The following is a 144179-nucleotide window of genomic DNA, read 5'->3' as shown; positions in this document are numbered from 1 at the left end:
ATGATTTTGTTTTGATTCTTCGTTCGAATGCACAGTCTTTTTAATTACGATTTACTTAAACCTATATGATTCAAGAATATGCGTAAGTGAATCTAAGTAAGACGACAAAGAACTCGAAGCACCATAAATATGCAAACGTGCGCCACACAAATTCCGCTAACTCGAAAACGAAATGCAAAACTTGAACGTCGCTGGGACCAAGCGCGAGTCAAGTGTGGAGCGCTTGCCTAATAGGACAACCAAGACTTGCACGGGCGAGTACCATGTGCCAACTTCCCTACAATAATGTTGTGTGGTTAGTCGAGTTGCCTTGTTTGTCATCGCGGCCTAGTATGACTACTGTGGTTGAGTGTTGTACAAATCACCCTAGGGACTTTATGTAAGTAGTCAATTATGAAGTTTAGCGCCAAAGGTAGGTACTATTTGTCTACATAAAGTTGGTGTTGCAAAAGCGGCTTTAGTTTGTTTCACAACTGTAAGCTGTAGTTCTCATTTAATTACTAAAAGCCTTGACGTTAAATTATGGATTCAGTGTAATAAATACCGTCAAAAGTTATAAAATTATTTTAAAACTACTTTTCAGCAATGTACCGTGCGAAAGCTAATTGACTGAAAAATCCCAGTTCAAAGTAGTTTTGACCAAGTCGTTTCTGAAAACGACTTTTATTTAACTAAAAAAAGGTGTTGTAATTAAGGAAAATGCGTTTTCAGTTGACGCGGGTTTTCATAGTAGCATAGATAGATACACATGCCAGTACGGATATGATAGTCCTATTTGAACGTGACAGCATGATAATGATAATGACAGTAGCCGTCTCTTTTAATCACTCGGTATTAAAAGTAACACTTATTTTATCACATGGATAAAACCACCCATAATATCAGCACCAGGTAATTTGCGACATTTATTTGTTCCATTTCATTGGCTATAAAAACATAACGACAAAAATAGTTTACGTGTCCTTAAATACGTGACCTGCTTGAATTCCGCGGTGTACTCGTACGTATGTATGTATGTACCTAATATTAACGTCTTCTTTTGCTACTTTTATTGGAGTCCATTTGGTTAGGATTTAGAGGCTGTTAGCGTCAAATAACCGCAATTTAAACATTCCTTGTGCCGCCGACGCAATGTTTTCAAATATTGTTAAAATTACCACATTTCATACGTTACGAGCCTCCCGTGGCATCGTTATTGCTCGGAAATTGCTAAGAAACGGTTTTGTGATGTTGTTCCAGTAAATATAATAGTTGGGTCTACAAAGGCAAATATATAAAGTTGTATCTACTTCTGAGTTACAATATGTTTATGAATTGATTTGCAACGCCGATAGTGATGTATAATTTCAGAACACATTCACTGTCAACGTTTTCATAGCGCTACGCTCGTAACCGATCTCAGCGCCGTTTTCCCGCTTTGTAGATGAAAGCGACTACGAACACAGAACCCGTCGAGCGGGTTCTCGGCACTAAATATGTTAAAGTTTCCAAATAAAGGAAAATGAGTTTTTCATTGAATTCTGATTAAATTGTTCATCGACTTGGCGGTGGCTAGTGTATCTAAGATGTGTCATCGTCGAGAGGCTCTATCCAAGCGTCATCTTTGCATTGTGACTTTACCCTCCTTCCATAGCTAAATTCCGCCCCACCCTGTTTCTCATTGTAGCGACTCGCCCCAGTTTTTAATCTGGAGACGTCGAATAAAAGCACAATATTCCACTCTCCAGATACGTCTGCTTGATGTTTGTTTCACTTTTAATCAAAAGATAGTTGAATCTCAATTTCATACAGTCCTACTTATAACTTTTAAGAACCGTCTGTAATATCAATATCCATCGACACCATCCATGTTTTATTAAGAAGTAAACGACACATAATAAATGATTCACAGAAGAAAGAAAAACTACACGTCTCATATTACCGCCGCAATATTAATCTTACGCCGCTCACTGAGTCGACAACACATCTTCTGGTGTAGGATTGTCTGCGACGTGCGGATAAATCATAGTACCTAATATTACCAAGTCGGTGTGTGGCGGTTCGTAATATATCAAACAGTATAAAGGAGCAGACCGGTGAAGCAGAAGCAGCTTCAGACTAGCCAAGTCCTAAGCAGCCTCGCATGAAAGGAATGCTACGCGGTATCGCGATAAATCTGTAATCGAATCTACAATGCAGGTAATTATCCAAAATCTCATACCTTCTATGCTGCCCTAAGTAATAGTCTCCTATCACTGATTGAAACCATCACCACCACCATAAATCAAATACATCTCTAAAATAATGCCACCGCACGTCAAACATTATCTTGCGGCAACTTTGATGACACAAACTTTTCATAAAGCGTCTGTATGTGAGCGAGGGCTTTGTATTAGCAACAAAGCCTACCGAGGACTTACATCGCTGGAGCTTTTAGGCCGGTAGCTATCGTGCCCACCACAAATGCGAATTTACGCTTTGCATTTTGAAAATTAAAAGCGACATTTTCAATGCAATTGCGAGCGTTCTTTCCACAGTCGGCGTGGGTAATGGCCACTCCAATCCGAAATTACGCGGTCTTTTTTGTTGCCGACGCTTTCGTAAACACTCATTTGTACCTTCTATTTCCATTGCACCACTCCTTTATTCCAAATTTTAACCGCATTTACTTTTAATCATTTTTTTACGATTATTACCGTAAGTACATACCTATGATTTAAAGCAGCGGTTGAGTTTTAAGTTCATTACTCAAAAAAAATTTTTACGACGATCATAAAACCTTAATTATTGTTTTTCCTTGAACTTTGCCGTTATGAAGAAATGTAAGAAATCACTTCTTTACGAGTATACGTTAAAACGCTTTTCACTGTTACCTCTCTGATTTATGTGTCTAAAACGAGGTTTTTATACCCAATTAAAATCACCGTTATCTTTGTATGTTTTGCTTTTATTGTCATGATATTTTACATGTAGGAAAATTTAATGCGTATGAAATTTAATGGCATGATATTCACATTAATAAAATGTATTGAAATAAGTTTGTATGAACAAAAAAAACTATTTTACACGAATAATCAATAAAAAGTATAATCGCTTTTTTTGTAAATGAAATACCATGTAAAAGCCAGCGGAAAGAAAATTAATTATCTACTCGCAACATAGGTACTTATAAGTAATTACAAAAAAAATACATAAATTGGTCAGTAGGTATAAAGTTAATTTTAGTTAAAAGTTGAATATTTTAATGGAACGAACATCCCATATATTTATATATATAACTCAGCGCTTTCCCATCTCCTTTGGGACAAATTCAATGATGCAGACGTAATGATCTCAATTAGCTTAAATATGCAATTTAAATAACCAGATGTTGAATGGAAGTGTTGGAGTGTGCGCGGCAGCGAGTCGGACACCGCTCGGTTTCACGTGGCTCTCAGAGAGCAATGGCGTCCTTAATGGGCACTAATAATAAAAGTAAATGAGCTAACGACTTGTAACAAATTGCATTATCTGCCGAAATGGCTCTTTAAAAGCATTCGGGTTGAGGTGCCGTGCCAGCTTTATATAACTCTTTGAAGTCTCTCATTTCAATCTTTGTGAATGGAACGAAAGAGAATGGCCGCATATATTATGTAAGCTTTTTAACGCTTCTACGAGTATATTAGCTGGGTACTTACCAAAAAAATGTTTCTCGATACAATTCAAACGTCGTGTACTCGTATACTCGCGTCGTTCTAACTTATTTAATTTAAAATTATAAAAAAAATATATTTCAAATTCTCAACCTCCTAAAAGTGGCCCCCGTGTTTAAAATTAATTTGTTTACGTTACATGTCCGTCTTTGGGTCGCTAATTTCCATATGTATACCAAATTTCAACTTAATTGATCCAGTAGTTTCCGAGAAAATAGGCTGTGACAGACGGACAGACAGACGCACGAGTGATCCTATAAGGGTTCCGTTTTTTCCTTTTGAGGTACGGAACCCTAAAAATGACGAAGCGGTTCGAGAAAAGGTAGGTCGCTTGACTCGTCTTAGCGGGGGCACTACCGTGCCCCAAGAATAAAAGGAAATAATTATAAGTACTTACAAATTTACCTGACTCAGAACTTTTAACAAGCTTAATAAATTAAGCCCCAATTATGAGAAAAATCTCAATTTTTAAAGTTGATAACACTTTAATTAGTTGTTGGAAATATTGATTGACTCCAACGGGCTTCGTAACTTTATTATCTCAAATGATGAGTAATTAAAATTCCCCCAATAGGTACGTAGAGTCTGTGCGGAAAGAGAAGAGTCGTAGAATGTTTGGGGCCCAATACATTTCACGACTCTTCTCTTTCCAAACAGACTCTACACGCTACTGCTCGAAGTAGAGTTTAATATGTTATAATATGACAACACAGATAAACAATTGGTAAAATATTATTATGATGAGATTACAACTTAAACAAATAAGTCAGTAATTTGCATCAAAATAAAGACAAACAATTTATAGAATTTTGTCTCTGGACAGATAATTTTGCCTAGTTTAGCCTATTTTTGTTTGATAATTTTCTAGGCCCACAGTTATCCGCGACCAAGGCTGGAGAAATCCGTGCCAATACGTCTGAATTAAAGGTAAACTTAAAGAGTTAATTACAATTAGCGGCAGATTCTGTAAAAGAGAGTTTATTATGTGTTGAAAATACCCTGTGTATATATACATTTAAAATTAAAATTAATTCTATAGTACGGCTGGCCCTTGTTTGCCCGTTGACAGTGATCTCGGCCGTTAATTTAAGTTAATTATGTTTGTAAATGTTTTCGTGTAATCAGGATGTCTAAAACAGTGATGTATTCTATTCATAATTATTAGACCCCGCAGTTTAGTTTCTAATTCTAGTATTGATTTTCCTAGGCTTCAATAAATCTGATGTTGCCTAAAAAAGTAACCTACGAATCTAATCTAACTGTATCCAGTAGTCATAGTCAGTGACAAGCAGTGCACAAATCGGAACTCACACTACGCGCCAAGTGGCACCCTTGCCCGTAATAGGGATGTCTGACAATACTGATATTTAATATTTTGAGAGGTGAAAATTGCAGACTAAAGTCAGATTGTTTCAAATTTTTGTTAACCTTTTCGACGCCGTGTCAAACACAAAAACTGTCACGCTGACGCCACGTCACCGAAGTGTCAAAACTGAAATTGAACTTTATGCATATGCACGTAGCTCTATGTTGCTCTGTGGTCTGTGACCGATTAATCGGTCTTTGGCGTTGAACCTACGGTGCGGATATATCGGTCATTGGCGTCCAAAAGGTTAATTACGTCCGCTAAACCGGTATACTTTTATCAGGTCTTGTTCATGGTACTTGTCTATGAGATGGTATGGAACTATGGATGGATACCTGTAACTTGACATTGTACCATTTAAATAAATAACTCTTGGTAAATGGACTATTTAAAATAATATTTGCACGGGAAAACAATATTTAACATAGAAGACTTAAATTATATCCCATTACCGCGTAACGGCAAAACGACCAAACAGATTTTGCTGCGGTTTTCTTTGTAGTTTCGGACCAAAACCAGGTCAGGCTTCACAGATAAGGCGTAGGGGGCGTAAAGATTACGAGTATACCAGTAGCTATGTAGTTATGTACGTACTAAAAATAATGTTTGTAATTTAGACATTTTAGTATTTTTAATATGATTAGGAATACACTGTTAAAATCTTTCGGTTTGGGTTCCTTGTGAGCACGTTGTACACAACAATTGTTGTTGTTGTTTAGGATTGTCTTTAGGTCTTTAATTTCCATTCAATGATCACAAAGCGATATTAAACGAACTAGTGAAATATTTAAAATACCTATAACAGATTACGTGTTGAACTATTTGTGTAAATTTGATAGGTATTTTTAATTTTTAGTGTTAGTTATTTTAATTGTAGTCAGTTTTAGTTTTATATTCCTGTTCATGTCTTTTAATAATTTATATAAGTAATATTTTAACGATTCTTGTTTTCTTGACATTTTATGTAGATAATATTTCGTGAATAAATTACGACCTTAAGTAATATATACCTACGAGTAATACATATATACTACATACCTATCGTGGAGCAGAAATATAATGTTTAAGGTAGCGATCGCCTATAATCGTAAAAGAAAAAGGTAAAACGATTATTCGTTCACCCCATCGAGTTGGTTATCGGGTGTGGTATCGTTGATCTTCCTAATCCCGGTGCACCCTATTTTTTCAATTTTATTGCAGCTACTACCCATTCCAACTTCCGATTCGATTTGTTTTCGCAGCCAATTCAATGAAATAACGGTCAAATTAAAATGTAAGGTGCAGCGGGCCAATTTCGACTGCGGGATAATTTCAACTAATCTAAATATTTTCCATGTTTTACATTAACTAGAGTGCCATATATGTCCATAGAGAAAAAGATGTGTTGTGTGTGACTCTAATTAATAAATAAATAAAATAGAAATAAATAAAATTAATTTATTTCAGACAGATGGCAGTCCATATTTTTAAATTAATTAAATTAAAAATTATTTAAAACACGGAAGATATTTCGATTAGTTGAAATTATCCCGCAGTCGAAATTACTACCCGCTGCACCTAGTAACCTAATGAAACCGAACTGATTATTTACTAAAGATACATTTCAATTAAGATAACTTGGTGTTCCTTTGCCCAAATTGGCAATAAAATATAATAAAATAAAATAGGGACAAAACTTAAAATGTGAGTTACCTGACAATTTCTCTCAAGTTTTCTCGGGGGACTGCAACAGTATGGGGTTCTTCAAAAGAGGAATGTACATGTTTTGAAAGGGACGACAACGTAAAAGGGACTCTTCTGGAGCTGCAGACGTCCTTAGCTATTATATTGGTGCTTTCACTTAAATTTATTTCGTCTCACAATATACGTACTTACAATACCTACACCTATATTACATAATATTAAGTCTTGGAATTACTGCAGTGGACATCGACACCAGAAGCAGAACCGCTTACCTGTTGCCTTAGTAACAGCAATAATCGTTTGAGTAACTAACCTCCTTGCCGGCAATAACGATTAGGTTAAACGGTAGGGCCTTTAGGGGCCTTCTTGCAAGCTACGAATATTACGTATTCGTATATGAACCCGTCTATGAATAAATACTATGGCCATGCCGCATGAAACCAAATACTTACTAAATACTGTACATTATATAGCATAATTATTATTCTTACCTATTTACATTAAAAAATAATTAAATTGCATTTTGTTTACTTCTTGCCTTATCTAGGAATTAAAAAGCCTAAATGTGTAAAAAGTACTGGTATTTTTAGGACTGATACCTACTACTGTTATACAGTTTCAATTTAAGTAAGGTACATACCTAAGTATATTTTTATTTAAATTGTACTGATATGGAAAATAATGTGACTTTTTAACTTAAACGCACTTTTTAAATATTATTGCAGGTTAATGTGCACGTACTATCTACAACTGTGTTACAAAATCGTGGGAAGCTTTTTTTTTTATCAACTTGGAATGTATTTTTTCAACGGCAATGTTAAGGCCGCCCAGACGGAAAAATCGGCAATCTGATTAAATTGTCTTATCAAATCAGGTGGTGTTGGACGCAATAATATTTTACGGCAATTTATTTTCTGATCAAGTTGGTCAATTTGATCATCCCGTCTGGACCGCCTTTAACAATAGGTAATTTATAGCTATTGACTGGGTTGTCCTACAGTCCGGTCACGTAAAAACGGCACCTATCATAGCTCTTCTGTTCTAAGTAGAAAAATGAAAAAACCGACAAATCGAGCTATTTGTCAGGGAAATCTAACAATGTGACAGGGATAGCCATACATAATCCAAGCACTGCTTTAGGGATGTGGGGTTTAGTGTAGCCAGCGTTTTGCTGTAATTTTTTCCAGTCAGTGAGCGCTGTTGCATCCGTGTTACTAAACGACGTGCACTGGCTTCGACAATATCTTGCCCGGGTTCCTCTGACAGCAACAAATGATCCTATTAGAGACGGCACGGCAGTCTGAGCTTAATAATTAGAACCTTATTTCCCGCTGCTTTAGTTAGTGGAACATAATTATGGCTGAAAATATTTATCTGAGTATCTCGTTAGTTAATCTACTTTGTCACTGCAACCGCCATTTTAATGGGGAGTTTGCTTTAAGCACAGAATAAATCGTAATAGAACGGTCGTACAAAAAGGACACTTTCTACAAAATTTAAATTTGACAGCGATTCAGGGACGAATCATGCTATCCCTTTCTAATGTGCCATACATTCCCTTTCGGCTATTAAGTGTTGTCAAAGTTCAAGCCATTATCTTATCTGTGGTCGTGCACGCAAAAGGACGTTAAGTGGTGCCAACCCTAATAATTGCTCGGAGCAATGCTGAGCCGAATGCAGCCGAGTTTGCCCGAAGTCAGAGTGTCTCCCCACTGCTTTTAAGTAGAAGCGCCTGTGGAAAAAGTTAATATTTTTTACATTTATGGTGCGGTTTTCATTACACCACACATGAACTTTATATTAGATCATGTTTATAAAGTTTGTACAAAGAAGAGATGTAATCAAATTGACAAAGTTAACAATAAGTAGGTAGTACATAACAGTGGACTGACGCCTTTGATGTTTGCGTAAATGCCGACACCGCAGAAGAACACAGTAGGGTTGTCAGACTTTTACACAACTGCCCAAGACCTACTATAAGACACGCTAGCCTTGTAAGTAGTACCGAGCTACTAACAATGACGATGTATGCAATTCGGGTGCGCGCGACCCACCTCTCGCCCCTCGCACCCTGCACGATTGCCCTGTCTAGACGGCTTGTTTTATAGACTGTGGTACAGTGGTGGTGATATATGTACACAGGCCAAACAAATTTTTACACCTCAGGTTTTGAGATAGGTACAAGTAGATAGATATAGATGTCCTAAAGCTGTCACTGATTTCTATTTTGAATCTTACTTCAAGATACAAGTCATCCAAGAATCCAAGAAGGCATCCAAGTCCAGTTTTATCGCGTCACCGGTTTGTGTTGTTGAGTAGATATAGCTAAGTACCTCATAGTTTGATAATATCACAGATCGTGTAGTAGTTTCGGCGAGGTAACTACTAGTTAAGTTTATAGATATCTGGTAAGTATACGATGTGAATTTGCATATTACTTGATCGCTAAGAGATATTTGGTCTACCTATAGAATACGGTGTCGGTTAATATTAAAACTGTTTTGACATATGAGATTAAATTATATATATATAGGTATAGTATACTTAAAACGTCATTCATTCATTCATTAGTAATACGCTTATTTTCTATAGAGACTTCAAGTATTTACAGCAGAGATCAAATTAAAGTGACAATATATGTATTAAAATAAATAAAAAACAACGCTTTGTTGTTTTTCTGCTTTCAATTATTTTATTGATATTATCAAAAACTCATAACATGGAGGTGGGTTCATTGTGACGTTACTTGTTGCATTTTTATAGTTACCTAGGTACTAAAATCAACATACTAGTGGCTCTGTGAGTTCTAGACCTCGCAAAAAGTTTACAAAAAATGTAATAACAAAAAAATACTTCGTTGAATCATTATCACAGCGAACTCACAATAGACTTAAGAGACCCTATTAATGGTGTTGTAGGGCTAAGATGGTCGGCTCTTTATCATTTGTCACAATTTCTGTCACGTTCTAACAAATATGAAAGTGCGAAAGTGACGCATAGCATGACAAGTGATAAAATAGGAACCATGATACCACTTCTGAAGTCCTTTAGTCATCGTAACAATTAAAATCAAACAAAGACTGGCAAATGTTACAATACAAAATGTTGAACAGGATTTCCATTGCGTCTGCAATGTTATGACTGCTTATGACACGGTTTGCAATCAGAAGTAATTCAGTAGAAGGTTGTAATCCAGTAGTCGGCTGTAGTAGTTATAGGTAAAGTTAACAACGATTAGGGTTATTAGGGAATGCCCGCACTTGTCCAATTCATTTGCCAATCATCAGCACTACCCAAAAGAGCGAACGAATTCTCAATTAGCTATAGTTCGTTTTTAGGGTTCCGTACCCAAAGGGTAAAAACGGGACCCTATTACTAAGACTCCGCTGCCCGTCCGTCCGTCCGTCCGTCCGTCCGTCTGTCACCAGGCTGCATCTCATGTACCGTGATAGCTAGGCAGTTGAAATTTTCACAGATGATGTATTTCTGTTGCCGCTATAACAACAAATACTAAAAACAGAATAAAATAAAGATTTAAGTGGGGCTCCCATACAACAAACGTGATTTTTGACCGAAGTTAAGCAATGTCGGGCAGGGTCAGTACTTGGATGGGTGACCGTTTTTACAGATAATGGTACGGAACCCAACCCTTCGTGTGCGAGTCCGACTCGCACTTGGCCGGTTTTTTTTACCATTAGAAAAAAGGTAAACAATCTTGACGTGTCTTTTTATTGGAAAACACTTGAAAAATAGGTCACGGCAAATAGGTATACAACAATTATGAATCATATACGATTATTTACATTCTTTTGCCTTCATAAGTAATAATAACTGATTTAAAAAAAGCGTTTCTTCAATTAAAAGACGCTTAAAGATCGCGCAGTATTTTTCTAATGCTAAAAAAACGAACTATAACAACCTATTACTTAGTACGTATAAATAAAATACACGTTTGACAATGTTATTACAGTTCCGTGTAGCGACACGTTAACAGGTGTACGGAGGCAGGTGGGCGAAGAAGGCACTTTACGGACGCATCGGTGCCGAAATTAAATTCCGTACCCTCTCACATTTCTACAAATTCAATTTCACAATATATTTTTTAATAATTCAAATTAAATGGAATTTTAACAAGTGTTAAATAAGAACCTGAGAAATATAATTATATTATACTAGCGGCCCGCCTCGGCTTCGCACAGGTTACATAAAACCTTAACAAATTATACACCTAAACCTTCCCCAAAATTGCTCTATTGATAAGTAAAAACCGCATGAAAATCGTTCAGTAGTTTTTGAGTTAATCGCGAACATACATACACACAGACAGACGCGGCGGGGGACTTTGACTTTATTATCGTCTCGAACATTCCAACGTAAGATCAATAACACAAGTAGATTCCTAAACAAGAAATAAGACATATTCAAGCACGGAGTATTATTTTGGAAAGAGCGAAGATTAGAACAAAATGAATCACCGTGAGTTAGTTACGGGAGCGGACGTTAATAAAACCCAATGCCATTTCCGTCTAGGCGACCCTTTTTATTTACCATCTCTGGGCACGTAGCCAACGTGCCAATCGTTAACGCTCCGTAGCGTATCGTAGTCATCTCTCTCTATCACTCTTTCCCACTATTGCAACAGTGTCAGTTGCGTTTCATTCGCAACGGAGCGTTAACGATTGAACGTTGGCTACGCACCCAGATGTTTCTTGACATTTTCATAACGGGCAGTCGAATTAGATTAAATCAAACTGAATCCATATTTTATGGAATGCTTCAGTAGAAATGGAAATGATCACAATTCATAAAACTATTAGGTACTTACGTATTTTTTGACGAAGAGTAATGATTGTAGATTTTATTAAGAGGAAATAATACGAGCCCGTGTCAGTTAGAGTTAGGTATATTTTTTAGATCAATCTACTAGACGCTTGAATCTAATATACCTACATATTTAGGAAATGAACAGTTTTTTATTTAGTTAACACATACTTAATTTAAATTAGATAGCACTATCGACCTCACTAACTTTAAAACTAATAAAAAGCTAACTTTAAAACTACTAAAACTAATAAAAAGTTAAGTACGAGACCGATCATGGAAATAAAAACTTCAATAATAGATAAACCAAAATTAATTTAAAAAAGTAAGTAGGTAGATAAGATTTTCAAAAAATATATTTATTATTAGATCTCTGCTTCGAGGCACACTTTTGAAAATCACATTTTGTAACACGTGGATTTAGACTAGGTACAATATAACGACGTTTTTTTACTTTCAATGCAGTTTATCTTGTGTCTAAAGAAGATTTCGTGTTTCTTATGAACAAATAAGGCTGTTTTATAGTCTTAGCGTTTTAACGCCGCCCACACGTCACCACTTGCGAAGACAAATGCAATTTTGATTTGTAAAAACAAAAATTCAAAGTTAAATGGAATGGAAACTTTTCATAGGCCTCTGCTATAGGCAAGAGGATAAGTAAAAACTCCGCATACAGTCAGCAGCAGAAGTAGCTAAGTCGGTGCGCTAGGTAATCGAAATGATCTGCACACGCTCTTATTTAAATAAAGTTGTGCTTTGCTTGTTTTAAACACCTTGCCCGCTTAGCAACTTCTGCTGCTGTCAATCAATAATAATCAGCAAAGACGGAAACTAATTAACATATATGCACATGGAATATTCGTGCCCGTAGTTAGACGTAACGAGGTTGAGAACATTCCGATCTGTATAATTATGTAACATATGATTAACATCAGTCATAGTTATAATATTTAAAACACGCGTTTTGAATACATATTAACTCACATTTATAGACGGGTCTATCGCGAATTTATTTCATTACCTTTGTTTACCGGCGTTTCGACACAGGTTTCAGTGGTCCTGGTCGCGGCTAACTGATGTCCCAGCAAAATGTCAAAACAGAGATTTGTCTTTTTTATACCCTTTTCGTCGGGTAGTTGCACAAATCTCTGTTTTGACATTTTGCTGGGATCCAGTGAAACCTGTGTCGAAACGTCGGTAAATAAAGGTAATAAAATTAATTCGCCATAGACCCGTCTATAAATGTGAGTTAATATCAATTAGTTAGTTAATTAATAACTAATAATAAGCGAGTTAATACTTAAAAACAAGTGCAGTGATATACACGCATCAGCTTTCAGCTGCTAGTGTATTAAACAATATAATATAATATATACACCCACGACGCAAATAGTTTATACAGGGTGCCCCTAGTCATTGGACAAAGCCGAAATGTACATATGCATTAGGGTATTTAGAACCAGTATACAAAGTATCATAACAATCGGTGCACGGTGTAGCGGTTACGAAGAAATTAACAAATTACGATTTTTTTACTTTGGAGCAACCTGTATGTGTTAGTAGCTCCTGAGGTAGTAAATAGTATAAAACATTCTTCAATCCTTTTGATTATCTTTTTTATTTATGACATTAATATAAGATTCTGACTTTTGACAAATGTCATCATTGCCGCACATTTTCAAACAAATTGTCAAACGCACTGCCAATGATTAATACAGTAAGTATGTTTCTTTTTGTTGTCGATTATTGGAAATAACTTTTGTTTGATAATTTATTGTTTTATCTATTATTCTAATTTAAAAAATATTACCGTTAGAGCATTTCTTAGAAGTAACCCTAAGTGGGATTTCAGGGTTTGTCCAGTGGCTAAGGTCACCCTTTATTTAATATTATGTCCTTTGTCGATGACTTAGTCCGCATACAAATGGTTGAAAAATTTTAAAAGTAAAAAGCACTAGTTCGCAATAACGAATTTTGTGCCATCTAAACAGGAAATTAAAATTTTTTGATAATTTTATTTGTATTTTTATGTACTTAAATAATAAGTTTTATTATGTTTGTTTATTTCTTTGTTTTTATGAATAAATCTTTTAAGGTAAACGTACTAGTGTTCGACATGCTAATGCCCAATAGACGACACCTTGCTGTAACCTCTATTGACAATTACTTAAGATTCAAGATGACTTGTACTGATGGGACCGCGTCGAGCACCAGTAGCTACGTACGTTTACCTTACATAATTCTGATTTATCGATGTTTTTACCTACATACCGTTTAAATTCACTTTAAAAAAGGTATCTCAATATTCTCCCAACCCAAGAAGGTTTTACGAATTTTGTATGTAGTCTCCTTGGGACAGAAAGTTTGCGTACATAACGCAGCTTGGCTCTTCCAATGCACTTCGGAGTTGAATAGAGAATCCCAGTGCAATGCATATTGTGAATGCAGCCGTTCGCCTTCAGCGTAGTGTGTGGAGGGGATGCGATGATTAGAACGACTTTACATAAATTCGCTATATCCGTACCTGAATTTGAATAATAAGCTGCGCAACTATTTGGATAGTGTAGGTACTTATTAAGATTGAAATGGCAACTTAAGGTAGGTACCATTTTTGTGTTCCCAAGTTCAATAGAACTTAGGATAAGAGAACGGCTTTCGTCGACTGTGCAATTGCGAATTCTTAAGTTCTTTGGCCATGTAAGTATCCAGAAATGTGGAATCTTTGGAAAGGCTGGCAGTCTAGAGTCAGATCGAAGGGAAAAGATCCATAGGACAAACGCGATGGACAAAAATAGTGACGATGTCATCCGTGGTCGAGTGCACTCGCAACGCTATCAACCGACAGAAATGGAGAGTAATCGCAAGGGAAAGTTTTAAGTCCAACAACAAAACCGAACATAAGGCCCAGCCATGTACTCCAGTAAAGATACGGTTACGTTAAGGTGGATGTGTAGGGCTGTCCTGCCGACTAGCCACCAAAAGATGGCGTGATTGTGCACAAATTGCGGATTATCACTATTTCTTTCAAAACCCAAACAATTTTCTAAGATGTGTTAATATTGGCGCAAACAATAAAAAATATTACGTCTAAATCGAAATATATTCCACTCAACAGTGTCTCATTTCATCAAAATCTGACAAAACTGCAAAATATTGCAATTTCATGCATTCACGCACACTACCATATCCCCCAGTGTCAGTCTTGTGACCATTAAGCCAAAACAGACTAGAGGTCGCTAGTACAGAAGATGGCTTTTCTGATTACTCTCATTAGCTAACTAGGGACAAAAGTGTAAACTAGATGGCGCGGTGTAAGAGATGAATTTTTTTGCAAGATTAATTTAAGGTAAAGGCGCATCCAGACGAACTGAATTTAGCACCAGAATGGGCGGATTGTCTATGGTCACGGACGGTATATTCTGTAAGGCCTCGACAGACCTTGCTACAAATACCGGAATGGAACGGAAATCACATGCAATTATCGGTGAGGTATATAGAGGTCCATACAATAAATTCGTGACCGTATGCAGACCTTTATTATTCTTTTTTGCTCGACGCTGCCTTCGACTGCCATACATTTGTTATACTACCTACATAAGCAATACCCACATTATATGCACGTAGCGTACGTTTCGTGGCTCCTGGCCGAGGCGTTAGCTTGGTCCGATTTTAAGCTACCTACATTCCAAATTGTAAATTTCAAAGGTCACGATTACATACTTTCTACAACGTTTGTTTTCACACCGCAATGAATGATGAGTGTTTCCAAATGGTCCAAAAGAGCTTTTTCCAAAAAAAAAATAGACCTGAGTCTCACAGACCCTATATATTATAATAATTTGTTTATCTAGTTCTTCCAGCTCAAAATCACTGGCATATTCAATCCTGATAGTAAAAAAATCCTCCAAATATTTGTGGCTTTCCATTACAAATGGGTCCTTATACTTCAAGTGCAATAAGGTCCTTTCCAACTGAAATTCTTATAAAAAGGTTCTTATTGCACATGAAACATAAGGACCATTGCATTGTCTGAATGGAAAGCCACATTTGTATGGAAATTGTAGATTCCACTAAGTAGGTACGTCAAACCATGAAGTTATATTGTTTAAACTGGAGCGAGTTGTCAGTTTTTTTGCCATACTAATTTGAACCTTATCACCGAGACAGAATGTTGTTCGTACCAGACTAGAGAAAACGGTCCACATGAGATAGAAAAACCTGAGCCCAGTGTCTCACTCGCACATGTTGCCAATGTTAAAAAGATACCATTGTGATAGAAATTATATCAATATACTACTGAAATTCATTACCTTCTTATACTATTTTAGTGCTATATTCTAATTACAGTTCTGATATCTTTTAAGTAATTTGTTAATTATTATGATGTTAATATTATTAACTGATTAAGCCAAGCATGTGCGCAACAAAAAAAACAGTAAATTGAATATGGTAGAAATTGTAGTAACTTTGAATATTAATTGGTATCCCCAACTTGATGACGATTAGGGTCACCATGATGTCGGTACGATTTGGATCGGTCTTACAAAATTGTTATTTCCTACTTAATGTAAAAATAACTTTACCTAAATAGTATACTAATAAATAAATAAAGATATACTTATTTTGGCATGTTTAATTATTCGGTTCACGTAATGAGAGCTACATAATTGCCAAAAATTAAATCTGAAGTCCTTACATTACAGATTGGACATTACAGACTCATATTTTTATACATAGTATTTAATTACTGGAACGTTAATTCTAACTATTTATATATATGTAATCGATTCTATATAGGTTGGGCCGACATTTCCGTCAGTATACAAAAGCGGCAAATTTGAAAATGTTGTTTCAATTACAGATCTACGATGACGCTAACGCTTAAAGAATAGCTAAAGTATGCAAAAGGGAAGTCATCACGTATATGAACACACCATGAGTATGATATTGATAGTGATAGGTATTTTGTTAAATTATGAATTATGAAGAGCATAAATAGTGTAGAATGCCGGTTTACACAGTTAAATGTAAGGTTTTATTTCGTCGTGTGCTAATATTTTATCATTTTAGTCAATAATCAAGATAATTTCGTGTAAAAACATAAATTGTTACGCTACGCTAGGGCTTCACAAAATGACTAGTATCGATAACCAGTGGGCATAGTAATAATATAAATTTATTTGCGTTGCAAGTGTTGAAAGTAGGAATTAAATTCGCAACGAGTGGTGATAAATTAAAACACGACCGAAGGCAGCGTTTTTAATCGATACGATTTGCGAATTACCAAGTACAACTACAACGTTTTACCCGACCCTGGATATTTGTCTCGCTCTCTCTTATAGCTGTCTTTGATAGAAATAGAAAATATTTATTTGGCGTACAAAAACATACCTACATTACGGTAAGTACACCATAAAGTTAACAATACAGTAAACATACACCAAATAGGAAGCCGCTCAGCATAAGCAGTGTCTGTAAGACACTACGCTGGTTTTCACCCAATACGTACGATGGACGTACGGCGGACCACCTTCCTCACAATAAACCACGATCGCATTGATCGCGATCCAATACGCCCATCCCATCTGTAACAGCTTTTATAACGACTAAAAGCTTTATAACGACTAAATTAAGTAAGGTTGTGTGAAGCGTTTTACAGAAGAGAAAAAAACTATATCCATCTCTTTTCTGGGGCAATTATACTAGCATAGGGTAAATACAGTATGATTCTCTCTGATTATGCACGAATGAGAAAAGATCCTGGCCAAACTATACATTCCATCTTATGCTAATATCCCACATTCATATGACTTATGGTCACCCTAATTAGAAAGAGATGGAGGGCTCAGGTTTGACCTCTCATGTGGACACACTTTTTGGCCAGTGTACACTATCCAGTTTACTCTCTACGTCCGTGCGTCAAACACGTACAAGTGAAGTACTAAAACGTGACGTAATGGAACGGACATCTCGGGACATTTTTTTAAGTGGTAGTACGGAACTACGGAATGCTGACGGTGTAGAATGAGCCCAAAAATGTGCATGGACACAAAGTTAAATTTCAATGCAGAACTGAAATATTCATGTTTTAGTTTAGGGGAAAGTACCTACCTAACCTAATGCAAGCTTTAAAGCTACTATTCCATCCGCTTACCGAGCGCGTCGAATGGGATGACCGCTTGGGCTAACCAGTATGGTCGTATTTTCCGATTATTCACAGTTCTTAGATCTCTAGAGGGTTCAGCCAAGATGCCAATCATTTGCGACAGAGAGACGTCAGAGTTTCGTTCGCTATGGCGCAAACGATTGATATCTTGGCTAGGCACTCAGTTCACACTACGTTGGACAGCGGTGAGAGAAACTCAATTCCCTAGTACTCGCCCGATATTTGTTTTACTCTGCCTGCTTATTAATTAACGATTGATCCGACTTTCCTTCTTCAAAGAATAAGTATTTCAAGTTAATTACTAAAGTGATACAAAAAGCTTAATATCACTAATAGATATTAGAAGTACTTATACATGCAGAGTGTAGTCTAGTCGACAAGTTCAAAATGGTGAAAAATAGAGATACTACTAAAAATACGTGTGTTACCTGGATTCGGATGATGTATAGAAAAATGTATTCGAAGCGTTTATTAGAACACAAAAAAAAATCAAAAGTTATAGACATAAAAGGCGGAAAAGAGAAGATACCGTCAACCGGGATGAATAGGGATGATAGGGGTGATAGGGAAGGTCTTCTAATAAGACCGCGTTTTCGCGTAGCAGCACGGGATATGGTAGCTGCTCTCACTGACCCAAGAAGAAAATCCACCCTGTATGTATACCTTTTCGTTGCCTGACCTAATATTAAGTAAGTTTCAATAATTGGTCAATGCACAAATTTATAATTCTTACGTGCTATTTAGTAGCTACTTCATAATACCGCATGAGTTTGTGCCGCACCATAACGATAGTACCTTGTAGTCGACCGGGGTACCACATTACGATATTATATAATAATAGTAGACAGTATTAACAGATTCTGCCCCATGTTCCGGCCCTGCCCAACCTTACGTGTAGCAGAGGAAGAAAGTTGGAAAGGGGCAGAATCTGTGAATACTGTCTACTATAATATAATAATGTGATACTCCGCTCGACCGCAATGGTATAATGGTTATATATTTTTTGATTCATATATATTTTATATAATTGTCACAAGATTTAAAAGAATTTTGGGTAATTCTTAACAGGAAATGAGTTCTGTGTCGAAACTTCGTAACAATTGTCATGTTTCTTGTGACAATTGTCATTAGCTTCGCCAAATAAGTACCTACCTACTTATTTATTGTATAATAGTATGCTGACTAGGTATTTTTTTACACTTAAATTTCATAGTTTTTTTAAATATTTACTTATCTTGAAAAAATTAAAAACTTCGTAATGTTGATTGATCAAGTGCGGGCTAAGCGTATTCAGTGCACTCCGCGAGCTCTTGAGATTTGCCTCAAAAATGGCGTGAATGGCCGCTAAGACCGAAATACTTGTTTTTAAATAATTATGTCATGCGTCGCCTGTTTGGGTTTGGATATGTATATGTAGGGCACATACTGACTGATACCATGGACAATATTGTATGTATGGCCATGGGACAAAACGGAAACGTACACATGCATTAGGGTATTTAGAGCCAGTAGACAGTATCATAACAACCGGTGTAGTGGTAGTGGTTACGAAGAAATTAACTAATTACGATTTTTTACTTTGGAGCAGCCTGTATGTGTTAGTAGCTCCTGAGGTAACCTTCTTCGACCTTTCTGATTATCTTTCTTATTTATGACACTAATAAGATTCTGACTTTTAATAAACGTCATTATTGCCGCACATTTTCGAACAAATTGTTAAAAGCACTGCCAAGGATTAATACAATACAGGGTATATTGTTTCAAATAAATAAATCATTCATTATACATACCACATGCTACAAAGTATATTTCAGAGTTTTTCAGGGCGAAACATTATTCCATACTTTATTCATTTTAGGCCCTGGGTAATGTTTAAGTAATCATAACTATTACAACACAGTAAACTAAAGAAAATAAAAGTATTTTCTTATTGTACTATTAAATTAAAAAAAAAAACAACATATGATTTTACCAAATTTGAGTATATTTACAAATAGGTACTTATTTTTTTCATTTTCACTGGTTCTGTTGTGGCCAGGTGATATTTAGGAGTTCACTCCCGTAGGCAGGATATCGGTAGCGGATGTTTGTGTTTGATGATCAGCTAAAAAGGATCAAAATAGATAATATTAACTAATAAGGAATGAGGATAATAAATTTTAAGAAAATCTAGTTGAGACTGGAATAGTTTTAAAGTTACTTAAAATGAAATTACTATACTTAAGTTTTTATATTATTTACAATTAATAAGCTTATTTATTTATTTAATAACATTTATACAACTTTATAACAAAACACTAAATCTTATATAAAAAAAAAACAATTAATTAAATTTGCCCTGTTACTATGTATGTTAGTTAGTGTATCTAGGTCAAATCTTGAAAGCTAAATTTAGGCTTACGGCTCGATTCGGAAAATGAATTAGATTTCTACTAGACTTCAACAAGTTACAATACGGATAATTTAAAGATATTTGTAAGGTAGATATGTCAAAGGTCATTGGGCGTTTTGTTCGGACATATGACCCACAGCGTACACAAACGAAATAGGGCTAGGTATGTAGGTAAATGTATCTGCTACCCACTGGTATGAGTCGCATTCTTGCAAGACATGGGAGAATTGAGAAAAAAATAAAAATCATTTCTCATCATTATAGCATTTTTGCAATGAATTAAGTCAGAACTATTGGAATTATTTCAAATATACTTTGAATAGCTGCTGTTAGATTACGTTGCTGTTGTTATATTGTTTAATATCAATAGGAACAAAAATAAAATCCAGTTCTAAAAAAACAATATTTTTATTCTGCTTGATCAAAATCAATTGTTAATTCGTATAAAAAGGCAGCAGCAGGCGCGTCAATCACTTCTTGATGCCTGGCCCATGATAAAAAATAGACTACGCTTGCAGCATGTGCACAGCTTCCGACGGTTTAGGCGGAGTATGTCACTTTCTTAAGAGGGCACTTTCGAGTTAGGTCACGTTCTAAGGACGTCACTTTCTGAGGACGTCACATTCTGAGTTCGTCACTTTCTGAGGTCGTCACATTCTGAGCACGTCACTTTCTGAGAACGCCACTTTTCGTGGGCGTTACTTTCTGAGTACGTCACTTTTTTATACTAAGATTTAAGCGTATACTTACACGAACAATGGATACCAGCAATCAGCTGTACGGCATACGGCCGCTTTTATGTATGACATATACAGGTTGTTTTTTCAGTCGCCATTGAAGGAAAATATGAATCTATAGAGGATAACGGGCGTCTGAATCCAAACGGCAACGACAGTTTCCTGTTATCGTCTATAGATTCGTATTTCCCTTCAATGGTCACTGAAAAAACATTCTGTATGTCATACATAAAAGTGGCCTTATACCGTACCGCTAATATAATTTCTGGTATCCATTGTTCGTGCAGGCGCACGGTGCACGTGCATGCTAAAAAAGTGACGTACTCAGAAAGTGACGAACTCCGAATGTGACGTCTTCAGAAAGTGGCGTTCTCAGAAAGTGACGTACTCAGAATGTGACGACCACAGAAAGTGACAAACCCAGAATGTGACGTCCTCAGACAGTGACGTCCTCAGAAAGTGACCTAGGGGCTATTCATAAATTACGTCATTTCAAATTAGGGGGGGGGGGGGATCTGGACATCGGATGATGGTAGCATGACGTAGGAGGAAACGGGGTCATTCGAAGCATGATTTTTGGATGATGTTAGGGGGGGGGGGATCAAAAATCGTCAAAAATCGATGACGTAATTTATGGACAGCCCCCTAGCTCGAAAGTGACCTCGTAAGAAAGTGACATACTCCGCCTAAACCCTTCCGACGGTAGTGCGATGGCCTTGTATACACGAGCAGTAATAGTTTTGAATACTATTTCTTCCAATAACAACACACAACACTAAGGGCCAGTTGCACCAACCACATTTGACAGACTGATCAACGTCAGCCGGCGCGCCCCGGCGCCTTACTATGAAACTTTCCATACATCAAAAATTAGCGAACTCTTTAACGGTACGAACAGTTTGGTGCAACTGACCCTAACACTATCTCGTACACATACTGTTGAATAACTTTTTTCTGCCGGTTGATACATAAAAAAAATTACATATTTAAAAAAGTGAGATTAAATTCTCTATTTTAAAACTAGTTTGGTCTCTGTACGGGAAAGTTCATAAAGCGGGTCAAAAACGCCCAATGACCTTTGACGTTTCCGCGATTCTGGAGGTCCTCTTGAACGATTTCGACAAGTTATGACTTAGATATCCAAGTCACATCTAGTCGATATCTAATGTAGATCTAGTTGATCTCTAAATCGTTGCAAGATCTTGTGATTATCTCGAAATCCGAATAGGCCTGTTACTTCCCGATTTCCGATTGAGCTGAAATTTTACATTCATATGTAACTTGGAGGTTATTCCCACTAGTTACCACCATGTTGTTACCACCATTGAACTTTCCGTTTTGGTTTCTTGTGAACAATATGATAAATAATTATTAAAGCGGCAGCTGCACGACGACGTACGTCCATGGTTCCTGAGTACAAACTGGTCGATCGTCGGATTGCTTGCCGCGCGCGGCTGCCGCGCTATAATTCAAGATGGTGCCAAAAATGGCTCGCGAGCCAAAATACAGATTTGCCGCGGTCGAACAATGCTTGCGCGGCCGCCGCGCGATATCGAGACGCGGCTTAAGAAAAAGTGACCAAGGCCTCCAGTGCCCCGGGGTGGAATCGAACCAGCGTCCTCTGCTAGGTCACGGCGGCAAGGGCGAATTTTTCTATGTACAGTCGACGTCTTTGATATGTTTACATTTTTCGGTTTATTACAAGGGAGTAAGGTGCAAACATGTAAACATATCTTTGACGTCGACTGTATGTACATATTATTATATATTTTAATGTTTGTTATTACCTATTTTAATTTGTTTGACATGCCTAGAATTAATTTGTTATTTTAGAATAAGAATTGCTGTGCCCTTACAGGGTCCATGTCACTGTACTCGAAATTGTATTGTAACACCTTTATGTAGCAACATGGAAATGCAATACACAATAAACAATGATGATCGGCCTAGCCTAGTCAAAAAGAATCTGAAGTAGATATGCATGATGCAGTTTGCAGGACAGGACCAGGTGCAAAAAAATATAAAGAATTAAATACGAATGTCACACATCGTGACAAACCATAAACGTTTATCGATTATATTATATATTCCTATACATATTTATACTCGCGCACGAAGGGTTCCGTACCATTAGGCCGCCGCCCCACTGCTGCGCACGCTATGTACACGACCCACGTTCCTATTAGTAGGAGATCCCACATATATGGTCGACCTTCACCAACCTGTCTGACGGATGAAACTATGAAAATATGAAAGAAAATATGTTCCAGAACATAAATAAGGGGTCATCCATTAATTACATCACACGTTTAGGAGGAGGGAGTGGGTCAAGAAAATGTGACATGTTGTGACAAGGGGGAGGAGTCACAAACTTTGTGACGTCACTTTAACTTCATCAGTAACCGAAAATTTATTTTAATTATTTTATACGCCAATATACATTTAAATAACAAGTCTTAGAAACGATAATCGTTTTTATTCGTTTAATTTTATTTCTTAATCAGTTTTGGGTTATAAAATTACTAATATTTCTTTTGTCAAAAATATTTTGATAAAATATTAAATAAATATTTGCCGATTTCGTTGATGTGACGTCACACCAGGGGGGAGGGGTTTGCCAAATGTGACCAAGTGTGACAAGGAGGGGGGAGGGGTAAAAAAACCTAGAAATTCGTGTGACGTAATTAATGGATGACCCGTAAATAGGGTTGCCTAAAGAAATATGGTCAAGGCTATTTTTAATAAACTTTTGAAAAAAAATTTTTTTTCGTCAAATTTCACCGATTTGTCTGACGAACGAAATAAGTTTCAATGGAAAGTATACAACTTGTACAACATAAATAAACTAGGTTGCCTATCTTTTTCCGGTCACTATTATGTGGTTGCCGTGTTTAAAGAGGTGATTTTATATCGATAATTGCACTCATCTATCTGACGCTTGAATTATACATCAAAATGATGGCAATTTTATTGCAAATACAATGGTATAGGGTTGCCTGCGAAAATCCGGTCACAAATAAGGGTTGCCAGGATTTTAAATAAAATAAGAAGGGAAGACTTTATCGATAACTCATAAACGGCTTAACTGATCAAGTTTGTTTTAATTTTATTTGAATGAGTTTTTTAGGCACTATTTTCATGATTTTTTTCATATTTTTTGTTTATATATATTATATTGTTTGCATATTTATCCAACGACATGTCACACTATGGGATTGAAGCGAAAAAAATGGATACATACATTTTTTTATTTTTCTTCGGTTGATACCTATGTTGTGATATGTCATTTGATATGAATTTTAAAATGAATAAGGTTCTTCAAAAATTTTTTTTTGCTAAAGTGAATATTTTTGGAAATAATCGCTTCGAAAGAAACAAAATGTATGTGAGGATTTTTTTTTTCGTTTCAACCCTATGGTGTGGGGTGTCGTTGGATAGGTCTTCCAAAATTAATAGGGGTTTTGGAAGAACATTTTTTGATTAAGTGAATATTTTCGGAAATAATCGCTTTGAAAGAAACAAAATGTGTGTGACAATTTTTTTATCGTTTCAAACTTATAGTGTGGGGTGTCGTTGGATAGACCATTCAAAATAAATAGGGGTATATAAACAACATTTTTTGATAAAGTGAATCATTTCGGAAACAATCGTTTAGAAAGAAAAAAAATGGCTTTTCCTTCTAACTTTTGAACCATTGGTCCAAAAAATATGAAAAAAATCATGAAAATAGTGCCTAAAGAACTCATTCAAATAAAATTAAAACAAACTTGCTTAGTTAAGCCGTTTATGAGTTATCGCTAAAAGTCCTTCCTTCTTATTTTATTTAAAAGCCTGGCAACCCTTATTTTTGACCGGATTTTTGCAGGCAACCCTATACCATTCTATTTGCAATAAAATTACCATCATTTTGATGTATAATTCAAGCTTCAGACAGATGAGTGCAATTATCGATATAAAATCACCTCTTTAAACACGGCAACCACATAATAGTGATCGGAAAAAGATAGGCAACCTAGTTGATTTATGTTGTACAAGTTGTATACTTTCCATTGAAACTTATCTCGATCGTCAGACAAATCGGTGAAATTTGACGAAAAAATGTTTTTTCAAAAATTTATTAAAAATAGCCATGACCATATTTCTTTAGGCAACCCTATTTATTTATGTTCTGGAACATATTTTCTTTCATAAAATATAAGTTTCATCCATCAGACGTATTGGTGAAGGTCGACCATATATGTGGGATCTTAGACCATATACAAAATTTCGTGGGCTTGCCCACGGTTTGTATTAAAACGTGGGCCGTGGATGTAGCGTGCGCAGAAGTGGGGCGCCGGCCTTAAGCAAAAAACGGAAAAAGAATCACGTTTGTTGTATGGGACCCACTTAAGTATTTATTATATTCTGTTTTTAGTATTTGTTGTTATAACGGCAACAGAAATACCCGGAATGGTGGTGTGGTCTGGCCTAGTGGGTAGTGACCCTGCCTATGAAGCCGATGGTCCCGGGTTCGAATCCTGGTAAGGGCATTTATTTGTATGATGATACAGATATTTGTTCCTGAGTCATGGTTGTTTTCTACGTATTTAAGTATTTATATATTATATATATCGTTGTCTGAGTAGGTACCCACAACACAAGCCTTCTTGAGCTTACCGTGGGCGCTTAGTCAATTTGTGTAAAAATGTCCTATAAATGTCCTATAATATTAAATACATAATTTGTATGAAAATTTCAACTGTCGGACGACAACGGAAGACGGACGGACGATCAAACGGACAGCGGAGTCTTAGTCTTCGCCGTATTCCTTGAAAGGGGTTATTCTATGGGTCATTTGCAATGATTTAAGTCCAGTCAACCAGGGGTCAAAACTCATTGGTTTTCAAGTTATATGAGTTTTTAGTTTTTTGTTTACAAAACCCGCCTTTCGACTAAAAAGTGGTAATTGTGAAAAAACTACTCAAATTTGGACGTAAAAAAACATTCACCTAATAGCCAATAAACTACTGATTACGTGAAATAAAAAAAGATTGCCAAAACTTTCCAAAATTTTCAAAAAAAAAGGATTTGAAGTCACAATGTTTTTGTAATTTTCCCCAAACTTTGTAACATTTTAAGGCATTACTTTAAAAAAAAGTATGACACTTTGCGTACAAAATACAGAAATGAGTTCCTCAGCTTTCCAAAAAACGTACGAATGTCGACATGTTCTCTTAAACTTTTTAAAATAATAATAATAATAGCAGAGCAGGTAGGTACCGAAGACAAAAAATGCTTACGTAGAAACTAATTACCGTAATGACTTGACATGTATTAGGTACTTACCGAAAATGTAAAATAAGTTTATGGCAAAAATTTCATTTTTGGTACAAGCTTTTATCGCTGACTATACTTTTCTTACGACAGACAACTAATACTCATTATAAATTCTAAAAACCCCTAACACAATTAGGTTGCGTTGTTTCATCACAGAGTTCCTATGGCCACCTCCTGTCTCCATCATCAGATCAGTTCGACAGTACCATATTATTGTATTGTCATCAGGCGGCTTAGCACGGTCGTGTTTTTATCCCTTGTCACCATGCCTGTCACGTTCTAACAAGTATGTAAGTGCGAAAGGGACGCGCATAGTGATAGTCGATAAAAATGGAACCGTGCTGAGCCCGCAGAACTACATACAGCTGTAAATTTTCATGACGCTACGATCCTTGGAAGATGGTTAAATTAGTTACCTTAGATTCCATTACATAGTTAGTTACATACAGGTCGAGAGTTCCTATGGCCACCTCCTGTCTCCATCATCAGATCAGTTCGACAGTACCATATTATTGTATTGTCATCAGAACTACATACAGCTGCCAATTTTCATGACGCTACAATCCTTGGAAGATGGTTAAATTAGTTACCTTAGATTCCATTAAGTACATAGTTAGTTACATACAGGTCGACCTAATAAAAGCCTGTTAATGAGTTTTAGTTTAGGCGTCCGTATAAATAAATCCAGCGAGTAAACCACAACCACAATACTCTTGCGTACAATAGTCTAATTTACGGTGAACGGGAAAAAAATAGAGCGGTAGGTAGTTAGTTTAAAAAAACGTATGCAGAAAAACGCACAGCTTATCTATGGAATAAGTACCCTTCACACTCTCGCGGACTTAATAATAATTTATTATAAATGTTATGATCTTATAAATTTGTAAAATCAATGAAAATTCATTTATAATTTATGAATATATAATTTTTATTTAAAATCATTGAAAAATTATCACCTTACTACCAATCCCAGTTTTGAACTGATAATTGATTAACGAAAATTCCTAGAAACCCTTAGAAAGCAAATCTGGCCTGACCTCCGATTAGGTAGTTACATGTACTAATGTAGGGATCAAATTTTAACGGAAATGGTTTGTAAGCTAAACTATTACAACATATTTTGTGAATTATATACCCTTACGTTATTACCATCTATTGAGTAAATTAGACACTACTTAGTTAGGTCACCTGTGTTAAAGTGACATCTATGTTGGTTATTATTAAACTGAATCTCGCCATCTTGTTTTACATGGATAGTGTAAAGATCACTCACACAAACAAGCGCTTAACTAAAATCTTCGCATTTTTCAAATGGTTTTTAATTAAAAATATTGAATAATTGGTCATTATTTTTAACTTGGCGACGACAGACGATTATGCACTACCTAAACATCAAGGTTGTAAGTGCTGTAAATCTACGTATTAAGAGAAAATTGACCAATAAAATTGTATGAAATTCGCATAAGGAGAACCACCTTAAACATTAATTAGTAATAGGCATTTTTTTTTTATTCCTGTTCTTTAGATCATTTTAAGATACTTTATTTTCGAATCCAACAAACTTTCTGTCCGGAAGTAGGTAAAAAAAAATAGATAAAAAAAAGAGCCGTTCTTGTTTGTTAAAAATAGTAATATTAGGTCCTTACCTATGAAATTGGCGTTTTTGTTCATAGATATAAGTCTGATCCTAGTTTTTTTTTTTACAAAAGTACATACACAATTACAATAAAACTACAGTGCACTCAATAAACAACGATTTTACATACAATTAATTGTTATTTTTTATTGTTAAGTGTTCAGAATTAAGCCTTGAAAATAGGTCTTTTCATGTGCTGTCGGTTCGAGTATTAAAATTACTTATATTTTTCTAATGGTACCAATTTTCAAGAAATGGAGATATTGAAAACATACCTTAAAGGTGTCAAAAATTACTGCCATTAGCCATCAAAAAAATATCCGCAAAATTAATTGTATGGAAATTCGTGTTTCGTTGAAATTCTCCGAACAAAACGCCAATTTCATAGGTAATGACCTAATAGTATTTTTAGTTCGTAAACGTGACGAAAATAATATTTATAATGAGTCGACAATGGAATCAGTCAAAATATTAACACGGAAAATAACTAATTCAATAAATGGCGGGGCCTCACGGATATACGTCGTAACTTGATATAAAAAAAAAGTAATAATTAGGTCTTTGATTGAATTACCATAAAACTACCTCATTAAGCTATTTATCCGAGAATCCGACATCAATATTATTTGTATCACTTGTATATATATTTACGCCTTAAACATGCTAGAAAAAATGGTTATAGATATAATTTCTTGCAGACTTTGTTCTGATAACGTTCAACGTGATCAATACATAATCACACAAAAATATGGTCAATGTAATAAATATGTGCATTTTAACAAATTCACTAAATGAAACTACCAAATTTGAACTCTTTGCGCTAATGCTAAGGATTACATTTCCTTGCGGCGCGCGGGGACAGTTTCAATGCGGGCGGTGGCGGGAGTTCGTGCCAAGGACGCGTGGATAGTATGTAGGTAAGTATGTACTTACCTACAAGTTGCTACAAGTGACAGGCCAATTCGAACGTGCGCGGGCGTCTCGCTCGCACCAAATATTTGTGCGGCCAAGTCTGAGCAAAATGAACGCGCGCGTGAATGATAGCTGATTAAAAATAACTGATATCATTTCCAATATTATTGGTTGATGTTCAAATTATATTCGTAATTATATACGTCAATTATGACCCACTACAAAAATAAAAATTGCGCATGACTATCTATCGTTCTTATTTAATTTCAGAGTGGCATAGTGTGGAGTGGCATTATAAAAGGAATACTTATTATCGTAGTCATTTGACAGTTTTGGTGACACTTTCACATTCTGTCACAGCGAAGTGTGTAGGCCCACTCTTTAATTTGATATTAACGTCTATCCAACAACTTTGTCAGTAGAAAAAGGCGCGAAATTCAAATTTTATATGAGACAATAACCCTTCGCGCCTAAACGTCTGTAGACTTTTTTTTTCAACAAACGTATTATATTGACTATTTCGTGCTCTTTCAATTCATAGTTTACGTTCCATAATAAGTATAACATAGTAAGTTCCATAATAAGTATAACATAGTATAATAAGAGTCGACGTGAAATATATGTTTACACTTTTGCACCTTACTCCTTTGCAATAAGGCGAAAAGTACGGCTTTAAAATGACAGCGTTTTACACAAAAATAAAACGCTAATTAAATAACTTACCATATTCGGAACCTAAGAATAAATAATATTGAGAGTGGCAACACTGTCGTAGGGGGCTATTCATAAATTTAAGTCATTTCAAATTTAGGGGGGGGGGGTCTGGACATCGGATGATGGTAGCATGACGCAAGAGGAAACGGTGTCATTCGAAGCATGATTTTTTGATGATTTTAGTGGGGCGACAAAAATCGTCAAAAATAGATGACATCATGTATGGACAGCCCCTAGGTCATATTGTCTTTTTCTAGCATATACCTCCCTCTCTCCCCCACACTCCTACCACACAGGCAGGTTGCTTTGTCAGTTATACAAGACAAATTTTCAAGTCATTGTCTCAAAATTATACATATTTGCACCATGCAGGATTAAAACTTTAGGTTCCGAATAGAGATGCACCGGATATTCGGTTACTATCCGGTATCCTATCTCGCCCTTATTTTAATATCCGGACGGATACCGGATACTAATATAAGGGTACTAAATAACTATGCTTGATATCGGAATATAATCGTACTCGATTATTATTTTAAAACAATTTAAACGTTCCATTCACTAGCTCGCGCACTAATTTCGTACCTATATACCGCGCGAAAGTTCATTACGAAACAGGCCAAAACTTCCAGAATGCGCACCTGAAAAACCTGAATATTTCCGCCGGCCGAATATTCGGCGGCTGAATACCGAATATTCGGCCTATGGTCAGGCCGTACATCCGGTATCCTGTATGCGGCCAAACAACTATCCGTTGCATCTGTAGTTCCGAATATAATAAGTTATTTAATTAGCGTTTTATTTTTGTGTAAATGCTGTCATTAAACAGCTGTACCGATATTCGGAACCTAAGAATAATATTGAAACATGTTTGTTATCGCCTGGTGGTGGGAAGACGCCAAACCAATGTGATTATACATATCCTATGATATACTTATTATGTGTATGTAATATAATTATATTATGAGTGTTTAATTAATTATGTAGTACGTACACCCTTTATTGTAACACCTGTGAGGAGAGAGATATTTAGTAAAGTATACAATTTGATAGGTACATTTTGTAAAATTAACATTTATTGTATTTATTTATTTATTTCAAATAACAAATCGCACCTTTCAGCTAATGCCAAAGCGGCACAATTTGGAGGAACACATTAACAACATAAAGCATTTTTAACATTATTTATAACAATACAATATACAGCTAAGACACATGTATTCATTATGGTATGCTACTCTTAGGCATCTCTCTTTCTAATATCCTCTTGCACTTTCACATCACTATTCCGGATCGTTTTTATTTGCTAGATAATTTAACGGACAACTATAGTACATTGTAGGAGAGGACGGAAAACCGCTAAAAGATGGACGAGTGAGTTTGAGGGCCGACACGTTGGTGGAGGCCCTCGAATAATACGACTCCATCTTTAGGGCATTACATAGTGCTTTTCACGACTACTGCGAGGAAATAAGGAAACATTTGCATAACTATAAGTACTAGCCCGCGATTTCTCTGGTAGCAAATTACTAGCCACTGCCTGTACTGTCTCTTGAATTTCGGTAGGCGTCAGCGTAAGAATATCATTTTCTTCACTAGAAGAACTCATTTTTATAGCGAGCGTAGATACGTGTTTCTTATATTTTATAGTACTATCCAATTCAGTGAGAATTTTCCGATCCCGCCTTTTTTCTTTTTTATCACATTTAAGAGGCGTTTTTATGTTGTTTGCTTCAAACCGACTCTAAACTTAGAAGCGTTTTTGCTAAAAAACCACAAACAGCTACAAAAGTAAAAAACGCCTTAAGCGTGAATCGAATGAACTGACTGAATGAATGAATAGTTTGACATTTCGTTTTTTTTTTTAAACAAGAAATTGGTCCTATAAATAACCTAAATTTATTTTTGAAGGAAAAAGTTGCGCCAAAAAGACCTTTAATTGATTTTTATGTTTTAAATTATACTCATTGCTGTAGCGAACTGTCGCCAATGACAGATGATGATAATAATGAAACATTGTAGTAGTGGTGGTTCAGGTGCTACAGCTATTGCCTACTTTCCAGCTTGGTTTTAGACCATCTATTGCCACATTTCCGAACAGTGGCGTGAAAAAATTAATTATTTATTTCACACCAGCTCGGAAAGGCTTACTTTGCACTTCAAAAACTGAGAGCAAAGTTTCATTTTATTCACAAGTGAGGCAAAGGAATCAAATGCAAATTTTGAGTTGTTTTCTTATGTTTGCTGGTAGAAATGACTTTTAAATCATAAATATTTAATAAAATTCATTTGTATTTGATTTTGTATGATATTTTTACATTTAATATTTGCTTTGGGTTGGTGTGGTGAAACATTTTGTGTTTCACTTGGGGCAAATTTTGTTTAACCCTCGTGCTTTGAAACCCTCGCAACGCTCAAGATTCCATGTTTCGAATGTTTTACTTGCTCAAGTATCAATATTAGCACGAGCGGTTAAACAACAACTTTGCCCCCTTGTAAAATAAATAACTATTTCAATATAGTCAGCTAAACTCTCTGTTGTATTTGTTAATTATACCTATTATAACTGAGGTACAAATTCAAAACATCACCAGCAGTTTAGCTTCACGACCTTCCAGATGGAAAAACAGCAAGCCAATGACTTGAAAATTTGCCTTGTATAACTGACAAAGCAACCTGCCTGTGTGGTGGGAGTGTAGGAGCGAGGGACGTATATGCTAGAAAAGGGCAATACGACCTACGATAGTGTTGCCACTCTCAATTAGAAATGCAATGGATAGTTGTTTGGTCGGATACCGGATATTCGGCCTGACCGTCGGCCAAATATTCGGTATCCGACCGCCGAATCTTCGGCCGGCGGAACAATAAAAAAAATAAAAAATCATTTATTTCAGACCTTGGTTCATACACTTACACCAAAAAACTTATTAACTACAAACTAAATTTAACAATACCTACATTTCGGTTTTTAGGTGCGCATTGTGTAGGTTTTAACCTGTTTCGTGGTGAACGTTGGCGCGGACTCATTTCTATGTTCGAAATGAGTAGGTACCTACGCGTGCAAGTGAATGGATGTTTAAATTGTTTTGAAATAATAAACGAGTAATGTACAATATGACCGTGACTGTTTCTTAAATCCAATTTGTTTACTCTGAAATCAAGCAAAGTTACTATCCGGTATCCGGCCGGGTATATTATTCTGAGGTTCCAAATATGGGTACAGTTGTTTAATTGTTGCTTAATTTGGAGATTGACCCCAATTTCATTTCTGATCAAATCGGTCGATTTGATCATCCCGTCTGGACTTCACTTAACAGCCGTAACACATTACCGCGCCGTTCAGGGTCACGGTGCGCCAAACCATAGCCTGATGTCATGTAGGTATGTATAATGTACTTAGGGGTCATCCATTAATTAAGTCACACGTTTAGGGGGAGGGAGGGGGTCAAGAAAATGTGACATATTGTGACATGGGGGAGGGGGGAGACACAAACTTTGTGACGTCACTTTAACTTCATCAGTAACCGAATTTTTTTTTGATTATTTTATTCGCTGTACATTTAAATAACAAGTTTTTAAAACGATAATCGTTTTTATTCTTTTAATTTTCTTTCCTAAGCAGTTTTGGGTTATAAAATTACTAATATTTATATCGTCAAAAATATTTTGATAAAATATTAATAATACTTAGGTACTTACTTAATTCGATTTGGCGATTTCGTAGAAAAAATGTGACGTCACACTAGGGGGGAGGGGTTTGCCAAATGTGACCAAATGTGACAAGGGGGGGGGAGGGGTCAAAAAACCTAGAAATTCGTGTGACGTAATTAATGGATGACCCCTTAGTCCAAAATTATGTTATTTACTAATTATGTTATTTATATGCATTAAACGTTAAATCTGAACCAATTCGATTACTATTCTATAGTGAAACACATTCAGCTTGACTAGAAAAAGCGCGGCAAATTTAAAACATGTATAAGTAAAAAGCATTTAAGGTTTCAATAGCGCTCAGAGACCTGACTTTTATCTCGATATCGTAATTTTCTAGCGACAAATCCATTATCTATACAAAACTGTCGCAAAAATGTTATCGCTTCTACATCGTGGTACAGGATAGGATGGAGCCATATACTTTACTACTTGCTTGCAAGTATCGTAATTAAACAGTGCTAAGTAGTTAAATACGCGCAATGTATTTTTATGTCATAAGTAATGTATTTATTTAATGTTAATTTAGTATTAATTATAGTATGTATATTGTTTTATCCACAAATATGAATAATTGTAGTTAATTTACCAATAAAACATAAAATATTAAATGCCTCTAAAGTCTGTTTGGTTATTTCTACATGGAAACGAAGTCATTTCAAATTATAAAAACATTAACTGAACACCTTATTGCCGCCTGCAGTCACCGCTCGCCGCTCAGCTATCCGCTGTCGTTAATACCACGGCCTTACGTTTTATGACACTGAGTCGCGTCAGGGGAGCGACACGGTTCGGTGCGCTTGCGTTCAGTCGAGTTTTGGAATATTACTGCAAATTTTTGTTGTTTGTTAATTTGTTGGTTATTGTTGTTTGTTAATTTGTTGGTTATGGTGTCGACTTTTATTGCCCTAGTCGCCAAATGATGTTACTAGTGAAATTTTAACCGACACCACACGGTAAAAATAAGTTTAACAATAATTACTTAATTAAAAATCGAATAAAAACGGTATTTCTAATACATAACTTATATTTTTTGCTATTCAATTAAAGAGTACTAACAAAATCCTAACTCAATTAATTAGTGCAAATATTTTAAGGTTTGTGATTCCTGCTCGGCCTTGCGTCGCAAGGTGCCCGGTACCACTGTATTGCAGCAATAACTAGAAATGCTTACTTTGGGGAACATTAGCAACTGTCGTTTTTGATAATTACATTTTAGTGGTGAGGGGTGGTACTTAAATGACCGCTATTGAAACCTTAAATGGTTTAAACTTATAGGCGCGAAGATTTGATTTCCCTAAGAAAATTTTAATTTCGCGTCTTTTTCTGCTATCAAATTGGGTGTGTCAGTATAAGGTAAGTACCCCTATTAACGAGCCCATTAAAATCGGCATTGATTACCGCGGTATGTACAAAAAGGCGTTTTATAAGAAAGCCTATTGACTTTTTTAAAATTGAAGTACACACAAATAAAGCCTTCTCTATTGACTGTCGAATAAGTATAGCACTATTAAAGAAACACAAAGTAAACAATTCGAAAACCGTAAACTAACTCATCGGGGGCGCAGGATTTGAATGCTCCATACTAACGCGCAACACCTCAAGTAAGCAAACGCGTATTTTATTTAGAGATTTTCATAGTAATGGTGAATATTATAGATAGACTAAGACTTTATATCAATTCTTAATTATGATATGTATGGTTCCCAAATCCTCAATTTGTAAATATTTGCTGGCCAATAGTAAAAAACAGGAAATTAAAAACCTCGGTGTTGGGTTCCATTTTTTGGTGTGGTTCCTAATTTCGAGGTATACCTCGGTAATAGCGGAAACAGTATTTTAAGTTCGAAGGGTTATATATTCTTATGTAAATACATATTTCCTTAACTCTTGATGTTATTGAAATATTTAACCGTCTATAAAGCAAAAGAGCTATTAACGTGGTATGAAATCTATTCAAGAACTCTTAATTTTAACTACAGTTTTAAGCACTTAACTGGAGGTTTCCCTAGAAACCATTATATGAGAATCTTGTTTAAATATTGATATAAAAACAAAAGCATGGCTGTCAAGTCTGTTTTATACAATGTTTCGTAATATTTAGTATCTTCCATTTTGATTGTGTTCAAAATATACGCGATCTTTATTTATTTTTATCAGTCGTAAATGAGTTTTACAATAATGTGAATTAAACCGTTTAGCGATGGTTACAAAAGACATCACTCGGTAATAAGATGTATGGGAACCCAATACCGACCCACCTACAACTTTGGTCGGAAATAAATAGGTTCATAATATAATTATTATAAAACCTATTGTATTATTTTAATTACAACAAAAAATACACCAACATACAATCTCAATCCAACGCGGCAACGCAGCGAGCGTGATGGGCACCTTTGCGTCGGGGGCGGCCCGGGACGGGATTCAGTAGGTTGTTTATTTTATACATATTTAGTTTATATTTATATTCAAGTTAAGTTTTTAATTAATTTAAAATTATGTTTGGATTATGTGTTATTACTTATTAATAAAAGATGCAGTACATCCAATATTAATTTATTTTAATAAGTATTCGATTTCACATATTTTGTATCACTGGATCAATTTGATGTTGATGGGCATTTATTTGTGTGATGAACACAGATATTTGTTCCTGTCATGGGTGTTTTCTATGTAGGTATATAATATATAATGTATGCCCAGCAGTGGAACGTATGTAGGCTGAATTATTATTTTTATTTTATAAATTTGTATTTATTTATATACGTATGTATATCGTCGCCTAGTATCCATTGTTGAAGCTTTGCATAGTTTGGGGCTATGTCGATCTGTGTAAGATGTCCCCTTATATTTATTTATTTTATGGTGTTTTATGTAAATACTTGTATACAGCATGTATTATTGATACGACCACATATATATTATTATCTAAGTGTAGTTAGTAGGTGTAAGTAGACTCAAAGGAATTCACTTTCATAATAATTATATTTTACTAATAAAAATCCTCTTATTTTTCCTTATAGACTTACCTAAAAATATATTAATTAAATCTTATGATTGGACTGATTAAATATAACCCCTACTATTTATTCAACTACTATTGTCAAATAAATATAAGTAGGTATATAAAGAAGGAACTAAACATGCGATGGGTTTATCTACCCTCGTACATGGTATAATAATATACTCCGCCTGGTACTCCATTCCGAGATTCGCGTATGACCTAACTGACACGCGCCTACGTCATCATGCTGTTTACAGGTTCTCAAACTTTGAAATGTGGGAGAATTTTAACCAACGGTGAAAATTATTTTAACGGCATTAATTTTAAGTTATTCATGTAGAAACATAGTAAAATAAAACAAATCTAATGTATTAAATTAAACTTTATTTATCTATACAAGACAAACGTTTAAAAAACTAATTCACAGTTACACATTAACTACCAAGCTTACGACGTGAAAAGTTTGGAAAACACTGCGACTGCTGACACTGAGCGAGAAGGAAATAACAATTAACACGCGTTCGACAAGGATGACGGTCAGGGCATGAAGTTATCTAGATCCGAATTGTCAAATGTGCACAGCGCTATCCTGTGTTGCCAGTAGTATAAACAGAATTACCCGAAAGTCTGAAATTTCTTTCGTGAATCGGAAGATATTGCTAACGAGTAATTAAAAATGACGTGTTATTGTAAAATTTAAGCTAAAATACATATAAATGAACATTATAAAATTATAAAGAAATATTTTAACTTATTAACCATAGGTATAATGTACCCATGTAACATGTTATGTTGAAATAAAGTGGCAATGTTATTGTGACGTAATCGCGTGTCACTCTGGGAATGGAAGACCATGTTTTATTAGACCATGCCCTCGTAGAAAGGAACCCTTATCCGCGGTATTTGGGTATCAATGATCAATTACCACGGTAATAGGCGATTTCGACGTTTTAAGTTTAATAATTATTTTTTTCTATATAACTGGCGAAAACAAGTCCAAAAACGAATGAAATATAAATTTCGATGTACAAATTATCATAAAAAAATATGTCTTTGTTCATACAGAGCCAGCTTATGTTTCATTTTTGGCTGTCTTTGTAAAAGTTGCTTAACCCCCTCGTTAATAGGGGTACTTACCTTAATAGCCCTATATAATTGGCCTATTATTGTATTAAATTTAACGCGCACGCAAAGACGGAAAGCCTGCAATTACGTAAAATTTACTTTCTTATTTACAGCACTCTTGCCCAGATTAAAGCTGATAATTAGTTCGAATCTAGTCTCCCATATTTTTTACGTTCACTGGTACATATGTTTTGACCGAGTAAATAGTAAATATACTAAATACTTTTTTAAATATTCGCGCTCGGGGCGATGGAAGTTTCATCGTTTCGTCGCCCCGCTCCATGCAACGACCAATCGCGTTAGCTCGCTGGCTCGTGCGCGGCAACTTTAAAGCAACGATAACGTTTTTGATGGTTTTTTGTGTTACGAATCATATTTCAAGCCGATTTTTACAGTATTCGACGAAAGAGAACTCATAATAAAAATCCCATATGATATTGATCTATTACCATTTTTAACCAGGCAATTAATGCACAACCCCATAAAACCTACCATACGGTATTATTTAGTGTACGATTAAATTGCAACGCTTGTACTTATTGTAATTTGGAAATAATGAGAGAAAAAATAGCCTATTACCATTTTTGAGGACGGAAATATACTGAATTTAATAATAACCGTAGGTTACTTACTTTAAATGTAGGATACAGAATTATTTTTTGTGTGATTCATGCGTAATGTCATAAAGCAAATATTTCTCTATGAGTATAAATTTAAAAAATGTTATTAATATTTTTTACAAACTTTCTGTGATTTTTTATATTTTTACATTTTTTTTTAAATACCTAAATGTAATATATTTATTTGGATTATGTGTCGACGTAATCACTAGATTTATTATCTGTCCCATACACCGAAAATTTCAGCTATTACTAATTATTTCCATTCCGCCATACTAGCCGAGCGTACCTTTCTTGGCCTAATGTGCGTCATCCAAAACAGCCACGAGCACTCTGACAAGAGAGTACGATGGAGAAAAAAAAGTTCAAAAGTAAAAGGCACTAAGTTCATGGCACTTACGCCCTTTCATTCAGATGGTGACCAACGATTCAAAATCAAAATATAACACTGATTTAAACTTTCACGATTATTAAACATTATCAAAACTACACAACGGGACTTAATCGCGTATTTAAGTTTTAAGATTTACCTCCGACGTTTCGAGGACGGCGTTGTCCCCGTGGTCTCGGAGAAGACTGGCTCAAATTGACATCAACATCTTCTAGCCGCGCGAGTTTTTCGAACTACCCGCACTTGGTCTTGTTTATCAGTTTGAACGTTTTGCGCACTAGAGATGTTACTCTGTCGACACACAACACTAACGATATTCGATTTATCGACTGTCGATATTCGTTTCCGCTTACATTTATTAATGACTGGATTCCATGTGGATGAGATCTTAAAACCCTCGTCCCGATTAAAATTGCAATGTTTTTGATTTCAATGGCTTCCCGCACTTTTCTACTATAGAAATGGCGATCCGTGGAAAGGATTTTAGGGTTATGCAGCTCAATCCAGTGGTTTGGTCCTGACTCCAGCAAATGCTCAGCCACGGCAGACTTGTTTACCTGACGATTTTTGACAGCTGCATATTCAGGAGGTACTAATGAGGAACGGGTACAAGGTAAAAAAGTGGCAACCCAGACGAAAGGCAAGAGGGAAACGTCCTGATGTCTCCAGACAGCCGGCATTTTTGCCGTATGTAAAAGGGGTAACGGATAAAGTTGGCACAGTACTTGGAAAGTACTCTATAAAGACGGTGTACATTCCTTTATCCAAAGTTGCAGGGAGCCTAAGGTCACCGAAGGACGTTATTCCGTTCCAGTCACCTGGCGTTTATAAAATAGATTGCAGTTGTGGTAGTTCCTATATCGGAGAAACTAAGCGCAACATAGCAGAAAGAGTTAAGGAACATATCGCAGCTGTCAAAAATCGTCAGGTGAACAAGTCTGCCGTGGCTGAGCATTTGCTGGAGTCAGGACCAAACCACTGGATTGAGCTGCATAACCCTAAAATCCTTTCCACGGATCGCCATTTCTACAGTAGAAAAGTGCGGGAAGCCATTGAAATCAAAAAACATTGCAATTTTAATCGGGACGAGGGTTTTAAGATCTCATCCACATGGAATCCAGTCATTAATAAATGTAAGCGGAAACGAATATCGACAGTCGATAAATCGAATATCGTTAGTGTTGTGTGTCGACAGAGTACATCCCTAGTGCGCAAAACGTTCAAACTGATAAACAAGACCAAGTGCGGGTAGTTCGAAAAACTCGCGCGGCTAGAAGATGTTGATGTCAATTTGAGCCAGTCTTCTCCGAGACCACGGGGACAACGCCGTCCTCGAAACGTCGGAGGTAAATCTTAAAACTTAAATACGCGATTAAGTCCCGTTGTGTAGTTCAAAATATAACATTTTATGATGAAATTTTTATGATAACTAATACAAGACGTACGTACACAGAATAGGCTTACAAGAATGAAACATCAATGCTCGAATTATTTTCAGTTTAAATTGTTGACGATGAAATAAGATAATAATATAAATTCACATACAATTAAAAAGATTTTTTAACTTTGCGACATCACTTCCCGCTTTTTTTGTTTGGCTATATCAGAGACCTTACCATAATATATTTTTCAAAATTATCCATTTGATTTAGTAATGTACACCTTTAAATAATTAAAGATCGTTCAAAAGGGAACATAATTCTTATAGAATGTAATAATATCAACTTTGTGGACAGAATCGACCCAGTCTCAGTTTATTTCGCAAATAGACCGAACTAGCGACCCGCCCCGGCTTCGCACAGGTTAACAAATTATACACCTAAACCTTCCTTAAGAATTACTCTATTGATAGATGAAGACCGCATGAAAATCCGTTCAGTAGTTTTTGAGTTTATTGCGAACAAACATACAAACACACAAACAGACAGGCGCGGCGAGGGACTTTGTTTTATAATGTGGAGTGATAGTGATAAATACGCCGATAGTTACCTCTGATGTTGCAGTATGTAATTCGACAATTCAAACTAACGACATCGTGCGATGGAACTTGGAATCATGATTGTAAGCGTGTCGTTGCATGTATGAGCTCTAAGCACATTACCTTTGATCACAATGCCTTGTGAATGCAAGGAGCAACAAATTGCTTTTCCGCAGATTATAGTGGAACAACTATAATATATAGTTCCCTTATATACTATCACTTCTCCGGTGGTGGAAATATTATTTAGTACAGAAAGAGTATTTGTAGGTACCTTATGTTCCGTACACGGGACCACGATGTTCCGGACATGTGGTCATCATATGCCTACTTACGACGTTTGTACCACTATTACTAAAATAATAATTTGTTTTACTAAAGTACACTTGAGAAATTTAAATCGACAGCCTTACAAACTAGTTTCCAAAAAGAAGGTTCTACACTAAAAACTTTACTAGAATATAATGCTACTTGTGCATTTTTTCATCATAGCATAGGTAGGTACTTGGATGGTAGGCAACAGGCAATAACATGACAACATGAGGTAGAAAGGGTGTAATATTTTTATTTAAATTTTATTATTAAAATCGAGTCAAGATTTTAAGAAGTAGGGGGAAGCGGGGCAGCTTGGTACACCTTTTTTTGAAATTAATTTTAGGCCCCAAAATGAACTCAAAATACATTATTTTTGTACTTAGTAGATGACAAATTTACTAAGGTATAGAAAGTATATCTTTTCTTGTGAAATTTATGGCAAAGAGATATATGTATTTTAACAAAAAATGGGATTTGTTCAATTGTGCCCCACCTGCAGGGCACTTTGATACATTACATGGGACACTTTGATACTTCATTTTGGGGTACTTTGGCACGTGAATCAAAGTGCCCCGTAAGTGTTTCATACTGCCCCGCAGAGCACATGTTACAGATCAACTCAGTTAGCTGACCAGTAATGAACTTTTAAAACATTATAAAACGTCTATTAAGTGCGGTGCTATTAGAACATACTACAGTTATTAAGCAGGACTCAAACTACAAAAAAAAGGTTTTAATGAAATCAGTGTCAGTTTTTGACAAAAAGCTACTTGAGTTGTTGTAACTTTTCGTTGACAATTTTCTTTGTCTTTGTACGTTCGCACTATTCACTAAAAATATTTTTTTTAATTTTCTTAACATAAAAACTGGCAGGGGCACTTAGATATACTAGAGGGGCACTTTGATATGTTCAAAACTGCCCCAATCTTTATTGTACCAAAGTACCCCAAAGGTCAAATAAATTAAAAATAATTTATTAAAAATATACTATTACGTATTACTTTAAAATAATAAGCTAACTTTATTACTGAATAAACGTACTTAGCGCTCATTATGATGTTCATCCGATAAAGTCTAAAATTTCGCAACACAACTCGTTAAAAAAATCACAATTTATTTACTATGCGACTGCGGAAACACGTTTCCACGCACCAAGCGACAACGGCTGGCAGGAGAGATGTGTCGAAGCTGGTACCTCACTCACACATACAAAGCCACGTTTTAGCATTGTAGAAGGTGAACATAAGTTTTTAGTTAAGGAATTAGTGTGGGTGTTCAAAACTGCCCCTTGTGCCTATCTACCCCGCTTCCCCCTAAGTACAAATTCAGTATCACCTATATACTAAATACTCATATCATAAAAAATGTAAAATCTCAATGTGGGATTGCTGCGTTTCTCAATGCGGTCGAATAATAATTGTCTACGAGTAACTAGTGCTAGCTGCCACTCCTCTTTATTTGAGGTTTGCTTGCACTAGCGCTATTACTGCCGTAGAATTCTCACCAGGAAACACAATTCAGTTAGGGTGGTTAGGGAAGTTGCTCACCTGCAATCTGAGCCATGGTCCGTAAACTTGTGCACACAAAGCTGAAAGGTTTAGTCTTCACCTAGTCAAGTACAGCGCACATACATTATTAAGCTCCGAACTAATAATTATCTAATCCATAAACAACAGGGGAAGTGTTTATACAGGGAAGTGCTTTCTGTTAGGGTGAATTTTAAACAAGCGCTTCGAGCAGAATTTAATTATTTCATTATAATTAAATTCCATCAAAATTACTCATGCTAACGTATTAGACATTGAGCCGGTGAAAATTGAAAATTGTTAAATCGGCTGTTGTAAGATAATGAATCTACATACTTGATACAAGCTATTAATTAACCCCGACCATGTCGGTTTTAATGTTGACATTAAGGTTAAATATATTCAATGGATAGATAATTAAAAACAGACACAATACAATTGAATTTATCTGTAGAAAACATAGCGAATTTACGAGGGCCACACTGAAAGTTTTGCGCAACTTTTGAATGAAACCATTTATAACCATAATAATACATTTATTGCTTCTCAAAATATTTCCCCTTAAATTATATGCACATATTCACTCGCTCGGACCATTTTTGGAAGAATGAGGCCCAATCACTTGACTGCATGCTTTCGACGTGGTGATGAAACGTAGTAACTGCCTTATCCAGGGTCTTAAACGTCAAACCCCTCTTTAAATCCTTAATTTTGGGAAATAGATAGAAGTCACAGGTTGCAAGGTCTGGAGTATAAGCCGTATAAGTGACATTTTCCACGTTTTCGTAACTAAAAAATGCTTTTGTCTTTATTGCGGTATCGGTGGACGCATTGTTATGACGCAGGGGGATGCGGCTTCTCGGTCGTCTCTCGCGGACTTTTTCAATGACTGCGGGCAGACAAATGGTAGTGTACCACTCAGTATTTAACGTTCTTTTATTATTTAAAAGTACGGTACAAATATGTCCCGTTTAAAAAAAACAGACGATCAAAATGTTTGGCAACGCTTTTGGCTTGTTGAACTTCTATGGGCCTCCTGTCACCTTCAAAAGACCCATTCACTGGACTATTGCTTTTTTTCCGGATCGTAGCAGTAAATCCAGGTTCAAATTCAAATTCAAATTCAAAATTTTATTTGCTAAAAATGCACGTACATATTAGATGTTGTCATATACAATAGAATGTGGGTATCAGCGCATTTAGCCAGAAGGCATGCAAATCAGAAAATATAAGACATATTTACAAATATTTACAAAAACATATTTACAGATATACAAATAACTTAAAATTGAAATTAGAACATGTCAAACCAAAACTAAAACGAAAATACGGCTATGTCTATGATCATCTATGGTTAAGTTATTTGTGGTCAATTTAAAAGCTAGCAAGAAAAAGGTTAACGGAATACATCAAATGTCAAGAGAAATAATTTATTTTAAAAGGATGTAATTGTTAAATATGTCAAATAATTGAAATTATACAAGTCATTGCTTAATATTGAAAAATTCAGTCATTGAGTAAAAACAGTGCTCATTCAAAAACTTAACCAATAGATTCTTAAAAACTATCTCGTCATCTATCAACCTCAGTGATTTTGGCAAACCATTATAGATTTTCGGCGCCATTGCAAAAATACTCTTCTGGAAAAGAGCCGATTTGCCAGGAACTGGGTAAAGTTTATCACAATGTCGTGCACTTACAACATTTTTAAAAAGATGTAGTTTTTTTTTGACGAACATTGTAGTCTCCAGAATATACAAATCGGGCACGGTTAGTAAGTGAAGTTGCTTAAAATATGGTTTGCAGCTGGCATTGTACCTCAACTTACAGATCGATCTTACGCACCGTTTTTGTGCTTTGAAAACATCGTTGGCTTGGCTAGAGTTCCCCCAGAAGATAATTCCGTATCTTAAAGCAGAAGATATGTAGCCGTGATAAGCAGACATAACAGCAGTGCGATTTACGACTTTACTTAGCATATATAAGGTATACGAATATGTCATAAGTTTTTTACAGAGATTGTCAGTGTGAGTCGTCCAATTCATATTGTCATCTATGTATAGTCCTAAGAATTTGGTAACATGTGTGCTAGCAATATAGGTATCATTAAATGCTACAGCAGTGCTATCCTCAGTTTTTCTTTGGCTAAAACTCATTATTGTAGTTTTTTGTAAATTTATTTTGAAGTTATTTTTATCTAGCCATTGTACTATTGATTCTAGGCTGCTAGTTATTTGATTTTTGTGTGTAAGCACAACCGTACAGTCATCTGCATACAAAACTGTTGGATGTATGATAGCTCCTGGGAGGTCATTTATGTACACAAGGAAAAGTAGGGGACCTAAAATACTACCCTGTGGCACTCCATATGTAACTAATTTTTTATCAGAAAGAAAGTCTGATTCAGTTTTGGTTTGAGGTGATATTCTTGTTATATTTGTCTGTTGAGTACGACCAGAAAGGTAAGATTTAATCAGATTGTGTACATTGCCTCTTACACCGTATAAATAAAGTTTGTCTAGTAGTATCTTATAACACTTTAAACTCTCGCGTTTTGTACACATATTTAATTACACAAACGGGTCTACCGCGATATAATTTCATTCTTTTTACCTTTAATTCCGACGTTTCAGCTGAGTTGCACCAGCTGTGGTCACGGAAAGACTGACGTCCCAACAAATGTCAACGGAGATATTAATAAAACACCACTAAACTACCCGAAATTAGTTTATAAAAATGTTCGGGGTAGACAAAGAAATTGCAGCTACCCGTTAAAGTTTAATGTTTATTGTCCACGGCACGACACGCAACACTCACAGTATCCGTACACTGGTCCGAAGATATATCCGCTGGTTTCAACATTTGAATCACTGAGCTGGTGCAACTCAGCTGAAACGTCGGAATTAAAGGTAAAAACAATGAAATTATATCGCGGTAGACCCGTTTGTGTAATTAAATATAGTAGTATCTTGTGGTCAACATAATCAAACGCCTTGGTCATATCTATGAAAACAGCATAAACTGGGAGACTATCATCCATTCTAGTGTATATTTTACGTAAAAAGTCATATATGGCCATGTTTATTGATAAGTTTTTCCTGAATCCTTTTTGTTCATCACATAAAATATTATTAAATTCTAAGTATTTATATAGTCGGTCATATATTGCCTTTTCGAAAATTTTGGAAAATATTGTCAACAAAGCAATAGGTCGATAAGAATTCATGTCTAATTTGTCGCCTTTTTTGAAGAGTGGTTTAATGATAGTTACTTTTAAATTGTCAGGGAAAGTTCCTTCTTCTATACACCTATTGAGTATGAAACTTAATAATGGAGAGATTATGTAAGCTGTTGATTTAACTACACTAGTTGTGATGTTATCATAGCCTGTACTTGTTGTGTTTTTAAGGTTATTAATTATGTTAAAAATTTCATTTGCGTCTGTTGCTTGCATGAATATGGAATTATGTTTATTATAGGTTCGCGATAAAGTTGTTTTAACTGATTTATTAGGGTTATCTTTAACCTGATCTGCAAAAAACTTGTTAAATTTTTCAGTTATTATTTTTGCATCAAAAACCTTTTGGCCATCCGCTATAATGGCTGCAATATTTCGGATCTTCATCGGCTAGTTCTCTCAGCAATGTATTCGAGGCTCCAAATAAATTTCTTCTTGCGATCCAAGGTCGCAGCCACTACCTACGACGCTTTCTATGCATCTTGTTTGTTAAAATCTTTATTAAATGATCACAAATAATTAAACTTATACCAAGACGCACAACTTCATTCGACGCCATAGTGAAAGAAAAGAAAAAAATAATAACCTTTCCAGCAGCCGTGTGTGAACGTGAAATGAAAGGAAAATGAAACATTCACTCGAGTGAACATTCATCCGAGTGAACCGTCTAATCCCACCTTTACGAAAAACTAAGGTAAGTACCTAAGTAAATAATCAGATTTTTCTAGACAACCGAGATTCATTGTAGACCGCTGTCAGATGAATTTATTGAATAAAAACTAATGTGTCATTCTATGGAACTTGCTAACTATGTAAACAAACCGCCATATTGAAATTGTCTCTGAATGATGAATTTACTAGTAACTTTTGTTTACATAGTTAGCAAGTTCCATAGAATGACACTTTATGTAGGTATGATAAAACTAAAATAAATATGATATTTAGGTATGTAGGTACGTAGCTTTATGGATCTTGTCTTGATTTGGCTAAGAGGTTGAACCAAAAGAGGACATTCGCCGTTGCCAAGCTAAATTAATACTAGGTACCTACATTGTGGAATAAGTTAGGTATAGCCAAAACTGTTAACGAGAGTAAATAGAAGGCTTTTATTATTTGCGTTTACAATTTTAATACCTTTTTCATCACCTTGCAAGAAAAACAAATTAAGGGAATTAATGTTACATATAGGAAGGGAATAAATGTTTTCGTGGCCCAAAAATAAAACATATACAAAAATAAAACTTAAATAAAACAGATGATTACCACGAAATACCACGTTTTATGAGCAAGTGTGATGAAAAAATATTTTGAACGTTTCCTCATACGAGAAATATCTGTAACAATTCATCACATTTGTGAAACCACGAAATCAGCGCGTGTCGTTAGTTTATCAATAGGCTATCATCTGGACAACTAGACCTATTGTGTGCTCAACGCACTGACCGCAGAGCTAGTGAATCTGATGCTCGCGGCTATACGCGAGTCGATTTATAAACAACTAGCAACCCGTCCCGGCTTCGCACTGGTAAATAAATTATACACCTAAACCTTCCTCAAGAATTACTCTATTGACAGGTGAAAACCGCAAGAAAATCCGTTCAATACTTTTTGTGTTTATCGTGAACTAACACAAATAGATAAGTAGGCGCGGCGGGGGACTTGGTTTATTTTTTTAATTTAAGGTGTAGTGATAATTGATACCGCAAAATGAATTTAAATATAAATATCTAACCTAAATACCTACCATTACAATAACACGTTACGGACACGGTAGGTAGGTATTTAACATTACGTACTGTGATAAGCTGGTACTGATCTGAAATATCTATATCGCGAGTACCTAGTTACCTACATAAGTACCTATTTACTCAGCCGTTTACATCAGACAGGTTTATTGCCAATTTAATCTATTGCTTAATCCCGTTACGTGTACTCGTAGGTAGTTAATTTGAATTTATATACCTACGCACATACGTCATGTTTAAAGTGTTGTACTATAAAAATGTGTTTTGTGTCTACAGCAGTCAGAACACTCAGAACACTAAAAATAATACATCTAAGAAGCCATATTAATGATATAGTACATGCATAGCTACTATTTTAATAGTAAACACAGTAACTATAGCAACGTTAATTTGCAAGTACAAAACAAGTGCGTACCTAGTTAAACTTTGCGTTTGCTGTGCTCATCTACTCACAATCAACTCCGAATACAAACACTGTTCACCTGTAAAGGTACGACACGGAAATTACTTGGTTTAGTTTTACTTAGTTCCGAAGCTATTTGCGGGAAATTTGCTTTCACAGCACAATTACCGGGCGGTGATTTTCTTGGAGCGGTGATTAAACAAGCTGTTGGATACTAATTTTGTGGAAAGGAGATGAAAGGATACGCATTAAGATTCGGTTATTTTTAAAGCATAATTGAGGACAGCCGGTAGCGTATCTAACATTATAATAGACACTAAATTTGATAATATAAACTCCGTTTATTCACGATTTTAGTTTCTTATTTGGGTTGTTTTTACAGCCCCATTTAGCCCAAACTTCACTCGCATTCGTCATAGTCACTACTTTTATGAACATTAGCGATTACATTAATTCCCGTCAATTTACCGCCTTATCGGAATCGACAAGCCATTCATTACGGGCGAGTGCGGCCTACGAGATCTGTCAGCAATTTGACGCAGCCACAAGAAATTAGGTTATGCAAATTGGACGGTTATTGAGCCTCCCGTGCTGTCATTGAAGTAAAGCCAATAGATATCACTGTTAGATAAATACACAATCTTCTTTGCGATAGCTGAAATTGGAGTACAGTACGCTTGATCGACAGATACATAGGCCACACTGAATGTTTTGCACTACTGGCCACTGGTAAACATTTAAATTACGAATTCTATATTTAAAAAAAATACAGGCTTTTGATTATGGAATGTGATAAATGTTGGCGACAAATCGATCGTCTTTTGTTTTTAATGGCTTGTCAAAGTAAGTCACTTGCGTTGAACGTGGCTTTAACGCGAAAAGATTTTAGAGCTATGATTTTGTATGATTTTAAAAGTTCGCTTACTCCGCAAGAGTGTAGTGCTCGCCTTCAAAATACTTTTGGGATTGAAACACTACATCTGAGCATTGTGAGGCGTTGGTATGGTGAATTTAGTAGAGACCGTATTATTCTAGATAATGATTTTCGTGAAGGTCGACTGTCGACGGCGATCACTGAAGGAAACGTGGCTGCTGTGAGACGACTCATTGATGAAAACCCATGAATCACCTATGACGAAATTTGAGGACAATTAGGGATAGGTATGACACAAATACAAAAGATTTTACAAGAATATTTAAAAGTCGGGAAGCCTTGTTGTCTTTGGATTCCTCACGAATTAACTTGAGTCCAAAAACAGGTACTTGTTGACTGGTGCCGAGAAATGCTGCGTAAGTATAAGCAAGGAAGTTCAAATGCCGTATATAACATCGTTACAAGAGATGAAACCTAAACGTTTTCGCGTTAAAGCCACGTTCAACGCAAGTGACTTACTTTGACAAGCCATTAAAAACAAAAGACGATCGATTTGTCGCCAACATTTATCACATTCCATAATCAAAAGCCTGTATTTTTTTAAAATATAGAATTCGTAATTTAAATGTTTACCAGTGGCCAGTAGTGCAAAACATTCAGTGTGGCCTATGTATCTGTCGATCAAGCGTACTGTACTCCAATTTCAGCTATCGCAAAGAAGATTGTGTATTTATCTAACAGTGATATCTATTGGCTTTACTTCAATGACAGCACGGGAGGCTCAATAACCGTCCAATTTGCATAACCTAATTTCTTGTGGCTGCGTCAAATTGCTGACAGATCTCGTAGGCCGCACTCGCCCGTAATGAATGGCTTGTCGATTCCGATAAGGCGGTAAATTGACGGGAATTAATGTAATCGCTAATGTTCATAAAAGTAGTGACTATGACGAATGCGAGTGAAGTTTGGGCTAAATGGGGCTGTAAAAACAACCCAAATAAGAAACTAAAATCGTGAATAAACGGAGTTTATATTATCAAATTTAGTGTCTATTATAATGTTAGATACGCTACCGGCTGTCCTCAATTATGCTTTAAAAATCACCGAATCTTAATGCGTATCCTTTCATCTCCTTTCCACAAAATTAGTATCCAACAGCTTGTTTAATCACCGCTCCAAGAAAATCACCGCCCGGTAATTGTGCTGTGAAAGCAAATTTCCCGCAAATAGCTTCGGAACTAAGTAAAACTAAACCAAGTAATTTCCGTGTCGTACCTTTACAGGTGAACAGTGTTTGTATTCGGAGTTGATTGTGAGTAGATGAGCACAGCAAACGCAAAGTTTAACTAGGTACGTACTTGCAAATTAACGTTGCTATAGTTACTGTGTTTACTATTAACCCCTGGAGCGCCCCAGAATTACCGTAGTATGGAACTCCTATACTAGTTACCAGCACACGTGTCTGTTTAGGGCGCTCCACGGGTTAAAATAGTAGCTATGCATGTACTATATCATTAATATGGCTTCTTAGATGTATTATTTTTAGTGTTCTGAGTGTTCTGACTGCTGTTGACACAAAACACATTTTTATAGTACAACACTTTAAACATGACGTATGTGCGTAGGTATATAAATTCAAATTAACTACCTACGAGTACACGTAACGGGATTAAGCAATAGATTAAATTGGCAATAAACCTGTCTGATGTAAACGGCTGAGTAAATAGGTACTTATGTAGGTAACTAGGTACTCGCGATATAGATATTTCAGATCAGTACCAGCTTATCACAGTACGTAATGTTAAATACCTACCTACCGTGTCCGTAACGTGTTATTGTAATGGTAGGTATTTAGGTTAGATATTTATATTTAAATTCATTTTGCGGTATCAATTATCACTACACCTTAAATTAAAAAAATAAACCAAGTCCCCCGCCGCGCCTACTTATCTATTTGTGTTAGTTCACGATAAACACAAAAAGTATTGAACGGATTTTCTTGCGGTTTTCACCTGTCAATAGAGTAATTCTTGAGGAAGGTTTAGGTGTATAATTTATTTACCAGTGCGAAGCCGGGACGGGTTGCTAGTTGTTTATAAATCGACTCGCGTATAGCCGCGAGCATCAGATTCACTAGCTCTGCGGTCAGTGCGTTGAGCACACAATAGGTCTAGTTGTCCAGATGATAGCCTATTGATAAACTAACGACACGCGCTGATTTCGTGGTTTCACAAATGTGATGAATTGTTACAGATATTTCTCGTATGAGGAAACGTTCAAAATATTTTTTCATCACACTTGCTCATAAAACGTGGTATTTCGTGGTAATCATCTGTTTTATTTAAGTTTTATTTTTGTATATGTTTTATTTTTGGGCCACGAAAACATTTATTCCCTTCCTATATGTAACATTAATTCCCTTAATTTGCTTTTCTTGCAAGGTGATGAAAAAGGTATTAAAATTGTAAACTCAAGTAATAAAAGCCTTCTATTTACTCTCGTTAACAGTTTTGGCTATACCTAACTTATTCCACAATGTAGGTACCTAGTATTAATTTAGCTTGGCAACGGCGAATGTCCTCTTTTGGTTCAACCTCTTAGCCAAATCAAGACAAGATCCATAAAGCTACGTACCTACATACCTAAATATCATATTTATTTTAGTTTTATCATACCTACATAAAGTGTCATTCTATGGAACTTGCTAACTATGTAAACAAAAGTTACTAGTAAATTCATCATTCAGAGACAATTTCAATATGGCGGTTTGTTTACATAGTTAGCAAGTTCCATAGAATGACACTTTAGTTTTTATTCAATAAATTCATCTGACAGCGGTCTACAATGAATCTCGGTTGTCTAGAAAAATCTGATTATTTACTTAGGTACCTTAGTTTTTCGTAAAGGTGGGATCAGACGGTTCACTCGGATGAATGTTCACTCGAGTGAATGTTTCATTTTCCTTTCATTTCACGTTCACACACGGCTGCTGGAAAGGTTATTATTTTTTTCTTTTCTTTCACTATGGCGTCGAATGAAGTTGTGCGTCTTGGTATAAGTTTAATTATTTGTGATCATTTAATAAAGATTTTAACAAACAAGATGCATAGAAAGCGTCGTAGGTAGTGGCTGCGACCTTGGATCGCAAGAAGAAATTTATTTGGAGCCTCGAATACATTGCTGAGAGAACTAGCCGATGAAGATCCGAAATCGTATTGCAATCATTTGCGGATGACTTAAAGTAATTTTGTAGAACTTCTATTATTAGTAATAGGTCCGTTAATAGCGAAAGAAAACACTTTAATGAGAGACAGTATACCTAGCCGAATAAAACTTCAAATTGTACTACGATACCTTGCTACTGGCGATTGTTTTGGAACTCTGGGATATTTATACAGAGTACCTAGAAATACCATATATCCTACTTTGTTCGTTCCACTTGAACACCATTTTATTGCTTTTACATTATCTTTGTCTAGCTACATAGTAGGTAGTATACCCACAGGATTCGAGAAAAATATGCAAAATCCGAATGAACGTTCATTTCTGTGTTCATTTTATGTTCATTCGGAGTGCGAGTGAAAGATGCCGAATGAAAATATCCAACATTGTTGGATTCTTTCACTAATGAGTTCATTTTTCATTTTTGGTTCATTTTGTGTTCAGACGTGTCACTTTGAGTGAAAGATGAATAATGAAACTAGAAAATGAACAAAAAATGAACCGTCTGATCCCACCTTAAATAACTCGTAAACGGTGGCCCGTTGCAAAACAATATTATTCATAAATATTGAAGATAAAAGGTACGTAGGTACTTTTAATAAAAGTGGAATCAAATCGCTCAGTTTATATCCTTAGATTATCCACCGTAGGTACGTTGTTGATTATCGTGCTTATTATCGTCCAACACAAAATAACGGCCTGGCACGACATTGCGCGACTGGCTTCGGCTAAGGCGACAACCAATAGGTTGAAGCGAGACACAGCGATCGGACCTTTCGTTCCCACCTATGGTTTTCGCCTTGTCGCAATGTCGTGGCCAGGCCGTAAAGCAGAGGGAATAAGATGATACTGATATTTGAAGCACCACTCACAGAAAAGTATGCAATCAAATTATAAAGCGACTGTACCTAAGACTAGATACGAATCGTTTGTATGTAAAAAATAAAAAAATATGTAAAAAAGCAAGAATGGGACGAAATTAAATGCAGCGAGTGTCAGGTTGTTGGCATGTCTCCGAAAAATTAAATTCCTCTAAAACACTCCTCGTCTCGACGCCAAGTATTCCCGCGTTTGCTGCATGATAAGCCCGCAATCTTTGCATGCACTTTTGCTTTTAAGTTATCAAGTTTATAATAGCTCAGGAGGGACGGTGTTCCTATTTCAAATAAAAATGAGCTTATATACTGATCTAATCCAAAATAAGTAGGTATCACTTTTATCATATTGTCACCACTAGGTACATTTCAAAAGAATGGGAAATCGATCCTGTGCGCCTATATTTTTCAAATTTGCTACCTCTTTCAACGAGCAAATTTTGCTCGCTAGAGTATATAACACATTACACATAAAAACATATATTTGGTTGTGGTATATATTTTAAAAGTGATAAAAAATTAAACCATTTATTATGTAAAGTGTCATTCTATGGAACTTGCTAACTATGTAAACAAAAGTCACTAGAATAGTATACACCCCTATAATGGACGTGGAACCGGTAATGGGACATAAAACCACAAATCCTCTAAAATAAGTATCTAAAACTAGTTTATAAACACTGGCTATATTTTATCATAAATAAGAGTCCTAGAGCTGTTTCAGTTTGATTTTTTATTAAATTGGGTTATTTTATAAGAAATTGACGTCATCCCAAAAGTAGATTTGTCACTGAAAAAAATTACCACTAAGAATTCTTAACAACTTCGCTAAAAGAGGTGAGTTCATTTATTAATTTTTAATTAATTATTACTTGATGTAATCTAGAATGTGTTTTGTTAATTGCATTTACCATGAGATTAAGGTATACAACACACTCTATGTTGTGACTCCACAGATGTAAAAAAATAGTGGTATTTGGCCCAATCCCATCATAGGAGCTGTAAAACTGCATACCTCCTATGATGGGACAATTATTTACATAATGATGCTTGCCATGCCATAATTTCATGTTTAAACAATACAATACAGAAGTAGAAAGAAGTTACGAAATATGTCAACCAGGAGGTATGCTCGGACTTTGGATAAATTAATATCGTTTTTCCAAACTTTTATTTAACTTGCCCTGTTAGTTAGTGTGGGTCAAATCTTGGAAGCTGAATTTGAGCCACTTTCCGATTTCCAATTGAGTTGAAATTTTGTATACGTAATTAAGTATGCAAATCGGATGATAATGCAATATTATGATAACATGGACCTGATCTGATGATGGAGACAGGAGGTGGCCATGGGAACTCTGCGATAAACGCAAACTAATTGTGTTTGGGTATGTTATAATTGTCTCGATGGGTATTAGTTGGCCGTGGAAAGAAAAATACATTCAGCGATTAAAGCTTATACCAAAAATTGATTTTTTTGCCAAAACTTATTCCGTATTTCAATATTTTATACTGATAGAGCAATGTCCATTATAGAGGGCCCATTACTGGATCCACGTCCATTAACGGGGTTCCATTACTGGAGCTTTGGGGTCATCCATTAATTACGTCACACGAATTTCTAGGTTTTTTGACCCCTCCCCCCCCCTTGTCACATTTGGTCACATTTGGCAAACCCCTCCCCCCTAGTGTGACGTCACATTTTTTCTACGAAATCGCCAAATCGAATTAAGTAAGTACCTAAGTATTATTAATATTTTATCAAAATATTTTTGACGATATAAATATTAGTAATTTTATAACCCAAAACTGCTTAGGAAAGAAAATTAAAAGAATAAAAACGATTATCGTTTTAAAAATGATTATCGTTTTAAAAACTTGTTATTTAAATGTACAGCGAATAAAATAATTTAAAAAAAAATCGGTTACTGATGAAGTTAAAGTGACGTCACAAAGTTTGTGTCTCCCCCCTCCCCCATGTCACAATATGTCACATTTTCTTGACCCCCTCCCTCCCCCTAAACGTGTGACGTAATTAATGGATGACCCCTTTGGTGTCTTCTGGAGAAAAAAAACCGGCCAAGTGCGAGTCGGACTCGCGTTCCAAGGGTTCCGTATATTATACAATTTTTAACAATCAGTGCCGGATTAAGATATTTTGATGCCCTAAGCATTTCTAGGTGCCCCCTCTCCCTAGGGTCATCAAGATTACATTGATTTTTTGGTAAATTGAGAGAAGTTCATTGCCGCATTACAGCTGAGAATGGAAATCAGTCACATCATTTTATCACGAAAATTGACAGTGCCGCAGCAGTAATGTTGCAACAGAGTACCTAATGCTGTTGCAGTCGCCACCCGAATGTCACCTTTATCACAGCGTAGAAAGTAATAGAAACGCGAGCGAAGCGAGCGCGGAAATTTTTCGATATAAAAACGCAATATGATAGACAGTTGTACATTTTTACTTTTAGTATGGAAATCAGTAACATCATTTTATCACGGAAGTTGACAGTACTGCAGCAGTAACGTTGCAACAGAGTAATGTTGCTGCAGTCGCCAACCGAATGTCACCTTTATCATACCTTATAAAGTAATTGAAAACGCGAGCGAAGCGAGCGCGAAAATTTTTCGATATAAAAACGCAATTTTAGTTTTAGTCCCAACCAGGCGCGAATCCAGGATTTCATACAGAGAAGGGATGGAACAGTTTTCTATCAGCCTAGCTTCGCATAGGGCTCGATATTTAAGGGTCTCAGCGAGGTTGTTTTCATGCATAAAATATGCAAGAAAGCAGAGAGCTTGGAATTGAATTGGCGAAGTGTGAGAAAGGCAGTAGGCCCAGCTGCGAAAGAGGAAAGCTTGGATTTGGATCCACGCCCAAGTGTAATTAAGGCAGAAGATCAACTTTGCCGTAAGGCAGAAGGCCTCGCATAAGACCTAACGCCGAACCGCAAAAGAGTGGGTTGAAATCGAATCTATGCATGTAATCACGACTCTTCTACTGCTACCGATTGTTTCCCAAAGAATTACGCGCCAAAGAATTTTGCAAATTAGCTTTTGGACAGCTAAAAAAATCGTGTGGTAAAAACGATGTGTCTGTCCCTAATTTTAAAATTTGTTCACCTTTTTCAACCTGGCATTTTGGTGCCCTCCCTGAACGTGGTGCCGTAAGCACGTGCTTGTTTTGCTTATTGGTTACAAAGTCTTTATTAATTCAACCATTAAAGTCGACGAGTACAAAAAACTTTAAGCTAGCTCTCAATTTAACATTTTTTTTAAACATTATTTTTAATTTGACCTTACAATTACTCGTAAGTAGGTAAGACCGTTAAATATTTAAAATGATTATCTTATCAGAAAATTATCACCAATTACTCTAAGAAAACTACTACTCTAAGTAATCCGGCACTGTTAACAATGTATTTTTTATGTGAAACGTGAGTGAAATCTCTTTAAAAAATCCGTAGGGGTCGGATTAAAAACTGTAATTAAGTCCGACTCACGCTTGACTGTACATTTCTAATAGGTTTTCCTGTCATCTATAGGTATAGACCTATTTTATGTATTTTTTTCAAAACTTTAGACCTAGTAGTTTCGGAGATAAGGGGGGGGGAATGGTCATTTTTTGCCTATTTTCTTGAATAACTTCTAAACTGTTGATTCGAAAATTATAAAAAAAAAATATTTGAAATCCTTACAATAAGCTCTTTCATTTGATATGTAACATGATATAGTTTGAAAATTTTTATTTTTTATTTTTTCATTTACCCTCCCAAAAGTGGACCCCATGTTTAAAATTCATTTGTTTACGTTACATGTCCGTATTCGGGTCACAAACTTACATATGTGTACCAAATTTCAACTTGATTGGTCCAGTAGTTCCGGAGAAAATCGGCTGTGACAGACGGACAGACAGACAGACAGACAGACAGACAGACAGACAGACAGACAGACGCACGAGTGATCCTATAAGGGTTCCGTTTTTTCCTTTTGAGGTACGGAACCCTAAAAAACATAGATTTAATTTGTTAAGTATGTGGAAACACATTGCAGTATCTTGGATACAACACGCCTGAAACATGAAAGAGGGATAGGACATTCATCTTTTAACACGCTAAACGCTAGACCATTTCCGTATATCAGGGAAATATCACAAATACTCCAAATTTTCTCTTAAATGTCCCATGACTGGTGCTGTTACCCTAAATTCATAATTTTTGATAATTTCAATATGGCGGTTGGTTTACATAGTTAGCAAGTTCCATAGAATTATCAATATTATCATGGTATGCTTTTGTAAGCATTTTTTTTTATTATACTAAATGTCCTCTTCGAATCTCAAAACAATTACATAAATGTAATTTATGAAAATAAAACCTTAGCACCAATAGGGTGGTCAGCTAGGGTGGCCAGTTGAAATTTTAACAAAATATATAGAAAACTATAATATTAAAATATTTTTTTTTAGTTTCTATAGCGTTGTATGGTATCGAATTTAGATTGTAATGATCTATAACGAATAAAAGTATTTTATATTAAGTTAAGTCAATAAATGGCCAAAACCGGGCCAGTGGCCACAACCAGGGCATCTGCCCTACATATTATACATACCTATGCAACATTTTTTAATTCTCCGTGCTGTTTAGCAAAATGAGTGTTACGAAATCTTTAAACGAATTATTGATATGTAAGAGGTATTCTTTCATCAGACACTACATTGTGAGCATTGTGCTGGACTGTAATCCAACTTCGGCTACTGAGTATACTTTTTCCAGCCCGGCAAGGCAAGCAGCTTAGCGCCCGTTGTAAGTAGTGAGGCGTTGAACAAAATTAATGGGTTTCCAGGCAAGTCCTTCTCACCGAGCACGCCTCCTGCTTTAATCTCGCTAAACGTGATGCACTGCCCGCATCCAGTCTGTATTACGAGAACTACAATAGAACGAAACTTTTTAACAGCATCTCGATGTCGAATCCAGTGATATATGGCTACAAAGGTAAGAAGCCAGTATTGGAACATGAGCACTGTATTCTCCTAAGAACTTGGGAGGAATTATGTTGTTGTAGGTTGAAAAGTTAAAGGGAAAAAAGGAAGACCTAGGAAGTGACATCACAAACCATAATTCGAACATAACTATTTAAATAAAACCGGCCAAGTGCGAGTCGGACTCGCACACGAAGGGTTCCGTACCGTTATCTATAAAAACGGTCACCCATCCAAGTACTGACCCCGCCCAACGTTGCTTAATTTCGGTCAAAAATCACGTTTGTTGTATGGGAACCCCACTTAAATCTTTATTTTATTCTGTTTTTAGTATTTGTTGTTATAGCGGCAACAGAAATACATCATCTGTGAAAATTTCAACCGTCTAGCTATCACGGTTCGTGAGATACAGCCTGGTGACAGACGGACGGACGGACGGACGGACAGCGGAGTCTTATTAATAGGGTCCCGTTTTACCCTTTGGGTACGGAACCCTAAAAATCGTTTGACGCATAGGAGAACCCTGCTATTTTTTCTAGATTTTATTTTACCACTTTCTCGGTGGGATTCATATGTAATATTTAAAAAAACTGTTACTGAAATAAGCCCCAGACGGATAGACAGCCAGGCATGACCCACGTTTATTGGTCTAAATTTATTATCGAATTACGGTACAGTACAAGCATTTATATGTGTAAATAATTTTACCTACATAATACGATTATAGGTATAAACATATACATACCTATTATCGTTAAACGGAAACCTACTTGAGTCATCAAAATTTCAAGCCCAGGAAGCCATTAGGAAAGGTCCATTTAATTCGAACCCTTTCCTTTACCTTCTTAGATTTCGTGCGCTGTAGGAGGATTGTATAGGTATTTTACCTGTTTTTACTTCTATGAAGAAGTTAGACCTTTCAATACCTTCTATAAAACTTCGTGTGTTACAGGTTGGTAGTTAATTTACAATATTCCTATTATGATTATATTATACCTAGGTTTAAACAAAAGGGTAAATTTTAGGCAGTTATCACACTGGGTGCGATTCGCACGTTCGTCCGATGGGCGAGCGGGATGTCGCTATAACACGCGCATAGCGTTGTCTCGCTCTAACATCAGAGCGACGTGCGAATCGCATTCAGTGTGATATATACCACCTTAGGGTTCCGTACCCGAAGAATGACAATATGAACCCTAGTACTAAGCTAACGCTATCCGTCCGTCTGTCTATCTGTCAACGGGCAAGGTGTGTTTTAAATAAAAACTTTGGTATTACAATAAACTTGAAATACTTAATTGTGAAAAAATACATTGGTAGGTATGTATTAGATATTTATGTGTATGGACCTGGGACTGTAGCCAAAAAGAGCTATGCTTTAGTAAACTCCTATGTAAAGTAAATAGTACACTAGTTGCTTTTGGCTCGACATTCCTGTATTACTTTAGAGTTTCTGCTGACCTGGATGTCAGTATTGATTTTTTTAGATGCCACTTTTTAATATAGATACTTATTAAATCAGTCATAACCGAATCAAGCCGATCCGGCATCATGCCCTCTTCCATGTAACAATTCATCAGTTTATGAAAAATAAAGAGAGCCTTTACGACCTGGTGTGGCGAAACATTTTATTGTGTTTTCTTTTATGACTAGGCAGCATAAATACAGTTTGAGAATCCATTCACAACTGGACGAATTTGTTTCAATTATTATTATATACGTTGGTGTAGATACGTACATAACCCTCTTCGAAAAAGCACCTAAAAAAATATACAAGAGATGGAAAAACAAAATGACACGTGATTCCCTGGCTCTCGATATCTTATTATAAGTGTATTTTATATCGAGCACATTAAAGGAAATCAATAAACGAAATCTTGGCATGGTAAGTAATACCGGATAGTCACCAGCTTACGTAATAAAAAAATGTAAATAACTCTTCATACTTATGCCGTCACAGTGCTGCGGTTCAACTTCTAAGTCTGTTTTAAAAAGTTGAATTCTAGCTCTCGTATTTAGCTGCACTGCGGGTTTCAAACAGCTTGCAAGTTAGATAGCACTTATTCTAAAATTAGAGTGAAGGCGTGGAGAGACTTGGTTTAGACCGTTGTTTGAAACTTGTTTGAATTTAATTACTTATCTTAACCTTGAACGTCAACTCAGTTTTAGGAGAGTTACCTCAGCAGCAAATGTTAAAACGCCAAAGTCATGTAATGACAGCGAGATTTAAAAATAGTATTTTACAGTAGGTACATATGGTCCTCTTTTCCGCACTTCGTAAATAACTATCTAATCGTGATATAGGTAATGGAGAGCTTTTCAGTCGAATACCGTATTTAGGCCACGGAGCTTGCTGAGTGGCCTAAGTAAGGTACGAGATTGAAAAACTTGATTAGCTAAAAGGATACTTGTTACCTAATTGGTTTTAATTATAAATAATTGGTGGTACGGCCTATAGAAACCATTATCTTAGAACTACAAACGCCTGAATTATTGTTACTGCTAATATACCTACTTTAGAATGTAAATAATTCTTAAAGGCTTGTTAACGTTTATTGATTGCTTCAACTATACAAGGAAACACGCACGTGACACGCAAATATTTAAGGAAAAGAAAATCATGTTGATATAATCAGATCCACACATTACGTTCCGATAGTTTATTAGGTCAAGACATAAAAAAAGTACATTATTCTTTGGTATTTTCTAAGCTGGAAGCGCCAATTCAAAAAAAAAACCTGTTCTAACTTACATTATGTCTTAAAAAGGCCAGCGTTTGCTTACGTTACGTGAAAGCGGGCTCTGAATAATCTACGAATTTAGTATGTTTGCCGGTTCGGATGCTGTGACTGTAGACGGCACGTTCCGAGCGCCACGATTTACAGCCGGCCTGATCCAAAATATCGTAAACTTCACTTAGATTAACGAGCATTGTACACCATCAATAGTTTCCCTTTTTTATTTGACCATTTTTACGTTAGGTAATATGATATTCTTATTTAAGGGTCAAACAGATCACAGTGTTATGTCTTTCCTGTAGACATACACAAGAGTTAAGGGCTATAAAGGTTAATTTTCTTATTTAACCCTTATCCACGTGAAAAGGTCCTCCTTTTATTTAGAGAACTATGATAAAATCATTACTTACATGCCCACAAGCTGTTAACTATTGCCCACAGGAGAGAAAACTAGTGTGTTATGGCGAACAGCACTTTTTTCTCTCCTGTGGGCTATAGTTAACAGCTTGTGGGCGTGTAAGCAATGATTTTATCATAGTTCTCTAAATAAAAGGAGGACCTTTTCACGTGGATAAGGGTTAAATAAGAAAATTAACCTTTATAGCCCTTAACTCTTGTGTATGTCTACAGGAAAGACATAACACAGTGATCTGTTTGACCCTTAAGCACCTTAGTATTGCGTAAATTTATCAATAAATTACAAAGTACGTAATAAAGTATTTCTTTTTAATTATAATGACATACATGATTATTCTGCTAGCTTCTGCCCATGACTTCGTCTGCGTGGCATGATGATGATGATGAATAAAAACTATCCCATATCCTATCCTCAATTACTTATCTCCATAACAAATCTTATTGAAATCGGTTCAGAGGTTTAAGTGTAACAGACAGACAGAGTTAATTCCCATTTATAATATTAGTATTAATTGTGTCGACATTTGTTGCTAACCTATTCATTTGAAAAGTATTTTAATATTAAATATGAATTTTATTAATTAAAGGTAGGTACACCTTTTCCAAATAGTTTTAATCTACCCAACGAAACCAGGAATGTGAAAAATGACGAGGCTCTAATAATATGAATGCCTTTTACCCAACCCCTGGCGGTTCTGCGAGTCGCCGATACCCCGAAGGATTTTTGCGAATATTTATAAGCTGTAATATAAATGCCTCTATTCATATTCGATCTATAACCCCGAAAGGTACGTTCACATTACGAAAAATTTCAAATGAATACAGCCAAGGTATATTTTAGTAGGAGATCCCCCATATAGCCGACCTTCACCAATCTGTCTGACGGATGAAACTATGAAAATATGGTCAAGGCCGTTTTTAATTAATTTATGAAAAAAAAATTTTTTTCGGCAAATTTCACCGATTTGTCTGACGATCGAAATGAGTTTCAATGGAAAGTATACAACTTGTACAACATAAATCATCTAGGTTGCCTATCTTTTTCCGGTCACTATTATGTGGTTGCCGTGTTTAAAGAGGTGATTTTATATCGATAATTGCACTCATCTGTCTGAGGCTTGAATTATACATCAAAATGATGGTAATTTTATTGCAAATACAATGGTATAGGGTTGCCTGCGAAAATCCGGTCACAAATGAGGGTTGCCAGGCTTTTAATTAAAATAAGAAGGGAAGACTTTTAGCGATAACTCATAAACGGCTGAACTGATCAAGTTTATTTTAATTTTATTTGATTGAGTTTTTTAAGCACTATTTTCATGAAATTTTTCACATTTTTTGGACAGATTTTTCAAAAGTTAGAAGGAAAAACTTGTTTTTTTTCTTTCTAAACGATTATTTCCGAAATGATTCACTATATCAAGAAATGTTGTTTAAAGACCCCTATTCATTTTGAATGCCCTATCCAACGACACCCCACACTATGAGGTTGAAAAGATAAAAAAATTGTCACACACATTTTGTTTCTTTCAAAGCGATTATTTCCGAAAATATTCACTTTATCAAAAAATTTTCTTCTATAACCCCTATTCATTTTGAAATACCTTTCCAACAACATCCCACATCGTAGGATTGACACGAAAAAAAAATCCTCACATACATTTTGTTTCTTTCGAGGCGATTATTTCCTAAAATATTCACTTTATCAAAAAATGTTGTTTTAAGACCCCTATTTATTTTGAAAGACCTATCCAACAACACCCCACACTATAAGGTTGGAACGATAAAAAAATTGTCACACAAATTTTGGTTTTTTTTAAAAGCGATTATTTCCGAAAATATTTACTTGATCAAAAAATATTCTTCTAAAGTCCACACCATAGGGTTGCCACGAAAAAAAAATCCTCACGTACATTTTGTTTCTTTCGAGGCGATTATTTCCTAAAATATTCACTTCATCAAAAAATGTTTTCTAAAAACCCGTATTTATTTCAAAAGATATATCCAACGACATATCACATTATAGGGTTGAAGCGAAAAAAATGGTCACATACATTTTTTTCTTTTTTTTTCGTTTGATACCTATGTTGTAAGATATCATTTGATATGAATTTTAAAATAAATAGGGTCCTTCAAAAAAACATTTTTTGATAAAGTAAATATTTTAGGAAATAATCGCCTCGAAAGAAACAAAATGTATGTGAGAATTTTTTTTTCGTGTCAACCCTATGGTGTGGGATGTTGTTGGAAAGATCTTTCAAAATGAATAGGGGTTTTAGAAGAACATTTTTTGATAAAGTGAATATTTTCGGAAATAATCGCTTTGAAAGAAACAAACTGTGTGACAATTTTTTTATCTTTTCAACCTCATAGTGTGGGGTGTCGTTGGATAGGCCTTTCAAAATGAATAGGGGTCTTTAAACAATATTTCTTGATAAAGTGAATCATTTCGGAAATAATCGTTTAGAAAGAAAAAAAAAGGTTTTTCCTTCCAACTTTTGAAACATCTGTCCAAAAAATATGAAAAAATATCATGAAAATAGTGCTTAAAAAACTCAATCAAATAAAATTAAAACAAACTTGATCAGTTCAGCCGTTTATGAGTTATCGCTAAAAGTATTTCCTTCTTATTTTAATTAAAAGCCTGGCAACCCTGATTTGTGACCGGATTTTCGCAGGCAACCCTCTATGCCATTGTATTTGCAATAAAATTACCATCATTTTGATGAATAATTCAAGTGTCAGACAGATGAGTACAATTATCGATATAAAATTACCTCTTTAAACACGGCAACCACATAATAGTGACCGGAAAAAGATAGGCAACCTAGATGATTTATGTTGTACAGGTTGTATACTTTCCATTGAAACTTATTTCGATCGTCAGACAAATCGGTGAAATTTGCCGAAAAAATTTTTTTTTCAAAAATTTATTAAATATAGCCTTGACCATATTTCTTTAGGCAACCCTATTTATTTATGTCCTGCAACATATTTTCTTTCATATTTTCATAGTTTCAGCCGTCAGACAGATTGGTGAAGGTCGACCATATATGTGGGATCTTAGACCATTTGGTTAACATGCATAGTATATTTAGTTAATATCTTTGATAAAAACCGGCCAAGTGCGAGTCGGACTCGCGTTCCAAGGGTTCCGTATATTATACAATTTTTAACAATCAGTGCCGGATTAAGATATTTTGATGCCCTAAGCATTTCTAGGTGCCCCCTCTCCCTAGGGTCATCAAGATTACATTGATTTTTTGGTAAATTGAGAGAAGTTCATTGCCGCATTACAGCTGAGAATGGAAATCAGTCACATCATTTTATCACGAAAATTGACAGTGCCGCAGCAGTAATGTTGCAACAGAGTACCTAATGCTGTTGCAGTCGCCACCCGAATGTCACCTTTATCACAGCGTAGAAAGTAATAGAAACGCGAGCGAAGCGAGCGCGGAAATTTTTCGATATAAAAACGCAATATGATAGACAGTTGTACATTTTTACTTTTAGTATGGAAATCAGTAACATCATTTTATCACGGAAGTTGACAGTACTGCAGCAGTAACGTTGCAACAGAGTAATGTTGCTGCAGTCGCCAACCGAATGTCACCTTTATCATACCTTATAAAGTAATTGAAAACGCGAGCGAAGCGAGCGCGAAAATTTTTCGATATAAAAACGCAATTTTAGTTTTAGTCCCAACCAGGCGCGAATCCAGGATTTCATACAGAGAAGGGATGGAACAGTTTTCTATCAGCCTAGCTTCGCATAGGGCTCGATATTTAAGGGTCTCAGCGAGGTTGTTTTCATGCATAAAATATGCAAGAAAGCAGAGAGCTTGGAATTGAATTGGCGAAGTGTGAGAAAGGCAGTAGGCCCAGCTGCGAAAGAGGAAAGCTTGGATTTGGATCCACGCCCAAGTGTAATTAAGGCAGAAGATCAACTTTGCCGTAAGGCAGAAGGCCTCGCATAAGACCTAACGCCGAACCGCAAAAGAGTGGGTTGAAATCGAATCTATGCATGTAATCACGACTCTTCTACTGCTACCGATTGTTTCCCAAAGAATTACGCGCCAAAGAATTTTGCAAATTAGCTTTTGGACAGCTAAAAAAATCGTGTGGTAAAAACGATGTGTCTGTCCCTAATTTTAAAATTTGTTCACCTTTTTCAACCTGGCATTTTGGTGCCCTCCCTGAACGTGGTGCCGTAAGCACGTGCTTGTTTTGCTTATTGGTTACAAAGTCTTTATTAATTCAACCATTAAAGTCGACGAGTACAAAAAACTTTAAGCTAGCTCTCAATTTAACATTTTTTTTAAACATTATTTTTAATTTGACCTTACAATTACTCGTAAGTAGGTAAGACCGTTAAATATTTAAAATGATTATCTTATCAGAAAATTATCACCAATTACTCTAAGAAAACTACTACTCTAAGTAATCCGGCACTGTTAACAATGTATTTTTTATGTGAAACGTGAGTGAAATCTCTTTAAAAAATCCGTAGGGGTCGGATTAAAAACTGTAATTAAGTCCGACTCACGCTTGACTGTACATTTCTAATAGGTTTTCCTGTCATCTATAGGTATAGACCTATTTTATGTATTTTTTTCAAAACTTTAGACCTAGTAGTTTCGGAGATAAGGGGGGGGGAATGGTCATTTTTTGCCTATTTTCTTGAATAACTTCTAAACTGTTGATTCGAAAATTATAAAAAAAAAATATTTGAAATCCTTACAATAAGCTCTTTCATTTGATATGTAACATGATATAGTTTGAAAATTTTTATTTTTTATTTTTTCATTTACCCTCCCAAAAGTGGACCCCATGTTTAAAATTCATTTGTTTACGTTACATGTCCGTATTCGGGTCACAAACTTACATATGTGTACCAAATTTCAACTTGATTGGTCCAGTAGTTCCGGAGAAAATCGGCTGTGACAGACGGACAGACAGACAGACAGACAGACAGACAGACAGACAGACAGACAGACGCACGAGTGATCCTATAAGGGTTCCGTTTTTTCCTTTTGAGGTACGGAACCCTAAAAATGGGAGAGAATAAAGATTTTTAAAGTCGGTTCTTTATTTATTCTATTTGACACGTTTTCGGTTAAATATATGTCGAGTACCGATGGTCTCAAAGGCGGTGGGCGCGTGGGGGTAGTACGATAATGTATTACTTCACAGCTAAATCAGTATGCTACCATTGCTACCAGTGCATGAAATAAACATTAGGACTCGTTAACCATACTAGTGCCTACTATACTTCAGTACTAAATGTTTAAAAGAACTAATTGCTATTTTTAACTCAAGGGAGCGATATGAAAGTAAAAAAGAAACCGTTTAAATCTTTATTCAAGTCAAACTAGGCCGGCTTCAACCCTACATATCTGACCTGAGAAGATTTAGCCCTATATGGGACCGGCAACAAACTCAGAAGGACAAATCTTTTCAAAACAAGTTAAAACAACACATAACACATCATTTCTTTATTTCACAAAAGTAAGGTTCTAATGAAACATAAGAAATCAAAGTAACACTTGAAATAAAACACTTCGCTAAATGGTTAAAGAACGCGGGATTCTATAAGCTATCAGAATAATCCTTCAGGTATAAGCCTTCAGGAACGTAGCGAGTTAGGCACGAGGTTGGCTAACGAGTACGTCCGATCTCTAGCGCGGTCCGATCAAGAAGAACTACCAGCGGCGGAGCCTCTCTGCTCCCGCCTCAAAGTCAAGTTGGCAAACCTGCTCGACCAGTCTACCAACATACCGACAAAAATGCCAACTCGTGCCTACGCTCACTCGAGAGAAACCTCTCGACGTTCCAAAGCATTCTACCTGTCATCTTAGTTCAACAACACGCCAATAGATGGCGTTACTCTCTATGCAACTTTATTTCAACAATGCGGCAATAGACGGAGTTACTCTCTACACAACTTTATTTATTTTGTTACAACCAAATAATACGTAGCTCAACATTGCTAATCGATTTTATACAGGCGTCTAAAATAATGAACTATAACGCTGCAATACGTCTTTCTGGTGTCAGGGTCCGACATATATATATTTGGTAATCAAATTTAGGTTGAAAATTTCTGTAACTATTTATTCGACCGAATTCACTGCAATACCGCTGGTCGTTATTTATTTACTGTCAAGTAATGCTTTACCGCAGTGAGTATGAACAGTTTTTTATTAGCTTTCCACCCCTCAACTTAGCTCGGTAGGTAAACTCGTCTCTAACAGTGTTGGCCGAAAGTTAATCCAAATTGAAAATGCTGGCCATTAACCATTATAAATTGAACCGTAAACTGTAATCGTCCATTACGGTTTAAGGTTCAATTTATAATGGTTAATGGCCAATATTTTCAATTCGCATTAACTTTCGGCCAACACTGGTCTCTAATATGTATGTTTGTGAACATTAAAAATACATTAACTGTACTTATGTTAACATTTTTATCTCGGGTTTAAAGTTATGTTAACTCTGGATAACTGCATGAAGTAATAAATTAAAACGGACAGATTACTTGAATTACTTTAGCATGTTATGTCAATTTATTGTACGATGTAAAAATGTTTAAAGGATTTTTTTCTTGTATTATTTTTAATAGTAAGGGATATATAGGACGCAAGTATAGTCACCTGCAATAATCTATTACACAACGAAGGCCTCAAGAATATCTGACACGATCTTATGTGTAGAGCCATAAGAGCGAGTCACATATTTTTGCGGCCTTCGAAGACTAAAATATTATTGCACGTGACTGTACCAAGGAGAAGAGATATCAAAAGTAGAATGAATATCAACACGACTGACATTATTTAGCAACTTATTATTCGGGTATGAACCAAAGTTAAATCGGGCGAAGCCGCGTCAGGTGAAACCAACCGATGTTAATGCTCGTAGCGTAGCCTCAAATTTGCCCCTCAACACTTTGCATTTCTTTAACTCAGCAAAACGCTGTGGCGCCTAATTTGCATAGTTTTGATTTAAGGGCTCTTATTAAGTCATAATTAAGTATTGTGTTTACTTTATAAATGATTCTAAAATGTGACTTTATCAGCTTTTCCCCTTTTTAAGCATTGACGCCCTTAACAGCTTAGACCTCAATCGATCGTAAACATTCTAATTCGATCAACGTGAATTCGATCCATATCTAATCCAGATCGAATTCAATATCCTATAATCAACATTAGAATACGGCTATACGGCTATGCATGTAGTTATATCTCATGACATATCGGAACTCGTACCTAATGACATACCTTGCACACATGCATTAATATGTACTATACTACCTATACTCACCCGTAAAAATGAACGTAGCGAACACGACTAATGAGTAGGTTTCTTATAAGTAAATATTACTTTTTCACACAGGAGTTATTTATTAGACCCGCCTAATTGTGCCGTAGTCCAATAGATGCTAACGAAATAGGTAATTAATCACAGTGCACCAAAATCTGGCGTAGGTAATTTTCTATACACACAGATACAATGAATACTGTGATTTTCATTACAATGCCTTTGAGATATGATATAAACCATAACTATCCAAGCATCGGTGAAAATAAGATGTGTTTATTCAAGTAGTAATTTTCTAAGTGTTCCTTTTTCCTACGATAAGGTAAATGAACATTTCTAGGCTATTTTGTGTACTCGACGTAACAGAAGAGCGGAAACAATGAGTGACCACCGGACGCACCTTTAATTGGCGGTTCCGTTCCCGTCCCCCTGACCCTGCGACACGCGCACCCCCGTACGACACATTCTTTAAACATTTAAAGATTACCCGCAGCCTGCCATTAACAGGTAGTTTAGTTATAATGGACGTAAAAGCCGTTGCGCAAACAAATAGGTAATTTTTATTATGCATAATTACTAGCTAAGTCGTAAGAGCCTGGCCGCGTAGCCAAGATGCCAATCGCTTACGCTCCGTAGCGATCGAAACTCAACTGTCACTGTCACACTAATATGGAAGAGTGATAGAGAGACATAATGCTTATCGTTGTAAAAGGCGGCTGTCATTATAAACAAGTAAACAAGACGTTAGGTAAATGACCATTGTACCTAATTTATTATATAGTCACTTACCTAATGCTTTCCTACTTTTACCTTGTATTATTATAACATGATGCTTAAATTAACATATATAGGCATGAATTAAACTTTATTCTTTACTATATAAAATATAGAATATTACATTGTTTTATAGGCATATAAATATGGAATAGGCAGACCAAAAAAGCGATGGCTCGATGTCGTGAAAGCAGATATGAGCGTGAACGGGATCACACGAGACGACGCCCAGGATCGCGCAAAGTGGAGGAAAGCAAGTAGGAAAGCGGACCCTGGCAAAGGCCGGGATAACGCTAGGTAGAAGAAGAAGATAAATATGGAATATTACACTTACAGCAGGAGTTTTAGTTTTGGAGTTATAATATTAATATTCTCGGTTTCAATTTCATGTCAATTGTGCTCTTTTCCCACCTGGCGGCTTAGCACGGTCGCGTTTTTATCCCTTGTCACCATGCCTGTCACGTTCTAACAAGTATGTAAGTGCGAAAGGGACGCGCATAGTGATAGTCGTTAAAAATGGAACCGTGCTGAGCCCGCTGATGGCACAAAATTTAATAAACTTCTGAGCGTTGTATGGTTTCAAGGCAGGACACGGCAAACAACTGTCGTGCCGAGTGAAACACAACATTGTTCATCCCATTGATGCTAGGAAGTTACCTACTAGATAATATATTAAATTCTCTTATTTGAAAAGTTATATTTCCCGGCCGGGTTGAAATGATAATAGCTTTTACCGGTGCCAAGGAGGTGATACATTCAAAATGCTCTTTTTTTGTTGTGACTACTAGTATTAGCAACATACATTCGATTTAAGATATATGTATTTCTATTTATTATACATTTCTAAGACTCCATAAATTACGATCCATTTACTTTTATTATACCTACATTAAAAGATCCATACAACACTATAAGTACTTACGTATATGAAATTGGTCACTTAATTTATTTAATTTCTTAAAATATACACTAGCGACCCGACCCGGCTTCGCACGGGTTAACAAATTATACACCTAATCCTTCCTCAAGAATCACTCTATTGATAGATGAAAACCGCATGAAAATCCGTTTAGTAGTTTATGAGTTTATAGCGAACATACAAACACACAAAAAGACAGACGCAGCGGGGGACTTTGTTATATAAGGTGTAGACGGTGTAGTGATATAGAATGTCTAGGTATTCTACTTTCCTAAATAACACCTAATCGAAATTAGTAGACTCACTCTTCGTTCGGGCACCAAAATATCTCGCGCGCAATGGGACACTTTCAATACTTGATTAACAACTTGACTTATTGTTATTGACTTAACTATTAGAACTTTTAGAACTAAACATTTAAATATAACGCGCGTCACATGTTGATCTATAAACCAACCATAGTTATTTTAGAGTCCAGTATATACCTACTTATTGATTAACCAGGCCTAAGAATAGTCTTAGTAGCGTATAGACGCTATTAGGTATAATAGATCGCTATACGATAAGTAATTGCTTCTGTATTATTTTACATTAACTATGAACATTGTATTGAGAGATCAATAAACTAAACTAAACTAAGCAAAATAAATAAACTCACAGGTCAGGTTACTCAAAGTTTATCGATATCACAGATGTCATCGCTCGTTGAACATAGAGGACGCACCTCAACAAGGCTTACAAAAGATTCACGTAGTACAGGGCAAACTACTTTCGAAATCAATAACATTTCATATGCTCCGCTTCGTCGCCTATGTAAATACTCGCCGGAGGACTCTTTGGGTACTTTTGATCAATCAGAATACGTTCAAAGATGACACCGGGTTGTCTATGTAACATAAATTCTGTTATTCAGCTTAGATTATTTAAATATTTGTACTTGCCGGTATGCCGGTCCATTCATGCGATATTATGCAAGGGAACTTGATTTTAAATTCACTTTGTGCGTCTTATTTCATGAGGATATAATTAAAAATTCCCTACAGTGACTCTGATAGCTCATAAAATGATCTAGAGGCCTTCTTAATAATAATATACTTACGTAATAATATTATGTGTACTTACTACACAATGTTTACGATGTGTTCACAAGCAATTTATGCGATGCTTGGAATAAAGCAATTATGCTAAAATATTAATACCTATCATAAAATATTTTTTACACAATTACGTACGTACGTAGTTACGTACATTCTTACTTCCACTCCACGCTTTAATCCTAAAATAAAGTATTTATCAATAAGTACAACTTTTTGTAATTCATGATTCTTATTTTCACTCTAAAATGCTTTAGAAAAAAAGTAACTAGTTACATCTCCGCCTTTCTTTTTATTCCTTTTAAAGTGCTTGCGGATTCTAAAGTGCCCATAGCTTGTCTTTCAAAAGTTTACCCCGGCGTCCCTTTTCATATCTCTGCTTCAATTTCGCAGTGCAATTTATATGCACTTTGTAGCGGTGGGCGTTCAAAAGCACCTCGCAGCCGGAGCGTTTATTCGAGGAGAGTGCTACTGTTAAACGCCGTTTTTTCTGCTGAAGAAGCATCTTGATGACGGCGTTCATAGTTAATGAGCAGCCAGTATCCGGCGGTGTTACAGCGCAAATTGCCCGCTCTTTAGAGGCTCGCGTTTGCCAACTTGGTTGAAGCCGGTCTAGCGTGAAAGACGCTTCCGACCGTGCGTTATTGTTTACTGCGGGAATGACTTCCTTTTGCTGGTGCACCTAGAGACCGCCAAGTTGTTGCACTGCTGAAAGCTATCTTTTACCCTTGGCGAACAAATATCCATTAATACAGAGCGAAATGGCATATCGCTTTATGAGATATCTAGGTTCTCTGCCTAGCTTTCAACTGTTTGCATTGAATGTGCCGTATCCATGTACGTTCGTTTATAGTTACTATATGCAACAGTATAATCGTTAAACTTGTACTCTAAAGAAAATAAACTAGGGTCAACCGGGGTAAATGCGTCACTAGAGGTTAATGCGTCTTTTAAACGTTTCTTCTAAATGGGACATTTTAGAACTATTGCAACCCTCGCTGTTAGAAGTGTGGTCATTGAACTCTTAGTGTTGACGGCTATAATAAATAGTTATAATATGTTGCGTTTGGAAGATATCTTATAATACGCATTTACCACAAGAGACGCATTTACCCCGGTTGATCCTATATACATACAATTATCGTGGTAATATTATGAATTTTATGATAATATACAAGAGGTTTCAGTCAGAGTTTTTTTTTATTAATGAACAATATGAGTAGGTTAATCGAACGAGCGAGCGAAGCGAAGTTCTTACATTCAACTTGGAACACGCGGCTGGCTAGGGGCACGCCCCGGCGTTCGATGTTTTTAAGCTGAACTATCAGAGGATAGTTTGATGGACAATAACTTAAGTAAAGGGTCTAGCAGGCTAAGGAAGGAGAAGTGGCCCCTGTGACGAATATCGGATTTTTATAATGTCATTTGTTGGCTATCTTATAATATAGAAACACCTTAACTTTCAGTCCCCTATCTTGAACCGTCACCGAGATAATATCAAAAACGTCATTTTATGGACACATTTTTCAAAGTCGTTTTTCTCCTGAACTATATAAGGTAGAACAATCAAACCAAATCATAGCTACAAAGAATGAGTAGGAATATAACTCAGATTTTATTTAAATATTTAATTCCCTGGAAAAATAATGATTAAAATGTCAGAGAATTTTTTGACAGCTCTTTTCAACAAGTATTTGTAAAGGTACACGTATGGAAAAAAACACATAAACTGCAAATAGTATTAGCTACTACCATGCGAAAAATCAATTCAATATAATTGGTGCAACATACTTTAAAAAAATTAAATGTCAACGAAAGTGTTTAGCTATCAAAGGCGTCTTTCATTCTGAAGGAGATTTTCTGTTTAAATGAGGTTTAATTTCGTTGCCTAGCAACAGAGAGTGTTTATTTTGAACTTGACGCATGGCTGTCAAAAAAGGTTACTCAACTGCTGCAACTAAGATAACATTTATTTTTTTTAAAGTATGTTGCACCAATTATATTGAATTGATTTTTCGCATGGTAGTAGCTAATACTATTTGCAGTTTATGTGATTTTTTCTATAGGTGTACTTTTACAAATACTTGTTGAAAAGAGCTGTCAAAAAATTCTCTAACTTTTTAATCATTATTTTTTCAGGGAATTAAATATTTAAAAAAATCTAAGTTTTACTCCTACTCATTCTTTGTAGCTATGATTTGGTTTGATTGCTCTACCTGATATAGTTCAGGAGAAAAACGACTTTGAAAAATGTGTCCATAAAATGACGTTTTTGATATTATCTCGGTGACGGTTCAAGATAGGGGACTGAAAGTTAAGGTAAGTTAATTTGTTAATTTCCAAATATCATTTAGTACTCAATTTTTTTCTTTTTTTCGAAAAAAAAATACTTTAATAAAACTACCCCGCGTCTTTTTCTACTAAATATAGTAATATTACTAAATAGTTTCAAAAAACTGTTATACCTAATGCGTAGAACCAAAAACTTTCCTTGGGTGGTATTACAAATATTAGTGCTCTTCCTCCGATTATTAAAAATAGTACTGGCAAAATATAAATAGTTTATTTAAAATTATCTAGGTACCTAGATACCACAACCTTCATGATCTACATTCGCTATGTAATGTCAGAATGTAAACGTTACCAAATGGAAGATATATTTAACGATTATGATGATACCAGCCAGGTGGCAGGCGATCTTGAACAAGAGTAATAAATCTACTTCGTCGTGGAATCGTATGGATTATAATGACAGCGGCTATAATTGACGACATTGCGAACAATGTTGCAGTAAGTACAGTCAACCAATTTGATTCCTTCGCCACTATAGAACCATTGTCATAATGAATCAATTTGTTTATCTTCTACGACAGTGCTTATTGAGTGATTTGTGATATACAGGGTGTCCCTAGCCATTGGACAAAGCCGAAATGTACATATGCATTAAGGTATTTAGAACCAGTATACAAAGTATCATAACAATCGGTGTAGCGGTTACCAAGAAATTAACAAATTACGATTTTTTTACTTTGGAGCAACCTGTATGTGTTAGTAGCTCCTGAGGTAATAAATAGTATGAAACCTTCTTCGACGGTTTTGATTATCTTTTTTATTTATGACATTAATAAGATTCTGACTTTTGACAAATGTCATCATTGCCGCACATTTTCAGACAAATTGTCAAAAGCACTGCCAATGATTAATACAGTATGTTTCTTTTTGTTGTCGATTATTGGAAATAACTTTTGTTAGATAATTTATTTTTTTATCTGTTGTTCTAATTAAAAAAATATTACCGTTAGAGCATTTCTGAGGTACTTAACCCTACGTGGGATTTCAGGGTTTGTCCAATGGCTAAGGTCACCCTGATATCTAGTACCTAGTTAAAGCGACGAGGTTCTATAGACACCTAGGAATTAAATTGGTTGACTGTATAGTTACTGCATATATCAACATATTAAGGTATCTAAATTACGAGTAAAAACAATTTGCATTGTAGAAGAATAAATTGCGAATTGGACGCCAATTCGAACTTACATTCCGTTAAAAAATGTCATGATAATGATATCGCGAAATAATAATAATAGCATTATTTTAAAATCGGAATGCTATTTTAGAATTGGCCTCTGGCATTTATAAGTTTAATACTTCCTTCCAAGTTGCCATTATACATATTTGAATCTGTTAACAAGTTAAAAACGAACAAACATTTAAATTGAGAGATCATTCTATTTTTAAACAGACACTTGTCACTGAAAACTAATAATACGAATACCAATTTGAAATCGTGGCAAGTAGACAAGTCAACATGGGCCAAGGTTTCGTTTAGTTAAACAAAGGTAAGTAAAATATTTTTTGTCTATTAATCCAAATATTTTTTAGATATAGGTTATAAAAAAACTGATTTCTTACAATTTATTTTTTTCTAGATATGTTGTATTTTGTTTTTGTGATAAAATGCTATCTGTTATAAAAAAAACTATCATCACTAATGGCAACAAATCATTTTCTAGTGCAACAAGCATTACCGTCTATTACCGTCTGTATTTTTAAAAGCTGTCATCGTTATAATTGCACAAGACCATTAATCTAATGAAATTTGTACAAGAAGCCTAATATGTTAGGTATTGCTCGACTTACCTTGACTTGACTTACGTTGAATAGGACAAATTGTTACTTAGCTAAAATTACACAAAATAAGGACTGGAATTAAAGTTAATTCTATAAATGCTACTTCTAGTAAGTGCCTATTTATTTCAAGCAATCATCAATACCTATTAAAAACTGAAGAAGGACTTGAAAGAAGGTTTACTTATTTAATTTTATTTATTCATTTTATTCTTATTTTAATTTGATTCAGGCAACAAGGCCCATATTACATATACCTTATAGACTAACATACTACATAATTATGTATACATTTCACGTATATGAGAAGGGCTCTGGAAAGCGACAAAATTTTACGGGTTATTCCCACTAGTTACCACCAAGTTTTTACCAGTGGTAACTACTGGGAATTTTTTTCCCACCTTTTACCACTGGTAACTACTGGGAATAAAAATTCCCAGTAGTTACCACCAACTCGGGTTAGTGTTAAATACTAATAAAAACAGTAGGAATGAATAGTATAAATAGAGTTATTTTGAATTACCTAATAAAATCACTTGAAAAATCATCTAAATGGATTATTAAATTTATCCTTAAGTACATATATCATAGTTTTTGTACTAGTACCGGTTAAACTGTTTCAATATTTTTGGTCACTTTTAAGGGAGTTTCATCATCATCAACTTAAGAGTTATTCTCTTGTCGGTGGAGTATCTTCCAGCTTTCCCTATCCTGCGCCAGCTCTTTGACTTTTTGATACGACACGACCCCCACTTTTTCTTTCACTTGCTCCAAAAAGCTGCGTCTGGGTTTTCCTCTTCCCCGCTTGTGTCCTATCCGCCCCTCCAGGATAGTTTTAAAGAAGTGGTCGTGTCGTATTAAGTGTCCAATCATTTTTCCGCGTCTATTTGCGATGGTGTCCAGGATAGCTCTCCTTTCATTCACTCTTCTTAGCACCTCCTCATTCGTTATCTTGTCTTTCCAACTAATGCCTTCCATACGCCTCCAGCACCACATTTCAAATGCTTCCATTCTCTTTCTATCTCTTAGGTTCATTGTCCACGTTTCACTTCCATATAGGGCTATACTCCAGATGTACACCTTAATCAGTAGCTTCTTGCTTCTACATGACAAACGGGATTTCAATAGTTGCTTCTTCTGGTTGTATGCTTTTTTTGCCATAGCAATCCTTGCAACGATGTCTGGTGTGCACCTGGAGTCCCTGGTAATTAAGCTGCCTAAATATTTAAAACTTTCAACCTGTTGAATTGGGGTGTTGTTTAGAACTATTGGTGGATGACTAGTTTTGCGTTTTGAAGTTGTAATAGTTTTCGTTTTCTTTATGTTTAAGGGAGGGGGTTTAAGGGAGTTTACTAAAACACTAATCGACTTATAATTATTTATTAAATTACTCTATATATTTATACTACACTATTTATAGTGTTTTTATTAGTATTTAACTCTAACAAAATTTTGGTGGTAACTACTGGGAATAAAAATTCCCAGTAGTTACCACTAAACCGAGTTGGTGGTGGAGTGGTAAAAGGTGGGAAAAAAATTCCCAGTAGTTACCACTGGTAACAACTTGGTGGTAACTAGTGGGAATAACCCAATTTTACGATAGTTATTCATACATTTTTTTTCGTTTTCAATAAAGAAGGAAGTTCGAGAAAATTTTGTTAATTAACAATTTACTAACTTGTTAAAAAGATAACTATAAGATAAATTTCTACAAGCACCGTAAAACGGGGTGAGTAGGTTTCGCGGGGAGCTATGGGTTATGAATGGGGAGAGAAGGATTGAGAGGGGGGTGAGGTGGGTTTTTAAGGTTACTGCTACAAAAATAATGTATTCCAATTTAAAGTGGAGCTATAGTAATATTCATAATAAAAAAAAACGATCCAACAATCTTCCAAAATCACCTTTGTATGAAAAACCCTCTCACCCCAAATACGAGGCACTACGGGGTGAGGTAGGTTTTCCTCTTTATCGTCAAAGTTATGAAATGGAACTACCCAAAATAAAATACACACTAAAATACATACATACGTCCGAACTTTTATCGAGGTTTGAAAGTCAAATTTCACCCAACTCACCCCATTTTACGGTAGTACATTTGTTCACATGTTTTAAATACACCATATTTTTTAAAAATTTTCAATGAATATTTAATACCTTTAAAATTATATTTAATGTTACGTAATCGCTTTTTCAAACCGCGCGCGTTTCCCGAACATAAGGCGCGGAGGGCAGTGTTCAGCGATGAATATAAATAATGGAGATACAGTTCTCTAAGTATGGAATGTTTGCTTTGAAATATCCTCCTCTTTTATAATATTAATTTTGGTTTCTTAAATTTTAATACTTTTTGAGATAGATATTGGGAAAATAAAAAATATCTGCATTTTTCCCCTTTTTTGTTTATATAACTTTTGATATTTTTTGCGTACTAATACACACTTCATATACATTTTTCTAGGCATCGTGACGAATCTAACGAGGTTACACACGTATTTTTAGGAGTAGTATCTCTATTATTCACCGTTTTCAGTTTCTCGAGTAGTCTATAGGCATTTACGCGACTGCAGAGGACACTGGTTTGATTCCAGCCTTGGACACTGGAAGCGGTAATTTTTTCTTTCGTATATGACATTTATTCCGGTTTTTAATTTATATTAGTGCGTGTACTTAACAAAAATTTAAATATTTCCATTAAAAATCATTTGATTTGTGTCTTCACATTTATCATCAATATTATATTTATTTATTTTTTTAATATTCATTATTAAAAATTTTAAAAATAAAATAAACTAACTTATCTATAAAATAAAACTAAATTAAAACTAAAAACTAATACTAAATAAAATAAAATTAAAATACGTCTAAGAAATTGGGCCCATTTGGCATGGTGCCGAGGACGCTGGCAGCATTTCCCCGCTGTATTGCGAAGCTAATACGTTGAGCGAGAAAGCTGCCAGCTCTTCGGTCACCAGTGAAATCGATAAGCCTTTTTGAAAGGTCTTTAAAAAGTTGTAGGGCATTAGGACCCCACGCGCCAAGGGTCTCAACCCCAAATGGCATATAAATATACTCGGGGCCGAGACCCCTGTACTTATGGAATTTGAGCTTTTCGGCCGCTTTAGCCGCCGCACCTGCTTGGTGACTGGTTCCCGTGAGGTGGGAAGGGGCCAGAGTGTCAACGCAGGTAGCGTCCCACACTAGCACCCTTCCCAAACTCCAAGGAACCAGGGACATACCGTCCGGTCTCTTGCCGTCGTCTCTAGCCATGCCAGTTGGCTCCAGTAGAGCTGGCACGTTGACGGATGCAAGAGACCGCCGGATTATGTCATTCAGTGCGGCGTGTCTTGAAAAGCGGCCACTAATTTATTAATTACTAGTTTTTGCCCGTGACTTTGTCTGCGTGAAATGATAATGAATGGAAGATAAAAAGTGTCCCATGTCCTCAAACTATCTCCAGACCAAATTTCATCGATATCAGTTCAGCAGTTTGTCTGAAGGGTTAACAGACAGACAGAGTTTCTGTAACATATTTACAATATGTATTAGAAGAAGAATTATTTTATTAAATCGTTTACCTAATACAGATTATATTAATAATTAAATGGACTGGTCTACACAGACGATTAAAAAAAATTTAATTAAAGTACTTAGACCTTATATATATATAAATATAAATACACAGCTTTATTACACTTTAAAATACCCATGACAGTAGCATACAGGTTGGCAAAGGTTGTAATGGAACAATTTTAGAAAATAAAATGTACACATTTTAAAAAGGAAAAACCTACTTATGTAAAAATACCTAGTAAAGGAACAGTTAGGTATGATATGAATGTGTGCAGTGTTGCATTAATCTTTCATAGAAGGCAACATCACATAGGTATCAACGTGGCGCCTTACGTGTCGTTACACGTCATGTTGAATAACTTTCTTTGCTGTTTTCAAAACTACTTCAATTGTGTCGCCTCACTTGATGACTTCGACATCAAGTGATTAATGTATTTTCAATTATGGGAATTGAACACAGTGCGCATGCGACGAAATTTATTATTAGAAGGACGTTAAACGAGATCACACGGTTATACTGACCGCTTAGAGACGGACAATACTGAGTGGTGTTGTGATCTTGTGTGATTAATAAGTATTATACTAAGTACTTATTAGTGTGTGTGACGTAAAAGTGATAGAGTATGTACGAAACGGTTCGTAGTTGGGCTATGAAAAGATGAGTGGCGATAGTCGTAAAACTGGCAAGTATCTCTGTTACGTATTTATTTATTGCGACTAGGAGCTGTAAAATAATTGGCATCTTCCATTGAAGAGTTTTAAGTTAAAGCATTTCCATATAGCCACTAATATTGTGTGTGTTTTGAAACGATAGCTATTTTTTTGTAAGTATATTTTATTGCTCTGATTTGTGCATAGCATTCGTTTGCAAAATGTGATCATTCAATCATTAAACTCGAACAAATGAGAAAAATTCAAAGTTTGCGGTGGCTTACAAATATAATTATTATAATATGACCACTTTATATGAATTAGCGATGGCCCCAGTGAACTGTCAATCGGTGTCGATGTCGTAGTCAGATCGTATAATCCGCCGTATTACATTACGGCTAGCCGTTATCAAAAACAGGGGCGTTTTGAAATGCGGCGGTTCGACGATTAGCCGGATTGTCATTGTGATACGTTCTTCAATAAGGCGGCCAACGTTTAGCCGCATCGTACTACTATTTTAGATTGTAGAGTGACCAGTTCTTTCGGTCGCCCACGTAACCGGAGTTTGACAATGTTTGCAATTTAATTTATTTTTACCATGGTCCCACCGCACTACATGTGTTTCTTTTCCAAAACATTTCCTTCACAACTTAAATAGACGGAGCCCCGCAAGCGGGGCTCCTATTTCTGGGCGGTTTGCCCTTCGGGCATCTGAAGCTACCTAACGAACCTAACCTACTTACCTACCTACGCTTTTTTCCCCAAAGTGTAATGTTTTCACGGACGTCTCACTAAATCAATAGGTAGGTAGGTTAGGTTCGTTAGGTAGCTTCAGATGCCCGAAGGGCAAACCGCTCAGAAATAGGAGCCCCGCGAAGCGGGGCTCCGTCTAGTTAAGTTGCGAAAGAAATGTTTTTTGAAAAGAAACAGTCCGACGAACTCCATTTTTGATGGACACCCCAGCGTTTGTCAGGCAGCGCCACGGGTGTTAAAAATGGGAACTAAAAACTGTCAAAGCGGCGGCTAATGACTCGCTGTATTACATTACGGCTAGCCGTGTTGAAGAACGTATGGCGCCGAATACATTCCGGCGGATTTTCATTCAGCCGCATTCAATCCGGCTAATCGTTAAACCGCCGCATTTCAAAACGCCCCTGTTTTTGAAAACGGCTAGCCGTAATGTAATACGGCGGATTATACGATCCGACTGCGACATCGATATTATTAAGTCAAATTTCGAGCATGTCACATTATTTTGATACATCATAGGTACTTTTATTTGTTCACATGTCACATTAAACTATTATAGATACATTACACCTAAGATATTTATTGATACTTAAACAAGTAACCGTAAGCCAAAGCTCCTTGACTAGTAATCTTAATAGAGAGCAGGACCTCAAACACTCATAAGTAGAGCAGCCGGCGTATTATGGATGGTTTTATCCATCTTTATCCACGTGATAAAATAGCTGTCACTTTTTAACACCGTGGGATAGAAAGTGACGGACAGTGTTTTATCACGCTGTCAAGTAGACAAGAACGACCATCATATCCGTACAGGAGGCACAAGTTTCCAAGATATTTAGCATTATTCACATCTGCTAACGCATATCCATTAGAAACCCGGTTTAGTTAATGGCGTAAAGTACGTTTAATAAGGGTACAATTATAATTTCAGAATATATATTCTGTATCACAAGAACTTACCCTAAGTGTTTCTGGAATGTTCAATTTTCATATAAGCGAAGGCTTAGTTAAACAACCAAAAATATAAAAAATAAATGAAGTAATTTTCGGTTCCTATATAAACCTAGACAAGTCAATTTGTGTAGGCAAAACACTTATTTTAGCCTACAATATAAATCATACAACCCTAAAATTATGAGACCTATTCTGTTTTAAGAATAAATAAATAAATAAATAAATAAATATTGGGGGCATCTTACACAGACCAACCTAGCCCCAAACTAAGCATAGCTTGTACTATGGGTACTAGGCGACGATATAAACATACTTATATACATAAATACACACTTATATACATAGAAAAGAACCATGACTCAGGAACAAATATCTGTGTTCATCACACAAATAAATGCCCTTACCGGGATTCGAACCCAGGACCATCGGCTTCGCAGAAGAACTTGTTATCGTTTTGAACTGGTATGATACGACCTTGGCGATCGTCTTGATCAGCGGTCGGCAACCTTTTAGCAGCCAACGGCCATATAGTAGTTAACGAAATTGAAGCGGGTCGCACTTTGTTAATAATTGTGACTTTATGAGACATTGTTGTTTGTCAATATTACATACAAAATAGCCAGAGGGGCTCGCGGGCCGCCTGTTGCCGACCGCTGGTCTTGATGATTGGCGCGCATCTTACGCACGACTTTCACTTCATTTCGCATGACCAATCAGCGTCAGCGATTTTCAGGGTCGTATCGAAACAAGATCAAAACTGTAACAAGTTGTTTTTGAATCGGTTTTCTAAGCATTTAATATGTAAGTACATACTAGAACGTACATAAGCAGCAACTCTTTCATTTGAGCGAATACAAATTATCAATAGAGCACTCACTAAGCACCATACTGGGCTGGCTGAGATGCAGGATCAGTACCGCCGTTATACGCGCCACCAGCATGTGCATCCGAGGCACACGTAACCGCTTTAAGTCCACTGCCAGGTGGCTTGGGTTCGACGACGGTGCCGCCCTTCCACACATTGATTGAAACCCCTTTTCTATCCTACCTATGTATTATCTACCCCTTTGCCTATGTATTACGATTGTTATGATTTTTATTACTATATTAAAAATTATCAATAGATGTCTTAAATTAATACTAGATCGAATAACTTGCAGGCAAACGAACCGTCAATGTAACGCGGAGTAATAACGCGACATGTTTTGAGATGGAATGCTCCAAAACGTGAGTAAGTATTAGTTTGCATTATAAGTATTTACATACTTAAATAGTATGAACAGATTAAGTTCCATACGCTGAACTTATTTCTCAATTATTTATTATCGTTTATTTATGTAGTTAGGTTTTCAGTAGGTACATATGATTTCTATTGGTGTATCTTGGGGTAACTAGCCATTGAATATGTATTTGTATAATGTACCTAGTAAGTACATTTTAGGAGCAGGCATACTAACAATGCAAGTAAAGGAAGTTCTGGAATGCTAGTCAATGCGGCCCCTTCTGTGTCGGAGCTGAAACAATACCTGGGTGTTTTCATATGTGGTAAGTCCTTAAATAAATATTTTTTGTAACAGAAAAACCCTTTGCCATAAAATTTTTAACAGTTGTCAGCAATATGCCATGCCTTTTTTCATATTTGTAATTGATTTGATATGTCTGATACGCTGAAAAAAAAATATTATTATTATAATGAATAAATTTATATAAATTTTAGTATTTACCCGTGATTGATCAGACGAGATTAGGATCAATAGATAATCAACTTGTTGTAATGAACTATAAAATTGGTCATAATTATTTTCGTTGTCTTGTTTTTTGTCCCCGAAAAATGTGACAGAGGGGAGCTTTTTGTATGAGGCGAAATTCAGTTTAAAATTTTTCTCAAGATAATTATAATCTTCAGCTAGAAAAAACATGCAATAAAATTCAACTTTTATTATTTAATTGATAAAAGCCTGACAGAGTGATCAGAAACAAGACAACGAAAATAATTTTTACCCAAATATTTACAATCAGTACTTACCCTGTAAATAGTTATATTTTTACTTAAAGGTAACGTAAGAATTGCTGATAGTTTATGGACCTTTGTAGGAATGTTTAAACCTAGTGTGACACAAAAACATCCAGAATTGTTTGCAGCAAAAATAACTCCAGCGACGGCGTGAGTAGAATGTATATTAAGTGAAATATTTCAGGAGTAACATTGTGGGGGAGCTCGTGGTTTTTATTGCGAGATGCCGTGCTCCCTGGCGGGTACCTGTTCAAGATGGCTGGCGTCGTGGCGGCGGGGTACATCACAGGCCACACTCTGGAGAGATACACCACCCTGAACCCCGTCGTAGGAATGACATTAATCGGCGCATTGTACAGAAACTTGGGAACGGAGAACTATTTACAAAACCCTGCCGCGGATGCATTGGATTATCATTTAAGGTAAGGTTGAAGGAATACGTTCCTACTTAAGAATGAAAATGATAAACTTATTAATGGACTTCAAATAGAATCGAATCAAAACGTACCTACAAATATTTTAAATACACACAGCTTCCTCATCCCAACATTTTTATTCATACCCAATTATGTTTTCTTCGGATTTGTTTACGGCAGGAAAACAATTCCACTTTAGGGAATAGGTACTTAAGAGTGCTAATTAAAATTACAATCAACAAAAGTACTTTTCATTTCCCCAGAAAAGGTTTTATTTTCTCGAATGCTTAAACAATTAATTTGGATCTTAGTAACCGCCGGTAGGAATCAATTTTCGGGGTTTATGCTGCGAGTAGGAGTGCTTCAGGGGATTCTTTTGTTTCAGGCGGATTTATCCCGTGATTATCTTGTCGAAGGGGCCTCTCAGCTGGAACTGGGAATATATTAAATATAATTCGGTAAAAGTTTTCTCATTGGCAACCCTGCCCTGGATCGTGGAGTGTTTGTCTACTGCCGTCTTCGCACATGTGCTTCTCAAATATCCTTGGTATTGGGGTGAGTTCGTGTGTATAGGAAATACAAACAATTTAGCTACTTAATACGTCTAGTATACAGGATGGCCCATTTAGATCGGTCAGTATGGGAAAATCTGAAACTATAAGACATACGACGATCTCTTAGGAACCATGTCATCGATTTTAGTAAGAAGAAAAACTGCATTCATACATTTAAAAAAAATGTATGTAAAATGTATTAAAAAAAATGGTGGTAATTTCTAAAACTTACTAAAATAAATTAAAGGATATGAAAACAATGCATTTTATTCATTTCAGACATCATGTTTCATATATAGTAACATTTACTGTTTAAGACCTACACAATCGATATCTAAATAGAAATAGTGTTAGTTTTATTTTTCAAAACGTCCGGGTTCGATTCCCGAGCTGAGTACACATTTTTTTAAATGTATGAATGCAGTTTTTCTTGTTACAAAAATCGATGACATGGTTATTAAGAAGAGATCGTCGTATGTCATATAGTTGCAGATTTTCCCATACTGACCGATCTAAATGGGCCACCCTGTATTTTGTATGTATCTAAATACCTGTCCTGTGTTAAAACTACTTATTTCTTATAAGGGCAACCTTCAAACTCAAGGTTATAGTAAACGTAGTTGTTTCTACTTTTAGTAGGTCATAATTAATATAATAGAGACTTAGGGCCCGATTCGGATTTTGAAATAGACATCTATTAGACATCTTTTAGACATCACCAAGATACGATAACGATATGTTTAAGATATAATCTGTCAAATTTGACATTTGCGCGATTCTGGAGATACTCTTGAACGATTTCCACAGGATATGACTTAGAGATCCAATTCACATCTAATAGATATCTTACTCTATCTAACGTAAAAGTGACATTGGTTGCCCGAATTGCGCTGCAAAAGAGAACTAGTTGATATCTAAACTATAACGTATCTAGAATTGATCTAGTACGTGTCGTCTCTTGCGCATATCTTGAAGTTCGAATACGGCAGTTAATTGTTTGCGATCTAAATCCGGAATGGTCGCATAGGGACTACGTAATTATCAGTAAGTACTTACAAATTTAAACAAAAGTAATTATATGGTACCTACAGTGCTATGTTGTACATTCAGCTGTAAAAATATGGGTGTAGCCAACTTATTCAAAAATATGTCCCATAGTTCTTAATTCGCTGACATAAGAGCTATGGGACATATTTTTGAGATGACTTGTGCACCCATATTTTTACAGTTGACTGTACACAATAATTTTAACCTCGATGTGAAAGTTTTTTAAGCTTTCGTAGAAGTCGGATAACTATTCGTGAATCGAATACCGGGAATATCTAAAAAAACAGATGAAATTAAATCAAATGCTCTCTTCTAGGTCTCCACCTAGGTGCCATATTATCGTCTGTATCTCCAGCTGTAATAGTACCCACCGCCATGGCATTTCACGGGCGAGGCTTAGGTGCTAAGAACCAGGTGGCGAGTCTCGTGGCCAATGCCGGTGGACTGGACACCGCTGTCACTGAGGGACTTTTTGGCGTCATAAATAGTGCCATATTCGTCACATCCCCTCTGGCATACAGAATTGTAAAGGTAATGTATATAATGACAGAAAGTTATTATTAACTCGACGATATAAATAAGAAATGAATGAATTAGACCGGTTCATTTCCCTAAATTTTTAAAGTATTAATACTCCCATCCGGAAGAAAGCATGAAACTTGGCATGCATGTAATGTACCTATGCAGCTTAAAATATAGGTTCTAAAAATACACAATCGTATTTTTGTTCAAATTCATCGATTATTTTTTTTTTGATAAAACTAACTAAAGAAAACAATTTAAAACATGATATCCACGATCCCGGGCACGCACAGCCGTCCCACTCATGCTTACACTTAATGAGAGAAGAACCACGGAGCCTTAAGTATATTTACATGCGCAGTACTACACGTGATATTTTAAGATAAGAAACTATAATGTTTCAATTGCTTCTTGGTAGGATATGCATTGATAACGGAATAAGTATTTCGTAGTACACTTGATGATGTATGTATAAACCGGTAGATACATAAAAAGGATAAATCACATCACAAAATATTATTCTGTTGCATACTTATAACAAAAAACATTCAATTTTTTGAAGTCGTTTAAGGTTTTCATAGCCTAAATGGCAAAATTGAAACCCTAATAAATGTTTTCGGTTTAAATAAAAAACGCAATAATAAAAGTATAAAACACAACCGAATAAAAGCACTCTCTCACTCTCTATCTTGATTTTTTTTATTAACATAAATCATTGCTAAACTAATTTTAAAATTTTGCCGCAATTGCATAGTTCTTTTTTTAATTTCTATAAGATCCAGTTGGACGTAAATTTATTATGAATAAAATAAATGTTTTGCATTGTATGATTAAGAATTTTTCTTTGTTTCAGGCGCTCCTAGCCATATTCATTGGTGTCGGACTGGGCGTATTGTGGGGTATTTTGGTGGATTGGCTGCCGGACCAGAAAGATGTTTACGCACCAACCATCCGAAGTCTGCTAATTTTCACCGGAGGTCTTCTACTCAGCTACGTAGGAGGATATATTGGATGGGGCGGCACGTGTAAGTATATGCGGATATAGTACATTGTGCAACGAGGCGGGTGAGTGAAATATTGTACGAGAGTCTATACGTATAGGCTGAATGGAGTGAATTAAAGAATCGAGTAACAATATTCTTACCCCCGGAGTTACACACAATGTTTTTCATCACACTTGCGAAGAAAAAACTAAATTTTAAGCGAAATCATTCTTAAATACTGTGACATTTCAAACATTCGTCCGCCACATAGTCTAATAAAACATGGTCTTCCATTCCCAGAGTGACACGGGCCTACGTCACAACAACATGGCCGCTATATATAGCGCTATCGCATATTATCATATAGCGCTGTCGCATGATGACGTAGGCCCGTGTCAGTTAGGTGACCTAGAAAAGACGGGAATGGAGTACCAGGCGGAGTATATTATTATACCATGGTCCGCCATATTAAATTTTTGGCACTGTAGGCATCGAAGGCACAGACCCGTCGACATTCAGCCACAATTGAAAATTGTGTAAAAATATTTTAAACGGTTATTAAATTAATCAAATTAAATATTTTTAAGCATAAACAAAAATATTAAATAATAAACGTCGGTATTTTAAAAGTAAAACTCCTTTATACCTAGGCTTTAAACAAAGTAGTATTTTACTTATAACCTACAAGGTTCGTATGAATTAGTGACATAATTAAAAAAAGCTATAACTTCCGAGGGAACAGTATAGGCCTTTGTCCTTCAGTACACCTGCATGAAATAAGGTATTTTTCGAGCAAGTGTGATGAAAAATGTATTTGTCTACGCAGACCTGCTAAGAATTATAGATAGGTAAATATCAAATATATATTGATTGTAATAGATTTGTAAAGACTGAGACAAATTCGTGCTTGCGTGCGTGCTTGTTAATAGAACAATCAATTAGAGACAATCGTGCCATCGCAAGAATAGCCACTGTAATAATTAGTCAACCTTCATTTAAATCGAATTCAATCAAGAGTATTACGCCAGGAATGAAGCGTTAGAGTCGGACCAAAAAAAGTCTGCAGCGGATTTGATAGCCCACGCAGAGCAAGTGTCATTTATACGTCATAATTTCATAGAAGTTTAAAATAACACTTTCACTGCGTGGGCTATCAAATCCGCTACAGACTATTCTTGGTCTGACTCTATAACCTCGTACCGCCCAAGAATAAAATGCAAGATAATGTTAACGCCTAGTGAGCTGATACATGTACAGGCGGCCGATCGTAAAATCAGGCAGATCATGAGGTACCTTGGCATATCGTGAGTCGTAAAAATCATTCAGGCCAATTCTAGTTTTAGATATTAGATATCTATCAGTATCATATTGGAATGAAATCTAATAACTGAAACTAGACGTTTTTGTTTGATGAAACGTCACTTTTGACACTGACATATCTAATCCATAACGTATCTGGACCTAATATTTGTCGAATTTTAAAGTTCGAATCGGGCCACAAGTTACTTATACTATATACACCTACGTTATCCGCAAGATAACTGCATCTCTCCACTTTCCTTGCGCCCGAGGGCTAAAAGGATACCGTCGTCGCAGTCATCTTACTAGAAATAAAAAGAAAAAGGCCGCTCCAAGTTACTATCTACTTAAAGTTAGATAGCCTTCTAAGTATGTACTGATATCAGTATGTAATCCTGTGGGCTCGCTTATTTTGCTTTGCAAAAAGAGAATAATAAAAACCGGCGAAGTGCGAGTCGGACTCGCGCACGAAGGGCTCCGTAATATTACGCAATAAACTGCAAAAAAATACATTTATTGTATGGGAGCCCTACTTAAATATTTATTTCATTCTGTTTTTAGTATTTGTAGTTGTGTAGCGGCAACAGAAATACATCATTTGTGAAAATTTCAACTGCCTAGCTATCACGGTTCATGAGATACAGACAGACATACGGACAGACAGACAGACGGACAGACAGACAGACGAGTCTTAGAGGGTCCCGTTTTTACCCTTTGGGTACGGAACCCTAAAAACTAGTATTATTTTTGTGTACTACGTTTTGCCTCATACGGATTACCACATAAAATTCGCGCCTATTTTACATTTGTATAAGGTAGTGGAACATCCTAAAGAATTAAGCCTTTATATTATGGTTTACTTTAGTGCACGAGTAAGTATTATACCTATGCCTACATAAAATACGGGAATTTGAAACTTCAAACATTACTTCATGACATCATGTGATGAACTTACTTTACCTCACTACTTTTTGACCGAGTGTTAGGTCTCCGGTTTAACTTGGGCAAATATGTTTTCGTATTTCCGGATGATCTCTGCAGCCATATTTTGACCAGTTGTTGATCTGATTATTCTCTGGAGTTGCAGGCGCGACCATAGGCTACAGTTACTGCTTACCATCAGGCGGGCCGTACGCATCTTTGGCACCGACGTAGTATTTAAAAAAAATTGGCATCTACTTACGTAAGTCTAGACAAAGTACAGGCTAAATCGTTGAAGATAGGGCCTTGAAATTTAAAGCTTCAACGGGGGTAAAAATTTGGTTGAAAGTTTTCAACGAACGACCAGTACGATTCCTGGTTACTTTATAACTCTCTTCGACTTTCTCTTTACTTCATACTTTTCTTCTCTCTCAGGCAACTCTGTGCCTAGACGCAATTCTATCTTTTATATTTCGCACACACAAATTTATTAATTTGCACTCGATGTGGAATGAACTCTCTGCCGATTTTTTGTCAAGAACTGTACGGTACAAGTATGGTTTACTTAAAAAAAAGTTCACAGATCCAAAACTCGAGATCAAAAACCATTAAAAAAACTGTTTGCCATTAGTAGTAAGTGTACTCTAACGGATAAAAAAAAATTAATGAGACTTTCGTGTACGTTCGTTTTTTTTAGATCAATTTCAATACATTTTCCTTTAGCAATTATTGCGTTTCATTAATTAATATTACCATGATACATGCATATTGAGAAATGTATTTGCTATTACTATTGTATGTGGCGCTGCGGTGTTTTTCTTGCAAATCTAGTCGCCAAGCATTTACGAGGATGTTTTTATTAAAAATTTAAATTGAAATGCATTGATATCGAGTGAATACTTAACACTTCGAGCATAGTTTAGGAATTAGCACAAGTTGCATCACACGTTCGTTTACGAGCCCCTATACATATGTTTTAGTCTAGTCAGACCATTTTTTTAGGTTCTCGCATTTTTACAAATATAATGTTTGAGTTTAAAAATCACTAATATTTAATGCCATAATTTAGTTTAATTTTATATTGTAATATTATAAAATAACTAAATCCACATACAAGAAATACCGTTTGTACTGAAAGAAACAAAAACATTTTTTTATTTGACGGGTAGGAATATAACAGATGTCAAAAGGGCTATTATATTCGTATTTATTTCTGGATAATTAACAATGTAGTACAGTCACCTGCAATAATATGTTTCTCTTGGAAGGCCGCAAAAATATGTGACACGCTCTTATGGCTTTACAAATAAGATCGTGTCAGATATTGTTGCGGCCTTAGTTGTGTAACATATTATTGCAGGTGACTGTACATCTCGCTCGCTTGCCAATTTACGCGAATTTAGAGCCGCCATAAAAGAAAAAATCACCAACTGTCACGATGACACTTCATATATATTTTGCGCGCGCCTTCACGCATTTGTCGCATATTGTTAGTAATTTAAGTTTTATCGAGTAATTCCTAGTTTTTCCCTTGCAGTTATACCTAAAAAGACGATATGCAGTGCAATGTGTACATGGAAAGTGAAATTTGTAAATATCGCAACGTAAGTACATAATGATCACATGTACAGCCTTCTACATCTTTACGGATGATTTAATCAGCATTTGTGTTCAGCTGGTAAACAAAAGTAGTCTTCATTTTCCAAATTCTTGCAACTATAAGGTGCTAAAAGTGTTCCCGTGGGGAAACTTCGATGTCTGATACAATGGTCATGTACTTAACCTCACTTTATTATAGAGTACCTATACAAAGTTTTTATCAAGTTTTTATACATTCTCGTGTGACGAGTTTGTCTATGTCCGTGGGACATTGTTGGAGGTGTTGGCTTAAAGAAATTCACATGTCGCGTGGCGACATATTGTGCTTTGTTCTATAGAGAACATAGACACAGGTCCGTGGGACATTATTTGAAATGTTGGCTTGAACATATCCACATATCGCGTGGCGACATTGTGCTTCATTCGTGGAACGAAGGTCAGATCTCTATCAACTCACTTTAACTATAATATAATGATTATTGCATAGCAAGAAGCCCTACGCCCGTGGGACGAGCAAGAGTATCTACTATTCAATAATAAAATGGATTATATGTGAAGAAACACCTCATCCGTGGGATGATAATTTGTGAATTGTTTTGTATAATAATAAAATAATAAATAATACAATTGTTTATTCATTTTAAGCATTCGTTTACATTGTACAAAGTTGGTACCTCTTTTTAAGTATCCAATACCTGTATTAAGAGGCACCGCTCTTCCTTAGTCAGTAATTGAATTGAACAACAATAATTAGTTACAATATTAAATAGAATAAAAAGAAATAAAATTAACGTCTCAATGAAATAACAAAACTAGAACAGTTATTTTAAACTTAAATTAAAAAGAGAATTAACTGAACTTATATGCCCCTGTGTGTGTGTGTACATAAATACTATACATAAATAACAGAAGCCCGCTAGCGACATTAAACAAAATTGTATGCTAATTAAGTATCTACTTACTGTTTACAAATAATAACAATATTCTGGATGCTGTTGGAATAATGTCTCTGGATTATGTCTATGCTAAGCATTTATAATATATATAACGTAAACAAAATTATGAAATGTTCCCGGATAGCTCAGTCAGTCGAGCATTGGAATTTTAAGTTCTCGAAGCCCAATTGCCTTCGGTGAAAATGATCAAACATGACATATTTTCTATTTACTTCAGAAAAATGTATTATATATTGAATTAAGTCGAGATTTTATTATTACTTTCAAATGTAAGATAATGAACAGTATGTTGTATAAAATACAAGACTGTAGGTGAACAAGGGTACAATACCAAACAACTATAGGTACCAGTGGCGGCGACTCCATACAACCCGATTCCCACCGGCTTGCCTAACATTTCTTGCTACATATACCAAACTTATTATTCATAACGAAAACACTACGTAGTAGGTACTAAAAGATTAGTAATAGATTTTTCAACCAATCATAGCGGGCGCGCGAAGTGAGCTTCTCGAGTCTAAACTTCACTATTCATTGATGAGCCACCACCACAGATACGAAAATTCACGCACACGCGCATAAACTCCGCTATGGTAGTCCGCGTATAAGAGCTCAAAAATAACTCGGTCCTGCGTCGAGTTATTTATTTGAATAGAAACCTTAAATGTAAGGTAATAAGGTTTATATTGGAGTGTGTAGTGTTTTCCGCAATTTTTTCTTGCTTCATTTTAAATAAAAACCTTAATTCAAGTCAATAAGGTTTATATTGGAGTGTGTAATTTTCCACAATTTTGTGGAAATTGCTTCATTTGAAAATATAACCCATAATTCAAGGCAATAAGGTTAAAATTGGAGTGTGTAATGTTTTCCACAATTCTTTAATGTTGCCATATAAAACATTAATTGAATGTTAATGTGCAAAATGTTATCGTATTTCGCTGCTATTAATATCATATTTTGTGGAAACCTTGAAAATACAGATAACTTTTATTACTGAGCCCAAGAATCTTATGTAGTTTCAAATTGAGTTATTTATTAACGGAGGTTTCTTCAAATAAAGTCCTATTTCTAGATCTAGCTTTCCCGGTATTCATACGCCATTCCTGGTGTTTTACAAACACTTGTTATTGGAAAATTATATGTGATTTAGTTACTTTTGTGCATAAATTGATATTTAAAACTTACTTAACCAGTGAAATTTAGTTTTGCTAGTATTTTGTGTGTAAGTAAGTGTTGTGTATTGTTCGCAGTGCAGGTGTATTTAAGGTCAGTTCGTGTTTTTTAAGAATAGGTATTTTTACGTAGCCCATTTTGATTGTTGTGTTGTAAATTGATTGCTAAATGAGTCAACACGTTTACCACGCTATCTTTTGAGATTAATTAGTGATGACAAGTACGGCAAAGGTTATATTATATACTACTAGGGGCTACACTAAGTAACTGCAACGGTTCGCGTCCAAGGTCACATCTAGCGCAGAAGAAGTAAGTACCTAATGTTAGGTTAGGTAGGTGATTTTTTTTTGCTACGGGTTACCTAGCAAAAATTCTCACGCGCCGCTACTGATAGGTACATATGAAATCTTAATCAGTCAGCCATTGGATGGATGTCTAATATCAATTAAATTATAGTCCAATGCTCCAAACTCATTTATTTATCAAACTTTTAGGCCTTTATAAGACAGTGGTAACATTTTTCTTTTTTGGAACCCTTTTACAAAATGGTAGGGTTCAATTTAGCACAAGCTCATGCCCATTAAAGGGCAGAGTTGAATACATTTGTGATTAGAAAGTAGAAATGGGTAGATTGGTAGGTAATATAAGTAGGTAGGTGGGTTATATAAGTAGGTAGGTAGATAGATAATTAGGTAGGTTTATAGGTAAGTATGCAATAGTTATATCACATTTCCCAACTTTTGAACATTAGTGTCCTCATTACCTTGTATTGTTTGTTTTTTAAAGGGTCAAGAGAAAGCCTTGTCTACCAAATCCCTATAGCAGAATCCTTGAGATTTTAAAACAGTAACGGTCTTAGCTAACTTTAAGCCCAAGACATAAAATAAGTTAATATTATTACTCAGGTATTTATTTATATTTAATTAGGTAGGTATTTATATTCGTGTTTGAATGTTTGATACCTCTTGGTACTGTAAAATTACTTTGAACGGTTGGGGGGCTAATGATAATGGGTCAGGTCCATCGGAGACAATTATCGATAGTAGAGCTGAAATGAAAGAAGGATTAGATTCCGAAAGTAAAATTATGCTTTATGGCATAATGAGCAATAGATACTTTTCTTTCATATCTAATGATCGAATTAATCAATTATAATTGTATAATCAATAGTGAATTGAAACAAATTCACAAGTACAATAAAATTAACAACATATCATTTTGTTGCATTTATATGCTTTTCTATACACTCTCTGTATGAATATGATCACATGATCAGTAAATATACAAGTGATACAACAAAAAGTGGATAGATACACCTCTCAGCAGTCTTACAACTGTCCAAGCTGATCTATGAAGATATTTGTGGGCACTTAAGAGAGCATTCGAGACAAACTGTTGATCCATAATAACTCATATTATGTTATGTAAATAGTCATTTTCTGTTTCTTCTTAGTATTTAGGATTCTCGAGGTTTATGCACATGTTGTAATTGATTTGTGGAGGACCACAAAGCATTTTAGCATAGTTAGCAAGTAAGTAACTGACCACTTACTTAGCTTAGTTAAGTGGTTACTTAACAACTTTTTTAAATAAGGGTACTTAAATCCCTTCTAACATAAACTATCTAGTGTTAAGTCACCATATAGTAACAAATTTACTACACTTAGTTTAAAGTTATTTAAACAACCCCAAGCATATCTCAAGATACTCCAGGACGGGGGAAAGAAGAGTTGTATTCGGATTTCGGAATATGGACATGCAATCAATTACGCTTAATTGGATGCATGAGAAGCAATGCGAGTCTATTTAAGGGTGTACAGTCGCCATCAGATATATCGGAGCGGCCAAGGTGTTCACAATATCTGAACACGCGCTCTAACGCCCTGACAATAGAGGCGTGTTCCGATATTTGTGAGCACCTTGGCCGCTCCGGTATATCTGATGGCGACTGTACGACACGAATAATAAATCAACTTGAGATTTTGAAACTAACATTACAGGCTTAGATACTTCATGCTTCAACTTACACTTTGCCACACCCTTTCCAGGGTCCATGTATGTAACATCTGTACTGGTATGCAAATAAAGATCTCTATCTATCAAATAGTACAATTATTTTTATGTTTATTTAGAACAGCGATACTCTTTGAAGACCTTAGTTAAGAAAAGCTAATAGTGTCAATATTTTCCTTACTGGGTGTTGCCCAGAAGCTATGACTATTCAGAAACAATGGTTTATAACTAAATAAATAAAATGAAATATGTATGCCCATGCTCCCATGAGCCGTGGCAAAATGCCGGGACAACGCGAGGAAGATGATGATGATGTATTTATTGAAATAAACGAATACAATATAAGATAAAAATATGGCATCATAATGTCTTAAAACCTTATCTTATGTATCCTAGACAAGTAACAAGAAAGTATAAGGTAAATAGTAACAATTCACAATATTCACATGTTTTCTTTCTTTTATGGAGGCTTTATATTTATATACCATAATATAGGTACATTACTATTATAGGTATATTAATATAGGTATATTACTGCTACTTAGTACTAAAAGAGGAAGTAATAATATTTCTATATTTTCTGTACATGTTGGAATTATCATGTCTCACATTGAATAAGGTAAAGATCATAAGGGCAGGTCTCATCAGTGAATATAATGTTTTATAACGGAGGGATGCTCCAGATAACTAGTCTGCTACTTGTGTTGGATATTTATTAGATATATTTACATGTTCAAAATTTTGTATACAGTAAATCTCTGATTCTCAAAGTATTTACCTATTAAAATAGCATGATAAGTTCAGACTCTAATTTTATTGTTGATAATTCTCATGTTATAAGGGAGAATTTTTATTTTAACATTGATGTACTTTAAGATTTCTCATAGCAACTTATTAGTTTACCTTTGATGATATATAGAGATATATATTCTTGCCAAATGACAAGTGCTTGTTTTTGGGTAGATTTTTGAGATATTTGGTTTTTACAAATTATTTAATTCTCTTCTCTAAACATCTACATTGTTAATTATCCAGAAATAAATACGAATATAATGATAGGATTAAACGAACTTACCTGAAGTGAAGTTCAATCCTGATTATATGAGGTATTTATTACTGGATAAGGGGTATCCCCACCCTCCTCGAGTAACCATGAATCCATGGTTACTTCCCAATCAGTGTATGAATACTCTAAACTATATGAAGTGTCATCGTGACAGTTGGTGATTTTTTCTTTTATGGCGGCTCTAAATTCGCGTAAATTGGCAAGCGAGCGAGATGTACTACATTGTTAATTATCCAGAAATAAATACTTCATATAATCAGGATTGAACTTCACTTCAGGTAAGTTCGTTTAATCCTATCATTATATATAAGACTAGGGAAAGCAACACGGCTCTGCCTATGTACTGACAAATTTTGTTTCGAGCCCATGCATGCAGCAGTGCTGTAGGAGAGGACAATATGATTTGGCCAACGTTTTTGAAACTTTTTTTTTGCAGCAATAAAAGTCTCATGCAATTTTACTATACGATCAAAATAAACTAGATTATACATTCCTATTATGGTTCCCATTACTGTTCATGTGTAAAATTTATTAGAGTAAACATAATTGTTGTGTGGAACTAGACGAACTAATTTGCATCGGGGGTCATAAATAAGATTTACAAAGGTCTTTATTGTGTTAAGGATGCTTTCATATCGTAATTTTAGTCTTATACTCTTAGCTGGAGTGGCTATCATGGTATGCGCCGTCACCGCAGCAACACGGTGGAATCGGCGCGGCTGGCCAATCAACAACAACCCCGTATCAGAAGTATACAAGCTCCTCTGGCGAATCCTCGAGCCAATGCTCTTCACTCTCAGTGGCTATTATTTAGAGGTAATAATATTCTTTACTATATGTCCTCTAGATGGATTGACGCTCTTGGTGTTTATCATTTATAGGGTTCCGTACCCGAAGGTTGGCATTCGCATCTCTATGACCGTCAGACCGTCCATCTCTCTATCTGTCTGTCTCTGCTCTATAGTTCTATCTCAAGAACAGTTATAGATAGTGAAATTCTCTCAGAGCGTGTTTTTTTATCCGTGACTTCCCGGAGACAATGTAAGAAAAGCACCCGGGGCGGGTATTAACACATTCTCTGTCCTTGTATCCATTTTGATAACATAATAGGGGCATTTGAATATCCAAATAGGTGCCTACACAAACAAAGACACCACTAACAAAAAACGTTATTATTTTTAGAAATTGGACAATTCATTTTTCACATCACCTATTCGAAAAAGGGCTTTTTCTTCCCCGCTAGGAGGGATCAAAGTGGCACTTTTCTTCCCTGCTAGGAGGGATCAAATTTGTACTTTTCTGTTCTAGGATACGATTTTTTCTTTCTTGCATACTTTTTTTTGTCAAATAATACATATTTTGGAACATAACAATTTCCTCATAGTTGATGTGAAAAGCAGTATGTGTCACACATCCACCGATGACCACGATCCTCAGTCATGAGGGAGCGACCACAGAGAGTCACACGGTATCAAAATTATTTCGTCTTGGGCGTTAACACTTGAATCCCTCATTACGCTCAGGATTCTAGAATCCATTGCTTCATTCAGGATTCAATGTACGCCCTTGACGGAAATATATCATTTTGATCCCTTGTAACACAAACTACTATTATTTTCCCATTAATAAAAATTGGTTACCAACCAAAACCACCTGTTCTGCAAATGTCCCTGTTCTGCAAATGTTATGAACAACAATTCAATAGATACTAATCAAGAATTTGCCATAAACTTCGACTGTCTGAATCCATAAAGAAGAATTTGGTATTTATTTAATCTGTAATCTGATGATTACAGAGTAATTTGGTGATGGTGGTCCATCAATTGGATCTGCTTTACTTGTGGGTTTCCGCATTTCACTCCATGAAAAAAAAAATACCTAATGCCATTTTGATTTCTATGTCTAACTCATAGTGGTGATCGTTGTATGAATGAGCATTGTATTATATTTATTAGGGTGGTCTTCCATTTATCCAATATCTTGGTTCAATATCATTGCGTCTCACTCTTTCATTAAGCAAAATGTGAGACAAAATACACATTGGACAAAGAAATTAGACTGGTGGAATACGACTAAGGGTGACTAAGGATGGTCCCTTAGTCACAACATTATGGAGATCTTGTGAGAGATTTGTTACTCATTTTTTTTATTTTGCGTTTAGTATTTACAATAATGATTAAACTTTCCAGCTTTTATCTCATCTTCCCAGTAAACGGCTGAAGTAGCTGATGAAACGTGACTCGTAGATTGTAGATAGCCGTATCTGTATTTGGGTCATACACATTTTATAGTATTCTCTCGTTCGCGTCTTTCCTGTAGACATGGCATAGTTAAGGGAATCCGAAGCTAATTTTTACCCATACAACCATTTCCAGTCGCCGTTACGACGCGGTGTTGACACATCTTGTGTCGACACCGTCTGTTTCGGTCACAATTCCAGTCGCAGAGTCGTCGCCGTGTCGACACAGTTACCAGAAATGGGGAAGGGTCGACACATGACACAAAGTGACATAAAGTGTGGTCGCCGTGTGCACACATTGTTTCGGGTTTGCGACTACTTTATGCCAAAATCATTCGTTCATTCGTTCATTTTGTTCCTGTCAAATGGAAACTGTCAGATGGAAAAATACTTAAATAAAAATAAGTGACATTAATACGCCATCTCTAAAACGGATTACAAGACGTAATTATATATTGTTTGCATTTATATTACAATAGGACTTAAATTATTATGGGGAATTAAACTGCTCGAGTGATTTGATAAACTAAGTGTAATATAGTCAACGCGCCACCACATTGTTTTAGTTTAGCCGGAAATGAAATTGTTTACTTCTCAGTGCCTGTGTTCATAACTATATTATTTGAAGCATTTTTAGTACTTCGATGCGTATACTATACTTAAATAACAGAAATAACGCTTTACATACTACGAAACTTGTTAATTATGATGTATAAATATGGTTTAAGGCTGAGAAATATTGCAGTCACAAAGTAGTTGCAATGTTTCGACTTTATGTCGACTCTGTGTTGACACATGACACGCGCTGTCAAAAGTAATAACAAAGTTACTGGTATGTTACTGGATTTGCAAAATGGCTCCTTGTGTTGATTTGTTTTCAGATATTCTCAAAGTGTAAAAATGCCGTGGTCAGAGATGGGCATTAATCGATTAACTGTTTATTCGACTAATTAATGGAATAAAAAAAGTTAATTCTCAAATTTTAATCGCGATTAGTTTAGTCGACCTAACATAGATTGAAATTGAATTAATCTGAATATTAATCGAATAAATTATCGATTAAATCTCGATTGAAAGTTGACAGGGGGCCATTTTTGTACGTAAAAATAATAGAAATGTCTTGCATGCAGATGGTAGCAAAACACTTTGTCATAAAAGTCGAGATGGGTGTCGATATATAGGTTTTAGGGAGTGCCGATTTCGAAAATAATGACCATTTTGGAATCCGAAATGGCGGCCATGCACTGTGTCATAAAAGTCGTCATGGATGTCGTTTTATACGTTTTAGGGGGCCCCAATTTTGAAAATGATGACCATTTTGGAATCCAAAATGGCGGCCATGCACTATGCCATAAAAGTCGTCATGGGTGTCGTTTTATAGGTTTTAGGGGGCGCAGATTTCGAAAATGATGACCATTTTGGATTCCAAGATGGCGGCCATGCACTATGTCATAAAAGTCGTCATGGATGTCGTTTTATAGGTTTTAGGGGGCCCCGATTTAGAAAATGATGACCATTTTGAAATTCAAAATGGCGGCCATGCACTATGTCATAAAAGTCGTCATGGGTGTCGTTTTATAGGTTTTGGGTGGCGCAGATTTAGAAAATGATAACCATTTTGGATTCCAAAATGGCAGCCATGCACTATGTCATAAAAGTCGTCATGGGTGTCGTTTTATAGGTTTTAGGGGTCGCAGATTTCGAAAATGATAACTATTTTGGATTCCAAGATGGCGGCCATGCACTATGTCATAAAAGTCGTCATGTATGTCGTTTTATAGGTTTTAGGGGGCCCCGATTTCGAAAATGATGACCATTTTGGAATCCAAAATGGCGGCCATGCACTATGTCATAAAAGTCGTCATGGGTGTCGTTTTATAGGTTTTGGGGGGCGCAGATTTCGAAAATGATAACATTTTCAATTTAAAAATGGCGGCAATGCACTATGTCATAAAAGTCGTCATGGATATCGTTTTATAGGTTTTAGGGGGCGCAGATTTCGAAAATGATGACTATTTTGGATTCCAAGATGGCGGCCATGCACTATGTCATAAAAGTCGTCATGGATGTCGTTTTATAGGTTTTAGGGGGCGCAGATTTCGAAAATGATAACATTTTCAATTTCAAAATGGCGGCAATGCACTATGTCATAAAAGTCGTCATGGATATCGTTTTATAGGTTTTAGGGGGCGCAGATTTCGAAAATGATGACTATTTTGGATTCCACTTTTATGACAAAATACGTAGCCGCCATCTTGGATTATAAAATGATCATCGTTTTCGAATTCTGCACTCCCTAAAACCTATAAATCGACATCCGTGACGACGCAAGTTATCTTTATTTTCAGATCTAACAAATTGCTACAGAATACAAAGGACAAAAAAGAAGCGAGGAGGTAATGAAACAAGCAAAAATACAGATGATTCCTCGACGCAATTGGGTGATTCTTAAATTGTGTCCAGATTTTTTTTGTCATAAAAGTTTTTATTTTTCACATATTACTCTCACAAGTTCCGTGACATTTCGACCTTGTAATTTTTTAAGTAAATGTTTTTGTTTATCTATGAGGATCTCACTAGAATAGTATAATCAAGGTATGTTTATATTTGATGAATGAAATAGTAACGCAAAAAAAAAATATATTTGTGTCTTATATTCCTGCCGAAGACTTTTATTTTACCTTTTCCTTCTACACAAGTTTGGCCAAGTAATAAGAATTTAGGGCTTTCAATTTTATTTTGACTTCTACAACAGTAAAGCTACGAGGCCATGTTTGGTATCGTTTTCGTATAAATTCGCAGTACCAAATTTAGTTAAGGTATCACATTGACACCATTCCGAAGTAAAAACATATAAACTTATTAAAATACTTTCTTTTAAACTCCTCTTCACGCTTAAACTGCTGAACAGTTTTAATTTAAATTTGGTACACATATATTTTGAGTCCCGAGACAGGATATAATAAGTTATCTCAAAAATCATCCTTTAAAGGTGTGAAATGAGGTGTAGGGGGGAATTCAGAATTGACTTCTTGAAGTTAATACTGTTTAAGTTTAGGTTTGAAGTCATGTTTTTTCATCATTTTTAACTAAATCAAAGATGTAGACCATCCCAAATTTCATATAAATCGGTTCAGCGGTTATTGATTTCCCGTACAAATTTCCACGCCACTTTTCATACCTTCAAAAGATGATTTTGGTTATAAGATCTATCTTATGTCCTGTTCCGGGACGCAAACTATTTCTATACCTAATTTCAACGAAATCGGTTCAGCGGTTAAGCGTCAAGAAGAGTTTCAAAAAAACCGGCCAAGTGCGAGTCGGACTCGCGTATTAAGGGTTCCGTACATTAAGTCCGACTCGCGCTTGACTGCACATTTCTAATAGGTTTTCCTGTCATCTATAGGTAAAGAACTATTTTGTGTATTCAGACGGACATACATACAGACGCACGAGTGATCCTATAAGGGTTCCGTTTTTTCCTTTTGAGGTACGGAACCCTAAAAAGATTTATTTTTATTTTGTGGAATGGTGTCAATGTGATATCATAAATGGATTCAGCACCCCAGATTTATACGAAAACGATACTAAACACGGCCTAGTACCTTCACTGATATAGATATATCAAGATAAAATTGAGAGCCCTAAATAAACTTTCAAGAGCGGATATCTCAAAAACTATTCAACATATCGAAAATATTGACTGAATAAACTTGTAACAAATTAAATTAACTTTCATTTTGTATAAGTGGCCATGTCGCTGAGATGCATAGTTTCCGAGATATAATCGAAAAACGGGAAAATGGGACCTTCAAAGCCCCCTCTTCCCCCCCCCCCCCCGCTCAAGGGCTACGGCCGGGGACTTTTGATATGTTCACCTCCTAACTTGTCAAACCGAGTTACGGAGTCAAAAATTGTGTTCCGAGCATTTCCCTCTACAACTTTTGGAGCATTCGTTGCCTGACCTAAGTAGCTTATTGAATTTCTTTAAAAACTTTTCTGTAAAAGGTTGACGGGTGTTGGGTGTTTATATGGTTTCGGTCGATTATTATCGTTTGCATTGCCCATGATGACTTACTAGAATTACGAGCACACGAGACACTAATAGTAGTTTGACAAACCTTGGTTTTCAAGAGGTATTTTATATTGACATTTGCTGTCACAAATTTGCTGTCAGATTTAGTCGCAAACCGCACGCAAAGTGCACACAAATGTGTCGACACCTTGTTACGGAAAAGTGTAGACACGGCGACGACACTTTGTTTCGAAACAATTCTAGACACATTGTGTGGACTCTGTTACGACACATCTGACATTTAGTTACCACTTTGTGATTCTGCGACTGGAATGGTTATATGGGTACTCTGGGCTCTTATAGGTGGGATATTTTTTTTCAGTACTTGAGACTTAACGAAGAAAAACTGTATATACGTAGGTATATATGTATATGTATTAGTGTCGTTAACTCGTTAACTTTTATTGGATTGTCCACAGAAGAGCCCTTTTTCTAAAATGTGTTTGACCCATGTATATGTCGGCGGCCGATCGTAAGATCAGGCATATCGTGAAACGTGAAAATCTTTGACTCGTTCCCTGAGTCGACGGAGCCCCGCTACGCGGGGCTCCTATTTCTGGGCAGTGACCTTCGGGCATCTGAAGCAACCTAACGAACCTATCCTACCTATGTATTGGTTTAATGTGACTATGGTCAAAACATTACACAGGAACATTACGATCTGCCTGATCTTACGATCGGCCTACGACATATAGAACATGGTTTTTCCAGCAATAAATACACTTCAAACACTTCGAAAGCATCGATGGAGCGCTGCCTCTCTTTGCTTTTAAAGGTTCACGTTTCCGCTCCATGTCTGAAAATCATTAATCAATACATTACATTAGGTTGACTTATTTCATGCGTTGTTTTTACCATTTTCATATATTCAAACGGTGGTCATAATAAAATATGATTGTAAAACACATTTAAATAGTTTGAGTTTGTGGTTGATTATGATATTTGATGCAGGTATCACAAATAACCTTAGAAGAATTCGGGCGTATAGTTGCCTGCATCTTCCTGGCTCTGTTTTTGCGGTTGCTGACGGCATTCCTGGTAGCCCTTGCCGGAGACCTGTCAGTGAAGGAGAGCCTATTCGTGGCAGTCACATGGATACCCAAAGCTATCGTTGAGGTATTAGAATATTACTGTGACATACCGTACTTATTACTAAATAATCGCTCCACCCGCATGCTGTATAAATGTTGATATAGGTATATGTTTATTACATTTAAGTATTTAAGTATTTGTTGTGTTTTACGAATTAAGAGATATACAGGATCTTTGCTTTCTTATGTTTGATCTATTTTGTAGAAACATTTTGCTCTATTTGCTATGTACAATTTTGAAGTTGTAGGTGAAGTTTCTTTAGTTTTAGGTGGATTTATATAATTCCGATGTGATGAAATGAAACTACAAATACTATTATTTTAACACCCCTGACCTCTATTTACTTACAAATTTATAAGGAAGCACAAAGTTACCACTCAATCGAACTCGTCGAGTTTACAACCATATTTACAAGCCAACGTCCCAAAATGATTTACCTACCTGACCTTATTGCCAGCGACTTATAGTTCGTTTTTTTTAGCATTAGAAAGAACTTGAAAGAAGGTAAGCGATCTTGACATGTCTTTTAATTGAAAAACGCTTTTTAAAAATCAATACCTATTACTTATGAAAGCAGAAGAATATAAATGATCGTATTAGATTCATAATTGTTACATATTTGCCGTAACTTATTTTAAAAATGTGTTTTTCAATTAAAAGACACATCAAGATTGTTTACCTTATTTCTAATGCTAAAAAAAACGAACTATAGAGGCGTGTAAATATATTTTTGGAGTTTAGTATCAGTGCAAGACTGATAAAAATCTAAAATGTTGTTGATCCTTTCAAAAGCGGCTATGATATAATGTAATAGACACAAAAAGTATAGTTCCTTTCATTTTCCTGCTAAAACATGACGGCATAATGTTCCTATAAATATTTAACAATAATCGGGTGTTTTCAGGAAATCGATCGGCCAATATTTGCATGGTAAACGGTCCGTTAGTTACATGTGCAAGTCATTAATCATAGTCAAGTGATGCCCCGCCCGCTCCCGCCGCCGCCGCCGCCCTCGCACCAGCCTTGTCACTGTCCTAATATAACTTATAACTCTTATAAGCGATCTTTTTCATTAACTAGTGCGGGAAAGACAAATAGTAACGGTGCCAATCATGAGACATTCAAGAGAAAATTTTAAGTATTTTTGATCTTTCACTTGTTTCTTTTTTTTTTACTTTGCGCGTTAAAAGTTGAATGTCTTGTTCGTTTTTTATGCTTTCGGCGTGTATAATGAAAGATAACTTTTCTCCAGACCGGACAGTATGGCGCTGTTTCTATTAAGATGATAGTGGACGACCGCTTCTCCATATAAACGTAGTACCTATTTTCCTCCCTTGGTCAATACCAAGGGAGAATATCAATATATTATAGAAAATATTTTTACACATTTCAATGTATGTTGACCTATGCCCCTTCGTTTGATTTTTTTACGAATTTTTAATTATTATAAGTATAAGAGTTAGGAGCTTTAAGAATTTGTATGGAATTTTTTTTTCGCTTCGAACTCTCGATAAAAATAAACGAAAAAATCAAATGAAGGGGCATAGCTATAGTTGATAAACATCTTATTTTATAAAAATATTTTCAATAAAGTCATTATGTCAAAACGGGGATTACGTTTGTATGGAGAACTGGTCGTCCCATTTCCTCTTAATACATACAGAAAAGAATCAAGAGACGTCAAACTTAAGCAGCTCTTTCTTGTTTATGATAAAATGCTGCGTGTTTAAACATAACAGCAGTGATGTTAAATATTTACTTATTTTGCAGGATTTGTGGCTTATGTCTCATTATTGGTGCCATGACCATTATAGGGCATTATTTACTTAAAGTATTTCGCACACATATTTATTTCTAGGTCAACTTACTGCGATAACTTAGGCACATCAAATTATCTGTTATCATTTTAATTTATAGTGATAAATAAGATTAAGCTAATTTTTGTAGGTAATTAGTAGCAGTAAATTTAGTAAGGATTTGTCGATTGGCCAAGAAGTAACGCTGCATGCAGCAAACAGCATCTTTCATTTTCTGGCTCCAAGTATTTAAACCAATTTTGTATAAAAGGCCTCAAGTGCAAATTGTGTAAGTAAAGATGAGGACGCGTAACTTCAACCGCATTGCGCAGGGTTGAGTACGGACTTAAGGCAGCGCCTCGGCGTTATCGTCGCGTTACCCTATATGCGGCACTCGCTTCTTACTCACAGCTCAGCCGTTTACAAAACGTTTTATGCTCATCTGCAAGTAGGTACGTCTATAGTATATTTACCTTTTAATCCATAACAACTATGCGGCATTAGAGGCCTGACGCATACCTATACTGATTTACTTGTGGTGAAGCATTGCCAGTAATAGCTCTGCAATGCAATAGTTATATTATATATGTATGTTGCTTAGAAATCCATTATCCATTCCTTCATAAATTTTCTAACCAAAAAAATTATATTCAAATCGAAACACGTCTTTCTATTTTGGTTACAAAATATTTGAGTTTTCGTGTTTTGATATTTGGGTTTTGATACTCATACTCATACTCATTTATTCATAATATTCTTAAAATATTACATGTCAACATCAGAAAATAAAATACATATTATCATCACATTATTGAGAATAATAAAAAATGTATGATATTCGAGTTTTTAAGTTTTAAGGGTACTAATTATCTTTGAAATTAATGGTTATATATGATCGCAGGTAGTAGGTAACTCAAAATAAGTTTAAAAATACCTATATATTTTTTATATCTGCAAAACATTGCCACATATAAGAGACTTTTTATCCACCGTCACTATAATAGTAAATATGCGAATCCATTTTTAGGGTTCCTTACCCAAAGGGTAAAAACGGGACCCTATTACTAAAACTCCGCTGTCCGTCTGTCCGTCCGTCTGTCTGTCACCAGGCTGTATCCCATGAACCGTGATAGCTGGACAGTTGATGATTTTCACAGATGATGTATTTCTACTGCCGCTATAACAACAAATACTAAAAAGTACGGAACCCTCGGGGGGCGAGTTAGACTCGCACTTCCGGTTTTTCATCATTCTATGAGGGCGTTCTACAGTACCATGAAATGTACTCCGTTATTTTAGGGAAGACTTACTAATTGGCAATTAAGCAGTTAACAATTTTATGATGCATTTGATATTGAATAGTGTAGGTCGCTGGTAAATACAATATATGCTTGTAATACTTACAAATATAAAATATTCTTAACAATACACTTACGTACATCAGAGTTATAAAAGGCCTTTACTAGTCCGCCATGACATAACCAATAAACCTTAGTACAATTACCTAATCTAGAATCGACACCGATAATGCGTAGGTATTTCTCTAGCGATATAATTCAATTAAGATTATCTGCACTTTTAAAGAAGAAACATGCTATAGCTATCAATAGAGTTTAATATTATAACTGCCATATAGGGCTACGCATGCGGTAAAGGGTTAAGTAGATAAGTTTAAGTTACATATAAACTACCTAATACTTACATAAACTTATAGGAGCCTCGACTGCCAACAAATCGCTCTATGGTTTGGCAGAAAATTCATGTATTTAGTTGTAAGTGAGATCGAGAATAAACGGTCTTTTTTTATCCTAACAACATTTTATTTTTTACCTTGTTCTTCAGATATGTTTAGGGTAGATATTTATGTTCATGTTTAGTTAATTTGTAGATATTAAGTATTTCATACTTCACTTAAAACCAACCAACCATCAATCAAATGCTTTAACAGAAACAAATATTTATCTTAGAAATTGTGCACCAATAAAGCATAACCATTTCAAAAGATTTTTTACTCCCAAAATAGTAAATATGTCAGAATGACTTATTGACTTCCGTATTTATCAATAATACAAAGTATACAGTAATCTATTGTAAAAACTCGTTGTATTCTTCCGTTTCCGTGCGTAGGCTGTTAAGATTCAGATTCAAATTCTTATTGTAAATATTGATATGCCCTTAACGTAAATATTTTTTCAGGCTGTATTGGTTCGTGTGGCTACAGATTCTCTATGGGAGGCCAGCAGCGCCCAAGACAAGAAGATTGCGGAGCAACATTCAAATATCATCGTTATTGCAATACTAATAACGTCTACTTTAGGGTCGGGGCTAACGACTCTCTTAGGACCGATTCTACTTTCACAGGACTCGAGGGTTGCTCCTGAGGGTATCTATTATTTTTAACTGACTGATGTACCTATCAATCATTTAACTCTACAAGTATAAATATGGTATTCTGTAATAAAACATTCTGTCTATGGATATTGACTCTAATAGTTTTTAGCAGTTTTTTATTAAGAAATCATAAGTCAGTTTAACTAGTAATACAATTGTTGTAAAGACAGAATTGAAAATATATATAATAAGTTATTAAGGGTAAGGGAATATAAAACATTCCATTGGTTATCTATGTAAAGGTATAAAAATGACTAATCCGTTGTTTCAGAGTTACATCCAGCAGACAATCCCTGACGCCGTTTCGGTCCTCGGATCTCATTACAAGAAATACCTCTCCTCTTAATTATCAAACAACCATAGACGTGACATTTAGTAGGACTGAATATAATAATGATTATAAAACAAGGTCACTATTAAAGAACTGTTTTACCCCGTTGTTACAACTCTAGCGGCACCTAATCGTATCTAATATAAATGTGAAAATTACTTTCGATATTACGTTTAACATTTGCTGTTAAGACCAAGGACGGATCCAGATTTATGGTCAGCGGAGTCACATGGGCAAAGTTTAGTTATTTTTTCGCAAATACATTTTTAAACTTATTTATTGTAGACCCTGCCCAGGCCCCAGGATCCGCCTATGGTTACGTCCACGTGGTTGTTTTAATGTGTGAAAGATTAAATATACATACACTTTTTCTTAAAATGCCCACAAACAAGGCTACTTATAATTGTGATTAATTAAGTTTTTTTTTCTTATGTGTGTTATTTATTGGTATTCAAAAGTTACAAAGTAAAGAAATAATAACACATTAAGTATGCATTTCATTTGCCACCTACATATTTAGATTACTCTATCCGGATTGAAGGGCATAATTTTTAATTTTACAAGAATAAACAGTACCTACCTATGCCTAAGAGGCTAAGTACATAGTAACTAAACGTCATATTACGATCCATAAAATGACCGAAAGTGATCTAAGGTCAACGATCATAAGAACTATAAGAAGTAAAAAAGCACCTACTTACTACCTTTACCTACCTTTTCACCATGTATTTTTTTATTGAATAAGTAAAAAGTTTACAATAACAGGATAGAATTACAAAACCATTCGCAGACAAAACAGTAAGGTTAGGTATTTATCTTATTTTTTGTGATTTACAGGACCTGATAAAAGTAAAGTCCGTTTAAGTAGATCGAGAGTTATTTCCTTGTTTTAATGTGTATATTATAGTTAGTTTTAATTGTAAATTGTGTATATTTTATAAACATTCACATTATGTTTTTGTACCCAGTTTCAAATTTATTTAGTTATACATACGAGTAACAAATATACATTGGATTTTTAACTTAATTAATATTAAAGTACCCATTGACTACCGTTTTTATTTTAAAATGATTACCTACTTTCCTTTTTCCTTAGGCAGTGTACCTCTCTCGTCGCACAGAAAATGAAAAATAGTTGTAACTACTCGTAAAATTATTTCATTTTGTCCGATGACAGAATTTTTCATAAATAAGACATGAAACCTGATTCTCCAATATTGACGACACCCTTTGGTCACGGTGGCAGTGGTGCCAATTAATTATATATAAATTAGAGCTTAGTATTTTTAGGGTTTCGTAGTCAACCAGGAAGTCCAAAAATTTACAATTTCAACATTCCTATCTGTGTGTTTGTCCGTGGCTTAGATTAGTGTTATTAATTAGGATGCTGTAATTTGTTGGGTGAATAAAAACTCCCGTACACGTATTTTAAGTATAAAATGGAGATGAGTTTTTTATTCACTGCTAACCTTAAACGAAGGATTCGAAAACTGTACCTATATTTCTTCGATGACAAACTTATTGGACATGTAGGTACTTGCAGTTGGTGGTCAATATCGATGTATACGGTAAAAGTTAAGCTCGTACAAGCCATAGGTCAGGTTATGTTTTTTTTTTATCTTCCCATCGAAATTATCTAATTTCGATGGTATCTACCTCCTATATGTTTCTTTTTTAGCCAAAACTATAAGTACTTTTCAGTTTTGGGGACCAAACTGATGTTAAAGTACTCTACTAGTACTTACTAAGTGTACATAAATGTTACTTAGGCAAAAACGAAGGCAGGGGCGGGATATAACAATTACTTACTGAATGATTCGGTCCATGATACCTACTCCTGTCGCCCGAATGCCATGCGCAGTCGTTGTCTTGCGCTCGAGTGTCAACTGACCTCTCGTAGACCGATCTCGAACATAGCACCATGTAACATGTTATTTCAAAAAGTTTATACTTTATTGTATTTAATTATTATAGTTCAATACTGTGTATTAATTTAAAAAAGTGTTTCAATTTTTATAAACAAGAAAATGCATAGTGGTAAGCAATACTAATTTAATTATATTATTCCCTTTATTCATATTTGTTGTTACAATAATAGGACATATATAAAAATAAAATTCAAAATTGTAACCTGAAAGAGTCGTACATTTTACATCTGTTTATTGCTAAAGATGAGATACGAAATATAAATTATAAAAATAACTTAACTAAGGACTAGCACTATTATTTAATGGATCATTTAATTAATGCATAGCTTATACTAAATTTATAGGATCGGTGGGAAGGAATTAATGATTATTGGCATTTATAAATGTTGAATTTACATAGCAATTAAATTAAAATCTAAAAGATATTAACGGAGGAAAGTAACTATTTATTACTGTATAAGAAACTTTTGAAGTAACTTCGACATTAAATAATGTTTAAGCTAAAGTACATTAAACTCGAAGTACCTAAATATATTAGTTAGAATTCATCAGCCATTAGTGCCATGACCTGACTTAATATTCTAGTGACCTTATGTAATCCACGGTCAATCTAGAAAAAAATATTCTTTGTGGAAAAAATAAGTTCATTTAGTTAGGTTAGGGTAATGATACGGTAAAAAAAATGTCCTCTTATATTCATACAATTATATTGCGGCTACTGCCGACACAGCCGTAACAACAGAACTAAAACGTCGAAGAAAAAATAAATATGTGTTCAGAATATAGTGTTATTTAATTGAAATGAAAATTTAAGAAAAGTTAATAATAATATAAATTTGACACGGCGCGGATAGTCCGCCGGTTCCTCTCTCTGCGGCCCTGACCACCGGTAGCTTGGGCCTTGCCCCGCTGCTGGCGGCACCCTAGGTTAGGTTTTTTATAATATGTTTATACGTATTCTTTATCGTTTTTGTATTTTACTTTTATATTCATATTATAAATGACCTAGCCTAAGAAGAAAAATAAATAAATGAGAATATAAATTGTATGGAATAATAGGTATAAACTTTATATGTGATTTTCCACGAAAAAAGGTACCTTATGGCGGCTGGCGCTTACGTCGCATAGCACCGCTATAGTATTGGAGCGGCGTTAATAATAGCGTAAGCGCCAACCGCCCTAAGGTACCTTTATCCGTGGGCCGTCAAATATTAGAAACGCTTCAAAACTAATAAAAAAATTAGTTTAGTAGTAGGCCGTTAGGATCTCAGTGACATCATGTAATGAGAGCAACTTTTGTAAATCGTTTCTCGCCACATAATATAAACATGAAAGTACAAGTTACACAGTAGGAGAAAAAACAGTTACTAATTCCAGAAAAAATAATGTCTAGCAGCGGGTGCTGGGCCAAAATGTCGGTCCCAGAATATATAATATATATATATGCATTAATTTGGTTATTCAGATTTGGAGACCGTGATGACAAATATATGACAAATATTATGATGAAGGAATACAAATTAGTATCAAATCAAAATTTTGGCGACAGAAAATATAATTGTCGTGACTTAATTAATCTCATAAATACCTAAGATAATTTTAAATTGCAAAAGTGAATTATAACATACAACATAGTAATAACAGTCATAATAGGGATGCTCGCGATATTGCGTGTGTATGTATGTGAGTGTGTTGTGGCTCACGGAGAGGTGGTCATTCCACAACTTGGCAGCAGCAAATTTAAAACTCCCTCTGGTAGAACGTTTACATGCAGCATTCGATAATGCTGCCATTAATGACATTTGTTTCAAGATTTTTTATATGTTTGTAGCCATTGTGCAACTGAAATTATTTTACAAATATACTCGTATCAATAGAATAATGTTGTTTTATGGCCAATAAATCAAAAATATCTGGGAGACCGAGCTTTGCTCGGAAAACATATAAAAACTCAAAAATGCGCCTTTTCCCAAAGATAAGCCCTAGCTAGATCGATTTTTCGCCCCCGAAAACCCCCATATAGCAAATTTCATTGAAATCGTTAGAGCCGTTTCCAAGATCCCCGAAATATGTACATAAATAAACAAGAATTGCTCGTCTAAAGGTATTAGATAATTGTGACATAAGACTGCAATTTTAAACTGCAATATACATAGGTAATTAGGTAGTATACCTAAATTGTACTTATACAATTGTATTAACAATCTTTATTGCACCAATAAGTGAGCAATTATATCCAATCAGTTAATAAATTATGCCGGTAACAAAATATGGCTTTATCGATCGACGAAACGTAAAAATAGCTAATCTATTAAGGCTGTGCATCGAAAAATAACAGGATCTTAGAAAACTGGCAGTGTATATATGTTTCTTGACTATATGATAAGAGATTTCATGCTAGTCGAAACACGAATGCTTAAAATTTTCTCGATAGAAAATAAATCCAAAGTTACCTCTTCATTTTCCTTATTTACCTCAGTGCAACTAGAAAACATATCTATATCCAGCATAATCCACTTTAAAGTAAAGGTTTTCATCTCGTCTTAATTGTCATAGCAAAAAATATTTACTTATTATCATTATACCGACGGATTTATCATCGTTTTTGATTTTATGAATTCAACTGAAAACGCCCATTTTACGCAATTCGGCTTCTCATTCTGTCATGCGTCAAAGTGCATCCTTTATGCCAGTAATGTTAGATGGCCGTCGGGCCTCAAAGAGGTAAGACCTATGTCAAATCGCGCAGCGCTCCGGATTACGTAAAATTTACATATCCAATAAACGATGAGTCGTAGCTCCATTGAGTAGTAACGGACTCGGAGGTCTACTACAGGTGGTGATATCTTTACAGGCCTATACGTTACACATGTGTGCGTGTTTGCTTAGCTAAGTCAAAATCTATACTCTTTGAACAATTACAACGGGTTAGGAAATTTCGACAGATGTTGTAATGTATTGGTGGCTGTGTGATATTAGGCATCAGTGAAAATTGCGTCGCCTATGAGTGACCGATCTTCGGTTCTAACCTGAATCATCCTCAATTTTTTGTATTTTGTTTTCGAAAATATCTATAAAAATATTATTTTTGCTTATCTTATTGTAATATAAAAATAAATCGTAAAATAAAATAATTAAATTTTAAAATAAATCTTGTCTGTTTCATACGCAAATAAATATTGTGTCCATAATAATTGACAAAACTAAAAAAGAACTTTGTCATTCATTTGGTCCGATACCGGAAATTTTTGAAAATGTTGTTTTGGATAATCCGCAACCTGAAAATTTAATAAAAGAGGAAATAAATATGCCCGCTGTCTTCAAATCCAAAAAAGATTCCTTATATATGTCACCGTTAAATTGTAAAAAGCGTTAGATTATAATCTAACTAGCGATATTGTAAACTGTCGAATTATTGTGTACCGTAACTTAGTGATTACAATTTAACGCTTTATTTTTCGGTAGATTATAATCTATCGAAGTGAAACCGTCATATTGTGAACTCGCGTACGAAGGAACGCGCCTCAAGCGCTGATTGGTTGAACGTCGTGAGGCGCGCCGCCATATTTTAGTGTCAATAAATACATCAGTTGCCGAATGTAAACAAACAGTGTATTGGTTACTTTAAATTGATTTCGTGTTGGAAATTACTTAAAACGCTAGAATTAGTTACATGGACATTGTTTCTGTAGTAAAATTAATCTGTGACTTACCAAAGAACTGCAGTTCAAATGATAAACCAGTGTTTTTCACCGAACATAACCTAAGTTATATTTTTCGTGTTTTAATATTTATATGGCTGTGAACCTGTGTGATCTCATTTGATATCTTGTGAGATAATATTTACAATGTCGGATATTGAGCCTGTCCATCAACAAAACTCGGAAATACCAGTTATTGTTGATGAGGAAGAATTTACCACAGAGTTACAAAAGTATTACAGTGGGCATAATGAAAATAGTAAAAAATTAGAATGGACAAAACAAAAAATAAAAAGTGTAGTAAAATTGCTAGACGAGTATAATACAGCGAAATCTCAAGGACACCGGCCAACAAACAAGCATTACTATCATGCAAAAAAATACGATGTAATGAATATTGGTAACCAAAAAGTTTTAATAGTGAAAAGGAAGGATATCTCGGATCCTGTAGTACAAATAATTCCAACAGAAGATTATTACCAAAAAATACTCGAAGCACATATTGCTACTGGACACGGACGCCGAGACAAAATTGTTCACGCCTTGAAAAATAAATATGTGGTGCCTATATTCGCGATTTCAATATTCCTGAATTTATGTAAAACATGCCTATCAAAGAAAAGCTTCCCAAAAAAAGGTATTGTCGTAAAGCCGTTGATTTCTGACGACTTCAATAGAAGAGGACAAATAGATCTTGTGGACTTTCAGACATCTCCAGATAATGAGTATAAATGGTTGTTACAATACCAGGACCATTTAACAAAATTTTGTTTTTTGCGACCATTAAAAAGTAAAGAAGCTAAAGAAGTGGCTATCGAGATTCTAAAGATTTTTTTGGAAGTTGGCTGCCCCCATATCCTCCAAAGTGACAATGGACGCGAGTTCACAGCATCTGTACTAAGAGAAATAGTCAGTTTGTGGCCTGCTTGTAAAATAGTTAATGGAAGGCCTAGATATCCGCAAAGTCAAGGAAGTATAGAACGTTCAAATCAAGACGTAAAAAATATGATTCGTGCTTGGATGATAGATAACAAATCTACTAATTGGTCCATTGGGTGCTATTTCGTTCAATTCCAGAAAAATTCATCATACCATTCAACAATTGCTCGAACTCCGTATAAAGCCTTGTTTGGTGCGGATCCAAAACTCGGGCTCTCGTCCACCTACTTATCTAAAAATGTAATATCAAAATTAGAAACAGAAGAAGATATAGAAATTTTATTTGAAGAGATTAACAACAACAAAGAACAAAATTCAGAAAAAGATCAAGAGGAGGAAGAACAGGAAAAAGTAAATAGAATACATATTTTAGAAATAGACACTCAGAAGATTGAACAACAAGAGACAGTAACAAGGGGGCATGAAGTGACTATCTTAGAACAAATTAGCATTGGAAAAAATCCTGAACTACTTCCAGCTTTACATGAGAGTGTGCCTGTAGTTGCAGATGTTATTATTCATAAACCAGACAATGAACAGGAAAAAGTAGATAGAATACATATTTCAGAAATTGACACTCAGATGATTGAACAACAAGAAACAGCTACAATGGGACATGAAGTGATTATCTTAGAAGAAATTAGCATTGGAAAAAGTCCTGAAATACTTCCTGCTTTATATGAGAGTGTGCCTGTAGTTGCAGATGCTATTATTCATAAACCAGACAATAAACAGGAAAAAGTAAATAGAATACATATTTCAGAAATAGACACTCAGAAGATTGAACAACAAGAAACAGTAACAAGGGGGCATGAAGTGATTATCTTAAAACAAATTAGCATTGGAAAAAATCCTGAATTACTTCCTGCTTTACATGAGAGTGTTCCTGTAGTTGCAGATCATAAACCAGACAATGAGCAGGAAAATATATGTTTAGATGTAAATGAACAAAGTATTGTGCAAGAAAGAACACAATCGCATATACATTTAAAAAGAGCGGCAGATAAAATGCTAGCCACATCGTCTAAGAAATTTAAAGATATCAGTATTGGTTCGACTGTATTGGTTGAGGTTCCAAAAGTTGACAGGGGACCGTTGGACCGTAAAAATCTGATTGGAAGAGTTTTAAACAAGAAGAACGAGTTATATCAAGTTGGCACTGCGTTTGGCATAATCAAAGACTGGGTGCCTCGAAATGCTGTTCTTTTCTCTCCAAATGCTGAACTACTCAGTAAGATTCCAGAGGTCAGTATAAATTTTCTATAAAATATCACCTTTTTAGCAATGTATTTAATACTAGTTTTGGCCGCGACTTCGTCTACGTGGAATTAGTAATTTGAGTAGGTATCTGTTTTTTTTACTGCTTTTTGTTGATTCCCCACACAATTTTCCTTATTTGAGAGACAAATATAATGCCTAGATAAAATGTAATGACAGTCAATTAATTTAAGCATATGCTTACATCAATTATCAGGCGATGCATCAATTATCTCACTTAAGGGATGCTTTTCGGGATAAATACTATCCCATATCCTTCCCCGGGACAACGTATCTATATACCAAATTTCAACTAAATAGTTTCAGCATGAAGAGGTAATAGACAGACAGACGGACACACTTTCGCTTTCATAATAAATAATAAATAAATAAATATTATAGGGACATTCTTACACAAATTGATTAAGTCCCATGGTAAGCTCAAGAAGGCTTGTTTTGTGGGTACTCAGACAACGATACATATAATATACAAATACTTAAATACATAGAAAACATCCATGACTCAGGAACAAATATCTGTGCTCATCACACAAATAAATGCCCTTACCGGGATTCGAACCCAAATAATATAATATAATATATAATATAATTAGATATAACGGCTCGGCTACCCTGCCCTTTAAATCTAATACATATTAACTTTTTTTTTCAGATCACATTACCGTTGAGAAGTTTAGCGTCCTTGTCTTCGTCATTTGGCGGACAAGGCATTAAAAGATGCAACTGCCAAAAAATTAAAAATGGACAATGCATTTCCAATAAATGTAGTTGCAAGAAAGCCAAAGTTCTTTGTAACTCTAAGTGCCACAGCTCTTTGACGTGTAACAATAAGTGAACTATTTTATGGTGCATTTTTGTTTCGACTTTTTGTTATTATTATTTTTTATTTTGCTATGTGTTAGAGGGGAAATATTGCTGCGGTTCTGATTTTTTATTTTATAATTAGTTGAATTTCACGAGAAAAAAAGTTACGTTTATAATTCTACACCGTGTTTTTTTTGATTTCCGTTAATTTCAGGGGTGCATTCCTGAGCTTAAATCAAGTAACGTTGTCAAAGACACCGATATTCTAATTAACTCCATTTCGGAGATAATCAATAATTTATTTTTTTCATATAAGGCCTCTACAAGCGTGTACACTTGCCTTAGGGCCGGTTTACATATTGATTAGTGTTTAGAATGAGTTCATGCATTTGCTACTAAACTTAAGTACAATCTCGGTCGATCGATGTTCGAAATGACATTAATATGTCACAGATTTCAATTGTTTGGTTGAGTTAAATCTAATGCCCGTGTTACAACAACGCTATATGCTACATTTAATTACTTTTCTAACTTAATTTTTTTTTTCACAAAAGCAAAAAAAAAATATTTTTTTTGAAAATTATCTATGCCATTTAGTTCTCTTAAACGTACTTAACCATACCCCGAAGTTAACGGAATTCAATAAAAACACGGTATATTGTATATTGTATATTTTTTTTGTTTCACGAGAAAGTTGTTTCTGATTTTATTATTTTGTTAGTATTTTTTCTTACATAATCTCAGAATTATTGATTCTCTACTTAATAATAAATAAATACTTGATCTCACAATATTTGAAGCGTATTTGATTTATTTCACTGACACCTGTGTTTGATTCTTAACTCTATGGACATAGAACGGCCTACCGTAAGACCGCCAATCAGCGCGCGAGGTGCGTTTCGCCGTGTGTCAGTTCACAATCTTACGGTTTCTCGTCGATAGATTATAATCTACCTAAAAACAATCCGTAAAATTGTAATCACTAAGTTACGGTACACAATATTTCGACAGTTTATAATATCACTAGTTATATTATAATCTAACGATTTTTGCAATTTTACGGTGACATATAGAACACGGAACAGGTTTCTTAATGTTGAAAAAACTCACTGCACAAATTTAAATGAAATAAAAGTGCCAGATATAATTGCCAATAATTTTCTTGTATGCAGTGATGGCAATACAGATAATAAAATATTGATATTTTCAAGCCTCTTAGCTAAAAATACAATTAAAAATATAGTAGACAGAGCGGGCAGTTTCTACGGCGACGGAACATTTAAAAGTGTGTCACCGGTATTTTATCAGCTCTACACCATTTGGATATCAACACTGGCAACAAGGACACTGTAAACATTGTCCCAATGATATTTTGCTTATTGCCGGATAAGAAACAGGAGACCTATATAAGACTCTTTCAACTCATTAGAAAACATTTTGAAATTGACATTCAGAAGTACAAATGTGATTACGAAATTGCTCAGATACAGGCCTTAAAAATCGTGTTTCCGGGTATAATAGTCACTGGCTGCTATTACCATTTTTCTAAAGCAATTTGGAAAAAATCCGAGAGTTTGGGTATTGCATCAACAACCACAGGCTATAAGGTAACAGAACTATGTGCCCATCTGCCACTCTTGCCACGTGAATATGTTTCCGAGGTCTGGTCAAACATTAAATGTAAACTGGTGACAAATTTGCAGGCTATATGGAAAAATATTGGCTAGCCCAAGTTCCGGAACTCATTAGTTGTGCCAATGAAGTTCATAGAACGAACAATAGCCTTGAAGGTTGGCATAGACGACTCAACGCCAGGATAAGGGTAAAACCGAAATTAGTCCTTTTCCTATTCAAATTGAGAAAAGAGTCTACATGGCAAGGGTTGAAACTGCGGCAATATTTGTTTGAAGGCAACGCAAGAGAAATGAAATATATGTAAGTTTAAACAAATAAAGATAAGCAAAAGATGTTTTGATTTTTTAATTTCTTTTAAAATAAGTGACAACATGTTTAGGTTCTTACTCGTTTTAGGCATAAGGCGTTTTAGGCATAATGCGTTTTAGTCTCAATCTTGATGTGGTCGAAATACATTTCAGTCATAATACCGCTGTTGTCCTAATGCGTGTTAGTCGTAATGCGATGTAGCTTAACAGCCATTTAGTCTTAATACCCTTTAGTACAAAAGCTATAATGGCATGTTGATAATTAGGAACTTGACGTTTTATGTCATGTGCGATTTAGACTTGAGAGCTACATAGGCACAATCCGTTTTAGGCAGACGGAGAACAAAGGATTCCATATCAATAAGGTTGTAATTTGCATTTAGTGACCGTAAATCCCAAGTAAATCTATTTTCATCATATTTTAATATTTTACCAAAAATAATCTTCTCTCTTTTCTTGTGTTATTTTCTTATTATCATTACTCTTGTAATACTTACAATTAACTAGCTGTTAGCATCTTCCAAAAATCAACAATAAAAACTGGCTACGTAGTCTTAAGTTTATTACAACAATATATGTAATTATTTTATTATTTGCTATTAGTAACAACGCCATCTATTTCTTTTCTGTCCGAATTTAAGTGTCTGGCCGACCGCGTTACGCGTTATGGTAGTTACCTGTTTTAAAGTTAGATGGAGTTCAAGTGCACCGCGAAGGGCTTCCATGTGTACGTGCTAGCGGGGGGGACGAAGCTAGCGGGTGTGGCTTACGAAACGCTATTCGCGGCTTTAGTAGGGCCTTAAGTAAATAAAACAATAATTTTAGGTCACGAATTAGTCTGAATGAATAAGTAATCAGTTAATACATTCACTGCCCCCGACGCACATGTGCGTCCACCGTCATACAAGTTTGTTCCTAGGCCACGCCCCCTGGCAGTGAATGCGTTAATACAGAAACCAGGATTCATACTTACCTAAATGTAAAGAAGCGAAATCCTTAAGAGTAGGTAAGTACATACTTATATTTCTTGTGAAATATGAGAGAATTCGTGTCTAATTGTGTGTAGGTAGGTAAGTACTTAGTTAAAAAATGATAAGTCTCCCTTTAGGTCCAAACTCTTAAAAAAATAGAAGGTATTTTTCAAACAGCTTGGGTACGGTGACAGACATCATCTCAATATAATATTCCGAGATTTTGCATTTTAAGGCATTTGTAAATTGTATGGAGATGACAGCTGTCACCATCCTCAAGTTGTTTGAAAAATACTAATAGTAAGAAGATTGCAGTCTTATTTATATTATTTTTTATTTTAATTTTTGAAATAAAAATCAGTAATAGGGTAATTCTTATTCTTATGCATTTTTTGTGTAACACGTAAGAATAGCATGTATTTTTGTGGAAATTAGTAAACTCTATATCAATATATTTACTTAGCAATTTAGTACCTCTAGTTTTAGGTCAACCTAAATGTATTGTCCTAAGAGTATTAGAAACATATAAAAAAAATTTAAGTGCGAAATGTCACGGACCGTGTAGTGTGACTTCCCCAGATTTTGTGATATTTGATTTTTTTTAGAAAAAATATGAAGTGTTTTTGCAATAATTTATATCAAATATAAAACACTAAACACTGTTTAAAAATTGTATGGATTTATAACGATTTTATATAATTTTAAACAACATACATTTTGTGATTAGTTTTCGCGTCACCACCGCGCGTGGTAATATAAACATGCGGTACTCGGTAGAAAATTATCTTTACTACTGGCAGCCTTATTAAAGTTTTTTTAGAACAGCAACACTGTGTTGTTGTCAGGTTTACAAATGGCTGAAGGGAGAAGTTTTGTCGAAAATTATTTATTTGTGTTCATTTGAAAAAACGGTCAACCTTAACGCGTCACCGCCGTGTTAGAGTTTTAAAAGTAAGTTGCAGTTTCACGTTATTGTTTGTAACATAAGATATACATCATACATTGCAGATTAAGCTACTTATTTTACATTTGCAAAATCAAAGAAAATGTTTATGTAATATCAAACATGTTCCAAATTATCACGACCGTGGCCTCAAAAATCTGTCACCGCCACGGACTTTTGAGTCCACGTTCGTGACATATAGACACGTGGTCGTGTCATTCTTAATTCGTTTGATTTAGAGGCACATGCACTTTTCAGAAATGCATTTTTATTAGGTACAGATCATTTGCTATTATTGCCCGACTGCCAAAGCAAAAAAAATGTTTTTCGCTTGTATGTATGTGTGATGTGTATCGAATTCTTTGTCACGCTCTACAGCCTTTATAGTTTGACGGATTTCAACGTCTGAGCTGTCATTAGGTTTGTCGTAGTCATAGGAGTGACTTAGGCTATGCTAAAATAACTATATAAATCAAAATAGCCGTGTTGGCCACCAAAATGCCGAAATATCCCGACTGAGGGACACTTTGTCACAACCGTGTTTATGTACTCATTTTATTTACTTTTCCTGAGGGTATTAAGCTTGACCATATGAATCAAAAAATTGCTTTTTGTATATACTTTTGATATATGTAATAATATGTGAAAAAATAAAACGTTTATGAAAAAAAATATTTTTGGACACAATTTAAGAATCACCCGATATCATTATTACATCAGGTTCATTTACATACCATTAATCATAAGCCAAAACAAACGAAGTCAAGATTTTATTAGAACAATATAACTAACCATTTTGTTCGTGTTAATCTTTTTCTCGAGTCTCTGTTATATGATACTGGGTAGTAAATGTTTTCCAGACTTGTGGATATCCGACTCTACCAATTAACCCGTGTGGGTCGTATTTTTCGACAAGCCATTACGCACGAGATAATCCACGCTCGCGTACCCCTCGTGATTATAAAAAAATACTGCTTTTAGGATCGTGTGGCGACGTATATAAAGCATCAACAAGGTTCCTACACCTGATAAAGTCACATATTTTAATAATCATCTTGAAAAAATCCCCTGATCAGCAAATGCGCCACATACTTACGTAAATCATGCTCGTAACTTAGGTTATTGACATTAAAAGTAAATTCCAGAATAAAAGAAGGCATGTATAATGCATATCCTCGTTAAACCGGACCAGTAGTAACATCGCTTGTCTGCATTAAACAGTTCAGTACAACTTTCACATTTTTACTGGGCAATTTCAAGGATTTTACTACCTAAGTCCCTATATGCTTAACTTATTTAAGAGCATTCACGCCTGTACGCGTGTTTCGAAAAGAGGAATCTAGAGCGTTGCGAGGTTTATATAAACTTTGCTCTCGTATGAAACACAAAAATGTTCACCACACCAACGCTAGAAAAATCCAAACCGTAAACCATTACAATAAATTAAATAATAAATAAAAAAGCCTTATATTAGGTACAAATCAAATTCATATAATGACAATAATACTCGTTATGACATATTTATCATTTAACATCATCTAAAAATCAATTCTGCCAGCCAGCATGAGGAAACAACTCAAATTATGTATCAAATTTTGCACTTATACTTTGGCACTCTTGTGGATAAAATGCAATGAGAAATCATCAGTTTTTGAAGTATAAAGAGAAGGCTCTGGTTTTGTGAAAAATGTATCTTATGATCAGATCCGGACCTGATTATACCTAATAGAGCCAACTATTATCATCCCTTTCAAACTATACAAGTGTTTCCCAAGTTGGTAAAGTATGAGAAATAAAGAAACATGCATTAAAAAAATCCTGACGAATTGAGAAACTCTGTCCTCATACATTTTAAAGTCTGTTAAAATAATAGAACTCTGCAGTTATCACAAGATTTGTATGAATTTCCCCGTCTTACGTCATCCAAGTCTTTAATGTATTTAAAAAAATGAGTAGATAAATTAAGATTACTAATTAGACCTTGAAAATGTGTTTTCGTAACACTTAAAATAATTATCTAGGGTGCCGTTTGTATGTAAAGTTTGGTAAACATAAAATTAATGAAGGTATTAAAACCCTCTGTGGAAAAGTAAGAGATGACTAAATTTCCAAAGTTTAATTTTAAGTTGTTGGAAAAATCTTCATAAATTCATTAGGTATAGGTTCTTTAAATAATGTTAAATATGTACCTACTATAAATAGTTATCAAAATGCGCAAATTAAGCAAATGAAAGAGCTTCTATGAACGCGAGGACAATTTACGTTGTTAATAGGCTACTGATTCAAAGATGCTGTAATGTGGGTACAATGACGCGCTCAGATTTGATTATAACTTAATTACTCCAGATAAGGAGACAGCAGCAGTCATCGATAACGGTATCTACACAGTATACCTGAATGAGGAAGTTAAAACGTGAGTAAGTATATGTACCATGTATCTACCTGTTTTCAATAAGATCCCAAATGGCTGGTTGAGTGATTGTTTGATAGCGAGATAACTAAGAGCAATTAAAACTGATGAATGAAGACGAGCGATTATTAGTAATAATGGCAGACAGGCCAAGGGAAGACGATGCTTCGAGTTCAAGCCACTCATAGTAAGAAGTTTCTTGATTGATACTAGTTTTTCAAAGTGATAGTTCCTAGCTGACTAAGGGGGACGTCAAGAGGTACCTATTTATTTATTGTGAACGTTTTTTTTTTCAGTGTGCCGCAATTTCCACCAATTATAAATTCAGACAAAATAAATAAAATTGACAGTGTCGAAACTGTGGAAACCAAAACAAATACTGACCAGCCAACAACAGCATCATTATGTATTCAATTATTTACTTTAATAATACTTGGTAAGTAATTATTTCATATTGTTAACTTCAACAGTAATTATTTCATGGTGTTAAATAGTGTTACAATTGCCAATAAGGCAAGGTATTTGGATGTTGTAAATGTTAGCATTGTTGTGTCCCGAATATTATCGGCTTAGCATAAGAACTATCTGTAGTGTAACTAAAATATTTATGAGAAAATGAAAGTGACTTTTACTCATTACAAGTATTATTATTATATGAGAAGTCGGTAATGTTATTTAGTTTACGCCTGCAGACGTCAAATTACTATTTTTGCTATTAGCGTGTACATATATTAAAATAATAGTTAGTACTTTTCGAAGTGATTACACCTTATTTTATTTTAAATTGACTTTAATTGGTAACTTTCAACTAACTGAATTGCAATAAAGATGTTTTCCATTCTAGCCGAGGTCTTTTCGAGACCTAATTTAATATTTACCTAGTTTACCTATGTATCTAAGTATTTGTTTATCATAAATAACTAATACTAAATTTTTGTTCCTTACATTTAGGCACATTTTATTCGGGTTCATTGTGTTGCTCGTATTTTTCTAATCATTATAATATTCATGGTGTTTTTTTTAAACTCCGTCAACTTCGGGGGTTCGGGGTATTGCTAAGTATTGTACAAATAAAGAAACTGCATTGGCATAGTTCATTTTAAATTTAATTTTTATTTCACGTAAATCAATATTAATAGCGTTCTTGTAACACGGGTATATAATACATATTTAACTCAACCAGTAGTAGCAAACTAGCGACCCGCCCAGCTTCGCACGGGTTACACAATACATTAAAAAATTATACACCTAAACCTTTCGCAGAATCACTTTATTGATAGGTGAAAACCGCATGAAAATCCATCCAGTAGTTTTTGAGTTAATTGCGAACATACGTACACACAAACAGACAGGCGCGGCGGGGGACTTTGTTTTATAAGGTGTAGTGATGTATAAACTCATACTAAACACTAATCAATATGTAATCAGACCATAAAGGCAAAGTACACGCTCGTAAGGGCCTTATCAGATGAAAATAAATCATTGATTATTTCCAAAATGGAGTTAATTAGAATACCGGCTTTTTTTAGAAAGTTATTTAATTTAAGCTCAGGAATGCACCCTTAAAATTAACGGACTTTAAAAAAACACGGTGTAGATCATTGTCACATATAAGTACGTACTGTTTTATGGTGATAATGATATGGCACTGTTTACAGGTTTGATGGCATGGGGTCTGGCCTGGAGCCAGTGGGGCGACGGCTGGGGGTGGGGCGGGAAGTGGTTCCGTATTGGCCTCGTGGCAGCGGTAGCCTGGGGCAGTGGGCAAGCCCTTCAAGCCCTTACAACTATGCCTGGGATGTTGGCTGCCCTGTTCACTGGTATCCTTGCTCAAAATATCGGTTTCCTTGACATGCGCGACTACATTGAAATAGATGGATTTTTAAGGTATGCCACAATGTCTCAGTTTATTCTTGTCTTATGTTTTACGAATATAATATATGTATAGTTACAATGAGAACGCAAGGGCAATGAACAGTGGTTACTTAGACACTTATTCATTGCTTCTATTTTGTGTAATCGGTAAGATAAATAAGTGCATTAGAAATATATACAAGCGGATAATGATAGAAAAGCAATTGTCACACTGTAGCTATTCAGATAGAGAAAATGCAATGCAATGGAAGTGCATCTAACTTTTGCCATCTACATATTTGTATTTGTGGAGTAGGTGCTTTATTACTATTATTGGTTTCAATTGACCTACTGATCTTATGTTCTCTTTTATTGATCTACTCAACCACCACAAATTGTAACTCGCAAAATTAAAATAATAACGGCTGCCAGTAATTAACGCGAGACCCTCGAGTTAAATTCGTAAGTGCTACGTAAATTCGTCAGACCTAAAAGTAAATATTGTTTGTTTTCGAACGGTACTAATTACCTGCGGTAGATAATTATTCTACAGTTATAGAAAGGCAAGGATGAGCATATATAAGCGTATATAAGCGTAAAATATTGTCGCCCTATCGAAAATAAAATAACTTACAATGCATGCTGCAGGAAAATATACCCAGTAGTGGTTCTTGGGAAAGGTTCACTGGGATGGAATGTGGACTACATGAAGAGCAACTGGCAACGGGTGGCGACGCTCGGCGGCGTTCCGTGGCTCGTGGAGGTGGTGGCGGTGGCGACGTGTTCGCACTTCCTGCTAAACTTCCCGTGGATTTGGGGTAAGTCCTTTATTTTATATCACGTCGGTGGCAAACAAGTATACGGCCCGCTTGATGGTAAGCAGTCACCGTAGCGTATGGACGCCTGCAACTCCAGAGGTGTTACATGCGCGTTGCCGACCCTTTAATTTGCCTTTCTAAAGGTAATCTGCAGCAATTAAATAACTACGTATTTTAATGAGAGCCTACAATTATTTAAACATTCTGAGTACTTTGTATTACCACTGACTGAGCAGTATCTGAGAGTATCGCATGACGATAAAGAACAGCTATTTAGAATTATTTTTCGACTTGATTCCGTGAAGATAATATTTATTTATTTATGTAATATTTATTGCACAAAAGTAATCACATCGTACCAAAGGTAAATGCAATGTTACAAGGAATGCTCTACCAGCCAACCTTCGGGCAAAGCAGATAAAGCGTAAGTTGTAGGCGGGGCAATGTTAGATTTAAATGTAACATCTTGTTATATTGGTATTAACAACACGATTACAACTATAAAATATGATAGGTATACCTATCATAAATTGACACACAGACATAGGTAATCATAAAAATACATAAATAATATTAATACAAATAGGTACCTATGTACATACGGAATCAGATGAACCACGTAGGTATGAACATTATTATAATATTTATAATATAATATAATATTTATAATATTTATTATTATAATCAAGATTTCTCCTGTGCACAATTTCCAATATAAAGTTCCGATTTGCGATCGTTAGTGAATGTCACACTCCATATACCCAGAGTAATAAAATAAAATTTGTCACGGCCGCAGAACACAATGGGGAGCGTAGTGTGCGGTACAAAGCCAATTCAATAAAATCTGCTGCGGGACTCGTATTGCAAGGGGTTTGAATGCATTTTCACCGCATGGCGTGCATTATTGAAAGCGGCAGAAGGGCTGGCATTCGGGCTCGCTTTGCGATCGCTCTTTGTACTCAGGACTGACTTCTACTACCTAATTCACAAGAAACTTAGTCTCAACTGTGAGTTCCTCCCTGTTTAACTTGATATCTAGCGCCGTGATAACAATTTGTAATCAGAGATTAGGTACGTTTATTGTGGCTTGACGCGATGCGCTCGATAGCGTTGCGAATAACATCCCTGAAGCGCACATGTTTTACACATACCTGTCGTTGCTGCCTCAATTACAGGCCCGATTTACAAACAAAACCTCAAAGTGGAAACAGCTTTCAATGCTCGTTTCGTTTATTATTTTCACATTTAAGTCTTCCTTCAATTTGTTTTGTGGATTTTAAACTGTCGCTAGCAAATAGCCCGTTGAATTGTGCACAGACAATTAAATTGTAGTAGCGTAATGAATGAATTTTCATCAGTTTCCAGTTTGTTTTTCTGTGTTTGTTAAATTGTTACTGTTAAATTGATTTGTTCAGTTTTGGGATACCTACATAGGGTGCATTTCATTTTTTATAATTACTTTTCATATAAGTATTATATTAGTTTCATATATCGTTATTTTGAATAATGTTATAAATGGCATACTACCGTAATACCTAATTAACTGTATACATAATGTTATTATTGGTATAATGGTCATAAGGTATATTTACAATTCGTCTAATATATATTGCCATAATTATTACATACTTTAAAGCATATTATTTGTTATAACAAGTGACATCACATAATTATTTGTGTGGCATAATAGTTGCATGACATAAATGGATTAGGTTAGGTTGGAACTGCGACTCCGCACAAACGAATAACTACCTAGCAAAACGAGGGTTAGGTTAGGTTAGAACTTTGACCCTCCGTGGAGTAAAAATACCTAGCAAAAAGTGATTAAGGTTAGGTTTGAACTGCGGATCCCGCAGAATCGAAAACCGTGAAAAAATTGGTTAGGTTAGGTTAGAACTGCGACCTCCCTAGAATAAAACAGCTAGAAAAAGAAGTAGGCCTGCCGTACTAGTTATAAAAAGTATGTAAAATTATGTATGTATGCTATCATTAAATTAAATATGACAATAAATGTTATACAATATATGTATTTATACTTGATAAAATTGTATGAAGTATTACGTTATACAGAAATATAATATAACAAATGTCATTATAATACATATCTATATACTATTTAAAAATTATATCACAATAGGCATTATATCAATGACAGTTTAGATGAAATCATAATAATATAACAAAGGAAACGTATAATAAAAATTACATTATAACATACAATCATATATCAAATTGCGTTATAAGATGTGTAATGCTTAATATAATTATAAAAAATCTATTATACATTATAGATTTTTTATAATTATATTAAGCATTACACACCCACCTAAATAGCATGAAAATATCGTAACTTTTTTGTTTTCCTATGTTTAAAAACAATGAGCTACATGAGCTTGTTATTTTTTAGTATTTTATCTAGAAAATGTCTATTTGTATACACATGCTATATTTAGTAATAGCGACCCGCCCGGCTTCGCACGGGTTAATAAATTATATACCTAAACCTTCCTCAAGAATCACTCTATTGATAGGTGAAATGAAAACCGCATGAAAATCCGTTCAGTAGTTTTTGAGTTTATTGCGAACAAACAAACAAACACACAAACAGACAGACGCGGCGAGGGACTTTGTTTTAAAAGTGTAGTGTTACAAAATTGATGTGGACTTAGACATGACTAACTATATAATCGTTGTCACAACTCTTTTGAAGTCAGAAGCATCCTAAATACTTAATTGTTAACAGTTACATATAATAATTCAGTAATATACTCAAATCAAGGGAAATCAGGAAACTTTGTTTAAAAATTAGTAGCAGTAAACTATTTAGTGTACATAAAATACAAGCGAAATGCAATGAAAAATTAGGAAAATGCAACTGAAAAGGCAAATTTAATATGTAGTTATATGCAAAGGGGCCTATTTTCAGTTTCGTTTTCTTTAGTTAATATTAAGTGAAGAGCTATTTTCCAGGCTTCCTACTTGGTTCAGTATACTGTTCGTTGTCGTGGGCGGTGGTGATGCCCGGCGTGGCGAGACTAAACGCCGCCAGCGGCTCCGCTCGCAACTGGGCGCAGCTGGTGTGCACCGCGGGCGGCACCGACACCGCGCTTAGCGTCGGCGTCTACGGACTCATCTTCAGCTTCATATTCACGGGAGAAAACGACTTGTATAAATATATCAAGGTAAAAATACCTTACGCTTTACGCTATGTTGATGATAAATAATGGCATGGATTCTTGTAACAGCATAGCACATCTTGATTTGTCTTGTGCAATTTCATTTATAAAGCGCAACTTGACGTACAAAGTCGCGTGCGACAAGGCACGTGTCTCCTGTATTCCTCTGGGGTATCCCGCATCGGCAAACAGCTCATTCTTCATTCGTTTACAATGATGTGACTACGACTGCTCCTCATGCAACACGCGTATTTTCACGTGCTTCTGCCTATGTTTTCTTTCCCTCGCGTTATCGCGGCATTTTGAGACGGCTCACGGGAGCCTGGGGTCTGCTTGGCAATTAATCCCAAGAATTGACGTAGGCACTAGTTTTTACGAAAGCGACTGCCGTCTGACCTTCCAACCCAGAGGGTAAAATTGGCCATATTGGGATTAGTCCGGTTTCCTCTCGATGTTTTCCTTCACCGAAATGCAACTGGTAAAAATCCTGAGGTACAACTTCAAACTTGCACGCCAGTGGCCTTTTAAACATAAATCTCTACACCCACAGTATAGGTTCTACCGTAAACAAGTGGAATCGATAGACTATTTATTTTAAGCTGTTCCATGGTCTAATAAAACATGGTCTTCTATTCCCAGAGTGACACGGGCCTACGTCACAATAACATTGCCACTTTATTTCAACATAACATGTTACATGGGTACATTATACCTATGGTTAATAAGTTAAAATATTTCTTTACAATTTTATAATTTTAATTTATATGTATTTTATCTTAAATTTTACAATAACACGTCATTTTTAATTATTCGTTAGCAATATCTTCCGATTCACGACAGAAATTTCAGACGTTCGGGTAATTCTGTTTACACTACTGACAACACAGGATAGCGCTGTCACATTTGACAATTCGGATCTAGATAACTTCATGCCCTGACCGTCATCCTTTTCGAACGCGTGTTAATTGTTATTTCCTTCTCGCTCAGTGTCAGCAGATGCAGTGTTTTCCAAACTTTTCACGCCGTAAGCTTGGTAATTAATGTGTAACTGTGAATTAGTTTTTCAAACGTTTGTCTTGTATAGATAAATAAAGTTTAATTGAATACATTAGATTTGTTTTATTTTACTATGTTTCTACATGAATAACTTAAAATTAATGCCGTTAAAATAATTTTCACCGTTGGTTAAAATTCTCCCACATTTTAAAGTTTGAGAACCTGTAAACAGCATGATGACGTAGGCCCGTGTCAGTTAGGTCATACGCGAATCTCGGAATAGAGTACCAGGCGGAGTATATTATTATACCATGAGCTGTTCTATAACTGCAGGCGGTAAGCCACAGCGTTAAACGAATCGTGTCGGTTGGTCTACGAATAATAATTCTCACTCGTCTCCACTCTGCAGTTGAATGCAATTCCAGGAAAATAATTTAAGTATTAAAATTAAAGTATTATTTTATACCGTTTCTGGTTTTTACCTGTTACAATCTCAAAATCTGCACTGAGTTTATAGACACTCAAGAAGTCAAGACTCTCAAGAGCAATGGAAACTGGTCACATTTCATAGAAATTTCCTTACAAAATTACTTTAATAAGTGTACCAAACTTTCTGTCATTTTAATTACCGTGGAATGGGGTTACTTTGAATCCTGGGTTTACTTTGATAAAAACTTTACTTCGTGTTCAAACTCGAATATTACGCTTTCTGAACGCACCCTGTGGATTGTTATTTTTTACGGTTGGCAAGATTGAACGTCACTGTCAGTTAGTGATTTGTGTCCGTGGGATCAAGCATGTCGATCGATGGGAAAAAAATTAAAATATGCAAGTATCAGTTTTGTGTACTTTTAATAGCCTGTATAACTTCTAATGTACAATGTTCTATATAGCAAATACATAAATTTGATGTAATCCATTGAATCAGGCATGTATCGGCCTATAGCATCGATTCTTGTTGCAAATCATAATCATGGCGGCCATTTTAGTATCTCGGTTTTTGTGGCATGGGGTGTCATTGATCGCCTATAAGGGTTTACTTTGATCACTGATCAATGACAACGGACGACATATAGTTTTTTTAGATTATTTAGATATTGAAGGTTTTTTAACTGGTTTTTGTATTATTGTTTTAGAATAATGCCTGAGCATATAGGAACTACACTGAAAAAGTTTTAAACCGGGCTGTGACAGAAGTGGTCGAAGGCAGGCCGTCGATACGCCAAGCATCCGTACATCATCGTATTGTTATTACATATTGTTAATAAATTTTGATAGGTTTTTATTGTTCAATTATGCTTCTTACCTTAAATAAGTAAAATATGAGACTGTTTTGCAATAAAGTTGATATTTTTTAAGCCAGGTTGGCTTTTTCGTTTTCTCTTTGTCAAAGTAACCCCAAAGGCAATAAAATCTTTATAAATCCTATACCTGCGAACGGATTTTTTTGTAATGTTTTGAAGTTTTAGTCCCTATAGGGGTTACTATCGAATTCCGTCGAAAAAAAGGGGGGGTATCAAAGTAACCCCAAATTAAGTTTAAAGTTGATCACCACTTTAGAATTTTTTTTCAAAGGACACATTAGTATTTAATAAAATATTATTGGTGAAATCGATAGAGGAGCAAAAACCGATATTGTCATTTTTTTTAATTATTTTTAAATTCCATATTCGGGGAGATAAATATATATTGATTTTGAAATTGATCAAAGTAACCCCATTCCACATTGGGGTATTTCATAAGTTTCATAACTATATTTGCTGAGTTACATTGATCAGTCCGTCGGTTGTGGTTGGTTCATAGACAAAATTATCTTAGACTAAAAACTTAACTTTTAGGACTGTTTTAATGTACCTACGGATTAAGTTACTTACTAATAATTAACTTACTAATAATTTTTGACTCGGGTGGTTTTTTTTTTGTTTACTTCAATTAAAATCGCTATAACGTGAGGAACATGTGATACCACGATAGTAATTCTTTCTCACGATAACGAGCTTTAAACAATGACGGAACGAAATCACTTAGCACCAATAAGCCTTGAAAAATTCGATTAGGGTAAAGAAACTTGTGAAAAAGTTGATATATCAAGAATCGATTCGTTTTTGAAATGTTGCGTAGACGTTAATGAATGGAAAGACAACTAGAAAGCGGAAAAACACGAGATTGAAATGAGGAAAAAAAAAGAAACTAGGAACATAGCGTATTAAGTGTTAGACGATGGATTCTATAGAAATGCAAACATCAAACAATAACACAGAATAAAAAGGTTTCCTTGTATGAGATGTTAATACATTCCAGAAGATTTCAAGATAAAAATAATGCTAAGTATCCCCATTATTTATTGCTTCAGCAAGCCCCTAGTGATTGCATCAAGCGTCGCCGTTAATTGATTCGCATATGGGACATTGACTATAGAAATATATGCAAGAAAAATTAGTAAAAAAAAATACTTAATTTTTTTTTTAAGTCACCGTTTACAGTTAAGCCCCCCATTCACACTCCTACATTGTAGTCCGGCTCGCAGGACTACGGAGTAGGATTTAGCTCACACACCCTCCTACATTGTAGTACGCCTTGCAGGACTACGGAGCACGAAATAGCTCACACACGGTACTGTTTTGCCGTCCATCATCAGTACTGCTTCGTTTCTCACAAGTGTCGGTTTACTTACTCTTGAAAATGTTACGTGCAATTAAAAAAACCGGCCAAGTGCGAGTCGGACTCGCACACGAAGGGTTCCGTACCATTATCTATAAAAACGGTTACCCATCCAAGTACTGACCCCGCCCGACGTTGCTTAACTTCGGTCAAAAATCACGTTTGTTGTATGGGAGCCCCATTTAAATCTTTATTTTATTCTGTTTTTAGTATTTGTTGTTATAGCGGCAAAAGAAATACATCACCTGTGAAAATTTCAACTGTGTAGCTATCACGGTTCGTGAGATACAGCCTGGTGACAGACGGACGGACGGATCGACGGACGGACAGCGGAGTCTTAGTAATAGGGTCCCGTTTTACCCTTTGGGTACGGAACCCTAAAAAAAGAAAATAGCTCTTCTGCTATGTATTTTCTTGTTATTGGATAAAAATAAAAAAGAGTGTGAGAAAAGAAACTGCTAAAAATTCGCCAGAGAGCGTCATATTTCTTAAGTATTGGTAATAATTGTTGCAATGCCTATTCCTCCATTGTTTGTTGGAGTGATTGGGTGATTTTTGGTCCCACAAACAGCGATTTCCTTTATAAATTTCAAAAAAATGGCGCGCACTGTTGTCATACGTCAAACTCGGCAGTCCGCAACGTAGGACGACAACCCACACACAATCCTGCGCGGCGGAGTACAGCGGTGGGCGTTGCAGGATTTGTAGGACCCAAGAGGCATCCTACTTGAGTGTTGTAGGACGGCACGTAGTCCGCGATCCCCATTACACAATCCTACATAATGAGGCGGACTACGAGGCGGACTACAAGGTAGGAGTGTGAATGGGGGGCTTTACTATTTTGGTAGCATTCATCATGTTGTCATCACACTATAACATTGACGAAGGGGTATTTACACGATAGACATGCTGATAATGCCAAAAGTGTTCTTTTGGCGGATGGATGTAAATTAAGGTGGATGGCAATAGACTGGGTCTATATCAAGGAATATTTGAAAAGACAGACAGAGGTGGTGTTATATTATCAACTAATCCGCAAATAACTCCGGCTTGGACTACTTATACACATGGTAATCATATCGTGCAAAGTGCCTTTGTCCTGGTCATCACAAATTCTGTGACATGTCAAATCCTGAGCCTGAAATGAAAGTCTCGTATATTAGTATGATAAACTATAATATTTTCAGCTATATTCAATATATATTTCGCTTCAGTAGACCTTTAATTTTCTATTTAGTTCTAATAAAATTATATGTGCCCAAATTGTGGCGTATTCAAGCTTTAAAATGTAATGTGGGAAAATATTACAAAATGAATCAGTATTGCAAAAATAAAATGTGCTTAACTAGCCAAGTAAATCAGTGTGTTATATTGTTTTCATCAGGCTGGGTCGACCCTGTTCGTGGGCGTGATACTGGGAGTAGCGTGGGGCATCCTGGCAGGGCTAGCACCACACTCGCGCGACTATTACGTCGTGGAGCTCCGGGTCCTCTTTGTGCTGGTCGGGGGACTCTTCGCCAACTTTATCCTCGTGCGCTTAGGATGGGCTGGAACTGGTATGTACTTCTTGAATCGTCACAACTTTTTTATACCGAAATTTTAATGTCTTTGCAATCGTTGTAACATTTCGGCAATGAGAACGTAAGAAATATAGATTTCAAAATCAGTGTATCTCGCTTGTACTTATACGTCTCATACATTGATGCAAGTAATAATTGAAAACTGGTTTTCAATAGAACGAAATTCGGATCAATTTTACAATTTATTATAAAGTCAACAACTGAATTAGCACCGATAGAAAGCAAATTATCGTCTAATTCCTAAGTGTACTTAGAGAATTACGTGAAGCGTAACAATAAATATTTTATTTATTTATATCAAAAAAGAGAATATGTACCATAAGAATAGCAATGCTAACTTTATTTAAGCTTAAATAATCCAGTATAACTAGGTTCACTGAATTGTAGTCAAGTTAGAAATAATGTTTGTTTTGAATGTTTAGCTGGAGTCGCTGTGTTGGCCTGCAACGCAACGGCCGCCATGTTCTGGGCGCGAGACGGGTGGAAACTCAACAACAACCCCGCGTCTACAGCCTACCGGGTGTTTTGGGCTGCCTGTGAGCCAACTGTGTTTGCTTACACGGGCACTTTCTTTGTGGTAAGTTTCTCTTTAATAGTAAATAGTTTATGTGACTGCTACATCAATAAACTGCACATACACTGCTTTTCTACACACATTATAAGCTCTTTATGATGTATTCAGGAACCGCATGCTACGACCAGCATTGCGGCACCGTTGCTCTGTCACGGATATCAGATAGCGTCTCTAAAATATCGCTGGCTTATACACTGATTGATCGAACGCTAAATGATCGCACGTTTTACACGAAAGTGGTGTGAGAGTTAATTTCTAAACAACAAATCAAACTATTTTTGCGACAATTCAAACTAAACGTCAAAATGTGGTAAGGGTCAATTTTCAAATAGGCATTTTTTGCTGTCCCACGACTATAACTCGAAGTCCATAGGACTAAAAGACTGGGTATGTATATATTTTCATTCAGTGTATTATAAACTTTAAGAATAATGTACAGTCACCTGCAATAATATGTTACACAACGAAGGCCGCAGAAATATCTGACACGATCTTATTTGTGGAGCCATAAGAGGGTGTCACATATTTTGGTCGCCTTCGAAGAGTAACATATTATCGCAGGTGACTGTACAACTGTACCTTAAATATTATTTGTTTCTTACAAAATTGCATTTGAAGTCCCAAAAACGGCGAAAACTGCCGCTTTTTTGCGTGTCCCAGTGGCGGCATAGCCCAATAAAAAAAATCATAACTTTGGATGTAGGTAACGTATTATTAATAACTTTATATTTTCATAAAGAGCATTTTCTAGAGAATTGATTTAATCATTTCGATAAAATTATGCGTTTTTTTCTTATTATTTTTTTTTATTATTTGTATGTCTTTCCCATCACGGAACAATGGTGTTCCGGACCTTTGGGAGGCGTGCGCGGAGCCGACGCCAACACGTAGAGGCCCTTTTGACACTTTAATGAAATGTAAGGGGTACACCGAGCGGATGCTGCCCTTACCCGTGTCATGGGACGCACGCAGAGGCAGCACCCGCCAGGGTGTAAGGGCTATTGAGAGTTGATGGAATCTAAAATGAACAAGGTTATTGGGTGAAAGCGATGGACTAAGTACTGAGCTATGGGGTAAAAATTTTATTTTTTTCCTTATTTATTTCTCCTCTTAAGTTAGGTTATTTATAATATGAATATTATAAATAACCTAATATTATTTTTTTATTATTAACGTTCACCATTATTTAATAAAACAAGGGAATACTTTTTATCGTTGTCCCGCGCGGCACTTGTTTTGTTATGACATGACTTAAAGAAACCCCTCAAAATCTTCTTTGTCTATTAAATAACGGTTAGATTAAATTTACGACACAACACAATAGTGCGGTTAGTTGGGCGTCGATTACCACCGACTGTGGACGCGGAAACAGTTTAAATTATATAAAAACAGGTAATAATCTCTTTCGATATATTTTGGTACGACTACAATGACATTTGTATGGACGCTTAATATGGTTTACTAATGTTTCGACGAAAATAATTTAGCAAAATATAATTTCATTGTTTTTACCTTTAATTCCGACGTTTCAGCTGAGTTGCACCAGCTGTGGTCACGGAAAGACTGACGTCCCAACAAATAATTAAATATGTGTACATGTGTAATTAAATATGTGTACAAAACGCGAGAGTTTAAAGTGTTATAATTATTTAGCAAATTCTAAACTCCCTAAACTACGTATCCCATATTTTTATTTGGTCAAATTTTTATTTCCCAACTCAACGTTTCGCACTGATATCATTTCCCAAATAATGATTTGATAAATTATTGTTAGACAAATTATTACCTGGAATTTTTTAAAGATGTCAATTACGTTTCCGTCAAATGTTTTGATTGGCATACCTTGATTATATATATAACCATAACCTACCTATCTCTGGGAGCAGTTTCATTTTTAGGGTTAATAAAATAAAATAACCATAACCTACCTATCTCTGGGAGCAGTTTCGTTTTACGGGTCATACAAAAAAATAACCCTAATCTACCTATCTCTGGGAGCAGTTTCGTTTTTAGGGTCATAAAAAAATAACCCTAACCTACCTATCTCTGGGAGCAGTTTCGTTTTTAGGGTCATAAAAAAAATTACCCTAACCTACCTATCTCTGGGAGCAGTTTCGTTTCTAGGGTCATAAAAAAAAACCCTAACCTACCTATCTCTGGGAGCAGGTTCGTTTTTACGATCATAAAAAAAATAACCCTACCCCACCTATCTCTGGGAGCAGTTTCGTTTTTAATCATTATTTACCACATAAAATTTGACAATATGTTATTTGCCTTGCCAAATCATTTGCTACACAATTATTTACCACATAAAATTTGACGTAATAAAATTTTGCAATATAAAAATGTAGCAAAATAAAAAAATTACGAAGTACGATTGGTTTGCGAAATAAAACTTCGGCGAAAAGTTGGTTGCTAAATGAAATTTGACGAAACATAATTCGGCAAAAAGGCAGTACACTGGTACACAGTCGAAATAAAAATGTGTATTTTATAATAATAGTTTCAAATATAGTGTTAAAATATATAGTAAAATAAATAAGTGAATCTGTTGTATTGTGTAGGAAATTTCGCAAAAAAATATTATTTGTATGACGACATTTATACGGATATTTTAACCGTACAAATGTCGATTCTGGCATACAAATGTCGACATACTGCCATACAAATGTCGAAAAGGTGCCATACAAGTGTCGTCAGGGACTTACAAATGCCACAAAAATAATAAATAGTGCTATAAAAATTTTGATACTGCCATATAATGTCGAAAAAATGCCATATACATGTTAAAAGCACCTTACAAATGGCTAAATAGTGCCATATTTAATGTCGATATTTAAACGTCCATATCTTGGTAACTATAAAAAGTAGAGTGGTGCCTCCTACAGTATATTTTTGTTGTTAAGAACTCTTCCTAAAACGATGATTATAAATCAGATTTTCCAAAAATAAAAAAATGCCATACAAATGTCGAAAAAACACCCTCTTCAAAAATTGACCCGTAAATGGATTTTTTTTCACACATGTCACGCAACCGTAGTTTTTTTTTTTTTCAGAGACAAACTAGAGTCCGTTCGATATCAAGTAACATGCGAGATTTGTCAAAATTGTTTCATTCAAATAAAGTCTTTTAGACTGATATTGGAATGGATGTGAAATCAAAATTTGATTGAAATTTGAATGTCATTATAAAACCGAATTTTAACAAAACAATTTATCGTTATGCTATGTAGATATACTAGATATGAAATAAATAGACACCCTGGCGGCACCTCATTGTCAAATATACCATAGACAGGTTTCTGTAAATGGAGTTTCGCACCTTGAGACAGAACAATTCAACACGAAAGAAAGACGCACAAACAATACAGTTAAATGCCACAATAACATGGTCCTCAAGTCAGCAAAAATACGTTGTGTACAACATTCATTTTTATTGCTCGTTTAAGAAATACGATAAATCAATAGCAGCATTCATTCAAACTCACTCATAGTACTCTAGTACACAAATAAAAATGAGCGAAATGGGCAAAAAATTTCAAGGAATGTTCCTAAATTGGACAAGGGCGTTTCGGATTAGTACTTTTTGTGGGTGTTACCCTACACCTACAACGTGCATAGCTCGTGTTCTTTTTTTGCGAAATGAATTCAACTTCGTTATTAGTTCACAAAGCTTTCCATACTTTGCAGCATCCGTGGTCTCCGGTAAACTTTGGTGTTTGTCTGATATGAATAATAAAATAGTTTACCCGGAAATTTTAAATTCATCTGCAGCTTCCAGGCTCCTCCAAGTAGTGTGTCTGACATGCTCAGGTGCATAATAGAGAACTTACCAAGGAATTTCTAAAGTAGGTACCTAATAGGTATTCAAGGTGTTAGAGCCACTCAAAATTATCAAGCAATTTATTTACTTGGAATCATCTTTAAACATTGTTATGGTAGGTCATCATCATCAAACAAGTACCTTTTTATATGGAAAATATATGTGGTTTTCTATCAAAGAAGGGTCCTTATGCACATGAAGCATAATGACCCTTTTCTCTGTATTCTCTCTATAATCGGTTAAAAACTGTTAGTTTATTGAAGACTCCGTATGACCGCCTCTGCATTTACTGGCGCCTTAATTTTTTAATTTACTAAAGAAAGGCCGCTTTAGTAAAGTTATTAACAAATATAGTAAAATGACAATTAAGAGACACGTAACTACATGTTATATTTATAGTTAAATTATGAAAACAACGACTCTAAGAAGATCACTAAAGGTTAGGCTGATGATCTGTATGATCATAGGATAGGTAATTTTTGTTTCATTACTTATTCAATTTGAATTGAGTGTCTCGGCAAGTCATCTTCGAATAAGTATATGAAACACTAGTATGTATTAAAGATAGCTCGGCAAAGGCCATATCGAGAAAACGTTATTGAACAAGCGGCCACAGCTAATTGAGCGCCACCACGCGTAATAAGCACCAATCACGGCAATCACGCAGTAATCCACCCGTTCACAACATTGACACACAAAGCAATGAATTAACAATCGAAGAATTGAATGTACGAAAAACCACACCGGTTATTGTTTTATTACTCACGCGTGCGTTTTGTTTTGTTGTGTTCTTATAATGTGGAAACAAATCAATCAAGGTTGTTTGTTTCATTGACGACTTTTTCTTGAATATTTGAGAAAATGAAAATAACCTTGTAATATCAGTTTATGGCATTTTCATAATTGGTTATATCATTATAATAGGCTACTTTCTTATAGACAGCTTCAATATTTCATAATCATCATCAAACGTTGTGAGGTTACGTAGGCTTAAACGTGTGGTACACGGAGAAAATAAGGACAAGCTTATTTTTGATCTTTCAATTACGGGTAAATATTTATAGATTAATGATAACTTAAAACGTGAAAGTCGATTTGATCCCAAAAAAATGTATTATAGATACGTACATACAATTATAGATACGAAATCTACTCGTCTGTTTATCTGCCTGTGTTTTGACATTTCAAGGCATAATCCACAGCTAATCCCTAAAGATGATATATTTTTCGAAATCCACACCAATAACACATACCGCTTAGTTCTTACGTAAAAAATAAAGAAAAATAACTAAATTAAATTGACTGACTTTGATGTTTTTTATTTTTCAGATTGACAATGATCTGTGGGATGTTATGTTAATTGGGTTAGCAATTCTACTTATCTGTTTGATTGTGAGACTAACGACGGCAGCGCTCGTCTGCTGGGACATGACCCTCAAGGAAAGACTCTTCCTTTGCTGCACCTGGGTACCCAAATCCATAGTCGAGGTAGGTACCCATTACCCAAATCTATCTACCCGCTGACCCCGAAATAACAGGCTGGGACTGGGATTCGGCTAAGCGGGCGAAGTTAGGTGTACAACTAGTATGCTATATAATTACATACATAGATACGCATGTAGGTACTTACGTACAAAATCCTACTAAAAACGTCTGTTATCAATGTTCGCTAGTATAGCAGGTAAATAATTTATAGACTAAAATGGAAACAATAAAATAAAATAACATTTTTACAATATTAAGTACGGATTGTTTTGAAAATGTACACAAAATATCCACACAGTAACTGACGGAATATTCTCTGTAAAAATATTCCGCATTTCACTCGGATAACTCTGAAAGTAAATAATAGGTATCTAATCAATGTTGAATTCTGATCAGATTTTGATGGTTCTGATTCAGATTTTAATTGAATACCGATTTCAACAGCCAAATATTACTTGGAGAAGGAAGTGAGCCTATCACGTTCATAGTTTTCATTCAAAACAAAGAACGCCGTAAGTGTTATTAGACTTATTAGGTAACATGTAATTTTTATTAGTTTCTTGTGTTGATAATGTCTTAGTAGTAAGTTCTTTGGTATCGTCTTGGGTCGTCCCATTCGTTTTTTGTCAAGTTAAGAAATTAGTCCTATTCTGCTTTCGTCACGCATTCTACATTCGTCATCGGTGGTCTTTTTCATATTTAGTTATATTTGGTTGTTTGCCTTTTCTTTATTTCGGCTTATTCCGGTATTCGTTATCATCTTCTTTGGGCATGTTCGATGTTAGTAAATTTCGTTTTTTTGTCTCATTCGTTATTCGTCCTATCGTCTTTGGTCTTATTCTAATTTCGCATTTTTTTACTTAGGCTCTTTTGAAAATTGGACACATTCTTTATTTATCCCGTTCAATATTGGTCTCGTTCGATATTCGTCCCATTCGATATTCGCCCCATTCACGAAAAAGTAAGAAAAATATTTATAGGGCTGTATCTCCTAAATCTAGCGTCGTAGCGCAAAAATAATCAAATTTTCATTCCTCTTAACGAAACCCCTAATTATTATTTAAAAAAAAGACAAAAAAAGGAAAAATAATCTTTATAGGCCTGCATCTCCTAAACTGTGCATCGTAGCGCAAAAATACTCAAATTTTCGTTTCCCTTTTAAATCCTCTAAGTAATATTTAAAAACACAAAACAAGAAAAAAAAAACGAAATAAAGAAAGAAAAATATTTATAATGCTGTATCTCCTAAATCGAGCGTCGTAGCGCAAAAATAATCAAAATTTCGTTCCTCTTAACGAAACCCCTAATTAATATTAAAAAAAAAACACAAATAAACGAAATAAAAATCTTTATAGGCCTGTATCTCCTAAACTGTGCGTCGTAGCGTAAAACTAATAACATTTTCGTTCCTCGATTCATCTTAAGAACCCCACGCACTGATAACCTATCACATTAGGACATGAAACAATCATCCTCATCATCAATTTTTATTATTATTTCATTGCATGTTTAAGAAAAGCACTATACTTACCTCGGCGTGAAAAGGGGCACTAATTAAACACATGTGTAATTTTGAAATAAAAATAAGAATAATTAAAAAGACAATCAACAAATATGGCCAAAGATGACAAAGACTACCAGCGAAAGTGACGAATGAAGAATATGATAGAATACAGAATAAGACAATGGGACCGACAACGAACGTGGCGAAAAAAAATTGACGAATAATGAATGAGACTGAAAACGAGATAGACTAAGATCGAACATGGCCTAAGAAGATAATGACGAATACCGGAATGAGCCGGAATAAGAAAAAGGCAAACAACAAATATAACCAAAGATGAGAAAGACCACCGACGATAGTGGCGAATGTAGAAAGGGTGACGAAAGCAGAATAAGACTAATTTAAAAACTTGTCAAAAAACGAATGGGACGACCCAAGACGATACCAGTTCTTTACTGACTGGTGTCGTCGTATGACACAAGTGATGCTATTAGTGTTATCATCTCGTAAATCAAGATTTTTAAGAAAAACGACTAAGAATACAAGTAAAGATGTTGATGATATATACGTTCTTAAGGCTAATAATGTGTTACAGAATTTCATTAGTTTGTATAATTTTAAATTTTATTTCCGACATAATTAACGTAGAAACGGTATTCTTCTTATAACTTTCTCATTTATCATTTTTACTGTGCAACAAATTATTTCAAATCTTCATTAAAATATGAAACATCCATCTACACTTGTCCTGCATCAACTTGGCAGTGTCAATGGTCGTGCTATACTTAAGAGTGGGGGGTAAAGCCAGGAATTTAGAAAGTACGGTTTTGCTGTCTGACTGACTGTCCTCGAAAATATAGTCTAGTTTCCGAGCGTTTTTTTTTATGGCATTGCCCTTGATTAAAACGGGTAAACATTCAATATAAAAATTGCAATTTTACATTAGCCCCCTCTTAACCTAGGGTTGACGGACTCTATTTTTATCAACGAACTGCTTCCAGGCTGTATTGGCGCCAACGGCTCTAACGGCGGTCATCTCCCGGGGGCCCCACCAGGATTACGACAATGATTTGGCGTGCGCAGTCAACATACTGCGACTCCTGGTTCAAGCCATAATCATCACCACCCCCATAGGATATCTACTTACAAATCATTTAGGACCAAAATTACTTAAAGTACCTAAGAAATCCTGTGACGATAAAAATCTAGCATAATCCTAAAAACTATCTACTCTTTATACCTAAGCCAGACCTAAGCTAATATTGTATACTTAAGTTTTATTATGTCTTTGGAATAGTTCTGGAGATGTACTGTACCTTAAACTAATAACGCATAGACTGATAATCTCCATACGGCTAACCTGCCAAAAGTGAAGCCGAAACACGATCGATGTGTGCGTGGAACGCTCGTGTTTTACGCTCAGCAAACACACACATATATACAAAATATGTTGCCAGTATTCATTTACTTCTCTCAAAGTAGGGGAATTTTAACAACATCACACTTGGTTATTAATAATTTGGAAGTGTGTAGATTCGATTTTGTAGCAAAAGCTTTTTGTTTATTTTGGGATTTGTTGCATTTCTGTACTTTGTGAAATAAGGATTAAATAAATAGCTGATAAGTTTTTACTATTTTTATTTATTTAACAAATGTGCATAAAATAATAAGAATAAATTTAAATAGGACAGAGCATATTCGACTGTGTTTAGTCCGTTTCCAATGTTTCCATATTGCGTCATTCCGATTTAGTCTATTTTTTTCCTTCCATCTCGCAGACAGAAGTAGATCAGTCAGAAAACTGAAACGAACATGACACAAAATAAAAATAAGAAAAAAGTAAATACTTACCTAAATAATTAACTTAATTATAATTTTCTATAATTATACAATGAAATTTAATGGAGCGTATTTATTTTAGAATGTAGACGTCATGTCCCATTTGGAGGAAAAAATATTCACTACACTGGCAACATTTAGAAGAAATGGCGGCTGACGAAAATTTGGATTTTTGTATTTACGATTATGTAAAAATATCACATTAAACTCGATACTTACGCGTGAAATGTAATATCAAGCGGTTTGTTTTTATTATATGATGTGTTGTGACACCCATTCACTGTACAAACAACCATCTTTCCTGTAGTTTTTGATTTTTAAACGGGAGGTGTACACAGACCGATTTGACTTTGAGTACTGCGAGGGCCGTTCGAATACGATGATGCGAGTGTGACGTGACGTCGCACTTGAAATGGCTTCACTGGGGGTGTACGAACTAGGAATCTATGCCTTATAAATCTATGTACTGTACATTGACTTTACTCTTATATAAGTAGTTTTGGGTTGTTTTATATAGATACGTGAATTCAAAGTTCAAAGTAATCGAATTGACATTTTTGTTTAAATATAAACAGAAAGAATATTTGAATCTCTTGGTTGATTTGTTGGGTTCAATATTGCATGTATGTATTAGGTACACAAAATTTACTATAGACAGAGCTCATTAGATATGAAGAAATAAATTATTATATTTACTTTGTATGAATTAACAAAATGTCCATGCAAAATTTAAACATTCTGGAGCGATAGGTACCTATATGACTTTATCTATCTCTAAATTGATTTCAACATTCACATTTCTCACCTTTCATAAGTTTATGGTTAATAAAGGTTTAAAGGGGCCCACTTATTAACAGTCCGCCGGACGGTATCGGCCTGTCAGTTAGAACAAAATTTTGACAGTTCCGAACAACTGACAGGCCGATACCGTCCGGCGGACTGTTAATTAGTGGGCCCCTTAATAGTTATAAAACCTTTAAAAAATCCACTTCAACTTTTATATGCGCCAGCATCTGATTGGTGTTTGAAGTCGGTGCCAAGCCAAATCTTAAAAGCGACGACAAGTAGCATAAGTAAACTATTTAGGATATAAATATAGGTACCAAAGTCTTGATTCTTGAGTAATGTAACTGCTACTTAATTAGACGTAAGGATTTATTTAGTCACTAAGATAAACATTATTATAAGCTCGTAGGTAAGATATTTGCACTTATTTATGTGAGTAAAAACTAAAGACTAAAATTAAAATAGATAAAATTAGATTATTAGACTAAAATTTGTAGAATACTTAATAGTTTTTGCTGTTTTCGAATCATCATTATTTAGATCACACGGGTAAGTATAATTAAGGGGTACAAACGCCCCTTGCAAGTGGTAGGTAAATAACTCTGTTGACATTACATATACCTGCAGTCAAAGTCATAGATATAGTCTGTCAAACAACTTTGTCAGTATAAAAAGGAGCGAAATTCCAATATTCTATGTGACGACAACCGTTCGTGCATACACTTTTTAAATTTGCCACTCTTTTCTACTGACGAAAATGGCTTAACAGACTATATTGTATAAGAACCTACGTTTCTTCACCTTAATGAATTTAAATATTGCTACATTTTTATGATCTTAGTGAACATGATGACTATGGCTTTAAATATGTTTAGGTACGTGTGATTTTCTAATATGTAATTACCGACTCTTCATCTCGCCACTATAATTACCTAGGTACTCATAT

General features: G+C 35.3%; 2 protein-coding genes across 5 annotated transcripts; both read left to right on the top strand.

The window, feature by feature from the left end:
• The first annotated feature begins 59140 nt into the window (after positions 1 to 59140).
• On the top strand, positions 59141 to 107264 carry LOC134790761 (sodium/hydrogen exchanger 9B2-like). 4 transcript variants are annotated; one of them, XM_063761685.1, is made up of 11 exons: positions 59141 to 59307; positions 81894 to 81960; positions 82175 to 82278; positions 82932 to 83169; positions 83549 to 83718; positions 85081 to 85295; positions 86140 to 86311; positions 95958 to 96112; positions 102562 to 102726; positions 106695 to 106881; positions 107161 to 107264. In XM_063761685.1, the coding sequence occupies exons 2-11, from the start codon at positions 81944 to 81946 to the stop codon at positions 107184 to 107186; spliced, it is 1449 nt and encodes a 482-aa protein (XP_063617755.1). In that variant the 5' UTR covers positions 59141 to 59307; positions 81894 to 81943; the 3' UTR covers positions 107187 to 107264. The 4 variants fall into 4 exon arrangements, 3 of the variants coding, with proteins under 3 accessions (XP_063617755.1, XP_063617756.1, XP_063617754.1); XM_063761686.1 differs by having other exon boundaries at positions 59142 to 59307; positions 81894 to 81964; XR_010144213.1 differs by lacking the exon at positions 59141 to 59307 and adding an exon at positions 103607 to 103632 and having other exon boundaries at positions 81893 to 81964; positions 82165 to 82278.
• A 6590-nt stretch (positions 107265 to 113854) lies between these two features.
• Positions 113855 to 141867, top strand: LOC134790343 (sodium/hydrogen exchanger 9B1-like). The gene is made up of 10 exons (XM_063761111.1): positions 113855 to 115033; positions 122025 to 122140; positions 122434 to 122573; positions 123796 to 124024; positions 124640 to 124809; positions 127780 to 127991; positions 133027 to 133198; positions 133645 to 133799; positions 138949 to 139107; positions 141610 to 141867. The coding sequence occupies exons 1-10, from the start codon at positions 113855 to 113857 to the stop codon at positions 141820 to 141822; spliced, it is 2745 nt and encodes a 914-aa protein (XP_063617181.1). The 3' UTR covers positions 141823 to 141867.
• The last annotated feature ends 2312 nt before the right edge of the window (positions 141868 to 144179 follow it).

This window comes from Cydia splendana, chromosome 5 (genome assembly GCF_910591565.1).
Source record: "Cydia splendana chromosome 5, ilCydSple1.2, whole genome shotgun sequence".
In the NCBI taxonomy this organism is placed as follows: domain Eukaryota; kingdom Metazoa; phylum Arthropoda; class Insecta; order Lepidoptera; family Tortricidae; genus Cydia; species Cydia splendana.
The sequence above is the reverse complement of the archived record's forward strand: the minus strand, read 5'-3'. Positions and strand labels throughout refer to the sequence as shown.

What these genes read in the sequence shown, in the direction of transcription:
- LOC134790343 (XM_063761111.1), top strand. Translation starts at nt 113,855, where the DNA reads ATGATTCGTGCTTGGATGATAGATAACAAATCTACTAATTGGTCCATT. An exon ending in ACACGGGCACTTTCTTTGTG is followed by an intron (nt 133,800 to 138,948) that starts GTAAGTTTCTCT and finishes TTTATTTTTCAG; the next exon opens with ATTGACAATGATCTGTGGGA. An exon ending in TACCCAAATCCATAGTCGAG is followed by an intron (nt 139,108 to 141,609) that starts GTAGGTACCCAT and finishes AACTGCTTCCAG; the next exon opens with GCTGTATTGGCGCCAACGGC.
- LOC134790761 (XM_063761684.1), top strand. An exon ending in CCTGGGTGTTTTCATATGTG is followed by an intron (nt 82,279 to 82,931) that starts GTAAGTCCTTAA and finishes GAAATATTTCAG; the next exon opens with GAGTAACATTGTGGGGGAGC. An exon ending in GCATTGGATTATCATTTAAG is followed by an intron (nt 83,170 to 83,548) that starts GTAAGGTTGAAG and finishes CTTTTGTTTCAG; the next exon opens with GCGGATTTATCCCGTGATTA.